General features: G+C 37.0%; 1 protein-coding gene across 2 annotated transcripts; it reads right to left on the bottom strand.

The window, feature by feature from the left end:
• Positions 1-24028: 24028 nt before the first annotated feature.
• GYRA (DNA GYRASE A) lies at positions 24029-120809 on the bottom strand. Of its 2 annotated transcripts, none has more exons than XM_088970414.1 (27): positions 120065-120809; positions 108677-108746; positions 108437-108502; positions 106428-106529; positions 105965-106009; positions 105770-105868; positions 105516-105602; positions 97083-97153; positions 91760-91868; positions 91604-91666; positions 82945-83010; positions 82698-82786; positions 72222-72270; positions 55988-56074; positions 55738-55831; positions 46208-46278; positions 46003-46092; positions 44645-44770; positions 44377-44534; positions 39352-39433; positions 39101-39265; positions 38904-39005; positions 32247-32362; positions 25559-25679; positions 25401-25455; positions 25198-25297; positions 24029-24313 (listed from the first exon to the last, which is right to left on the bottom strand). In XM_088970414.1, the coding sequence occupies exons 1-27, from the start codon at positions 120499-120501 to the stop codon at positions 24184-24186; spliced, it is 2850 nt and encodes a 949-aa protein (XP_088826540.1). In that variant the 5' UTR covers positions 120502-120809; the 3' UTR covers positions 24029-24183. The 2 variants fall into 2 exon arrangements, with proteins under 2 accessions (XP_088826540.1, XP_088826539.1); XM_088970413.1 differs by having other exon boundaries at positions 25198-25294; positions 120065-120726.
• Between the last annotated feature and the right edge of the window lie 23370 nt (positions 120810-144179).

The following is a 144179-nucleotide window of genomic DNA, read 5'->3' as shown; positions in this document are numbered from 1 at the left end:
GAGAGCAGCTAATAATGCCACACACGAGGCCAGAGCTCACTAGCAGCAGTCAGCACCTGAAAACATTCCTGACTAGTCAAAGACAAACAAGAAGAATTCAAAGGGGTCTGGCGGCCATAGCTTCAGCAAGGATGGTTGACGGGCTGACGGTGGTAGTTACAGTTACAGTAATGGAAAAGTAATGCTCACGCGCCACCGCTACCACCGTCTTTACCGTCTTCCGGTGGTGAAACGCACAGTTCGCCGGAAAAAGGACCAGTCATCGTCATCGGAACTGCTCATCAGTTAGGTTTTATTTTGATTTTTTTTTTATTTTGAAATTTGAGAAATAATAAAAGACAAATTTGGTATTTTATTTCAGATGTCATTTTTTTTAAACAGGTAAGGATAGAATTAATTAATTTCGCAAATAGTAGGGATTGGTTAAAAAATTTATCCAAAAAAATAATTATGTTTTAGTAATTAAAAAAATCGATTATATTTTCAAACAAATTACAAAAACAAGTTAGCAGTACAAAAAAAGTCAAATCCTGCTCATCTCTCAAGACCCACCCCCAAGGACCAAACTCTCTCACGTGCTGCCTCCCATTCAACCTTACTCTCTACTTTATCTTCATTTTCTTCTATTGAGGTTTATGATTTCTTTCTTTGGGCTAAAACTTTTATTTTAATGAATCCTTGGTCTTTGATTTGTTTTTCTTTGTTCAAATTCCATATGTTTTTCATATTTCTGGTGTTTAGGTTTCACATGAAACTTGGAAAAGTGGCAATGTTGTTTCCATTAAGGCTTGTTGATGCTTGGATTAGCTAAGGATAACAAGGTAATTTCGCTCCCGAGTTTCGGTAGGGATGGCCAAGGGCTTCGAAGGAAGGGAAGTCAAGGCCAAGGGAGGCGGAAGGTCTTCTTCGGGTGCTATAGGAGCTGAAGGCTGCTACAAGAGGTCCAAGGGAGGTCCTGCAAGGACAGAGTGTCAGAGGTCTCAAGTGGGTATCTAAGGTGAAGACTCCGATGATCAAATCAGTACGAGCATAACAAAAGTCCGAAGTCCGTAGCCGAAGGGTCCAGATAAGGACTTAGATAATACGTAAGTTCTCCAGAAGACAATAACGTTTGGAGGTTACCCAAACTCTGGAAGAAGTTTAGAAAGTCTCGCCCCTTATCTTGTCGGGGGTGCTTCATATTTATAATCAGAGTCGCCTAGGAGTAATTGGGCCTTGATGGTCCAAATACAAACCGTACGAGGGCCTGGCGAGATCATCTGTTAGAGCCATGTGGTGCCCTTGGTCTGTGCCTAAGCCCTAAGTGTCCTTATTGTACGCTCAGACTGACACCCTCTGATTGGACACACGTCAGCCCCTTACCGGCCATTCAAATGCGCCTACATCAAGCCTCATTCTAGATGGGATTCCAGAATGACAATGTTGCTTCCGATCAAGGTTTATAATATGTCATCCTTCGATTGTGATTTCATATTCACTGGCATCTTCAATGACCACATTGACATAAACGTTGAAACACAAAATGGCATAATAAAAGTGAAAGACAAGGTTATCTAATAGCGAACAGCAGGTTCCATGGTAGCCTAAAAGTACTAGCAGTAGCGCAGTAGCATATTGCTCGTTCACTTCTGTTATCTAAGGAATTAGTAATACATGGGAGTATTTGTTATTTTGAAGCCCACGAGGAGGAGACTTTTTATGTTCTCAAGAAAATGGGTGAAAAGACAGGCATTTCGAAACCCAGGTGAGTTTGTCCTTCCGTTCTCTATTCATTTACATAGAATTTCCATTTCCAACTGAAATAGCCATGAATGATTTGACTTGAGAGATTAAAAATCCATGAGTGGTTGACGTAAACTAGTACATATTTTATCAGTGTGGAATTGTAAAGAATTTGGTTACGTTGCAGTGCACTTTTCGGCTCACTTTGTAAGGAGTACGAATACAAATATGTACAATGTAAATACATACAAAATAATACAAAATACATGAATCATATTTGTATTTGTACTCCTTTCAAACTGAGTCTTAGTGAATGACAAAAGGTGATCTCACCAAATCCATTAATTACGTATTACGATTAGGAGTGGCAATTTTTCATTCAACCTGTTGAATCCACCCAACCCATCCAGTATCTAATCCACCTAACCCACCCATTTGGCGGGTTGTGTGACCAACCCATCACCCAACTTGTCCATTTAAATGGGTTGGGTTGTGGATAACCATTGGGTTAACTATTATAGACATAAGTATTAATTCCTTAGTTTTTTTTTTTTACTTTATTCATTTGAATTAAATAATTTATAATTAATGTATTAATTTTCTATTAATTATTGATTAAATTTAGTTGTCTTGAATCAACACACTTCACCCAACATAAATCCAAATCAATTTGACCCAAGTTCGGACTAGTTCAACGCATTCTGACCCGATCCAGTATATATCAATTTGGGTCGACCTGAATCCGAAATAGACCCCCCGGGCAAGATGGTTCGGTACCGCTTGCTCTGCTCGGTTTGGGTCGTTCGGTCCAACTAGTATTCACATAGCCTGACCTGACCCGACCCAGTACAAGCCGATCAAGGTTGACCTGAATACAATTTCGGGAGGGATGGTTCGATGTCCGCATGCTTTGCCTGGTCTGGACCGTCCGACCGACCAATATCACACAACCTGACCCTAATCCAAACCGACAACTTGACACGAATCCAAATCGACTCGATTTACTTACATTGACCCGCTTCATTGATTGAACCGGACCGATACAGATCTAAATGGTTCAACCACCCTTGATGTGATAGCTCAAAGATAATTCAATTAGATAGTTCAAGTTGGTCTGACCGGTTTGAACCTAAGTGGTTCAATCAAACCTGAAATCCGAACATAGTCAAATTGTTTCGCCATGTGTAAAAATAACATGCATGTGATGTGATTTGAACCTTCATCACTTGTGTAAACACTAACTATAATTACCACCAAGCTATGACCAACTTATTTGTTAAGGGAGAGTTAGTTTGTTTTTTAAGTCCATAAATATAAGATTAATGGGTTTTGACGGATTGAATTGGGTTAAAGCGGGTTAGATAGATTGAATTGAAGTTCAACCCATTTAATTTTATATAGCTAGATCATTAATGGGTTGGCGGGTTAGATAGATTGAATTGAAGTTCAACCCATTTAATTTTATATAGCTAGATCATTAATGGGTTGGCGGGTTAGATAGATTGAATTGAAGTTCAACCCAAACCAAACCCAACCCAACCCATTTAATTTTATATAGTCCATAATTTTATATAGCTCAACTCATTTAATTTTATATAGCTAGATCATTAATGGGTTGGCGGGTTACATAGATTGAATTGAAGTTCAACCCAAACCAAACCCAACCCAACCCTCCAATTGCCACCGCTAATTACGACTACCTCTACTTCTGGTCTTTTAATAATGTGAGGAACATTATAATGAGGTCCTTCAGAGTTATAGTACCAATAGAGAAATATGTAGCACTATTTAGGTGTATAGAGGTATCCAACATGTCAATTTCTAAGTAGCTATACTAAATGACATTAAGAGTTGGAAAAAGTATGGTAAAGAAGACCAAACTGTTAGCCTCTTCATCGTTGAATTTGAAAACAATGGTAATTCTTGATATCTTAAATAGATAACGATTCTAAATTCAAATATGAAGCACCACTAAGATTAGTGATAGTTTTACTCAAGTGTCAAGTTGGGGAAGAAAAGGATTTTAGTTAACAAAATGGGGTTCCTGATGTAGCCCACAAGGATTTTTTTTTTTTGTTTTTTTGTTTTTTTGTATATTTAGATAGAAGTGAAAATAGAAAGTACATAGATATTTTGAAGCTCATCTTTGTGGATTATCTCATTTAGGGAAGCCTACATAGAACATCATTTTTGGGTGTCTTTAATTAACATTTGAGTGTAACAATCTGAATAGAGAATCCCTTCCCTTTCCTTTTTATTAACTGAGTTTGGATCAGACTTAATATTTGTTTGGTGGGTGTTGACCTTTGATGTCTTAATTAGAGGTAATAGTTTTGGAATGGGAGGCTTACTCTTGGATCATGAAAGGAATACGTTGGTTTCTTTGCTTTTGGTGCGAGATAGAAGAAAATCTTTTAGTATTAATATTTGAGTTAAACACGTGAAGTATCGCGTGCAGTTGAACCATTTAAAGGCATTATGAGACTACTTATCATCCCAAACAATGAAGCAATAATAACTTTTTTTCTACATACATTTGATAGAAAAATCATATGGAGATCAAAATAAGGTTCAGAAGTTTATCTTAGAGGTGATAAAGACTACTGATTTTATTTCCAATCAATCAAGAAGGCTGCATTTCGAAACGAAGTAAATTCTGGTTCAGTGCATTATTGCACCCCGGTCTTGGTTTATATATACATTTGGATACGATGTAAAAATAAAACTTGCAATCTTATCAAAGTTTACTTCGATGTTGGATGAAAAACTAGTTTGATTTTAATGAAGTATTCACGCCCTTTCTCCATCGAGGGAAACAGGTGAAGAGTTTACCCTCATCCACCTGACCTCATCGGCGCCGCTGCGCAACGGAGAGTTCCAATTCATGGAATCATCTACTGTCGGAAACTACTATATTCAATCTCTACAAGCGTCTGAGGAGCAGTAGAGATTTGAGCGTCTGAGATATGGGCAATAGAGATTTGAGAGAACGGAAAACCTCCTCATCATTCTATAGATATGTAAAGACTACAAATCTGTAAAAAGAACCACAAGATACAAGGGAAAATTTATAGATCAATCTGTAAAAACTATAGTTGGTTTTCAGAAAACGAAGACATAGAGAGAATCCAAAATGAAAAAAAGCATGTCAAAAGGAAAATAAAGAGAGTTCTTTTGCTTTGGATGAGTTACTTAGGCTTCTCATCGGTTTTGTTTTGGGTTCAAGTCCGAAAATGGTCGTGAGAAAAAGTGCCCAAATACGGAATGACAGAATAAAGCAGGCTAGGACCTTTCATTGGCAAACTAAAACTTGTCCTTCTTTGAAAAGGTAGGCCATTAAAACTTGTCTTGCTCCATAGATTGAGCAACAACACCCATAACCCACTTAAGTAAAGCCATGCTCTAAGTTGAAAATGTAGATGGAGTTGTGACATCTATGCCTAGTGCATCCAACTGCCCCTTTCAAGTTTGACTCACAGACCAACTTGTCAAGAAAAGGAACCTCGTGTCTTAGCGTCTCTTATTCTCTAGCTTGGAGTGTACTGACTGCACTTAACAACCCTTCTCCTATGGTTAGGTTTCATTTTGCAAATCCCAGTTTAGGCTTTATTTGTTGCAACTTTTCTACTATATCTTAATTTAGAGGGTTGAATCTCTCATGACAGCCCCATTCTGATTGGATTTATTTTGGATACCGTAAGTACATGGTAGTAACTTAGACCATCAGAGTACAAAAGGTGCTAAACCTGTACAACATAAACACTTGGGATGAGTTCATAACTTGAAACATATTTTCCATGAACTCATGACCCAAAATAGGTTGCTATGAGCTTTAAACCCGTACGAACTTGCAATGAGTCTCAAACCATCGTAGAACTGCGATGAGTGCAAATTCATCACAAAATGAAAGTGAATAAAAGGAGCACGTGCGTAATTAATAACGTGTGCGACGCAACTCCATGTGGGCCTAACAAGGATGCACAAGCTAAATAGTGACGTCACTCATGTATTATGAGCACACGTATTAAAAGGATCACGAAAAGAAGTAAGCACACATGTATTATGAGGATCTTCAGCCGAAAGGAAAGTTCGCCCCTTCCTTTTGGGACTTTAGGATCTCTCCCTATAAATAGGGGTCCATCTCATAATGAGGTCATCATTCTATCACTCCACTTGCCCTAGCCTTTTGCCTACGTCCTGCTCTCAACTTTCCTTTGTCCTTCAAGGAGACCCTCGTACGTAGCCTAAGCACCTTACTCACATTAGAACCTCTGGTTATTCCTTGACCACAAAAGATAGCTGCACGCATGATCAACCTTTCTCCCATTCCAAAAGAACACAACAACAACCAAGAAAACGTTAACCCAAAGACTGGAGATCAGTTTGGTATGGAGTTGACAAAGCAGGTTGACATTGAGATACTCTCGAACAAAGTTTATGAGTTCGACTCCCTTTTCAACCGAATGGAGCATATGCAACAGGAGATGAGACACTCTACAACTTCTCCTCCAATAGTCAGCCATGATTGAACAATCCCCTTTTACCCTAGCCGCTCCTCCTGCATCCATCCCCCACCAGTCACCAGTCTGCCAATTAGAACCCTACTATGCCTGAGCAACATGCCAAGACCAATCCTACACCTACACAAACTAACCAATGCACCATTGAACAGCCTCGAGTCACTCCTTAGACCAACCCGATGATAGAGGCACCACTTAGCCATGATGAACTAAAGGAATATGTTCAAGAGCTAATGGTGGAGAATTAGAACAGAGCCCAAGCCTCCCTCGTCTTACAAAATCCTACTTTGATCAAACCCTTTACAAACCTTACCCTATCGGTTACGTCCCTCCCCAAAGTGGCCGCAGTACGACGGGTAGAAGGAAAGCCCACAAGAACGTGTAAATAAGTTTGAGTATATTTTGGGGTCTTTTGCCCTCAACAAAAATTTTGAAGGTCAGAGAGTTCTCCAAATCTTTGATCGGGCTAGCCTACACCTGGTTCATCAATCTAATCGCCGGTAGTGTTGACTTGTGGGCAAAACTGGCGAAGAGGTTCTTGCCCAAGTGGTCTACCCTAGAGCTTAGACTGACAATGGCAGACCTATGCAGCATAGAGCAACACGCAGGGGAAGATCTCTTGGATTATGTGATGAGATTTCAAAAGCTGACCCACTCAGATTTCGATGAGCATGTCACTGAGAAAAGCTTCATTGAACAATGCATGCAGCCCACCTACAGGATAGGCATAGAGAATGTAGAAGTTGAAACTTTTAGCTAGTTGTGGAAGTGCGCAAGGAGGACGCCGCGCACTGTCTAAAGCACTTCTTCCTAGTCTGCATCAGCCTCAGGTTAGTATAGGAAGAATGAAGCCTATGTGGTCGACAGAAAGCCTTGCAACAACAAAAGCCTTAGGCAGGGGCCCTACTATCGCAACAATAGCCAAGGCAAAAGAAATAATGCACCGGTCCCTCCTCCTTTTGTCTACACCAAGGAGGAGGTGATCATGATCATGAACAAGCTTGTGGAAGACCGTGTCATCAATTTGTTGTTGTCGTCGGTGGGGATCGACCCAAAGAAGGAGAGTCATGGAGGAAGGTGGTGTAATTTTCACCAGTCGCCGCACCACGACCTGATGGACTATTTTTCGCTAAGGCAACTGTTTATATAGAAGGTAAAGCTTGATGATTTTGTGAAAATGAAGCCAGCTCATGTAGAGACGAATCCCCTCCGCACACACACTAGGGAGGAAGCATCAACATGGTCGGAGTACCAGGCCAAGACCACCCTGATATGTTGATTCAGAGATTTGAACAGAGCTCGGAGCTACAACAGTTTTTCATTAAGTAGGGAGCCAACGCCTCAACAAGGAGACTCGCCATCAGGGCATTGGTAGAGACGTTCAAAAGGTCGTTAGAGCCCCACTGGTCTGATAAGACAAACGGCGAGTTCACTCAAGATAACATGATGGCCACTGACCCCCACTAGAACTGATCCTTATATCACAGCAAAGATAGGGGGCTTTGAGATGAGGTGATCCATGGTTGATCCAGGCAGCTCTGTGAATCTGATATCCATCCACAACTTGAAGTTGATGAGCATCCAAAAGGAGACAGTCAAGGGGTTACCTATTGGGCAAAGAGGTTCTTGCCCAAGTGGTCTACCCTAGAGCTTAGACTAACAATGGCAGACCTATGCAGCATAGAGCAACACGCAGGGGAAGATCTCTTGGATTATGTGATGAGATTTCAAAAGCTGACCCACTCAGATTTCGACGAGCATGTCACTGAGAAAAGCTTCATTAAACAATGCATGCAGCCCACCTACAGGATAGGCATAGAGAATGTAGAAGTTGAAACTTTTAGCTAGTTGTGGAAGTGCGCAAGGAGGACGCCGCGCACTGTCTAAAGCACTTCTTCCTAGTCTGCATCAGCCTCAAGTTAGTATAGGAAGAATGAAGCCTATGTGGTCGACAGAAAGCCTTGCAACAACAAAAGCCTTAGGCAGGGGCCCTACTATCGCAACAATAGCCAAGGCAAAAGAAATAATGCACAAGTCCCTCCTCCTTTTGTCTACACCAAGGAGGAGGTGATCATGATCATGAACAAGCTTGTGGAAGACCGTGTCATCAATTTGTTGTTGTCGTCGGTGGGGATCGACCCAAAGAAGGAGAGGCATGGAGGAAGGTGGTGTAATTTTCACCAGTCGCCGCACCACGACCTGATGGACTATTTTTCGCTAAGGCAACTGTTTATATAGAAGGTAAAGCTTGATGATTTTGTGAAAATGAAGCCAGCTCATGTAGAGACGAATCCCCTCCGCACACACACTAGGGAGGAAGCATCAACATGGTCAGAGTACCAGGCCAAGACCACCCTGATATGTTGATTCAGAGATTTGAACAGAGCTCAGAGCTACAACAGTTTTTCATTAAGTAGGGAGCCAACGCCTCAACAAGGAGACTCGCCATCAGGGCACTGGTAGAGACGTTCAAAAGGTCGTTGGAGCCCCACCGGTCTGATAAGACAAATGGCGGGTTCACTCAAGATAACATGATGGCCACTGACCCCCACTAGAACTGATCCTTATATCACAGCGAAGATAGGGGGCTTTGAGATGAGGTGATCCATGGTTGATCCAGGCAGCTCCGTGAATCTGATATCCATCCACAACTTGAAGTTGATGAGCATCCAAAAGGAGACAGTCAAGGGGTTACCTATGGAAGCGACGGATTTCAACGGTAATGTATTTATCATGGAATGATCCACTGAGCTACTAGTTGCGATAGGGCTGTTCAGTATCACCCAAGAATTCCAAGTGTTCTCAGGGAAGACAATATACCATGCCCTACTAGGGTGCCCATTGATACACGGGTTGGCCTTAGTCCCATCAACATACCACCAATGCATCAAGGCAAAACACAGGGGTTGTGTGGTGAGGATCCCGACGACTCATGTCCCTTTTGATAAATTAGAGGCTCATCTACAAGATGCGATCTACTACACCAAATTGGCCGATGAGGGTGAAAAGGGTAGCCAAGGTAGAAGGCTTGTGGCTGTCAAATCCTACGAATGAACCCCCTGCTGCACCAAAGAGGAAGAACAAGATGAGGTGCGTAGAGTGAAGGCGATGACAGGAAGAGTTACTACACCATCATAGAGGAGTACGACGGCAGTGATGCACCAACCACTAAGAAAGCCATCCCAGAGGTATGACTTTACAATTAATGTTTGTTACATATTATGAAATGACCACTATAGGATATACCACCATCGCTAAAATTGAAATAACAAATATGCTTGATATTTGCCATATATACATCATCAAAAATTTTCTATACTACGATCATTGAGTTCAAGTCAACCACTGTACATGCATCTTTTATTGAAATCAAAGTTGCCATATACTCATTGCTTGAACCAAAATATCACTATGCATATAATATTCATATATCTCTATCATTGTACGCATGCACCTTGAATGGAATGGTTACTACACTCTCCAATATGTATATATCCATGCGCTCATCTCGAATGGCATTTCAACCAGAACTATTTCACCGCACCTTCTTTGCAAACAGACATCGTGTTGATCTCATCACAGAAGAACAATGAACAATCTAAACAAAGTTTACCAAATCAAAGTACGACATACTGAAAAAAAAAAAATTACATACAATTAATAGCGGAGCTAAGGATACTAAAATCTACCCGAAATAATAGAGACAAAAAGAGGAGATTGTAGAGTACTATGATGAGGTCCACACACCTTCCAAACATATGCAAGACTCCATCAATGCAGTGAAAGAACCGTTAGAAAAAATAAACCTGGCCATAGAAGGAGCAGAGAAAAGGCCATTATACATCTCAATCAAGTTAGGATTTGAGGAGAAACAAAAGTTACTTGACCTACTGAAAGGTAAAAGAAACCTTTCCTCATCACAAACATTAGGCTTTCGTTAGAAATAAAAATGATCTGTGAATCAAACATGGTCTATAACTTCATAAGATTGATCTATCATGTGAAAATTTTAAATTTTTTAAGATTATAAATATTTATTTATTTCTCTAATTTTTTGCTATGATCTAAATTTTAATAATAAATATTTGCAGATTACAGTAAATATATGGATAACCTATTATGTGATTTTGTCCATAAATCCATTCAAATTTTTTGTTATATATTTATTTTTTTTTAGTTTTAAGAATAAAATGTGCAAAATATTTATTTGAATAAAAATAAATAATTATTTAGTTTTTAGAATGAAGCATGAAAAATAATTATTTGATGTATTATGTCCATAAATCCATTCAATTTTTCTATTAAATATAATTTTTTTATTTATTTATTTAATTTTTAGAATAAAAAATGCAAAATATTTATTTAATTTTTGGAATGAAACATGCAAAACTAATTAATTGATCTATTATGTCCATAAATCCATTCAATTTTTCTGTTATATATTTAATTATTCAAATTTTAATTTAATTTTTAAAATAAAATGTGCAAAACAATTATTTGAATAAAAAATAATTATTTAGTTTTTAGAATGAAACATGCAAAATAATTATTTGATGTATTATATCCATAAATCCATTAAACTTTTCTGTTATATATTTAATTTTTCAAATTTCAATTTAATTTTTAGAGTAAAATGTGCAAAATAGTTATTTAAATAAAAATAATTAATTAATTAGATTTTAGAATGAAGCATGAAAATAATTTTAATTTTAGAATAAAAATAATAGATTTCCATGAATCCATTTAGAAAAAATATTTGTTTAATTTTTAGAAATTAGAATAAAACATGTAAAATAATTATTTGAATAATGATAAATATTTATTTAAAAGATAATAAGATATAGAAAAAGTGTTTGATTAAATAATTACAAATTTTACATAATTATTTGATTCAATAATTGTTAGTTGTTTAATTAGATTAGATAATAATTGTTTACTAACACATTAATACTTAAAACCGGATAATTTATATAATAATTGAATTTTTATGTGATTCATGGTGGATATTTGTGATTAAATACATATATATGATGGGTAATTGGTTCAATTTTTCTGTTTTATATTTAATTTTTAAAATAAAATGTGCAAAACAATTATTTGAATAAAAAATAATTATTTAGTTTTTAGAATGAAACATGAAAAATAATTATTTGATGTATTATGTCCATAAATCCATTCAATTTTTTGTTATATATTTAATTATTCAAAATTTAATTTAATTCTTAAAATAAAATGTGCAAAGTAATTATTTAAATAAAAAATAATGTTTAGTTTTTAGAATGAAACATGCAAAATAATTATTTGATGTATTATGTCCATAAATCCATTCAATTTTTCTGTTATATATTTAATTTTTCAAATTTCAATTTAATTTTTAGAGTAAAATGTGCAAAATAGTTATTTAAATAAAAAATAATTAATTATTTAGATTTTAGAATGAAGCATGAAAATAATTTTAATTTTAGAATAAAAATAATAAATTTCCATGAAGCCATTTAGAAAAAATATTTGTTTAATTTTTAGAAATTAGAATAAAACATGTAAAATAATTGTTTGAATAAAGATAAATATTTATTTAAAAGATAATAAGATAAGGAAAAAGTGTTTGATTAAATAATTACAAATTTTACATAATTATTTGATTCAATAATTGTTAGTTGTTTAATTAAATTAGATAATAATTGTTTACTAACACATTAATACTTAAAACCGGATAATTTATATAATAATTGAATTTTTATGTGATTCATGGTTCATATTTGTGATTAAATACATATATATGATGGGAAATTGGTTCAATTTTTCTGTTATATATTTAATTTTTGAAATTTTAATTTAATTTTTAAAATAAAATGTGGTAAACAATTATATGAATAAAAAATAATTATTTTGTTTTTAGAATGAAACATGCAAAATAATTATTTGATGTATTATGTCCATAAATCCATTCAATTTTTTTGTTATATATTTAATTTGTCAAATTTTAATTTAATTCTTAAAATAAAATGTGCTAAGTAATTATTTGAATAAAAAAATAATATTTAGTTTTTAGAATGAAACATGCAAAATAATTATTTGATGTATTATATCCATAAATCCATTAAATTTTTCTGTTATATATTTAATTTTTCAAATTTCAATTTAATTTTTAAAGTAAAATGTGCAAAATAGTTATTTAAATAAAAAATAATTAATTATTTAGTTTTTATAATGAAGCATAAAAATAATTTTAATTTTACAATAAAAATAATAGATTTACATGAAGCCATTTAGAAAAAATATTTGTTTAATTTTTAGAAATTAGAATAAAACATGTAAAATAATTATTTGAATAAAGATAAATATTTATTTAAAAGATAATAAGATATAGAAAAAGTGTTTGATTAAATAATTACAAATTTTACATAATTATTTGATTCAATAATTGTTAGTTGTTTAATTATATTAGATAATAATTTTTTAGTAACACATTAATACTTAAAACCGGATAATTTATATAATAATTGAATTTTTATGTGATTCATGGTGGATATTTGTGATTAAATACATATATATATATATATGATGGTTAATTGGTTCAATTTTTCTGTTATATATTTAATTTTTAAAATAAAATGTGCAAAACAATTATTTGAACAAAAAATAATTATTTAGTTTTTAGAATGAAACATGCAAAATAATTATTTGATGTATTATGTCCATAAATCCATTCAATTTTTTTGTTATATATTTAATTTTTCAAATTTTAATTTAATTCTAAAAATAAAATGTGCAAAGTAATTATTTGAATAAAAAATAATTATTTAGTTTTTAGAATGAAACATGCAAAATAATTATTTGATGTATTATGTCCATAAATCCATTAAATTATTCTGTTATATATTTAATTTTTCAAATTTCAATTTAATTTTTAGAGTAAAATTTGCAAAATAGTTATTTAAATAAAAAAAATTAATTATTTAGTTTTTAGAATGAAGCATGAAAATAATTTTAATTTTAGAATAAAAATAATAGATTTCCATGAAGCCATTTAGAAAAAAAATTGTTTAATTTTTAGAAATTAGAATAAAACATGTAAAATAATTATTTGAATAAAGATAAATATTTATTTAAAAGATAATAAGATCTAGAAAAAGTGTTTGATTAAATAAATACAAATTTTACATAATTATTTGATTCAATAATTGTTAGTTGTTTAATTAGATTAGATAATAATTGTTACTAACACATTAATACTTAAAACCGGACAATTTATATGATAATTGAATTTTTATGTGATTCATGTTGGATATTTGTGATTAAATATATATATATATGATGGGTAATTGGTTCAATTTTTCTGTTATACATTTAATTTTAAAATAAAATGTGCAAAACAATTATTTAAATAAAAAATAATTATTTAGTTTTTAGAATGAAACATGCAAAATAATTATTTGATGTATTATGTCCATAAATCCTTTCAATTTTTTTGTTATATATTTAATTTTTCAAATTTTAATTTAATTCTTAAAATAAAATGTGCAAAGTTTTTATTTGAATAAAAAAATAATGTTTAGTTTTTAGAATGAAACATGCAAAATAATTATTTGATGCATTATGTCCATAAATCCATTCAATTTTTCTGTTATATATTTAATTTTTCAAATTTCAATTTAATTTTTAGAGTAAAATGTGCAAAATAATTATTTAAATTAAAAATAATTAATTATTTAGTTTTTAGAATGAAGCATGAAAATAATTTTAATTTTAGAATAAAAATAATAGATTTCCATGAAGCCATTTAGAAAAAAATATTTGTTTAATTTTTAGAAATTAGAATAAAACATGTAAAATAATTATTTGAATAAAGATAAATATTTATTTAAAAGATAATAAGATATAGAAAAAGTGTTTGATTAAATAATTACAAATTTTACATAATTATTTGATTCAATAATTGTTAGTTGTTTAATTAGATTAGATAATAATTGTTTACTAACACATTAATACTTAAAACCGGATAATTTATATAATAATTAAATTTTTATGTGATTCATGGTGGATATTTGTGATTAAATACATATATATGATGGGTAATTGGTTCAATTTTTCTGTTATAAATTTAATTTTTAAAATTTTAATTTAATTTTTAAAATAAAATGTGCAAAACAACTATTTGAATAAAAAATAATTATTTAGTTTTTAGAATGAGACATGAAAAATAATTATTTGATGTATTATGTCCATAAATCCATTCAATTTTTTTGTTATATATTTAATTTTTCAAATTTTAATTTAATTCTTAAAATAAAATGTGCAAAGTAATTATTTGAATAAAAAAATAATATTTAGTTTTTAGAATGAAACATGCAAAATAATTATTTGATGTATTATGTCCATAAATCCATTCATTTTTTCTGTTATATATTTAATTTTTCAAATTTCAATTTAATTTTTAGAGTAAAATGTGCAAAATAGTTATTTAAATAAAAAATAATTAATTATTTAGTTTTTAGAATGAAGCATGAAAATAATTTTAATTTTAGAATAAAAATAATAGATTTCCATGATGCCATTTAGAAAAAATATTTGTTTAATTTTTAGAAATTAGAATAAAACATGTAAAATAATTATTTGAATAAAGATAAATATTTATTTAAAAGATAATAAGATATAGAAAAAGTGTTTGATTAAACAATTACAAATTTTACATAATTATTTGATTCAATAATTGTTAGTTGTTTAATTAGATTAGATAATATTTGTTTACTAACACATTAATACTTAATACCAGATAATTTATATAATAATTGAATTTTTATGTGATTCATGGTGGATATTTGTGATTAAATACATATATATGATGGGAAATTGGTTATTTGGTAATTAATGATTATTATTTTTAAATTATATAATTTATTTAATTACTTGTTAGATACTTAGATTTATGATTAACTGTTGCTTCTAAATTGTAATTAATTTTTGTGCATATGCATTATGATAGTGTAACACTATGAATCTGTGACACACTGATGTTTAGGAGTTGGGATCTAGAATTTGACCATTTAACCCTTCGACATGGCTCCAAAAAAAAAGGGAAAAAGAAAATATTGGTTGGAAATATAGCACTAGATTTGATGGGAATCGACTCCACACAAAATGCAACTTTTGTGGGCAAGTTATGAAAGGTGGTGGTGTGGAATGTTTGAAACATCACTTAGCAAGATGATATCCTAATGTTGTTAATTGCCCTAAATGCTCACAAGAAATTTTTAAGGCGATGTAGAAACATCTTAAAGAACAAGAGATGTTGAGAAAGCAATAAGAAAATAATAAAAGAATGATTAGAAAAACATTGGGGCGTAGAGATAATGATGATGGAGAGGACATAGAATCAAGGCCTCAATATTTTAACATAGATGATGATGATGATGATAATGTAAAACAAAGAACATATAACATAGGAAGACATGCATCACAAGCTTTACAATGGGAGGAGCAAGTATAACGATTTCAGATAAATAAGTCTATATTTGCATATTTAGAGTATTAGGGGGTGGTGGCTCATCACAAACATCCTTGTCAATGAATAAAAGTAAACTATTTTGTACACCGAGTATGGAATGAGCATTTTCAAATCGAAGTCCTTTAAAAAAAATCTTCATCAAATAGGGACACTCTTAATATTGAAGAGATTGATAGGTATTTATACAGAGACAATGATACTACATAAAAAAAAACTTAAGGAGTGTTATGAGAAAAGCTTTGGACATAATATGAAAAGAGAAATTGCAAAGTTTTTATTATACAATCACATTCATGCAAATGTAACAACCTCCCCATATTATCAAGTTATTATAGATGAAATAGCTAATACAGGAAAATGTTTAAAAGGACCTACAACTTATGAGGTGATGGGAAAGTTTTTAGATGAAGAAGTGGCTGAGTTACAGGACCATTTGAAGGCATTCTATCAAAAAACTGACACTTATGGGCTTAACATCATATGTGATGGTTCAACAGGGCCAACCAAATTGTCTATCATAAATTTTATGATGTATTGCAATGGACAAACAATATTTCACAAATCTATTGATGCATCAAGTGAACGCCATAATGCACAATATTTATATAAACTGATGAATTCAATGATTAATGAAATTGGTCATGAAAATGTTGTCTAAATCATAACTAACAATGGAAATGCTTACAAAGCAACTGGGAAAATGTTAAAAGAAAATAAAAAAACATATATTAGACACCATGTATAGCCCATTGTATTGACATGATGTTAGAAAATATCTCAAAATTACCTTAAGGTGTGTAGTCTTATTACAAAATGGCGAAAAATTACAACACACATCTATAATCATGCCATAGTTCTCAACTTGATAAAGAAATTTACAAAAGGCAGAGAACTAATACATCCAGGGCCCACTAGATTTGCCATAGTTCTCAAAAAAGCTGCATTAAGAACCATGATTGATTAAGATGATTGGAGATCGTTGCAACAAGGTAAAACATCAATTGGGCAAAAAGTTGAAAATATAATCAATAACCTTCATTTTTGGAAAGTGACTTCTCTATATTGTAATATGATTGAACCCATCATTAAAGTACTTTGAATAGTTGATGGTGAAAAACGAGTAACAATGGGAATTATATATGAAGCAATGCAAAGAACTATTTTAGCAATCAAAGAAATTGGCCCAAATTCCCATAAGAAGATCATAAACATCATAGAGAAGAGATGAAATTCACAACTCGACCATAATATTCACAAAGCATATGTTCTTTCTTAAATTTATATTATTTACATTCAATTCTTTATGTTGACTAAATATTTAAAAATAATTAATATTATTATTTTTTTTTGAATTTCAACATATTATTTGAATCCAACATTTCAATATTCTATGGATCTCAGTGTTGATGAAAATTTGTTAAGTTCTTTGAAAAAGGTGGTTGCAAAATTGGAGCCTGATGAAGATAATGCTACCATTGCAATGCAAGAAGTGTAAATTTTTATATAATTATTAGTTATTATTTATTTATTTATTGTTCATTACTTTTTACAAATTTATAAATTATATAATATGTTTTGATGATGATTTGATCATATAATATTGATACTTGTTATTTCAAATGACAATAAAGTCAAACTATTTCATGAGGCAGTAAGAGGATTTGGAGATAGTTTGGCATAAAGAGCAAGAGATAAAACTGACCCAGGTATGATAGAGTTCTAAATTTCTAATATATTTTAGGATTATTAATATTTTATTAAGTAACTTTTTATTTTAATGATATATGATATTAAAATATTTTTATTTTATATTTTTCAGATGAATGGTGGTTGACGTATGATTAAGATGCCCCACATCTTTGAAAGATTGCAATAAAAGTATTATCACAAACTGTTTCATTTTGTGGTTGTGAACGCAATTGGAGTACCTTTGGCCTCATCCATACAAAACAAAGGAACCGTCTATCATATGAAACACTTGAAAAGTTGGTTTATGTACATTACAATATGAGACTACGGATTAGACATCTTATTAGAGATAGGAGGCATATAAAAGGTTATTAACCTAATTAACCTTGATGACATACATGATGATGATGATCCGATATTGTCATGGTTGGCAGAGAAAGAAAATACATCAAGGGTGTTAGATGAGTCATGTGATCCACCAAGACCTGATGATTTTATTGTTAGTCAAATGGGGGTAAATGTTGATCAGTGTGTTAGAGAACTAGAGAAACAGAAAAAAAAAATACTACTAATAGTGATGATGATGATGATGATGATGATGATGATGGTGGTGGTGCTTGTGGTGCTGGTGCTGATAATGGAGATGGTAACACTGGAAACAATCAAGGTGTTAATTCTAGAGGTGGTCAACATCAAGATGATCAAAGTGGTGAATATCTTAAATATATACCACCAATATATGACTTAATGTCTTTTAGTGAAGAACAAAACTGTCATAGGCGTAGGAATTCATAGTTAATAGGAAATTATGGTTATGAATGACAAAATGAGTGGAGTCAAGCCTATGATAACACTAGGAATGAAATGATACAAGGCATGGGTAGCATGAATTTGAGATCATCTCTAGATTATGGATATGGCATGAGCCACATGGCTACTACTCTTAGATCTAGTTTATTTACTATGCGTTCTTAGCGTTTTGGTGAAAGATATGATTATAGGCAAACTGATTATTCATCTTCATACAACACACAAAGTACACAAAAATGTGATTCACATGATTATGAATCAAGTCATCAGTCTCTAATTCATTATTAGCAATGTACTTGGGAGAAATATAAATATTTTAGACAATCATATATGAATTCTTACTCCACCAGGATGACTTGGAATGAATATTGTTGTTTCGTCAAAGATCAGTTTAATGTTTATATAAGTAACTTTCAACCTACGCGTAACTCCCTATGGTACTGATGATCATCACTTCTTATTCAAGGTACGATAATAATTTGCTAAGTAATGATAATTTTTCATGATTTTTGTTTATTTATTAAGTATCTAATTTTAATAATATTTGATTTAGGTTGAGAATAAACTCCATCACTTTGTTACCATTCACCAATTTAATGAAACTATGAATATAATGAAAGTGATCATGATATGATCTAACTTCTAACTTCATCATATTGGGATTCACATATTCAATTTGAAAATTATAATAGATTGAAAATTTGAAGTTAGAACTTGTTATATTGGAACTGAATTAAATACTTTATTAAATAATATGCTTTTATTCCCGCATATTGATTATAGTATGCGTTTTTTCATAAAAACCACTAAAACATGTTATTTTTATGCATAAATAGCCCATTTATGTCTTATATTTAGTGATATTGATGTTTATTTATAATTTGTAGAAGTATTTATAGCATTTCCATGTATTTCCAATTGTATCTTAATTTATCATCTGTATTCATGCATATCCTAAGCATATCTCGACACATCTCTTAAATGTGCCTTTTCGATACGCATAGCATTTCTGATACTTGGAACCTTGTCTTGAACCAATTGCAAAATTAAAAATTAAAAAAAGACACAAAATTGCAATATCGATTCAACTGATATGCCCCTACCGACGTATCAATATTTGGAACTTTGATGTACTTTGCAAATCTTTGTATTTTGTAGTTTGAAACTTGTATATGTATTCTGAAGGGATAGGATATCCATTACATGGACGCCCAAAGATTGCGGAATAAGGGGGCGAATTTCAAAAATTTTTCTCTCCCTTCAATTGGGAATTGAATTCCCTATATAGAAAATCATATTTTCAACGATCATTCTTGAATCATAAACTAAACCTTATCTGAACCAAAAGAAGTAGGTGTTAGACAGTTTTTGTATGCCCTTAGCTTTAATCTGATTTGATATGCTTTTGTTATTTAGTGGAAATAAATAAAGTGCATGTTTGATTCATGTTGTTTGGTTTAATTCTGTGTAAAACCCTAAAACTGGACATTTATAGAGACTCGTGTTAGTTTTAAATGTTCACAGCCGTTGGATAAGTCTGGGGAGATTTATCCTGCCAAGGTTGATACTGGTGTGCCACCAAGTGTTGGGATGACCTGTCTCAGTCACCAGGGTAAGACCCAAGGCACATGCAGTGTGGAATTACTTGAATCCTTGAACCGGACCAGATTTCTAGTATTGCCCTAGACCTTGGAGATAGATGGACAAAACTGGAAAATTACACCTGACCCCTAGACTCGATTATGACACTTCACTAGGTGTTGGATCAGGTTGCCTTTGATATGCCAATCAGTGAGATCCTTAGCGGGGATCAAAACCTGGGTTTGTTGGGGCAGTTTGAGAATTCATCTGAGTGGGTGATCATAGTGACAGAATCAGTCACTTTGTCAGACAAAGGTTAATGATCGGGAATGCACTCTCTGATGGAAACCAAACTGCCGGCAGTTGATTTCAATCGTTGGAATTTTGTTTTACAAAATTAATATATATATATATATATATATATATATATATATATATATATATATATATATATATATATGTACGGTTTCAAATTGTTTGCAAATGGTTTTATTTCCCGGGATCCATGTGAGAGGAGAGTGCGGCACTGTTCCTTGCAGCCGAGGGAGAGGTCTTCTCTTGTCGGGCAGTGCTTGATCATTAAGGGCTGAGAGGTTAAGTGTAAGAACATTGAGGATAATACATGATGGGCTAATCTTGCACCTGCCCACAGTCCCTGGGTTTTTACAATATGGCTTGGCCCATGGACCACTTAATGTAAGTGTTGGGCCCATAGGGTCCATATGATGGACTCAAGGGGTTCATTGAGTTTTTCAGTGAATTCGGCCAAGCCTTGTATGAAAGGCTGGGCCGAACCCATGTGGCTGGTGTGTAGATCAATGCTTGGGTCCCACGCCATACAAAGAAGCCCAACTGGGCAACAGATTGGAAAGTAATTAGCCACTGAACACTTAATGGGCCAGAAGCCCATTTCGAGGTGGGCTGATATGATCACCCATCCTTGGGGCGAATCTGAGATTAATGTTAGTAAAAGCATTGAGCCTTTAGCCTTATCCACTCTTGGAGACCAAATTCAAATTAGATTTGAATTTGGTAACCTCTTGATAAGATCAGGAGTAAACTAACTTTATCTACAGATATGATTAAGATTATCCCCTATCCAAATACTGATTTGGATTGGGATAACTCCTAATTAGGAGGATTCTTAATCAAGAAGAAAAGAGGAGAAACCCTAACCAAAAAAGAGAAATATCAGTTTTCGAACCACCTTGAAGAGATACAGGATATCTCCTGTGAATTGAGATAGGATCTCATTCATACTCCAGAAAAGAGAAAGACAGTTCAGCATTTTCGCCTTTAGAGTTCTCCTCCTGCCGCCACCATCTTTTTTGCAAGATTAGATCTTTGCAGAAAAAGAAAGTCAAGAAATATGTTCTTGACATTAGTCTTGCAACAAAGACTAAAAGGATTCAGTGTTTAGTGTTTCCAGAGGATTCTTGTGAAGGATCTAGTGTGTAGGACACACGCTGTTGGTTCTGTTCCATCCACAGTTGTGTCATCTTCAGCAGGAACGGATCTTGGAGCATTCTTTGGGCGTGAACACCAACTTTGGGAGATACTGCTTCTCCGGATCAGATATATTCCTCCCATTTATCTTTTGGTACAGATCTGGTTTGATTATGGTTCAAATAAGATCCTTGAATATTGTATTCTAAACTTAGGGAATATGATTCCCAGTTGGGAGAATGTAGGAAATTTTTTGAAATTCGCCCACCCATTCCGCAACCTTTATGGCGTCCATTAGATGGATCCTACCATTCTTTCAATAGGGAGGGATAATACCTGATATAAAGAAGCAGAATCTCCCAATTGAGGTGTTCACGCCCAAGGAAGGATCCAAAATCTGCTCCCACTGAAGATGGCGCAATGCAGGGTGGAGTAGAATTAATAGTGTTCTTCCAAAAGAACTTGACCATTCGCAAGAATCAACTAGACGATTTGTGAATACAACTCCCACCAATCTTTTTTCCAAAAGAATAATATCAAGATCAAATCTTAATTTCTCCCAAGAACTGGAGATCGAATTGCTGGAGGCAGCAACTGCAGGAGGGAGGCGGCAAGAGAGTATTTGTAGGGTGCAGAATTCTCTCTTCTAATGATCTCAACTCTAAAGACAATGATCTCTGGATTACATTACATATCTAAAGACTGTCACCCCCTCCTCCTTTTATAATCTCAAAGGGATCAGCTCATAATCTTATTAGAAATTGCTAACCCAAATCATATTTGAATTAGAAATCCATTTAAGTGATAATGGATAACCCTTATCTTATCTATAGATTAGATCAATCATCTCCTACTCTAATTAGGAGGTTTCTATATTTAAATCTTGGACTCTCTAAGTGGATAAGGTCGGCTCAATTATATCAACTGATTCATCTCAGAATTCGCCCATTAGGTGATTAATCAAATTACCCCCCTGTTCGAAATAAACTTAACGACCATTTAAGGTATGACGTGAGACCATAAACTATTAAGATCTAAACTACTGACTAGTTGGACTTCCTTGTATGGCATGAGACCCTAACATTAATCTACACATCAACCACATGAATTTGGCTCAACCTTTGTTACAAGCTCTGATCAAATAAACTGTTAAGAATAACTCACCCCCTAAAACTCATCTTAGGTATGAGCCTAACATTTACCCTAAGTGGTTTATGGGCCAAAACACTTTATAACACCAAGAGACCGTGGGCAGATGCATGATTAACCTATCAGATATTATCCTCAATTGTCTTACACTTAACCTCTCAGTCCATAATGATCATACACTACCCGACAAGAGAGGATCTCTCCCTTGACTGCAAGGAACAATGATACTCTCTTGTATAAATCCCGAAAACTAAAACATTTTGCAAATCATTTCAAAATCAATATATATATACTTTTATATCTCATATAAAATATATTTTGCAAAACAAATATCAACAATTGAAATTGACTATACCAAAGAGTTTGATCTTATTACTATAATCAACCACTTAGATAAATTCTCAAGCTATACCAACATACGCAGGTTTTAACCCCTACTAAAGATCGCACTGATTGGTATAAAAAAAAACACAATCCGACACCTAGTGCAATATCATAATCAAGTCTAAGAATCAGATATAACTTATAAGTTTTGCCCATCAATCTCCAAAATAAAAAACAATACTGAAAATCTGATTCAGTTCAAAGATTCAATTAATCATATATTGTATGTACCTATGATTTTACCCCGACAGTTGAGATAAACCACCACAACCGATTTGGTGGCACCACAGTGTCAACCTTGTCAGGATAGGTCTCCCCAGACCGACCCACTGACTATGAACATTCTAAACTAACACGAGTATCATTAAATGTCTAGTTTAAGGGTATTACACAAAAAACATTCTAAGAGAACATATATCAAATATGCAATTTTATTCATTTACAATAAACTCATAAAGTACATCATTTTGATTGAATCTAAGGGTATACAAAAATGATTAACATATTCTTCCCAAAATTGAATATAAATATAAATATGCACAACGCAAAACCTTGTATACAATATTTCCAAACCTTGAATAGGATTAAAATTACTAAACCAAATATTTTATCAAAAGGCTTCGATAAAAATAAACTCTAGTACCAAAATTTTGAAAGGTTTTTAAAACCAAATCAGACAACAAACCGTTTAAGGGTCCAACTATGGATGAACCGTTCTAACAAAAAAAATAAAAAACCAAACACCACTGGACAGTACAAACGGTTTGAATGATTCAATCACCCAGGTCAGCGGTTTGCTAAACAAATCAACAGTTTTTGGCCAAAAAAGACAATTCTTGGGTAAAACGAAACCCGTCAAGTGGTTGACTCCTAGTTTTACAAGTCCAACCATCTAGTCTAGTCCAGTTCTGAAAACCATGATATTTTGAATCAATCCGGTTCAGGTTGGATTGGCTACTCCAATAGTAGGGTTCATATATTCAACCTTCACACTAACCCAAACTCCAACCTGATCCAATTCAACCATTGTCATCTAGTGTTCTCCCCTAAGACTCAACTTGGGAAAATTTTAGGCTGATTTCTTTGACAGGCATGCAAAAACTTCCTAACATGTGTATCATTTTTTTTTTGGTGGAAGGGTATCGTATTTCTTTATCTCCAAGTTCTTTCGTTGCAGGTTTCGTATTTTTCTTTTCCAAAATTTTAGGGAAGCTTAAAGTGAAATTAATTTACAGAAGCCACTTAATAATAAGATGGAACATTCCGTTCCTCGAGCTTGCCCCTTGCACTTACAAAACCGGATGATGAATTGTTCTTACAAAACGGCAATTGAAAATGTTCAGGCGACCAGTGGTAAAAGGAAATTACTAACTGTTACATGATGGTAGGTTTCTCAATATTAACTTCATCAGTCGCAACATCCTCAGGTCCACACTCTGTTGCTGAAATCAAAGAAGCTGATTGAATCTTTCCAGCATGCTCTAGCCTCATCAGAATAACTCCCCTGAAAATGTTTAGATTTCAAAACAAACAATGACAGAAACTCCTAGAAAATTAACTGGTCTTGTATAGAAAATGTGTAATCTGCAATTGCTAAAAAATAAAGGTAACATCACCACAAAATGTACTGAAAACTATAATCCATAATGTACAATATAGTTATTTAAATACCAATAAGAGCTCTAACTAGAAATGGCTATGGGCCAGGTATTTCCATTTAGAATTACGAACTTATTCATATTCATACTTTCATTATAGGGCATGATATTTATAATTGCTTGTGCTAATCTGATGTGCAAAATCTGAGAAACCCCTGCATTTGTTTACAATGACAGTCAACAAGAATTGTCAAGACAATGAAGATGAGAGATGAAGGGATGATAACAGTAATCATAGGTAGTATCACAAAAACAACTTTTAAAAATCTACTCATCCAAGTCCCAAGAATGGATAAGCCATTCTCTAATAAAACCTGGCAAAACGCCTCATTTGTTGTTCATTTACTTTACATCTCCAATTAACGTTAATATTGATGCGATCTTTCAAAACCCTACTTCATGGATACAACCAATTTCCCTCAATTATAACTTTAGTCCTCGACCCCCCTAATCCATAGAATAAGTTTAGATCCCTACCCCTACAATCCATTTCTCAATTATAGTTTGGCAAAGTATATCCCAACTGCCAAGCATAAAAAAATGTAGACTCGAGTTTGTGAGTGCCCATTTCATACAAAAGAAATGCCAAAGGATAGGGTTATACTAAGTCTACCCCTGTGTGCATGTTTATGTGCATGTTTGCACCCATGCATATGAGAGAGAGAGAGAGAGATCTTTCTAGGAGAGCAGCAATGTTGTACAAGATATTGCATAAAAGAACAATAGTTACCTTGCATTGCGTGACTGTATAGAAATATCTCGAACCTTAATTCTGTTTACTGTCCCACTTTGGCTTACTAGAACTAATTGTTCATCACTCTCACCATCTTCTGTTAAATTGATCAGCAGGATCATTAAAAAAATGCATGGAAACTAATTTGTAAAGTTAAAATAAAACAAGAATGGCTCAAAAATGTCAGTGTATAGAATTACCAGCCAATGAGAACCCAACCACAAATACTGCTGCTAAGCGGTCTTCTGGTGGAAGCTACAAACAAGGGAATGGCAACAGAATGGGTTTATGCAAATGACCAGAACAGTATTTCATCTGATTTAGGTATTTGGATGAAGAGACAATGAATTCAATATACCTTGTACCCTTTTAATCCAACTCTATTCAAAGGTGATACACGGAAGCTGCTCAGAGGAACCCGCTTCCCCAAACCACTTTCAGACACAAATAACAACCATGGGGCCCCAGGACCCTTGACCCTGCAAATGGTAAGTCACATAAACATGGAAAGACACCACAAAAAGTACATTGCTGAAAACTGACCAGAAAAGATGCAAGTCACATAACACAGAAATAAGGAAAATAAAAATACCAAAAATAGAGATGAAAAAAGAGAATATCTGCACGTAAAACTGAAACACAAGGTGCAAAATGTTGGTGTTGGTGAAATATTTGTCATCCAAATGTAGGAATAGGCCAGAAATTTAGCATGGAAATACTGTAAAAGTTTCGACATGATGGAAGCATTGTGAAATATGTGAAAATTTAAAACAATGTTTTATAAAATGATAAAACAATCATAGATATACCCTTCTAAATTACCATCTTGATCCAAACCATCAAACAAAGATAAAACCAAGGTTAATACATGTTACGAAATTATAGGCTGTAAATATGTAGTATTAGCCCAATTAAGAATAGCTTGATTATAGGAATTATTCTTTCTTTGATTTTGTTCCTAGTTTAGTATCTACAAAGCTGTATGATTTTCTTCCTTTTTTGTATCTACAAGGCTGTATGATTTTCTTCCTTTTTAGTATCTACAAAGTTGTATATATATGTACTACTTTTTCAATAGAAAGACATCAATTTCTTCTAATTCTTGTTCTATCACATGGTATCAGAGCTTGAGACACTAATTTCAGTCTAAAACTAATTTCTGGTTTTCTTCCCTCTGCTGCCCAAGTGAGCAGCTTTGAATTCTTTACGTTGCCCAAGTGAGCAGCAGCTGCGATCTTTAGGTCACCCATTCCGAGTGACATCTGCATCTCACCGCCCCTACTAGTGGAAGCGGAATCCTAGATCGGCCTACCCACCTTCACCCATCTCTTCTTCACTTCGATCGGAGAGGGCTTTCAAGTCTCCAACAGGTCGGAGAGTAGGACAGCAGCCTCGGTGTTACTCCTGTGGTGTTTGTTTGCCCATCAGGAAAGTCTTTCTTCTCTGTTCTTTTTATACAATTGATATTTCGGTGCTGCCAGTTGTGGTTTCTTGCTGTTTGGGTGTTGCATCTGCTGCCGATTCTGTTTTATTGGCTTTGCTGGTTGTTAAAAGTTTATTTTCCTGTGTTTATGATGGCGGTTGAACAAAAGAACTTGGCTATTCCTAGTGTTATCCCCATTCAGTCTAAGATCACTAAAGAAAAACTAAACAGAACTAATTATTTAGTTCCTACTGATGAGACCCGCACTGAATGGCTAACGATTGACGCTCAATTGTTTTTGCAAATCCGCAATTCTATTGAGAATGAGTACGCCGGTCATGTCTCTCACTATGAGTTTGTAAAAAAACTAATGGAATATTTGGCTTTTCTGTTCTCTGGTAAAGAAAATATTTCCCGTATTTTTTATGTTTGCAAGACATTTTATCGGGTTGAACAACAGGATCAGTCTCTTCAGACCTATTTCATGAATTTCAAGTGCACTTATGAAGAATTGAACGCCTTGTTACCTTTCAGTACTGATATCAAAGTTCAGTAGACTCAACGTGAACAGATGGCTATTATGAGTTTTCTGGCTGGCCTTAATCCTCAATTTGATGGTGCTAAGTCACAGATTTTGTCTAATCCTGAGATTACCTCTTTAAAATAGGTCTTTACTAGGGTCCTTCGTACAGATACGGGTTCCCATACCTCACCTGTACAACAACCTAGTGCACTTGTCAATCAGAATAGTGGATCAACTGGCCTGTCTCGTTCTCAGAATAGTAGCAGAGGTGGCAGTAATAGTGGTTGGAATGCTGGAACTAAGGCCACAGGGGGAGTAGTTTGCTACTATTGTCATGAACCAGGACACACTAAAAGGACTTGCCAGAAATTGCTAAAGAAAAACCACAAGTCTTCTGGGTCTCAATCAGCTCATGTTGTAACTACGAGTGATGCTCCTCATCCATCGTCAAATCAGACCATTACAGTTTCTGCAGATGAGTATGTGAAATTTACCCAGTATCAAGAGGCATTAAAGAACTCCTCTCAGTCCATCACTGCCCTTGCTGAGTCAGGTAAAACCAATACATGTTTTCTTTCTTCTTCCTATCAGTGGGTCATTGATTCTAGTGCAACAGATCATATGACAAGTAATCATAGTCTCTTTTCCACTTTCCAATCACACACTTTTCCTTCTTCAGTCACCTTGGCAGATGGTTCTATTTCTTCTGTCCTTGGTTCTGGCACTATCAATCCCACACCAACACTTTCTTTGTCATCTGTATTGAGTTTACCAAAATTTTCATTTAATTTGGTATCTGTTAGCAAACTCACTCGTACTCTTAACTATTGTATCTCATTCTTTCCTGATCATTGTCTGTTTTAGGAACTTATGATGAAGAGGATACCCAGGAACCTCAAACCATTGCCTGTTCCAGTACTTTATCTCAGACCATTGCCTGTTCCAGTACTTTATCTCCTTTTGAAGCTCATTGTCGGTTGGGGCATCCATCTTTACCTTTGTTAAAGAAGTTATCTCCCCAATTTCATGATGTATCTTCTTTAGATTGTGAGTCTTGTTAGTTTGCAAAACATCATCGTCTATCGTCTGTTTCTCGAGTTAATAAAAGGGCTAGTCATGCTTTTGAGTTAGTACATTCAGATGTTTGGGGACCTTGTCCTATTATGTCTAAGACTGGATTTCGATATTTTGTTACCTTTGTGGATGATTTTTCTCGTATGACTTGGCTTTATTTAATGAAATCTCGTTCTGAGTTGCTTTCACATTTTAAAACCTTTTGTGCTGAAATAAAAACCCAGTTTGATGTGTCTGTACAAACATTGCGAAGTGATAATGCCAAAGAATATTTCTCTGATTCCTTCCAGACTTACATGACTTAGAATGGAATTCTCCATCAATCATCTTGTGTTGATACTCCATCTCAAAATGGAGTGGCTGAGAGAAAAAATAGACATCTTCTTGAAACTTCCAGGGCTCTTTTATTTCAAACACATGTTCCTAAACAGTTTTGGGCTGATGTTGTTTCTACAACGTGTTTTTTGATAAATCGCATGCCTTCCACTGTTCTAAATGATCAAATCCCTTATAAGATTCTGTTTCCTAGTAAATCTGTGCTTCCTATTGAACCTCATATCTTTGGATGTTGTTTTGTTCGTCCACAGGTTTCCAAATTAGACCCCAAGTCATTAAAATGTGTCTTCCTGGGATACTCTCGTCTCCAAAAAGGGTACAGGTGTTTTTCTACTCTCTTGAACAGGTACCTTGTGTAGCTGATGTTACATTCCATGAACATCTTCCTTTCTTTACTGCTCCATCTACACCTGTGTGTCCACAAGAGGATGATGATCTACTAGTGTATCATGTCACCGGTCCAGACGCTAGTGTTGTTCCAATACCCCCACCACCACCTTCTCAACCAAAACTAGCTATTACTCAAGTCTATTCTCGACAACCTAATCCTCCTGTGCCAAGTCCGGCACCGGTCTCTTCTTCGTCATCAGATCCAATGCCCAGTGATATTGATCTACCTATTGCTCTTCGGAAAGGTAAACGTCGATGTACTTATCCAATTTCCTCTTATGTTACCTATGATTCTTTGTCCTCTACTTGTTCATTTGTTGCCTCTCATGATTCTGTAGGGATTCCCAAAACTGTTCACCAGGCTTTATCCCATCCTGGGTGGCGTGATGCCACGCTTGAGGAAATGAATGCCTTGACTGAGAATGGTACTTGGGATCTGGTCGATTTACCTGCTGGTAAGAAAGCGATTGGATGCAAGTGGGTCTTTGCAGTCAAATTTAATTCTAATGGATCAGTGGCTCGCCTAAAGGCTCGCCTAGTGGCCAAGGGCTATGCACCGACATATGAAGTGGACTATTTTGATACTTTCTCCCCTATGGCAAAATTGACTTCAATTCGATTATTTATTTCTCTGGCAACTACATATGATTGGCCACTTTACCAGCTTGATATTAAAAATGCTTTCATGCATGGAGTTCTTCAGGAGGAGGTTTATATGGAGCAACCACCTGGGTTTGTTGCTCAGGGGGAGTCTGGGAAAGTTTGTCGTCTTCAAAAATCGTTGTATGGACTAAAACAAAGTCCTCGAGCTTGGTTTGGAAAATTCAGTCAGGCAGTAGAGAGGTTTGGGATGAGGAAGTGCAAATCTGACCATACTACTTTCTATAAGCAGTCCACATTTGGCATCATTCTACTTGTTGTATATGTAGACGATATTGTTATCACTGGGAGTGACACGAAGGGAATCTCATCCTTGAAATCCTTCTTGCAGAGCCAGTTCAATACTAAAGATTTGGAGCACCTAAAATACTTCTTGGGGATTGAGGTGGCAAGGAGTAAAAGAGGCATTTTCCTGTCTTAAAGGAAGTATGTTTTCGACCTGTTAACAGAAACTGGGAAATTGGGAGTCAAACCATGCAGTACTCCAATGCTTCCTAACCAACAACTCAAAGGATGGAGATGCTTTTGATGATCCTAAACGATATAGAAGATTAGTTGGAAATTTGAACTATCTCACAGTGACTCGTCCAGACATTGCTTACTCAGTTAGTATTGTAAGTCAATTTATGTCCTCTCCTACAGTGCATCATTGGGCAACCTTAGAACAAATCTTGTGTTACTTGAAAGGAGCTCCTGGATGGGGGGTACTGTATCGGAATCATGGTTACAGTAATATTGAGTGCTTTTTTTATGCGGACTGGGCAAGTTCCAAGATTGATCGAAGGTCCACTACTGGCTATTGTGTTTTCGTTGGTGGTAATCTGGTTTTGTGGAAGAGTAAGAAGTAAATATGTGGTGTCGCGATCTAGTGCAGAATCTGAGTATAGAGCAATGGCACAAGCTTCGTGTGAGGTTATGTGGGTTTCTCAACTCTTAATTGAGGTCGGTCTTAAAGTCTTAGTTCCAACGAAGCTATGGTGCGATAATCAAGCTGCGATTCACATTGCTTCAAATCCAGTTTTTCATGAACGAACTAAACATATTGAGATAGATTGTCATTTCGTTCGTGAGAAAATTCAACAAAACTTTATCTCTACAGCATATGTGAAGACTGGAGAGCAGTTAGGAGATATCTTTACAAAAGCTCTTAATGGAGCTCGGATTTCTTATATTTGTAACAAGTCGGGCATGATTGACATCTATGCTCCATCTTGATGGAGAGTGTTACAAAATTTATAGGCTGTAAATATGCAGTATTAGCCCAATTAGGAATAGCTTGATTATAGGAATTATTCTTTCTTTGATTTTCTTCCTATTTTAGTATCTACAAGGCTGTATGATTTTCTTCCTTTTTTGTATCTACAAGGCTGTATGATTTTCTTCCTTTTTTGTATCTGCAAGGCTGCATGATTTTCTTCCTTTTTAGTATCTACAAGGTTGTATATATATGTACTACTTTCTCAATAGAAAGACATCAATTTTTTTCTAATTCTTGTTCTATCACAATACATACAATAATATGCTATACCCATACAAGGTGCAAGAAATTCTAATAGAGAAACCAATTAGTCTATTACATAAACAAAAACTAAGACTTAATTTAATGTCTCAAAAGAATTTTGAACTGGTTCAAAGTGGCAATCATGTCCATTGGGCAAGCAACAATTCTACTCCACATATCTACAATATTGTCATCAACTTATGTTATAATTCCATTTCATGTATTCCACATAGTGCCAGTGGTGTTCACTTTGGAATACGTTGGTTCTAGTAATACTGTGTCAATACCCATGGAAATTGAAATATTAGAAAATAAGTAGACATTTTAAACCCTGCTTAGATCAACTAGAATGAATCAAGAAAGGAGTTTAGTTAAAGGGTAATTTGGTTTTGCAAAACTATAATGTACCCAATAGCAATGTTTTAAAACATTGGATTATTCCATTGTGACCTGGGTGACCAAGGTTCAAATCTTGGAAGCAACCTCTTTGTATGTGCAGGGATAAGGCTAGATACATCTGTCCCTACCCAAACCCCACATTGGTAGGAGCCTCATGCACTGGACTGCCCTTAGCAATGTTTTAAAACATGGAGAAATGACACGTCATTCCATTACCTGGAGGCGTGAGGCATAGTTCAAAATGTAAGAGGCATAAGCCTCTCAAGCACAAGGTAGCATAAACCTCCTTAAGAGGAGGGGGATGAGGAAGAAGTAAAGCTGGTTTGTGTGGGGTTGAGGGAGGGAAGGAGAGCACTGGTTGGAAACCTGATGTGAAGATACAATCTAGAGGTGGTTTTGCTGCAGTATTCAAGTATGGGGAGCTTCGATGTCAGATGGAAGGATGTATGATAGGGTATCACAGTGGAGAGCTAGAAAGTGGAATGGCATCCAGTTAACAGAACTGAATTGGGGGAGGTTTTCTGGGAAGCAATTGAGCTTCAAATCTGTAATTGTGATTTCTTTCTGTTGACTAGTTCATGTGGTGTATCATCTTGACACCCATCAAGGTTGTAATGCTTTTTTTAATGAAATATCTTTTTATTTACTCTTTAAGAAAAAAAATAATTGCAAACTTAGCAACAAAACACAAAACATATGAAAGGCAATGAAGAAATTACTGATTCTGGGGATTTTCTGACCTCATATCAAGCTCCATCCACAAGGCTGCTGGTATTATGTCCATGCATGCCATCTTGTCTCCTGCTTTTAGTCGCATCGCAACTGCACCCCTAGTATTTCTTCCTTGTGCTCGGATCTGAATCAAGTATCATGAGAGGAACTGGATGCTGAAGCATGAGAAATTTAAATAGAAGATACCAAGCAAACAAGAAATATGTGAACACTTGGAGTGATAATTTCAGATTGTTATTAACATGAAAAGAATTTCTGGAGATAGCCAACCCCAAGCTCAGATGATAAATATGATGATGACCACAAAGAAGATGATGCATGCAACTACAGTTAGGGCTCAAGCTAAGACGACACATCTTTCCTTCCTTCGGTCTTGTCCTTTTTACATCTTTTATTGCATGCTTATATTTAAATCACAAGGAAAAAGCAATTTACATGTACACCGAAAAGTGGTTGCCATACATTAATTGGCACAGATGTCAAACAATAAAGACAAAACATTAGCGTCCTTTCATATTAGTAGGGGTACCCTAGTAACTTGATTATTCCAAGTTGTATCATGGCAGATTAGATCGTTTAATCATAGAGCATTACACAGCAAGAAAGACAGGATCCTAATGATATCTGCAGGCTACTTGACTTCAATGGGATAAGGGTAACCAGCAACTACTGAGGAAAAAAAAAAACTTTAGCGTCCTTTCATATGTTCTAGGGTGTGAACAGAGGCCACAATATTTCCATCTGGGATGATCAGTGGATTCCACCCCTTGAGGAAATCAAGCCTATGGGCCCTCAGCCTATTTCACTTAGCCCCAATGCTTTAAAAGCACAAGGCACAAAAAAAGCACAAGGGGCAATTTGTGACCGAGGCGCAAGGAGAGGCATGCACCTTTTCGAAGCAAGGCACAAAAATACAAAAATACCAAAAAATATTAAAATATATATTTAACATAATATTAATAAAAAATATAAATTTAAATTTTAAAATAAATGTTTCAAAAAGCCTATTATCTAAAATAAAATACACAAACATAACATGTAAAGTGCATTCAAATGAAAATATAAAAACAAAATCAAACATATAAAACATTTTCAAGCATGTAAAACCCACAATCTCTTTTTTGCCTCAATTGCATTACTTCAAATAACTAATGTGATGTACAATATCTTGCATTATAATTCTACAATCCACCTTTTGTACCAAGCACTTCGAGGCAAGCCCAAGCAAATCCACATTAGGGTCTTAAATTCTTAATCCCCAAACAAATCTATCCTGCATTCCTGATTCTACAAGCCGCCTTTATACAAGGCGCACTACACGCACGCCTTTTGAAAGTGTCGCGCCTAGACCCAATGTTTTAAAAGTGCAAGGTGCAAAAAAAAAAAGCGTAAAGGCCAATTTGCGACTAAGGCGCAAGACGCAAGGCAAGGCATGCACCTTTGAAGAAAGGCACAAAATTGCAAAAAAATAAAGCTAAAAAATAAAAAAAATGTCAAAAAAATCAAAAAAATGCCAACAAATTTAAAAAAAATAAAAAAAAACATTAAACATAATGTTTAAAAATAAAAACTTAAAATTTAAAATAAATGTTTTAAAAAACCTACAATCTAAAATTAAAATACATAAACATAACATGTAAAGCGTATTCAAATGAAAATTTAAAAATAAAAGCAAACATATAAAGCATTTTCAAGCATGTAAAACCCACAATCACTTTTTCTCACTAATTGCATTGCTTCAAGTAGCTAATGTGATGTAAAACATATTGCATTCTGGATTCTATGAGTCGCCTTTGTACCACGTCCCTTGAGGCAAGCCCGAGCAAGTCTATGTTAGGGTATGAAATTCTTATTTCTCACATAAAAAATAATGAATTTATAAAAGGCGCATCAGGCGACTGGTGCGCCTTTTGAAAGGGGTACGTCTAGGACTTGGGCGAGGCACATACCCCAACATGCACCTCACCTGTGCACCTAGGCACGCCTTTTAAATCACTGCTAGGACCTAGGCAAGACACATAACTTAAAATGTGCCTATGTGCCTCGCCTGAGGTGGCCCTTTTAAATCACTGCTTAGCCCAAGTCTAGTGATGAATGAACTGATGCTGATAGAGCTGAGTGGAAAAGAGATTTGGTTAGAAAGTAGAAACCTCTTTCTGAAGATAAAGCCAATTGCATACTCAGCATTTCCTTAGCCGAAAGTAGCTGGGGAAATGTCTAAATAATGCAAGTCTTGAACTCAAACAAAGCCAAAAGGAATCTGAACTTGAATGAAGACTGTCCTACCTGCCACCAAGGCCACCAAACTATCCTAAACACTATTTTCCTCTGCCCTCACACTAGATTGAATTTGGCATCATAGTATTTTTAAAGACTTGTTTCATGCTTGTTTTTTATTACATTTCCACTGAATGTTCCATTGCTACCACATTGCTTTTTATGGATAGGATGGTGAGGAGTATCCTCAAGGTTGCTCTGCCTCGGCCATGTAACACGAAGATGCATCCACCTAGTTCTAGTAGTGTTTTTTGGCATCCTCCCTCTTTTGGTGTGGTTAAGATCAACTCAGATGGAGGTTTTATTAATAACAATAAGGCCACCTGTGGGGCTATTATTAGAGACTTCTCAGACAATACTGTAGCAGCTTGCCTCGAACCATGTCAACTTTCCTCTCCTCTTCAAGTTGAAGCTTTTGCAGCAAAGAAGGGCATGGCCTTGGCATTGAAATATGGCTTCTCTAGGATCAAGATTGAATCTAATAGCTTGAGTTTTATCAACAGTGCAGGAGAATTATATGGTGATTACTTGGCTATGTAATTCTATACTACCCCATATAAACAAAAATTTCTTGAGGGCAAATATAACTAAAGAAATTTGGGATGGGGTTGTAGAGACTTATTCACAAGGTCAATAGGGAGGATAAGAAGGATTTATTCTAGGATTACTACAAGAAGCCCAAGCATACCAAAGACACTTGTTGGAAGCTTCATCCACATCTCATACTAGTTCAAATTAGGAACAAGAAGGGTAATGAAAATATGGTAGTGACTGTAGACTCATCTGGACCTCTCACTCCAACTTCTTTGGAGTCTAATGTAGCAGTAGCATTCGCGGCAGAGTTGGAAAAATATGAGTACAACAAGGTGATAAGGAATCACCCAAACAAGAACTGACCCAAATACAACTAGCCCACCCTAACAATCTTTGGAACAGAAAAACAACCATACAAACAATGCAAAACACCTTAAAAGCAAAATACAAAGAAGTGGGCTGGGTAACAGAGTCCTTTGTCTCTGCGGGCTTGCATCTCTGCCCAGGTCAACCGTTTGAAAGAAACCAATGGTCCTGGGCCCAATATTCCTTCCTCCTTGTCTGGTGTTGTCGTCTTGGTTCCGGACCCCAGGCCATTGCACCTTTCTTGCTCGAGCGAACTTATCCTCGTACAATCTTGCTAGCGCTGCCGCATTTATGACCGAAGTAGGCTGCATCACCTTCACTTCCAGTCGCAATTCTTTTAGGCCATCGATGAAGCTTCCCACCAATGCCTTCTCCGTCCACCCTTGGACTCTCACGGCCAGCTTTTCGAACTCCATCTGGTAATCTTTAACTGATCCCACCTGTCGTAGCTTTGCCAAACTCTCATCATGATCTTCGAACCCAGACGATTCAAAACGGATAGTCATGGCATCAGTGAAGTGTGCCCAAGTTTGACGAGGGTGCCCCCTCCGGTACCATTGAAATAGAGGATAGCTTCCCCTTCAAGATGTGCAGAAGCCAGAGCTACCATGTCTTGCCCAGGTGTCTCATGGTAATCGAAATACCGTTCGGCTTTGAGAATCCAGGGAGTTGGGTCGCCGCCTGAGACGATGGGGAAATCGATTTTGGCTACTTTCGTTGCCGCTGGCCCTGTTCTGCGGCTATTTTCATTGCTGCGCTCTTCTTGGCTTCCTCTGTCGTTGTTCATTGCCCCATGCTCCAGCCAATTGAGGAGAGCAGTGAAACCTTCCTTCATTTCTTTGAGATCTGAAGACATTCGATGGATCTCTACCTCCATCTAATCCACTTGGGTGTCTACTGATGTGTTTCTTGTGTTGGTCATGCTGGCTCTGATACCAACTTGTTAGGAACCAGCCTAACTCATGGCTCTTCAAGGGAGCCAACCTCCTGAATTCGTTGGAAGGAGAGAGGGAGAGAGAGAGAGAGAGAGATTAATGCCAAAAGAATTACTATCTTACTTCTCTTTGTGCTTCACTACTCATACTATTTACAATCTTTGATTTCTTTCTATTACAGCTGTTGCAAGTGGACGATTAGTTCTGTTGACGTGGCCTCCTCTTGTAAAACTGATTAACTGCTTTTTGTTGGTCTGTTCCAGTAGTCTTTACAATAGTTGTCAAGGCGATGCCCAGGCGAGCGCCCTTGAAGGCTTGCCTCACCTAACCACCAAGCAGATTTCTATAGCATGTTATAAAAAACCTTAATTTTCTTAATGTTTAGAGGTTATAATTATAAAACAGACATTTTTAAACTAAAATAATCATTTTGTGTTTATATACTAATTTCTTTTATTCTTTTCTTATTTGTTAGGGTTTAATCAACACAAACATTGCTAAATATAGTATTGAACCCTCAAAGACTTCAAAACCTGAACCAATAAGGAAGAACTTAAAATGTTGTCCAATAAACACATTTTCTTCTTTTTCTTTACTAATTTTGTGTGTATATACTAATTTCTTCATCTTCTTCCACCTTTTCTTTTCTTCTTTTACTATAACATAAATAGGGGTTCAACCCCTATATTTTTTTTATTTTCTTTTCTTTCTTCTTTTTCTTCTCATGAATATGTTGGAATATGTTGATTTTCTATACTTTAACATAATGTTTATACTCTTCTTATGAAAATTATGGATATTTATTAAGGAAATATGATTATGGAACCTAGGGAACTACCCTAGGATACATGTTTTTACTTTAAAAAAATCCATTGCCTAGGCGACTAGGCGCCCCCCTGTCGCCTAGCCTCGCCTTGGCACCTTGAAAACGATGGTGATGAGGTGCCCTCCTTGGTTCAACAGTTTCATCAAATCGTCTCACACGGTTTGGGGTGAAGACTAAGGTTTTCAAATTAGATAACGCAAGGTAATTTCAAAAAAAGACCTAGCAACTTATTGGATCATGGGGTGATTCATCAAAGCAATTGTTCTTATACATCACAACAAAACGGAATAGTGGGGAGAAAAAACAAACATATTGTGGAGGTGGAAAAAAGTCTTATGGTGTGTTCTTCAGTTTTAGCTCGTTTTGGGGGTTATGCAGTTCTTATAGCTATCTTCTTGATCAATAGGGTTCCTTCTCGTGTCCTTGGGTTTAAAATTCCATAGTCTTCCTTTTCTTCATTGGGAGACATTTCCTATACATCTAAAAGTTTTTGGAAATGTTTTCTTTGTCCATATTATTGGTCCTCACCGTTCTAAACTATCCCAAAGCCAAGTGTCTTTCTTGGGTATGCCCAAAACCAAAAGGGATATACTACTATGATCCAATGTCCAAGAGTCGTTATGTAACTACGGATGCTACTTTCTTTGAGTTCACATTCTTCTTTTATGGTGGTTCTCCTCATTGGGAGTGCTTTGGGGAGGAGATTGAGCATCCTATTCCTCTTCCTATTCTTGCTCCTTATCTCAAGCCTTGTGGAATTTCCCACTCCAATGGCTCCCAAGTAGATTGTCAAAATTGAGCCCTGGCAGTCTGTAATGATTCTTCTACCTGATCTTTGGTTTCCAAAGCTGCACCCACCAAAGTTGAGTTTCACTTGATTGCTACTCAGAAGATTCCATTGCCAATTAGAGGGAAACATAACAAGAAAATATGATCTACTATTAGAGAGATGCAACAAGCTTTAGTAAAAGAAAAAATAAAAACCTTAAACAATGTACGACCCAGGTGTCAAAAAACCAATAAAGGAGTCATTAAGACCAAAAACCTAATCTTGCTATGTTTTCATTTCCCATTTATTGGTATGTAGTATGGACACTAATGATAACACTTATTGTTTGCTGACTCTTGAACTTGGGTTTGAACATAAAAGACAATATGGAGAAGAAATCTGAACCATGGATGGTGGTTGATGAAGATGATACACTTGAAAAGCAAAACCATAGTGAACAAAAATGCAGCGTTTTATTTTATTGTCAATTTTTCATTTGAATATCCATGTTTATAAATATTTAAATTCCTATATGAATTTTAATAGGTTGTCCAATATATATTTCATAGTTTGGACAAAAGCCATAAGATTTATTAATTGGATAAAATGTCTACCCAAATTTAATCCAAATTCAATACATTGACAGTCTTGTAATCAACCAATACTCTAACCTCAGAGAATTAGAGTAACTTAAACTAGTGGATGAAGAGGAGTTTGAGGGGTAATACTGAGGACGTTTACTATATGACGAGGTTTCTGTCGTTTGAGGGTTCAATTAGAAGGATTGATTTCTGATAGTTTTCTTTTTTCTGGGGTTAAAAGAGACACTAATTGATATATTTAAAGGAGAACAGTTTTACTTATTCCTTATTGATAACAATGAATACTAGATCTAAAGATGATCATTGTTTTATATCATTTTCACATTTACAAAATTGTCAAGTATATGGGTACTTACAATATTGCAAGAACTCATAATAACCATTCCATTCTGAGAAGCCAATGCAAGAACATCATCATTTGTGCAGCGTCGAACCCATTTTAGCTCATCACTAGGAACCTGTCATGTTAATGCATGAAAAATGCATATTTGTTATGTAAGAACAAGGGTATTTTAGGCAAAGGAAAGGAAAAGGATAAGTGAAGGACACAAACCAACTGAATTGCTATAATTCCTGTTTGCCTGATTGCTGAAAAAGAGTTCAAAGAGACTTTTTTTATGTACCCATTCATTGTAAGCATAACCAGATATTGATCTCCAACAAACTCGCTTACAGGAATAATTGAAGTTATTCTCTCCCCATCAGATAAGGATAATATCTAGCACAAATTAGAAAATTAGAAGGATAAACATTTACGATAAAAATGTATTCCTCAGAGTAAAAAGAAATAAATATAGTTGATACCTGGACCAGAGGAGTTCCAGCAGCAGAACGGCTGCATTCTGGAATCTTGTATGCTCGAGCTGTGTACACTATTCCCCTATCACTGCAACAGGTAATGAGTGTTATGGCATGGTCCAAGATTTTTATGTCCTGAAGAGGCAATTAACAAACCCTATAGGGGGATATTGAGAACATGTTCAAGGCAAAGAAATTATCTTAAATAAATTAATCAGAAGAAAACCATAAGGCAGGAGCATTTTGGAGATATTAGGGAAGAGAGGAATGGGAATATGCAAATAAGAGAGAGGTTGTGGTTGTCAAAATGGGCTGTTGGCATTGGCAGTGTTTTTTGGGATGGTTTGGCAAGGGTTAGGATAAACGATATGGCAGTTGATGCACCTCATTATAGTGCACAATTTATAAAATATTGTTAATTGTATTTTTTTAGACCCTTCGAAGGGATTATTCTGTAATCTGACTCTACTTAGAAATCTCTCATGGTTCTTCTTTCAAGCAACAACTCTTCCTTTCTAAAGAGGGGATCAAAATCCTTCTAAAACAAATTGGAACCTCAATCCAATCACAAAGGAACATCTGGAGTAGGTCAAGGTGACACAAAGTCTACAGTGGGAGGTTGATCTAAACAGCCAATTGGGAGAAATCAAGAAAGCACTTACTAGGTAAGCATCTTTTTCTAGAAAAGAAAATTATCTTGCACTGATCAAAAAACAGCCATCAACGCTATCTCAGAACTATAATCGAATGAAACTCAAAGAGGATTTTCTACATTTATATATCAAGATAAATACAATTAAAAGAAAGCCCTTACAGAGCTGAAAAAAAAAATAAAAAAAATGAAAAGATACAAGACACAACAAGGACTATACTAGCACAATACATCAGAACTCTCAACAGGTATATCCAAATTCTTGACAAAACCGAAAAATAATGCTTGATTTGGACTTTAACCAACCTAGCTCAATAGGGATACAGATGCAAACAGATTGAATCGAATTTGAATATGAATATGGTTTGATTAGAATATAGGCTACATCCAACTACAAACTGAACCCAAGAAGAAGAGGAAGAAGAAGAAATATGACATTTCATTGTTATAATTGTAGGCACCGGAAAATAACCCACTTCATGGCTAAATTATTGGAGTCACCACCCATCATTGAAGATAAAAAGCAGTGGTGGAACTCCTAGTTTCCGAATTCGAAACAAATTTTGATTTACAGTGACTCCAATATAGGGATAAGAATTATCCGGGTAAGCTGAGGAGAGAGGGAAGGTGTTAGGCACCCCTCTCCCCTTTCAATGCAAATGGCGCTTCCCACGAATCAAGGTACAATAATGGAGTTCAATCAAACCGGCAGTAGACCTCTTAACTAAAGACTGAGTACAAATGGTGTGATAAAGTCTTGAATGGCACAAGAAAATTCTGCCCTATTGCTATGTTCAATGTCGATTTATCTGGATTCTTGCTATTATTTTTTTCATATTTCTAAGGATTGTTACTCACAGAGTGCTGGCTGGAGTTGGTTGAACTCACTTGGGCACCATTCCTACTCCTCACTGATTCCCAAGCATTTGCATTGGTTGCCAATGTGGGCGGCAATACTGGGGTCCCCCCCTTCACACCTCTCTTGGCACCAATCAGCTACTATTCGATGAATTACGAGGGGGAGTAGAGAATGTGGTGAGTTCAAACTAAAAATTGCAGGCTTTGAGGTAATTTTCTCCAAAGCGTCATCCTCCATGCTGAACCTCAATGAATGGGGTGATACTGAGAATTCCCCTTCACACCTTTCCTGAGGTCAATGGTTTACTTGGGAGAAGACGAGAGCCCTAGCGCCTATTGCCCTAAACCCTCTTGCGGTTTTTTCAAGGCAACAACAGAGAAAGAAAAGAAAAGGGAAAAATGAAGGAAAGGCTACATGCATCTCAGAAACAAAATGTCATGAATACCAAAGGTCCAAGAAATCCTTCTAGTCTCAAACCCAAGCTCTGGAGCTACCGACTTGAAGCTTTCGATGCTGCAGTAATAGGTACCCAAAGGAGTGCCACGAGATACTAGTGGGGAGAGATGAAATAGCTCCAACTGACTCGAAATCGCCGGAAGCCGCCTATGCCCGCTATGAATACTAGAGATTCGGAGAAATCTCTCGATGCTTGAATCCCAAACTCTTGAGACGTCGGCTTTGTAGCTTTTGGGACGCAAGGGGCAGATTTGCCGAAGTCTATCGATGGCATCCATTCCTCTTCACTGTCAAGCTCTGGTTCTTTTCTCCTTTGAGTAAGGGAAGGAAAGATGAAGGGTTCAACAAGAGGGTGGAACCCCCTATTATTATTTTATCCTAGGGTGGGTGAACAAGTTATTTAGGTTATACAAAATTAAGAGAAAACAAAAAATACAAAAATAACCCCTACAACTACAGGCAATGATTTAAAAGGCACGCTTGAGGCGCGCCTAGGCACACAAAGCGCCTACACGCTTGGTATGCCTAGGCATGTTCCACAACCCAAGGCAAGCCCAAACAAGTCTCGAGAAGCTTTGAGAACCCCCTATTTGCTAATATTGTTCATTCATTCATCCTAATAAAATATCTTCTTAAAAAGCAATTACAATCATAAAATCATCAGTTTTGTGTGAGAACTAAGAATTTAACACCCTAACATGGACATGTTTGGGCTTGCCTCGAGCGGTTTGGCACAAAGGCAGCTCATAGAATCAGGAAAGTAATATGTTTTACATCACATTAGCTACTTAAGTAATGCAATTAAGGAAAAAAGAGTTTGTGGGTTTTGCATACTTGAAAATGTTTTATATGCTTGGTTTTATTTTTAAATTTTCATTTGAATATGTTTTACACGTTAAGTTTATGTGTTTAGTTTTAGATAATAGGTTTTTCGAAACATTTATTTTAATATTTATGTTTATATTTTTATTAATATTATGTTTAATATTTTTTGCAGTTTTTGAACTTTTTGACTTTTTTTTAATTTTCTGACATTTTTTAGTTTTTAGCATTTTTTGTATTTTTGTGCCTTGATTCAAATTGGCGCACACCTCGCCTTGCGCCTTGCCCTCAGTAGCAAATTGGCCCCTGTGCCTTTTTTGCGCCTTCCACTTTTAAAACATTGGCCAACTTCTTAAACAACTCATGCCACAAGAAGTTTACACCCTTTATAAAAACATCAAAAAGTTGGTTCTTTAAAACTAATACAAGAAGTACAAACTTCACCCTCCATGGCCTTTTTCTCAAATAAAATGCATATCAACTAGTGTTTGTTCTTCCATGTACACCTAGATTGGCAGAAATATTGATGGCTGCTTTATAAACTCACATATAGCTATTGAAAGCAAATCCAAGCTCCCCCATGAGATTTTGGATCTATAGTATGTTAGACACTCTATGAGCCATGGCTTTGTACTCGGGAGATTAGGAGTTTGGGTGTTTCAGGGAAGAGAGTGATAAAGATGGTTTAGTTTTTCAGGTGAAATGAAAAATATGTAGAGTATAACTTTAGCAGACAATTATTTTTGGGATATTATTGTAATGAGTTGGCCCTTTTATTTAAACATAGGGAGTTTGTTTTGTTGGATTTGTAGGATAAGATGATAATTATAAAAGGGATGGAGGTTGGCTTTGTATTCTTAATTTTTCTTTAATAAAATTTTTCCTTTCTATCAAAAAATCGAATTATTATTTAAATATACACATATAATGCCCATTAAGGAAATCTAAATTCAATAACAAGCCCTTCAAAAATAAGATTTTTTTTTCATCAATAACACATTTCATTAATTAATCATAGAAATAATTACAAAGGGGAAGATAAACTTTCTTATCTTCCATCTGAAGCTTTAGCCCCCAAGAACACAAAAAGAAAAAAGTTGCACCTGTGCCGAAAACATTGACTCCCTCTCCGCCCCTTGTTTAGCTAACCTATCAGCAAAAGAGTTAGCTAATCTTTTCACCCAGCTGATCTTGACTTCCATCTCTTGAACCAGCCACCTAAATTTCCTCCTCTCATTGCTATAATTTCATAATCCATTGTTATCTTTATCCAGCCACCCTACAACCACCTCTGAGTCCCCTTTAATTGTGAGTTTTCTTATATTCACCTCCTTAGTCTCTGGACTCCTTCTATAAGCATAGATCTCGGCTCTGAGAGAGTCACCCACTCCAATAGGGCCTATGAACAGGGCTGAAACAAACCCATTCTCATCCCTAAACACACCCCCAATCCCCGAATGACCAGACTCCCCCTACTACTCCCATCAAAGTTTAGTTTTAAGAAACCAGCAGTGGGGAGGGGGTCCAAGACACACTCATTACTGTTTTGGTCCGGGTGCAATTAGCAATCTCACCCCACTTCCTCAACATGTCATCCACTGTGTAATCTGTGAACAGTTCTGAGGATTTCAGCCACTATACAACCCTTATATGGATCAGTTCTTTCGGTTCTTCAGAACCTCTCTCTACTTCAAAGAAGATCCTGGAGTTTCTTTCTTCCCATAAAGACCAGCATACCACAGTCCTCAGGCATCTCCACATGATCCTTCCCCTTTTCATATGCCACCTGAACAAAGTAGGGGAGAAAAGACTTTGCAAGTTTGATGGAGGATTCCAACTACACCCAAAGAGGGAGAAAGCCCACTCCCAAATAGACTTTGTAAACTAGCATGACACCAATAGGTGAAAACCAGTCTCCCCATCCGCTTTACAAAGAACAAACCTGTGAGGGGATAAACATGTCTTGGGTTTCTTCTTTTGGAGCAAATCATCAGCATTGATTCTTTCCAGAAGCGCCTCCCAGCAAAAACGACCAACCCTAGGAGGAATTGGCCTGCACCAAACCTCATTAACAAGGGGAGGGCTACAAGACTAGAGGACTGGCTTAATACTTTGAAGAAAAAAGCACAAGGGAATCCTTCAAAAATAAGATTTCATAACTTTCCAAAAAGAGTATATACAACAAGATATAAAATAAAAAGGAAAAGACTTGAAGCAGACATTACTAGAAGACAAAACCAACCTGAAGTAAAGGACATGATCGTGGGCATGACAAACTAGGACATCAGACAAGGCATCATCCACTCTCATTTTTCCAACTGATTTACCAATGGTTCCACGATGTTGAAGGTTAAAGGTGTTAGGTTTCATTCGCTTAACATAGCCTTTTTCACTAAGAGCCTGAACATTTAAAACAAAATCCCAACACATAGTCAGATATTCAATGAATGGAGAAATAAGTAAAATACAAGAAGGCACCCAATACATAATGAGGTCTTCATATTAAATACCAGAAGTATTTCTTCATTTGGGATAACATCTATTTCGTCAAGTTGACCATTGTCAGCATCTTCCAACATAGAACGCCTTGGAGTGGAGAACTTGTTCTTTAGTTCAGTTGCTTCTTGTTCTATTAACTGTGTAAAGAAGCAAAAGAGAGAGGCAAAGAGATTAATACCTTGAAAGGAAGAATGAAGTAAACAGAAAGAATATATATTTCACGGAGATAATAAAAAGAAAAGTTAGCACATCTATGATTAGGAATGCCAACCACTACTTCCAACCAGGATATCTCAAACACATAAACAGTGTATGTGCTAGGTGAATTAGTTACAGGCTACTCACCTGAAATTGTTTATGTTCTTTATCTTATTAGTCAGTTTAATTAGTTGATTCTGTTGATCTTATTAATCAGATAATGAGCACATCCAAGGTTCCTCACCTTGAGGACACAGAAAGAGTGCTCAGGTAATGATTGAAGAGGCAAACAACAATAAAAAAAAAAAAAAAAACTACATTTAGATTATGGATATTGCACTCTAGATAATGGAAATCTAGTCAAATGACTGAAGAAACAATCTATTCTTGACAAATCCAGTGCAAAAGTAGAATTCAGAGCAATAGCTCACAATGCATGAGTTCTTATAGTCGAAATTGTTATTAACAGAGATTCAAGGTACAAAATTATAGGTCCATGTTGTTACAAAAAAGATGAAATTAGTATAGCTTACATCTCAATGCAACATGACCACACAAAACATATTCAAGTGGAGGGGCACTTCATCCAAGAAAAAATCTGACTAACAAAAGGTGTGCTTACCCTATTTGAAGACTGAAGAGTAATTTTATGATATGTCAACCAAAAAAGTTTCAGAATCCCAAATTACTTTATGCATTTAGCAACTTGAGAATCTATTCTTCCACTTGAGGGGGAGAACAAAGAGAAGGGAGACTCTTTTTGACCCTTTTGTATTTGTGTTATGGGCAGAGTACTATATTTTTTGCATTAATAACACAAAGTATAAATATTAATAGAGTGCTCACACACCCATAACTGATTGAACTTTTCTTTTCATTATCACAATGTCTCCTCTCACTTCTCTATATCCATCACAGTCGCTCTTAATCTTTTAATTTGTTATTTTACTCTTATTCTTGAAAAGCTACTGGTCTGAATACTCAAACCACCCTACCACATTCATCCCTAAACCAACCTATAGTCCAAGTATATAGAAATTTGGCAATTTTTCACACTAACAGAATTTTTCATCCTTTTTGTATGAAACCTGCTTAGAATGATTTCAAATTAAATAACTCATCATAGCATGTCTATACTAATTCACACAAAATATAGAGCAAAAGAAAAAACCTGGAATATTTGTTTTTTGCTAGATAAAAGATCATGCAACTTGGTAATTTGTTCTGTCAAGGATATACTTTCATCAACGAACTTTTTACGCTGCATTGCAATCAAAGCTACCAAACTTCAGTCAATGCATTAGTTCTCCACAAAGTTAAAGGAATAACATAAATGAGCTAACCAACATATTAAGAATGAGAAGGCCAGACTGCACCTCAAGATGAGTAAGTTTCCTCAGGGTTATATCAAGTAAAGCTTCAGCTTGTTTCTCAGACAAATCATACTCTACATTAGACAAATATGATGTAGTCAAACCAAATGTGCTCACAAGCATTTTATATCCTGAAAAGCTCAAGAACCAATACCTACACAAAAACATATTTAAGTAAACAAACCAACTGCACCAGAAATGGAGATTGATCGGACATTAGAGATGGCCAGCTGTCAAATGGGAGATTTTCTTGAAGCTACGAATTCCTCCTATTTATACACTTTAGCTTTTTAAATAGGAGATTTTCTTGAAGCTTCTGGTCACAAATTTCATGTCAGCATAGGTGGCCAGCTGTCAAATTCAAGGTTTGGCTCAATCTGATAACTTGCAACCCAGGTCAGATAGACTCAGTTCTGTTTTAGTTCAAGACGAGTTCAACCAGGTCAATGGCCTTTTACATGTCTATGCTCTTACATTAGGAAAAGCAGTAAGGAGGACTATTGAGATTGATCACACTTGCATGACCTATCATTTGGTAATTTGTCAAAGAATACTTCACTTGTTATTAATGGAAGCCTTTGAGGATCACCAGTTACGGGGAAAGCCTGGGCTGCCTATGGAAGGAATGAGAGTTGCTTGAGGGAGTTAATTATCCTAAATGGGTTCAATCTTTTCGCAAGGCTATTGTGTTAAAGGAAAGTTGTAGTATATGGCAGTGACCATAAAGCAGCATCCTTCTCATGCAAATTAGGAACAAGAACACTACATGGAGACAACTTGCTTTTGTAGTTTGATGCTTCCTCAGATAAACAATAATTATTTAAAGACGAAGAATGAAGTTGAAAAACAATGCAGAAAGTTAATCTACTCATAAATAACCCAAGATTTCCATAGAGATATCTAACTATTTTGATTTTCCATTTAAACATACCTTGATCTTAATGTTGCCTACCTTCCATAATTAATATAATATAAGAAAGTCATAAATCATCAACAATCCAATCAGGTCATTCAGCTCCTATAATAGAAATCATACTACTTCCTTACAATGCAACTATTGGTCCTAGGACTAGATCTATAGGGCACCAAAAAGAGCTCCATGATTTGCACATTAGGGATAACCGAACTTACTTCTCTTGTGACCTCTATATATATTGACTTTTAGACATCCTAAGGGTGGTTTAAGACCCATTAGACTTTCCAACCTTAAGGATTAGGATTTACAAAAGTTCAAAAACCGGCCTGGGCATAGAACTGGAAAAAGGAGAGGTTCGTGAGTCAGAGGTCCAACCATGGTCAAACCGAGGGTCGAACCATGATGATGTAATATAAATGCAAATCTACTGCAGGTCACATAAATACTATAATATATTTTACAAACATTATGACACTTATATGTGGTGTATAGATGGCTAGTTTCTAAATTTTCAAACCAAATGACTCGGGTCCAAGTCTCTCAACTCACATTTCTTTAAAACATGTGTGTTTTAAAGCAATATACACATTAAAGAGGCATAAAAAACACAAATAAAGAGAATGGATTAGTAGTAACAAGACAATACACAGAAAAAAAGGTTTTGGGTTCAATTCTTGTCATTACCATTTTGAAGTTTCAATTCATGTGGTGATCCAGGTGGTTTTACAAAACCAAAACGATTTCACTGGTTTCTTGTTAAACTGGCCAGTTGGCCGATTTTGGTTGATTTTCATACACATTAAAGAGGCATAAATAACACAAATAAAGAGAATGGATTAGTAGTAACAAGACAATACACAAAAAAAAGAGGTCTTGGGTTCAATTCTTGTCATTACCATTTTGAAGTATCAATTCATGTGGTGATCTAGGTGGTTTTACAAAACCAAAACGATTTCACTGGTTTCTTGTTAAACTGGCTAGTTAGCCAATTTTGGTTGATTTTCATAAATTACAGTTTTTTGGGTATGAATGAACTGATGGGGGCCCATGTCACAATTCAACCGGTTCGACAAGCTGATCCAATCTGGTTTTCTAAACAATGGGATTTCCCAAAGAGATACTTTATCTATCTACTCTTGGAATCATTATTCCACTATTCGCAATTACGTAAGTCCAGGAAATTATCAAAGAGCCCTTTCATGCAAAGTAAAACCATAGGTCTATCCAATATAATAATGGAAAAATCAGAAAGGGAATATGGGATACATAAAGAATCAATGGTCGAAACAACAAGCATCACCTATTGATTTATCAAAATGTTCTAATAACAATGGGCCACAACCTCCAAATCTGAAGAATTAAGGGAGAATGCCAAAGACAGGCTTCCAATGTGTTGTGAGCAAAGCCCCTTTGGGATACCCCCCACATCCCAACTTGATTCAGAATAGCCACGGATACTTTTCACTATTTCATGCTACAACCTCTCCTTATCCAAGGGCCACCTCCAAAGCCACTTCCCTAAAAGAGCCTCATTCTTGCTCACCACATTCCCTAAGCCTAGGCCTCCTCTTTTGCTCTGACTCACAACCTCCCACCTAATCAAGTGATCTTTTTTCTCTTCACCAGGTCCCATAAGAAGTCCCTCATAAGTTTTTCCAACATCTTTGCCTCCCTTTTAGGAATTCTAAAAACTGACAACAAGTATAAAGGCAAGTTGGCTGAAATTTCTTTAATCGAAGTAATTCTACCCCCCACGGAAATATAGTTTCTCTTCCAAGCAGCCAATCATTTTTCGAATTGTTCAAGCACGGGGTTCTAGAACCTACTTTCCTTTGGATTTGCACCTAATGGAAGTCCTAGGTAGGAGAGGCCACTAAGAGCAAGTGCATTCTAACAAGGCTGCTAAAGACTCCATATCCTCTCTGTTCAAATGAACTCACACAACACAGCTCTTCTGAAAATTTACCTTCAAATTTGAGGCCCTCTCAAAGTGAACTATTAAATCCTTCAAATTCCTTACCACCATCAGAAAACAACCTTCGCAAAAGATTATTATGTCATCTGCAAATTGAAGATGCATTACTGAAACTCCATCTCTACCTACTCTCCACCCTCTTTAGAGATCTGGCTCTATACGCTTCTGAGAGGTCTACTAAAAGCATCGCCATCTAAAGTGAAAAGGAAAGGTGACATGGGATCACCTTGTCTTAGGCCCCTACTAGTTGGGAAAAAATCATTAACTACCCTACTGACTAGGATGGAATAATGGCAAGTGGAAAGCCAACCGTTTATCCATTTCCACCATTTAATCCCCAATCCACCAAGGCATAGCCATTTTCAAGATCTAGTTTACAAACATAACCTTGACAACCCGATCTCCTCATCTCCTTCACACATTCATTTTCTATTAGAATTTGATCTACAATTTGTCTCCCCTGAAGAAAAGCTCCTTGCGCTTAGTTGATAAGACAAGGAAGCACCTTTTTTGTGCTCAAGGAAAGGACCTTAGCCACAATCTTGTATACACTAATCACCAAACTAATAGGGTAAAATCCTTTGGATGATTGTCCTCCATCTTCTTGAGAATTAAGGCTAAAAAAGTAGCATTAATTCCACGACTCATCACTGGATTATCCTCAAATTCCTTAAAGACCTCAATTAAATATTCTTTGACTATGTCCCAACAATCTTGAAAGAAAGCCATTGTAAAGCCATATGGCCCTAGTGCTTTAGATTTGTCCATGGAAAAAACGGCTTTTCTAATTTCTTCCTCCTTAAAATTCCTTTCCAACTAGCTTCTACTCTCTTATGGAAGCCTCTGCCAGGTCACACCTTCCAATTCCACACTAGATCTTAGGGGACTCCTCAATATGGATTTGAAATGGTCAACACAACAATTGGCTATCCTCTCTTGGGTATCAAAAAACTATTCCATCCACTTCCAATTTGGACACTAGGTTTTTCTTTCTCCTGCCATTGGCTAGGTCATGAAAGAATTTAGGGTTCCCATCTCCTTCCTTGATCAACTTACATCTAGACTTCTACCTCCAAGAAATTTCTTCTCTCAAAATGACTTCGTCTAACTCTCTTTTCAGTTTCCATCTCTGATCTCTATCCTGAGAGCTTATGGCTCTTTTGGGTTCCTTCGCATCTAGTTCCTCTATTTGGGTCAACAGAGAGGATTTCATTTCTTCTATTCTTCCAAAATGCACCCTATTCCAATCCTTCATTTTTTGTGAAATCTTACCCCTTTCCACTTCACCACTCTTAGGTCTTCTCTCCACCATTCCTCAACCTTCTTCATGAAGTCCAGGTGAGTGAACCACATGTTCTCAAACCTAAAGGGTCGGGGTCCTTGCCTAAATGGCTCATGCCCTAGGCCAATGGGGCATTGGTCAGATGTAACTCTAGGTAGAGCCCTTGTTATCAAGTCCACCCACTTATTCTCCCAGCTTTCATAGAAAAAGAACCTATCTAATTTGGAACAGGTTGGTGTCTCCTAAAAGTTGGACCAAGTATAGAGAGCATTCAACAATGGGAGTTCCTTTAACTGACAGTTATTAATGAAATCATTGAATCACCGTATACTGGTTGTAATGACCTGTTGGGGATTATTTGAATCATTCGTAAATTCATTCCTTTCTCTGTAATTGCTTGGTCCATACACATTAGTTAGTGCCCAAGTAAATCCATCGTCTACCATCCTGAATTTTAATGACACTGAAAAATTACCTACTAGCTCCTCCAAAACCTCCACCGTATCCTCTCACCAAAAAGTAGCAATTCCTTCCAAAGCCCCCCAAGAAGGTGTTGAAACCCAACTTATTCCTCTAGATTTCCAGATACTTCTTGCCTATCTTCTATCAATTTCAGCTAATTTGGTCTCACGCAACATCACTTATTCGGCCTTTCCCTTCTAAGGAGGTCATTAATTTGCCATCTTTTCCTAGCACTCCCCAACCCCCTCACATTCCAACTAATGCTTTTCATGGAGATAAGAGATTTCGCATCCCCTTCTAGATCAGGCCCCTACTTGGAGGCTTTCCATCTCTCCCCTCTTTCGCTGAATTCCAAATTTTCTTTTATATCGGATATCAACCTTTCCACCTCTAATCATTTCTTCTTCCTTCGGTTGTTAATTGTTCCAGATCTTCTTATGACTGCTTTTGTTTTGTTTCACCTTTCCAAAATTCCTTCGTTTTCCTCCAAAGATTTCTTTGTTTGCCCAAACTCCTCAAGGAGAGAACAAATCTATCCCCAAATCCACTCTAATTCCTCCTTCTGCATCTTTCCCATAATTTATTCATCCCCAGCTATTTTGCTACTTTGAGCCCCTGTTTTACTGAACCTTCTTGAGCCTCATACTTCCTCACGTCTTCCTCTTTTCTCTTTTACTCCTCCGAAAACATATAGATCTGATCCCATATCTTCTCTAACTCCTCTTGCTGTAATTTTCTTTCCCATACCACTTCCTCTTGTTCTTTGCCCTCCTTGTCCCCAATTAAATACTTTCCATCCATGATTGTGGATCAAGTTGAGCTGCAAAAGTACCTGTCCCAGGCAGAAAACCAACATCAGTGCCAAAAAATGAATTGACAATATTACCTAAAAGGTTGTGGGAAGAGGGCGATGACTCTTGAGAAGCAACACGATGGGGCAAGGTCATGACTAATCATTCCAAAAGAGATGACAGAGGGTTCCCATTGTGTTCAACCAATGTTGTTTTAGTCCTTGCATCAGAATCTACCTTTAGATGGTATCCCCTGATTGATGACTTTGTGATCAGTGAATGAGTATGTCTTGTTCCTCAAGTCTTCTATCAATATCATGCCGCTCTAGCGAACTGGGAGCATATTTAAGAACTGGTATCCTCTGCCTCTCCTCTATATTAGCAGCTGCAAACTCCATTTCCTTAGGTAAAGGGAGAATTTGAGAGTGCTTCTTCTAGGTTGAGCCTATTAAATCCAAATCACCATTTTCTCAAAAAAAAAAAAAAAAAAAAAAAAAAAAAAAAAAAAAACAACTCGGTGTGCAGGCTCTCATCAGCATTGAGAGATTTGGCTTTTTTCAATTCCACGCTTCCAATACTCGAAGAGGCTATAGACTCTGATTCTGAGTTACTTCCTCCGCCGCACAGTCCTCAAACGGGTCCATTATATTCTGATTTACTGTTGCCAGAATGAGGGAACACCTTGTCTCCACTATCATCGGGTGCTTCCTGATCCTTGGATTCCGTCGTTCTAGAGAGTTTACTTTTTTCTTCTTGCTTGGAGCCCATGCCCAGTTCAGGTTTGCCACTCCATTGTGGCTAAACTTTTTTTCCTATAGGCAGTGGTTGAGTTTTGCACGAGGGGAACAATTATAGACCATCTTCTTGGTCCATCATCTCCCCTTTTTCCTTTGGTCACGTGCCCACTTAAAATGGCGTGTGGCTTGTTAAGGCGTAGGTCCACACGTTTTAAAACAAATGGCCCAACCACAGGAAGAAACCCATTAATTTCTGATGGGCATGCGCCCAGCCCCCCAACCTCTTTACCAGTCACGTGTTTACTTAAAGCATCATGTGACTGGCCTCGGTTCACTGGACCAGAATGAACCGGCTCACAAGACCGGCTTGAAACTTGAACCCTTGCCGACCTTTGTTCAATTTCTTTTGAAATTTGAACTTATGGCACAAGTTTGTCTCCATTTAAGCCTATTGTCACCATTTGAACATAAAACCTACCATCCCTCAACCCACCCTACCATGCAAACATTCCCCAAGTGTTTAAATTATTCTCTTTTTTCTTGGTTACCTCAGTTGACTTAGCCTCTTTTGTAGTGACTACTCTGCCTTGCAAACCACGCAAACAGGCCTGTTCTGTCCCTTCATCTTCCCCCCTTCCGTAGCTGGGCTTCAATGGAAGTAGCAAGCCAAACGGGGTATACTAAACCATCTGAAACAACCTCTATCTTCCTTGGAATGTCACTAGGTTTAACACCACCTAGCATCACTACAACTGAATGGAGATCAAAATCAAAGACACCATCTAATCTTGCATCACAAATTATAGCTGTTGACTGTAATACTTCCTACTTCCAGAGATTGAAATGTGTCCCAAGCAATCTGACTATTACATTGTCCTCAATCTCAAAACTTTTGGTATTAGAGAGAGGACACCATTTCGAGACTGTGGCAGCACCAGCCTCTGAGTGAATATTTAAAGCTAAAATCTCTACATCATCTTCACCTAGATCTATCAAAGCTATACAAGATTCATAAGGAGTAATCACCACCGGTGGACATGAAGTTTCCACCACAAATTTCTTCCCCCAATCCTCATTTTCTACTGTTGCTACCAGTTTACAACTCTTTCATTTTTCTGTAATCATCCATTTCCTATCAATGGGCTCTTCCTCTCTCTTTTGATTGCCTACTTTCTTTTCCTTTGCCACAGCCTCTACTTGTTTTGTTTTCAGCTGCCGAGTAAAGTCACTCAGTACCCCTGCCACTACCATCCATTACCCCTTCTACTTTCTAGGAAGCAGACCAACTGCTTCTTTCTTCCTCCAAAGAATTCCTACAGTGTTATGTAGCATCCTTTTGAATTCTTTTTACATTCCAACTCATAACTCTTTCTTCATTCAAGGTTGAACTTCAAAAAGTTCATTTGTTTACCTTTAGAACTTGCTTCTGAAACAAACTTCTGGATCCATTCGATCACTTCAAGACCTTCCAGCAGTATTGTAGCTTTCTTTGCCTCCCTAATCTTCAAGCTCTGCTGGCCTCTGATCCTTATCTCTAAAAATATGAAATCTTTTGCTTCAATCTTCATCGCTTTCCTCCATCTTGCAACTTCTATGAACCTATTCTACAAGTAAATATTTTTAAAACGTTTGAACTTTTTAACTATCCAAGAGTATAATAAAAATTATGCAAAATAAAGCAAGAAAATAGTAAAAATAATAATTAATGAAAAAAATGCAAACTTTAAATGTTTTACAGGGCCTATTAGCTCAAAATGCATACTAACTCCACCCATCATAAAAAGATATTATCATTGTCGACCATGGTTCAGCATCCACGTGGCTTCTTCATCAATGTGATGACTAGATAATTTTAGTTAGTACAGCTGTTCTGTTTAATCAATGTTATGAATACATAACATCAGATGAACACATAGCTAAGGTTCTCACCAATTTTCTGTATTTTTTAGCCATTTCCATCACTAATAGTAATAGGTTGTATTTGTGATGCTTATTTCTGCTTCATATGATGAATGTATAACACTCGAGACAAGCCTCTTTTTTGCAAAGTTTCTGCTATTTACTGTATTAGTAAGTGTGCATGCCCTTTGCACATTGAAACTGTTTATGATGATAAATTATATGTTTTCAAATTTTCCACATTTTTTTATATTTCTATGTCTGTAAAAATTATTCTTATTTTTCACACTTATTTTCTTTAAAATCCTTTCTATTTTTCTACATTTGTGAGTTTTTATTTTTTAAGTTGTTTTAAACTTGTATTTTTATTTCTATCATCAATAAAAACAATTATTCTTTGTCACACTTTATTTTTCCACAATATGGCTAATTAATATTAAATATTAGAGATATGCCCAAATGTTTTCTACATATATAATTACGACTTCAAGGGTTAATATATTTTACCTGAAAGGTCAAATTGTTGATCTACCAACAAACAGGAAAACAATTCACTTTTGGATTAGTTTTAAATTTTGCAATTAATCCTTCACCTGTAAAAAATGAAAAACAGTTAAAAACAATTCTTGTTTATTGTGTTTAATTTTAAATATAATTAAAATAAAATACTAGAGATGCATCCAAATGTTTTCTACAGTTTCTATATTTTTCATATTTTGTATTTTGTATTTTAAATTTCTTATTATTTAATTAGGAGGTCAATGGTTGACACGAATGACCTGAAAAGGTTGAACTTTGACCCACCACCAAGAAAACAATTTCATTTTTGTGTCAGTTTTAACTTTTATATTTTCTTTCCAACATCAATAAAAACAACAATTATTTATCACAGTTATTTTTGTTTTATATGATTAATATAAAACATTAGATAAGTACTTAAACGTTTTTCATTTTTTATTTCACTATCATATCAAGGATTTACACAACTGACTTGAAGGGTTGCATTGTTTTTTTTTACTCGAATTAGGTATTTTAGTCAAACAAAAGTTTCACACTCTCATTCACACTTTTAATAGAAGTGTGTGTGTGTGTGTGTGCGTATAAATAGATAGATAGATAGATAGATAGATAGATAGAGATATATTTAACTATACATTGACCCATTTGACCCAAATGTTTGAACCACTGACCTGCAACCCAGACAGAAAAGCAGTTCCATTTCCAGCTCAGTTTTAAAGAGGTCGGAGCAAATGCTACCAGCCCCACCAAAAGGAACTTACGGATCATCTATCTTTTATCTCATTGTTTCAATTAAAAAGGAAGTGCCTTTGGAACACAGCAACAATAAAAAAACATTACCATAACAATAAAAAGAAAAGGAATTGAGTAGATAACATGTAGCACCACATAAGACAGTAATAGCATGTCAACATAATGAAGAAAAGGTGTCAAAAAAGGTATGGTTACTTACTATTCCTCAAGGCAGCTGAAGCCGTCACATTATTCGAAGTTTCCCTAATTATATGAATCACACCATCCAAATTATCAAGCCCCACTATAATACCCTGAGCAGAAATCATATCAAAAAATTACCAACAATATTTGCAGCCATGTTTGCAATAACTACTTTTGTTTTACATTCTCTGCTAAAAGATGATCTAAGTGGATTGCTTAAGACATAATAGATAATTACTCAATTTTTCTTTTATTATAAGGCACACCTCTACAATATGCTTTCTTTGTTGAGCTTGAGAAAGCTTAAACCGTGCACGTCTCTCAATAACAGAGCATCTGAAGTCTAGGAAAGCCTGAGACAAAAGGAAGAGTGCCTAAATGTCATTCAGGTTGCATACTTATCATTTTACTTGTGACATTCTAGCAAATATTACAAGTAAAAATCAATTGATTGAAGGAAAATTTACAGCTATGGAAAAGTGCAATACATAGTAGTGAAAGGAAATAGTACAACTCAAAGTTTTTGCACCTATATGCTATCCAGCAACAAGTTAATCAAGGCAGTACATGCCATATGTAGGATAGAAAGATAACTTGTATTGCCACAGAAAAATGCCAAAGATGATAGAACAATGCCATCACATGCATGAAACATAATAGCAAGTTTTTCATGAAACAAGTAACTAGAGATGGAAAAATAAAAAACTTCAATCAGGTGAAGCTAAAAGCACGAGGAAAAACACATATGAAATTAGAGAAGACAGGAAAGCAACATTCATTTCAGACATGGGATGCTCTACACTAGTTTAAGGGATTTGTGGATGCTTCAACCTTTGTTGTCTAAAACCAATGAGGTTCAGAACTGTTTTAACAAGAAGAAATCAGAAAAAGAAAAGAAAAGAGCAGAGACGGAAGAAAAGAGAAGAATAAAAGAGAGAAGAAAGAAAAGAAGAAAAGTGTCTAGAAATCTTTTCTTATCAACCACCCCAGGTGCTATTTATATTAGACACAAAATAAAAGAGGTACAATGACAGGAATACCCGTCTCAAGTAACAACAGTAAAACGCATGCTAACAGCAATATATCATCAAGAAATAATAAAGTAGTGAGACCACAAGTTGGTCAATCATTTTCTCTACACTTCCCCTCAAGTTGGGGAAAGATATTCATCATTCCAAACTTGTTTAAATCTATCTCAAGCTTGATTTTGGCAACTTCCTTAGTAAAGAGATTAACAAGCTGTATATCAGAGGCTACGTAAGGAAGGCAAACTTCTTGAGAGGCAACTTCAATGTGTTTGGTTCTATCATGCTGTATTGGGTTATGAGCAATGTTAATAGCTGTCTAATTATCACAATACAGCATCAAGGGTCTTTCATACTCAATTCCCAATTCTTCAAGGAGTGATTTCAGTCATAACACTTCAGAAACACCATTAGCCATAGACTATATTCAGATTCAGAACTAGAGCGAGCAACAACATTTTGTTTCTTGCTCCTCCAAAAAACTAGATTTCCTCCAACAACACTTCTTCCTCTAGGAAATAAAAATGCCATGCTTAGACCTTGCCACTTCAATTCCTAAGAAATACCTCAACTCACTCAGATCCTTTACTTCAAACTCTTGATTAAGCAATTGTTTAAGAGAATTAATTTCATCAATATCACTCCTTGTCACGACAATGTCATCAACATACACAGACAGCTAGGAGAGTCAAAGCCGTAATTTCCTTCTTAATGAAAAAAGTGTGATTAGATTGGGCTTGAACATAGCCAAATCTTTCTAAACCAAGTCTAAATCTATCAAACCATACTCTTGGTGATTATTTCAGGCCATACAAAGCTTTCTTCAACTTAACATTCTTAACAACCTCTGCATCATAAAAGCTAAGAGGCAACTCCATATGCACCTCCTCCTGCAAGTCACCATTTAGAAATGCATTCTTAACATACATCTGAAACAATGGCCATGAGAAGTTAGGTATAGGAGACAACAAAACACTGATGGTGTTCATTTTGACAATTGGTGCAAAAGTTTCCAAATAATCAAAACCATAAGTTTGTGTGTATCCCTTAGCAACCAGTCTAGCCTTGTATCTTTCAAATGTAGCATCGGCATTATACTTTACTGTGAATATCCATCTTAACCTATCAGGTTTCTCCCCTATGGGCTGATCTACCAATTCCCATGTATAATTTTTCTCAAGGGCATTCATCTCAACCATCATTGCTTCCTTCCACTCAAGTACAACTAGGGCTTCTTGCACAATTCTAGGAATCAAAATAGTTAAAATGGAGGCTAAAAAGGACTTATATGATGATGAAAGGTGGTCATCAAAAAGAAAATGGGAGATACAATGCACAGTAGATTAAGTACAACGATGCTTCCCTTTATGTAATGTAATAGGGAGGTCAAGATCATCTAAAGGTGGTTGAGGCTCAATGGAGGTAGTGAGTATGTCATCTGTAGTACGAGTTGGTAAAGAGGAGGAAATACCAGAATTTGGTGTTGTAGAGGATACTAGAACTGGGCTGAACTGTTCATTACCGGAACCAACTTGCCTCCACCATCGTCTGTGAAACACCCTCAATTCTTTACACTTTCACAACTCCCCTCATTACACTGCCCTTCATTCACATGAATAGGCAAAGGGTCATCCTAAGCAAAAATGCCCTACTCACCATACTACCTGTGAGATGGAACTCTAGGATAATAGGGGACATCTTCAAAGAAGGTGACATCCATAGATACAGACCGAGTTCTTGATAGAGGATCATAACAATAATACCCCTTTTGATTTTTTGTGTGCCCAAGGAAAATACACTTTGCAACCTTAGGAATAAATTTACAATCGTTAGGGCCAACAATTTGGACAAAAAGGTGCATCCAAATCTTTTGGGAAGAATAGAAAACTATTCCTCATAAGGACACAACAAGTTAAAAAGATCTTTCATGTCCAAGACTCATAAAGGAATCCTATTAGTGAGAATGGCATCCCCTTAAAAACATATAGGAACATTAGAGTTCAACATGATGCTTCTTGCAACTTTAAGGATGTACCTACTTTTCCTCTCAACTACCTCAATCTACTGAGGTGTATGGGAACAAGTGCTCTGATGAATAACTCCATGCTCAAGGAGATAAGAGGCTAAGGGTTTTGCAAAATACACCTTGGCATTATCAAATCTGAGATTTTTTATTTTAATCCCAAAACGATTCGAGACCATTTGATGAAAACCCATGAAAAACAATAGTCATCAACAAACAATAGAAAGTATTTGTACCATCCCATAGCAGAAATATGATAAAGCCCCCAAACATCGATATGCACAATTTCAAAAGTATTTGTACCATCTCATTCGTCTATTGGCCAGTCCCAATCACCTTCCTCGTCGCCAGATCCTAAAAAACGCAATGATCAAGGAAAAAGGTCACTGAACAGTTCTGATGTTCACTGATACTACTGACTGAAAGTAGACTAGTACTTAGCTTAGGAACATGTAGAACTAAGGTTAATTAAATGGCATCAAAGACTTATGGCAAGGGAGCCATGAACAATAGACACTTTGTTCCTGTCGTAAGACAAGTAATAAGTGTGAAAAAGGGAAGGCAAATTGGTCATATGATCAGATGCTACTAAATCTACAATCCAAAAATGGCTAGTGTTACATGGGGTTGAGGCATGATCGGTAGTGGCTCGTGTATATGATTGAGCAAAAGTTGAAGAGGGAGGAACATGAGTGGAATGAGACTGTCTAGAGATGCCCACTTCACTCTCCAGCTGAGTCAAAGCAACTCTAACCGCAACCAATGCATCTAGAGAACTGGATCTGGTGTTCGGTTTGGATGTAGCTCATGTAGTTATAGTTGTATTGGCATTCCCTTTCATATTCCTAAGTCTTTCTATTATCAAAAGAGGATGAAACTTCCAACAAGTGCCCTTAGTATGTTTTGGCTTCTTACAATAGTCACAAAACACATCCCTCTTTCCTTCCTTCTTCACTTCCTTCTCCTTATCACCTCCAGTCTTTAGCTTTATGGCTACTAAAGCTGATTCCACAGATGGAATCTGTAACACTACCTTCCTCCCAATTCATCAAAAAAACATTACCTTCCTCCTACTTTCCTTACTATGTACCAAAGAATTGGCCTAAGATAAAGAGACACTATCTCTAGTGAGTAGTTGTTGTTTCACAATGTCATAATTAGAGTTTAAACCAGACAAGAATTCAAACATTGTTTTTCTCAACCAATTTCTTGTACATGGCAGATCCTTTCAGGCTCTCCCATACAATTGTTTCAAGATGATCAATCTCATGCCATAATGATTTCAAGGTGGAGAAATAAATTGACACAAGTTTGTCCCCCTATTTAAGATTATTCACCTCGTTTTTCAGTTCAAAGGCTCTAGCAACACTAAGGGGCTGAAAATAAGTTTCTTTCATATTATCCCAAATCTGCATGGAGTTACATAACCAAGTCATAACTAGATAACTTTCTTGGACCCACTTCGCAAAGAAGGATCCTCCTGTTCTGGTTTCTTGGTGTCTCCCATCACAAACACAAGCTTTCCCCCTTTTCCAATGGCCATCATGGCTGATTGGGCCAATTCCAAATAGTTTGTTCCATCACATTTGACAATAGTAATCTAAAATAAACTGTTGTAAGTAGCATTTCCGGCTCCTACAAGTCCTTCCCCATACGATTTAGACTCATTACCATGCTGAAATATTCAATGGAGGGTTAGAGAATAGAAGAAACTATACTGTTCAACATCCTTTTCCAAAAGAAAGGTCACTTCAAGCAAGATTCAAAATATCGATACGCCCGATATGCCGGTAGAGGCGTATTGGGTTGTATCGGTAGTTTTTTAGTTTTTTTTTTCAAATTCAGTTCAGAGGGGCTGGTTTAAGGTCCATCCACCCCCTGAACCAGTCAAAACCCGAAGCCTCCGATACGATACGTACTGACCAATACGGGCCGATACATATCAATACTTTGAACCTTGACTTCAAGTGCTATCCAGCAGCACCTACAATATATATATATATATATATATATATATACAGACCACTCCACAAACCCAAGAAGAGAAACTAAAATGAAAAACTGTCAACCACTCGGCATCCTCCCAAAGGACTCCAAAAGACTTCAGAAGTTTGTCAATCCAAAAAGAAGTATGAAAACTACACAAAAAGAGCTAGGTGCCACTCTCAATCACTGATTTAAGCCCTAAATCAGAAACTGACCTGCTTTCTCTGATTCTTCCTAGTCACCGGGCAACTCTCCAAGATTTCTCGACCTTGGGCATCTCCTGCAATCTCCAATGACCTCCAAGAACCAGGTGATTCAAGCTGAAACTTCCAGCCCAAGAAAACTCTCATGTAGTAGGCTCGACTACAACTACATGAGAGCCCTAACCAGTCTTAGACCTGCTCTGAAACCAAGTTGTCTGAAACCGGTAAAGTTCAGACCTGTTTTAAGAAGAAGAAATCAGAAAAAGAGAAGAAAAGAGCAGAGATGGAAGGGAAGAGAAGAGAGGAGAGGAGAAAGAATAGAAGAAAAAGGGTGCAGAAATTTTTTCTAATCTGCCACCCAGGTGCTATTTATATTAGTCACAAAATAAGAGGCATACAATGACAGGAATACCCGTCCCTAGTAACAACAGTAAAACACATGCTAACAGCAACATAACAGCAATATATCATCAAGAAATGATAGTGGGACCACAAGTTGGTCAACCATTTTCTCTACAATCTTTGTGGCTGAAAGCAGAAGTAACAAGAATGGTAGTTTCATTGCACTAACAGAACTCTTGGCAAAAGGAAAAAAAGGAAATGATTTGCTTACCGGAGGGAAGAGAAAGACAGGTGTGGTTGATGCAATCTTTGGCATTAAAAGAGTTTACATTAAAGGAAGAAAAGCCAGTGAGAATAGAATCAAAAACAAACTTTGGAGCGAAGGAAAAAACAGATACAGAGATTGGAGAACCAGATCCTAAACTAGAAGCTACAGAGACTAGCAACAACAAAGAGATTACATTGAGCATTGCTCAGGCATCCTGCTCGAAATTAATTTGGGAAGGAAAGAGAACCAAGTGGGGGAAGAGGAAAGTGGTGAAAGCAAAATCCAAAGTAAAAGGTTGGAAGGAGATACTAGAAGCAATTATGAAGAAAACCCATTCAAAGAAAAAGGCGATAATTATCACATTTGATTATTGGATAGCAATCCTCGTTGTGGGGGACTTCCAAATGGAATTGATGACAATGGAAACACCTCTTGGCTTGATCAGTGGAGAACTGGTCACCTGATTGTAACGAGTTGCTCCTCCCAGAAACTACGTGATTATTAAGCTTTTTGGATTGACATTTAATCTCTGGAAAGAACAGATTCTTAACAAAATAGCAGTTCATTACGATGGAGTCCTGGAAGCCTACTGTCGGCAAGATCTCTGAGTGGCTAACAATGAATTAAATGAAACTTTGGAAATCTTCATTGAAAATTGAGGGAGAACCATCTGCTTTGGTTGCAGACTGAAGCAAAACTCTGGTCTTTAAGGTCAAAGGAAGAAGAAGATAATGACTTGGGCAGTTGGCTGCCATGTGGAAGTTGGTTGACCCGCCCAAAAGGTCAAGACTTGGAAGCTGAAGAGTCGACCGATTTTCAATTCAATATGATGACCCAAATGCTGACATTAGCAGAAGAATAAGAGTGAGCTTTAATCCTGAAGGTCCAGGTGCAGGTCATGAATTAAATGAAACTTTGGGAAACTGCCAAGTATTTGATTTAGATCAGCAGAGCTCAAGGCATGGTCAGGCTTCCATGAACTCGGCGGGATGGTATACTTCACTCATAAGGATGTGGGTAGTGTTAGCAACTCACTCAACTATCACGGCAAATTGAAACATCCTGGGCTTTATACGAGTAATGTCCCCAACTTGGGGTGCCTCGGGTGGCATTTGGAACAATAATTTTGAGATTGGAGTTGAGGTACTTGTGTGCAAATTTACAATTTCAGTTAAATTTCAAGATCGTTTGGCAAATCTTTTTGGGAAGATCTTTTAGTAGCTCTGACAGTCAAAAGACGCACTGAGCTTTTGCGTTAAGATATGAGTAGCCTAAGCCCATTTGGTTAAGGCATGTCTTTCCGTGCATCTTTCCATGCAAAGATGACTAGAAAAAAACGTGAAAGCTCCATTTCGAGCTTCCCAAAAATCGCCTATTTTAGGATTCTCGCGTCTTTTCTACACGCCCGCTTTTGGCAACTAGATCTACCACGAACCAAACGGGAAAAGACCACATCATGGTCCATCGGGCTTGTAAATAGCCGACAAACCACGTAGAAAGACACGCCAAACAGCGCCATTAACAAGTAAAAGATGGGTTTGAGTGGGTTCGGACTAACGTTTATGGGATGGGCCTTAATGTTTGGGAGGAGATTGTAATGTGATTAGATTCACAGATGAATCAAATAACCCAAGACAAAGAATAAGTATAAGGATGAGGAAGTTTAATCGGTTCATTAATGGGTTTGAACTTAAGGAGTTGCTCCTAAGCTATAACAAATTTACTTGGCTAAACATTCAAGCTATTCCAATATGTTCCAAAACGGATATATTCCTACTTACTATGGACTGGAGGAACATTGGGGGAATATCCGCCCAAAGCATTAACAAGAGTCACCTCGGATCATTGGCCAATATCAATCATTAAAGAAAACGAGGGTCGGAGGGATCTAATTCCTTTCAGATTTGAAAATATGTGGTTATGTAATAGGGGATTTATAGAGAAGGTAACAAATGGTGGGAAGGTAAAATCCCATTGTTAAATGGGAAGGCATGAAGTTTCATCGAAAATTGAAGGAATGATTGGAACATCCAATGGTTTCGAAGATTAGAAGAGAAAAAGCAGGAGGTACTAAAGAAAATTAAAAATCTGGATTTGAATGAAAATATAGGTGATTTTGAATAAAGAGATAAGGAAGAGAGGTCGTTGAGGAAACAATTGGAGGATATTTTACATAAAGAGGAGGTTTCTTGTAGGAAAAAACCATGGGTTAGCTGGTTGAAGGAGTTAGGAATACCAAATTTTTCCATGCTTTGGCCAACAGGAGAAGGAAAAACTTTACCTCTAAAGTTGTGGTGAATGGCACTACCATTTCTAGATAGGATAAGAATTGAGATTAGTTGAGTTTTTGTGGAACACTAAAGTCTATTTTCAGGAGAACACTGAATGAGAAAAATTGAATTCAGGGTATAGAGTGTAAAGAGACCGGGCCGAATGGGCCCTAACAGCCTCTTATGTGATATCCTTTATTTTACCTTTTATTTTATGTTGATGGGCCTCACTTAATGAGCCTGTTATTTGTTCTTATTTTATTTTCTTTATTTAACTGCCATGTTGGCCGCCCACTTAGGGGTATACTTGTCATCATAAATTTGTTTTAGAGATTAATAAAAAATAGGGTTAGAGGAGAACGAAGACTAATTCGACTTCTTCTCTTACCTCTTCTCTTCGACATACACAGCTCTTGTACTATCATTCAGATCTGATTTGTAATGTTAATCACTAATTTTAAACCTGATATTAGAGGACTAATTCACATCTTAGAGTGGTCTAGATTAGAGGATTCTAGGCAGTGGATAGAATCAAGGAAGTTGTATTCTCTATAGATAGATCAAAAGCTCATGGACTAGATGGTTTTACTATGCCCTTCTATCAATATTGTTGGGAAGTGTTTGAAAAATGATCTATAGAAGGTGTTTGAAGGATTCTACTATAGAGTAGTGACTCACCAAAAAGGCTAAGGGAGGGGCAAGGGGAAGCTAGAGGTTCTCCCCATGGACCGGTCCGCGACGAGATCCTACGCCTGGACCCACAACATATTCGGCCAAGCCTTGCAACAGAGGCTAGGCTGAACCCATATGGCTTTTGTGAATATCAATGTTAGGGTCCCATGCCATACAAAGAAAGCCAAGCTAGCCAACAATTAAAAGAGAAGTGAGCCTGATGTACTTCTGACATTTATTGTAAATGAATAATAGTACTTTTGACATTTATTGTTTGAAGATTTCTATTATAGATTGATGTACTTTTGACATTTATTGTAAATGAATAATAGTACATAATTGATTCATGTTATATCTGGTGTGTTTTTGCATAATATATATATATATATATATATTATGTTTTATGAAAAAAGTTTGCAAAGGTTTTAATTCCCAAGATCCATCCTGAGCAGAGAGTGCAACACTGTACCTTGCAGCCGAGGGAGAGGTCATCTCTTGTCAGGCAGTGTTTGATCATTATGGACTGAGAGGTTAAGTGTAAGACCATTTAGGGCTTATATACCTGATGGGCTAATCTCACATAAGACCATAGTCCTTGGACCTTCATAAGGTGGCTAGCCTCAAGGACCATTTAGTGTAAATGTTGGGCCTGTTAAGAGCCTATACTGATGGGCTCGAGGGTTCACTGTGTTCAATAGTGCATTCTGATGTGGACGCGTATTAAGAGCAACAGCAGCAATGATCCGATGTTCTCATCCTATCCAATTCGGTAGCAACAGTCTTATCCATTCAACATATTAGATTTGACTATCTTGTTATTCTTATCTTATTAAGTTAGTAGATTAGATTATCTTATCTTATTAGGATTAAGAGAGACTTATCTTATCTTATCAGTCTTATCTTATCAAGATAGAGTTGGAGGTCTCCCTATTCAGCAAGGAGTCCCCCTACGAGTAGGACTCTTGTAATCTCCTATTTAAGGAGCCACTATTATTGAATAAAGGCAGCCAAGAATTTCAATCAAGAGAAGAGTTGAGGAGAGTTAGGGTGATCTCTTGGACAAATCACCCCTTAGGTCGCCACGATAGGGTCTGCACGCAAAGGGAGGGGCAAGGGGAAGCTAGAGATTCTCCCCATGGACCGACCCATGACGAGATCCTACGCTTGGACCCACAACATATTCGGCCAAGCCTTGTAACAGAGGCTAGGCTGAACCCATATGGCTTTTGTGAAGATCAATGTTAGGGTCTCATGCCATACAAAGAAAGCCAAGCTAGCCAACAATTAAAAGAGAAGTGAGTCTGATAGCTTAATGGGCCTAAAGCCCATTTCGGACTGGGTTAATGTGATTAATTAAATATGGGTGAATCTGGGTTTAGATCTGAATTTGGATCAGCAAGTTGATAAGATATGTCTTATCCACTTAAGAGTTATGATCCAAATAAAGATTTGGATCAAAGAACTCTTTCCTAATAGGATTAGGAAGCTGATCTTAAAGGTTATAAATAGAGGGTGAATTCCTTCAGTTAAACACTTTTACTACATTCATTTCTCCCTTTGTTCTTGCCTCTCTACCCTGTTCGATCTCCAAGTTCTTGGACTGATCAAGATTAAATCTTGATTATGATTTTTGCTAGAAAAATCATATCTGAATCGTTTTCACACTCCCTTGTGTGATCTTTACTGAAGGATTGCAATTCTTGCTAAAGAACTACTTTGATGATCCTACTTCATCTCAACCTGTGTCATCTTTAGTGGAGGCAAGATTTGATGACCTCCTTGAGCATGAACACCTACGTTGGGAGCTACGTTTGTGGATTCTGTATCAGCTATAGCGCTCTCTTATTTTGGTTTCAAATCTGATCTGGTTTGTCTCAAGAATGAACCTTGAAAAATGTAGTTTTCCTAAAACAGGGAATACAATTCCCGGAAGGGAGAAAGAAAATTTTTGAAATTTCGCCCAACCACCCTACATGGTTTGGCCATCCATATGATGGATCCCCCTTCCCTTCATGCATTGCACCCAAAGGATTTCAAGTTGTTTAACTTTTTCAATAGCTTATACAAGATCATAGCCAAAGGTAACTCCCGAACAAATAAAGTGGTTCTCCCTTCTATAATCTTGTAGTGAGAATGGGACGAATGGGCCTTAGTGTTTTTTATTTCTATTAAGTAGTGCTTAAAGTTTATATTTGTTGGTTATGGACCTTAGCTATGGGCTTTTTTGTTCTCTTTGTGTTGGCCGCCTCATTAAGTGCATCCAGCTAATTGTACCTCATTTTAGAATTGAGTTAATAAAAGAGATCAAGGGGGATAAAGAGAAGTTTGAACTCTTCTTTTCTCTCTTTCCTTCTCTTCTTCTTCCACAACCTATTGTTGAAACCACTTTCTTCTTCCTTTCTCTTCCTTTCGTTTTTTTTCTTATATTTTCTGAATTATTGCAGGTGTATTTCTCAACTTGGTATCAGAGTGGGTTCTCACTTTCGACTTCTTTCTTATTTCTTTACCCATACACAGTGTGTATGGAGAACTGATATGTTGATCAATCAGCAACTTATGCAGCCCGCTTAGGAGAGTTTTTGCAGAGGTTTCCATCCTTGGTTGAAGCCCAAGCCAGGTTCTTGGATATTTTTCCCAAAAACCCTAGATAACTGGAGAAATCTTGTTATAGGTCGTAGAGACTTTTTTAACCAAGTGCTTCGGGATCAGAGGTAAGACTTTTAATTTCTATTGAGTCTAAATTTGGGTTGTGAGGTGGGAGATTGTGTCTGAATTTGGAAGAGAGGGAGATTGCAAAAAGTACCAAGGTTTTGGGATATGAGGTGGCTCAATGGTTATTGACCTATTTGGGGTTACCATTGGGGGATAATCTAAGAACAAGTAATTTTTTGAATCTTGTGGTTGAAAGGTTCACAAAGAAATTGCAAAATGGAAGAAAAGCTACTTATCTATTAGGGGAAAATTTTATGGAATCTTCTGTTAGTGTTTAGAACTCCTAAAGGGGTGCACAGAAAGCTATCATCAGTATTCATGGTAATATGGCTGATAGTTGGGTTTCCCAGATTCTGGCTAGGGCTTCTAGAGCTTCTCCCAAGAAGTCCAATGAAATTTCACCTTCTTTCTTGCCATTTGTTAGGTTTAATCCTTGTTCTGGAAATTGTGTCAAATTTTGGGATCAAGTGATTGGATAATTCATCTTTGAAGGAGCAATTATGCTCTCTCTATTCCATTTTCAATCATAGGGACAAACCTATCTCTACTTTCATTGTGCCTTCTAATGCACCATCTGGTTTTGACCAGAAATGAATGTTTTTATGTCTATTCTCCAAAAGTTGGATAGGGTCATTTTGGATCCCATTAAAAGGAATAGTCGAATTTTGACCATTTCTTCTTCTGATCATTTTCTTGTTGCTCTTTTTTTTAACATTATAACCAAAGGATAGTTTGGGATGCATTTTCCTGTTAGGGAGGCTTCGAGCAAGCCTGTCCCTCCTCGTGTAGGTGCTTTTTGTTTGGAAGGCTTTCTAGAGAGAATAAAAACCCTTGACCTACTTCAAAGAGAAAGACCAAATTGATGTTTATCCCTTAATCGGTGCTCTCTCAATAAGACTAATGGTGAGTCTTGCTATCACCTATTAATCTCCTATCCTTTTATTTCTTCAATTTGGGATTGGTTTCTCTTAATTTGAGTGCAAATGGAACCCCCCGCCAAAGGATTGAAGCTTGTTTGCCTCTAACTCTGATAGTTGGCTGAAGAAGAGGAGTTCTTTATGGAGATGTACGAAGGTGGTTGTGTGTTGGACAGCATGGGAAGAATGGAATCAGAGGATCTTTCTTGATAAAAGGATAAGTAGGGATACCCTATGATAAAGTTCAGATCTGTATAGGTTTCAGTTTCAGAATAACAGAAAATAAGAATAAATGGAGAGAGAGACAGAGAGGCAGAGAAGAGAAGAGATAGAAGGAAAGACTGGATCAAACTTTCTCTCTAATCGACCAGATTTATTTATAGCTTTCTAAATAAAAGCACAATGACTGTTGTGCCCCCACAGTGTGGGACACGTCACTTGACTTGGAATACAACAGTAACTACATCAAGCATATAACATAAAGTAAAATGACTAGACTACCCTTCTACAGCTGACTCTAACACCCTAATTTAAGTCATTACAATAAGTGTGATCCATTGAGTGAAGTATCTTGATACTTTTGAGGGAGTCCATGCAAATGACTCGGTGAGGAATTGGAAGGAAGTTGCTGACTCAACACCTAGCAAGGCCATGGTTAGACCTGGTCCTTTCCGCCATGTGGTTTTGTTATGCAGATTTTGTATGGGAGTAGTGAAGGAAATCTGGGTCCTTAAGGTATAGAGGCCATCTTTAGAAATGAGGAAGGAAGAATCATCGTTGTCTACTCAGGATCGATTGGGGTGTTGGAGATTCTTTGAGGGATTAAATAATGGTGGTGCTGGAAGGTCTTAACATGGGTAGAGAGCTGAATATCCAGAAGCTAGTAATTCAGGGGAACTCAAAGTTAGCTATCGAATGGCTGCAGAAAGGAAGAGGGAGTTGGATGGTGGTGTTATATAAATGAGAAAGGAGTAAATAGCTGTCTCGAGGAATGGAAATCAATGTGCAATGGGTGAAAAGGAATGCTAATTCATTTGCTGATACTTTAACAAAGCAAGGGGTGGAAAGGGATCATCTATTTTGAGTTGTATTGTACTTATATTGTCTGTACTTAGGAGAGCTAAGAAAGTTAATCTCTCCCGTTTCCCCTCTGTACACTTAGAGAACAGAGGACCTACTGATCAGTCAGATAAAAATTTATATTAAGATATAAATCATCAGAAGATTACATAAATACCCCATAGTTATAAAATAAAACCTAAAAACAACCCAACTTAAGTAATAAACTAAATAGACAAATATACCCCTTTTCCAAATGGGCTGCACTTCAACCATGGCATGGTGCAGGTCATGATATGCACCTCATCTATGCACCTAGGAACACCTCTTAAATCATAGCACTCCACCTCAAGTTGGAATATATATACTCTATAAATCCAACTTGACAACCATAAAGTCAATCCAAGGTCAATGCAAAGCTTTAGTAAACAAGTGAGCAAGTTGATTGTCTTACTTTACAAATGGACATTTTGAATTTTCCATGAATGAAATAACAGTCCACCTTGGAAAGATTTGTTCATTCACGAAACACTAGGTTTAATGCAATGTGTATAGTTGCTTGATTATCACAATGCAATTGCATAGGCAATGGTATTGTAATCCCCATCTACTGTAGTAGACTTTATAGCCGTATCAACTCTCCCATTGAATGACTCATTGTACAGTATTTAGCTTCTCCGTTAGATTTAACTATAACACCATGCTTCTAACTCTTACAGGTAACTAACTGCCAACCAAGAAACATACAATACCCAGTAGTACATTGTCAATCTGTAGATGAACCTACCCAATTTGCATCAGAAACGCCAAATATAATTAAATGTCCAAGATACTTATATATCACACCTAACCTTGGGAATCCATTTAGATGGAAAAGGATCCTAAACACTGTAACAAGGTGAAGCACTGTAGGTGATTCCATGAACTGGCTCGCAATACTCACTGCAAAGTGGAAAAATATATTAATACATATAGAAGTCAAATAAATCATCTCAACTAGCCTCCTATACTTCTCTGGATCTTCTACAAGCTCCCCCTGATTAGGAATAAGTTTAGTGTTCAAATCCATAGGTGTGGTTACAGGCATACAACCCAACATGGCTGTCTGATCTAGTAAATCAAAGGCAACACCATAGGTCTTTGTAAACTCTTTTACCACTAAACGGGCCCCAAACACTCCATTGTACCATTAGGAAGGTACTATATTGTGTACACCCAACGACAAGTTCCCATGTATCATTCTCATGCAAAGTAGAAATCTTTTCTTCTATTGCTATCCTCTAACCAACATTAGCACACAAGACAAGGAGTGATTAAGTTACAAATGAGAGATAAAGAAGTGTAGGAAATATAGATATACATAGGATGAAATAAAAGAAGAGCTTGGATATTGTTCTCTCTAGCAATGCACGCATTATAGATTGATTCCATTGACATCCTAGAGTGATTCTAGGCTCCATTGCAGTGATTCCTTGGGTTATCTCATTCTTTTTCTAATCTCTTCTCCAAGCTATCAAATAAATACCACCTAAAATGCTTCCAACCTATTGAACAACATCCACCCGACGTTTAGGTCAAACTTTATAATTTTTTGCAATATTCAATAAAGTTTTGATTGTTCCAATTGATAAATTACAATCAAACCATAAAACATACATTATTTGGATCAAAACAGGAAAGCATGCCAACTAAATCTCTAAAGAGAGATAAGAGAAAAAAAGAAGAGCATTTGCCATAGAAAAGGGTGAATGCTCTCCGAAACATGAGAAAATCAACAAACAAAAAAATATTACGGAACCGCAAATAAGCACAAATGGTTGCTTCTTGGGTGTATTTATCAGATTATGATCATGACTATGAATTTAATATCTATAATATGTTTGAATGCAATGAATATGAGATGTGCAAATGATATAAATCAAGTTTGTGTTGTTTTTTTAAGGTAAAATAAAAGAAATTTATTAAGAAAAGGGTAGATCAAAAACCACTATTACACTACACACCACAAACAGGACTCCTAACCTTCACACCCCACTCTAATCCAGCAATCTGGCCCATACAAAACCCAACACACTCCCACAAACAACAAAAAAGGAGGTCCTTTCCCATTTGCTGAAATTGGCATTCTCCCTACAAAGAAACAAACAGCCTTGCACAAAGACCTTAAACAACAATTTACCGTCTTCCTCTTCCTCTACAAGCGTTCCTTAGTTTCAACTCCTTGTCAACCTTAACAGAAAGTCAACGTAAAAATCCACAACCTTAACTAAACAGTCCGCCTCGTCAAGCAAAACGTTCCCTTCACCCTCTTCCTCCTTACCAAAATCCTGATCATCCTCCTGCCCTGACTGTCTTTCCTCTGCCTCCAAATCTCAGAACATTTCCTTCGTCGCATCATTCCCCCCGAGAAAGAATAGACTCATCGATTTTGGTACCTTAGCATCGTGGTCCAATCTCTTCTCTACTGCACTCCAATTCACTGGCCAATATGTCCACAGCCAACATCTTAAAGGATCAAATGTTGGCAGCCCCCTAACAAACCTGCCCTTCCACCACCACTCTAACAGCAATAATCACACCATGTACCTCCATTATCACCGTTTTCCAGCTTGAAGCATGCAGAGGAACCCCATAGGATCATCCATCTCCTTGAAATTTTGTGTATTTTGTATTTCCTATTTTAAACAGTTGTTATGGTTGTATATAAAATCCTATGTATATAATGACATAATTTATTGGTAAGAATATATTGATATTTTTCCCATCTTTTTCAAAGGCATATCAAAGATTTCCAACAATTTCATAGTTTACGTAATTTTACAATGTTTCTCTGAGCTTGCTTCCATGAATTTGTTAGACCCCCCACATGCTCCAAAGTAATAAAACCAAAAAAATAAAACTAGTCCTAGAAGTAGAGTCAAATAGGAGGACAAAGGAATAGAAAGACCTAATACGCTGAAGCATCAGTCTCTAATATGCAAAAAGAGATGCAACAAAAAAATAAATCATGGAAGAAATATCACCTGAAGCAATTCTTTCAAACCCATTTGTTTTGGTTGTCCACCAAGAATACTGTGAAAAGAGAAAACAAATAACTGAAACAACAATGTACAGGTGATGCCGGATAGATCAATGGAATCTAAAAATGTTCAGGTGATTTATGATACATCAGTGGTATCCAACAAAATTGAAATGACATAATAATCACCATCTTAATTATTGAGAAAAAGCATGAACTAATATAAAATGTCAATAAATATTAAACAATGTACTCGGCATGAATCTTCAGAAAATGAAAACAGAAAACAATCAAAAACCAAGTAATCAACAACTGTATTATGATGGAAAATTACTACCATTTCCAGAAATAATTAGCACTGTGATACAAGGGACAATGAATAAGATGGGCATAAAATCCAATTGACTCCTGTAAAGATTGTAGAGAGAATGAGGGTGTTGGTAGCTTTACTTGTAAGAAATTAAGAATATTTAGGATTTTTTCCTTTATGAGGGTATTTCAGTGATTTTGTAACTAATCCACAATATAAATATCACTAGAGGGGGACACCAGCCCAACTCCATTTTTAGTCTTCTCTTAATTTGTTTTGCATCTGCTCTCTCCCTTTTCTTTCATTTATTTCTTCTTCCTGGTCTTTGTTTCTGATATATGACACAAAACAGCTCCCACCAAAGAATTCAAATATGAAAATTTGGAAAGTGTTCTAGCCAATTACAAGGATAAAGGTGAATTTTGGATTCTGTAGTTCTGAATGTTAGAACCAAAGATATAATTCAATGTTGTCAGACTCAAAGGTGGTGAAATATCAGAAATCTTGTATCTTGATTTAACTGGTTTAACCACCAGTTAGATCATTCTGCCTGTAAACCATCAGATAACCAGGATCTGAAAAGCTCAATGGGTCATGGGTTCACCAGTGGACAGTCCAGTCCAATCCACTGAGTCTTACAACATGATAGAAGATATATGCACAAGTGCTTCTACTAACATTGAAACATCGGTATCTTAAAGAGAACAAAGAGGAAAATCTCACATTAGAAGACAACCCAAGCAAATTGATAATGCAACTAGAAGAGCCAAACAGCATTCATTCAATAGTACAATGCTTTGTAAAGATCCAAGTCATAAGGAAACAAAAACATGTGTAACCTAAGCCCTAACCCCTAAAAATCAAATATCAACAATTATAAACCTGTACCATTACAAACAAGGTGTAAAATAGATCACTTTTATACAAAATTGATGCAGGACCAAAGCTTTAGTAAAAATTAATGAAGGACCAGTGTGACCGATTGGTGAGTCAAAAAGGTAAATGTGGACCATGAGTTGGAGACAATTCTAGGATTAAACGAATGGTAAGTAGGGATTAGAAAGGTTTTGGGGCAAATACTTGAGAACTGCAGGTTCTTCCCAGTACACTAAAAATAACAAATTGAAAACATAGGCATAAAGGAACTCTTTACAAAAATTTGTGGAAGTTTAGGCAGTGTTGTATGGAGACCCCCCACCCACCCCCATTTGGAGGGCACTCACAAGTTGAGTAATACCCAAAGTCAACTCTCCAAATTACAAATCTTTGCTTTAAATACCTCTATTAATAGTGGTCCAACCATTTAAATTGTTCAACTAACCACTCTAAAATGTCTATTTTTCCAATTTTAACATAGATCAATAATGGGCCGAGAAGATCGAACAGGGTACCCACGCGTAACCCAAGGTACGTGGACTGAAAATGCTCATGCATGGCCCATGCAAAGCCAGCCCACCATGCATGGCCCATGCAACAGCTCAGTAGAGCAGGACCCAGTAGAGAAGGATTCGGTAAGGCCACAAGAATCGGTCAAGCAGTTATTTGTTGATTGTTAGCTAGTCTTAAGCATGTTGTTAGCTGGTCTTAAGCAAGATTGAGTCAAATAAGTTATTTGTTAATTCTGTTAAGTTGTTAGCATGAGAAGGCATAGGGATCGGCCATGTAGTTAGAAGGCTAATCCCTTACTTTAAGACTATTTCAATGGTAGGAAGTTAAGAAGTTTGTGTATTTAAACACCACCCCACCACATGGATGGGGCACTTGAGAGTTAATAAACCTCTTGTGGTCTATTCTCGCCCTAAGCAGAATACTCTCTCTCTCTAGCTTTGACTGGGACCTATCATTGGTATCAGAGCTAGGCACCGTGGCAACCAACAAAGAAATAATTGAAGTTTGGAAGTTGGGCTTGGAGGACTCCAAGCAAGTTTCAGCAAGCTCGAGTTAGGGGTTAATGACAAATTACACCAACTCGAGGCAGCCATTAGTAGGATGTCCGAAGCATTGCTGACCCGGCAGGAACCATCGCTTAGCCAAGCTAATAGACGCAGCGGACAGTCCTCCGAACCTCCTCGTGACACCTCAGAAGGAGGCCGACCCATGTTTTCCTCAAAACTAGCCAAGCTCGAGTTTCCCAAGTATTCCGATGATGCCCCAACCGAATGGTTCGCCCGTGTTGATCAATTCTTCGAATACCAGCGAACCGAGGAACCACAGAAAGTCTCGCTCGCCTCATTCCATTTGGAAGGAGAGGCAAACTAGTGGTGGCAATGGTTACGTCGGGCATATCACGAAGATGGGAAGGAGGTAACATGGAAGATTTTTGTAGATGAGCTTTGGGCTCGTTTCAGCCCAACAAACTGTGAAGACTTCGATGGGTCGTTATCAAAAATACGACAAACGAGGTCTCTGTGGGAATATCATAAGGAGTTCGAAAGATTGGGCAACAGGGTGCACGGATGGACACAAAAGGCGTTGGTGGGCACATTCATGGGCGGTCTCAAAACGGACATAGCCGATGGAATTCGGATGTTCAAACCGAGATCCTTGAAAGAAGCCATAAGCCTGGCGCGCATGAAGGACGAACAGCTGCGTCGTCAAGAGAAGACTCTGCGTTCAACCCCTAGAACCACCGGCGACTCTTTCACGACAAGAACAAAGACAACTCCACCATTGAAACGTCTTTCTTGGACAGAAATGCAGAAGAGGCGTGTCCAAGGTTTGTGTTTCAACTGCGACGAGAGATTTGGGCCCAGACATAAATGCAAGAGGCCGCAGCTGCTACTGCTCGCCAGAGACTACCGATGATGAACCAGAGGATGACGACCAAAGCTTCACCAACACGCGCAAAGAGCCGGAAATCTCACTCCATGCCCTTACAAGATGGTCGACGGCTCGGACCATGCGTGTCACGGCCAAGGTCGGATCCCACGAACTGATTGTTCTCATTGATAGCGGATCCACCCACAACTTCATCAACGACCGCATTGCCAAACTACTGCAGTTACCGATAGTACCTACCAAGCCCTTCAATGTCAAAGTCGCAAATGGTGAACCCCTTCGATGCCGTGGAAGATTTGAAAACGTGCACGTTTTACTGCAAAGTATCCCGTTCACCTTAACACTTTACTCTTTACCACTGATTGGGTTGGACATGATACAAGGAATCCATTGGCTCGAGCAACTGGGCACAGTGGCGTGTGACTGAAAGAACATGACGATGAAGTTTTATTGAGTTAACCAACACCGGCTGTTGAAGGGGATTGACAATCAACCAATTCAGCCTGCATCATTCAAAGCACTCTCAAGGGAGATTAAGCAGGGGCATTCGCTATTTACCATCTGTCTCCACGCAACCACGGAAGAAGCATCGCCCCAACTGCACCCGGATATACAGCAATTACTGGTAGAATTCAAAGATCTCTACCAAGAGCCCACACAGCTGCCTCCACGTAGAGAGATCGACCATCACATCAATCTCAAGGAAGGAACGGAACCCATCAATGTCCGCTCGTACAGGTATGCCTACTTCCAAAAAGCTGAAATTGAAAAATAAATACAAGACATGTTAAGGTTGGGGCTAATACAATCTAGCACCAATCCCTTTTCTTCCCCTATTTTGGTAGTAAAAAAAAAGGATGGGACTTGGCGCTTTTGAACCGATTATTGGGCGCTCAATGTCGTAACCGTTAAGGATCGCTTTCCTATCCCAATGGTTGACGACATGCTAGATGAGCTTCATGAACCTTCATTTTTTACTAAACTTGATTTACGATCCGATAACCATCAGGTACGGATCCACCTGCGGGACATTCACAAAACGGCATTTCGCACACACAACGGTCACTATGAGTACTTGGTTATGCCCTTTGGCCTGTGTAATGCACCTTCCACCTTTCAGGCTATCATGAATTCTGTCTTCCACCCCTACCTCCGAAAGTTTGTGCTAGTTTTCTTTGATGATATTCTTATTTATAGTCCCAACTGGAGCATGCATCTTGAAAAGGTTAAAACAGCTTTTGAGGTTTTAAGGCATCACCAATTTTTTATCAAGTTTAGTAAATGTATATTCGGCCAACCAGACGTGAAGTATCTGGGTCACATTGTCACTTCCCAAGGGGTCAAGGTAGACCAAGGGAAAATTGAGGCTATGCTCAAATGGCCTCAACCCACTCATATTACTGACTTGCGTGGCTTCTTAGGCCTTACAGGGTATTACAGGAACTTCATCCGCAACTATGGGATTATAGCTCGACCCCTCACCAATCTTCTCAAGAAGGGTGAATTCAGATGGACAACCGAAGCCCAAGAAGCATTTACGGCCTTAAAAAAGGCCATGACCACGACTCCCACACTGGCAATGCCTAATTTTGAAAATCCCTTCACCATTGGGTCAGATGCTTCTGGCGCATGTATTGGAGCAGTATTGACGCAACAGGGATGACCCATTGCATTCATGAGCCGAGCTCTAGGCGTCAACAAGCAAAGTTGGTCCACATATGCCAAAGAAATGCTCGCCATTGTTCAGGCAATACGGACATGGCGACCTTACTTGTTGGGCCGCAAGTTTTACGTCCAGACCGATCAGTGCAGCCTCAAGTATCTATTAGAGCAACGCATTGGGACACCAGAACAACAAAAAATGGGTATTCAAACTGCTCGGGTACGACTATGAAATCATCTACAAGCCTGGACGAGAAAACTATGTTGCAGATGCACTTTCGAGAGTCTTGGGCAGTCCCAGCCTTAATACCCTTTATATGCCTCAAACATCTCTATGGGACACCATCAAGAAAGAAGCCAGCGCCCACCCCTACATGATCCGCATCAGCAAGCTGGTAACGGAGAATCCTAGAGCTCCATACATATGGAAAAATGGATTGGTATGTTACAAAACCAGGTCGTGATCCCTCCTCAGTCCCACCTCGTCCCTATACTATTACAGGAGTTCCATGACTCCCCCTATGGTGGACATTCTGGGGTACTACGCACATACAAGCATATGGCACAGCAGTTCTATTGGTCCTCCATGTACAAAGATATTCAACAATATGTAGCTTCTTGCGCCATTTGCCAAAAAAAAAAATAATAAGGCGGACACTCTATCCCCAACAGGACTGCTACAGCCATTACCCGTTCCCTGCCAAGTATGGGACGACATTACCATGGACCTTATAGAAGGACTACCACCCTACTAAGGCAAAACCACTATTTCTGTGGTAGTAGACCGTCTCACTATATCAGCTCATTTCTTGACCTTGCCACACCCCTATACGGCGAAGGTACTAGCTGAAAGGTTTGTAGAAGGAACTGTGAAGTTACATGGTATGCCAAAGACAATAGTTAGTGACAGAGATCCTATCTTCATCAGCCACTTTAGGAGGGAGTACTTTAACATGTCTAGTACCAAATTGCAAATGAGCTCCGCCTATCGTCCCCAAACTGATGGACAGTCAGAAGTGGTCAACCGTTGTCTAAAGCAGTATCTTCGTTGCTTTGTTTTTCAGCAACCTCGAAAGTGGAGCTCCTTCCTTCCATGGGTAGAATTTTGGTATAACACCACCTATCAATCCTCTATCGGAATGACGCCCTTTCAAGCACTGTATGGAAGACCACCACCTCGTATTCCAAATTACCAAGGTGGAACATCCTCAATAGAAAAAGTAGATCAAGCCATGCTCTCTCGCGATGCCATTTTGCAGCAACTCAAAGTAAACCTGCATGCGACTATTAACCGCAAGACCCAAATGGCTAACGCTAAAAGAAGAGACGTCAAGTTCCAAGTGGGCGATCTGGTCTTTCTCAAGCTCCACCCATACCGACAGCACACGGTTCATAGGCGGGCCCATCACAAACTGGCCAGTCGCTATTATGGGTCGTACCTAGTGGAGGAATGAATAGGCAAGGTGGCCTATAAACTGCAACTTCCCGAGGGCTCGCGCATCCATCCAGTTTTCCACGTCTCCCTACTCGAAAAACAGGTGGGCGACACCACTGCCACTAGCATCGACTTACCACCCATAAACGAGGGAGAACTCATCACTGAACCAGCAGCTATTCTTGATACCCGCTGGGTGAAGAAAGGATCCACCTACGTGGAGGAAAGTCTCGTCCAATGGAAGAACCTTCCTAGCGAAGATGCCACATGGGAGAATTCCCAAGAGTTGCGCGAGAAGTATATCAATCTGGACCTTGAGGACAAGGTCCATCTTCAAGATGGGGGCAATGATGGGCCGAGAAGATCGAATACGGTACCCACGCATAACCCAAGGTACGTGGACTGAAAATGCTCATGCATGGCCCATGCAAAGCCAACCCACCATGCATGGCCCATGCAACGGCTCAGTAGAGCAGGACCCAGTAGAGAAGGATTTGGTCAAGCCACAAGAATCGGTCAAGCAGTTATTTGTTGATTGTTAGCTAGTCTTAAGCATGTTGTTAGCTGGTCTTAAGCAAGATTGAGTCAAATAAGTTATTTGTTATTTCTGTTAAGTTGTTAGCATGATAAGGCATAGGGATCGGCCATGTAGTTAGAAGGCTAATCCTTTACTTTAAGGCTATTTCAGTGGTAGGAAGTTAAGAAGTTTGTGTATTTAAACACCACCTCACCACATGGATGGGGCAATTGAAAGTTAATAAACCTCTTGTGGTCTATTCTCTCCCTAAGCAGAATACTCTACCTCTCTCTAGCTTTGATTGGGACCTATCAATCAATTGTTTATTTAATCTTGTCAAATTAACATCTAAATTAGGAAAAGCATTAAACACAACTAGTGGTCACGGGCTCACATGGAAAATAAGCAAACTCTGCATGTTTAACTTGTCAATTGCAAAAGTAATTTAACTAATTAAATTTTTATATTTATATAGATCTATGTATTTCTTTAACAATGATGATGATGATGATAATAATAATAATAATGCATGTCTAGAAATCCTACATTTTTTACTTCACCAAGTCAAATTCCCACACACTAGTCAGATTCTGACTCTCTGAGTCATGCAACTGTGTTTAGGCCAAGGGATTGTAAGTTGGAATTAAATTCAAGGCATTGTAAGAAGCTTTTGAAAAAAAGAAATAAAAATACCCACATGGGAAAATTGCGAAAGTTCCAAAAACTAAGTTTTAAGATCAAAGATGGCAGAATGGTGATTTGATAATTTTTTGGTACAAAAAGAAGAGAAGTAATGAAACAGGAGAAATGTCAAGTTTTAGTGTAAACCTAAAGAACATGCTTATATTAATTTTAATTCCTTAGGCTCAGTTCAGAAAGAGTACAAATACAAATATGAACAGTGCAAATACATATAAAATACAAGGTTTTGCACTCTACATTAAACTGAACCTTAGTTTGGAAGAGTGTTGATACAAGGTTTAGAAATGCTGTATAGTAAATTTTGCACTGTACATATTTGTATTTGCACTCTTCCCAGAATTAGCCTTTGGGACATTGAAAGAACTCCGTTAATGAAGAATGCATGCTATAGATGGCTAAAATGGCTGTTTGCACGATAGGAGAGAAGGGAGGGAGGGAGAGAGAGAGAGAGAGAGAGAGAGAGAGAGAGATTACTCAATCAGCACTTAGAATCACTCTACAATTCATAAGAATCTCAAACTATAATCACAATATCTAGAAAATTCACGGAAATACCATTTACCAAGTCATTTGACTCAGAAAACAAGTACTAAATAGTATAGGGTTGGCCAATCCCACTGGTACAAAGGAAATTATGGAATTGCAACTATCATAATTTGACTAAAAATATTGAAAACTGCTCAGTTAATGAATTTGCAATTCTAAAGATAAATAAATTATGACAAGAAAAATCAAAATGCATGGCCAGAAGTCCCCATTGAGCAAGACAAGTAAATATACAATTTGACTGAATTATCTAAAACTACAAAAATACATAAACTTCAGAAAACTCCAATTGACTTGTTTGAATATGCATCACCCATACTATGTCAGCTAATTTTCTTATCAGAGTACAAAGATGTTTTATAATATGATTTAACAATGTTGGCATTTGGCAGATGTATCGGGAGTGAGTAGTATGATGTATACACGGTGCACTGTATCACAGTCATACAAGTGTCATTGCATTACTTTGTACTCTTTGCTTAAATAATAATGAAAGAGGAACAGGGCATTGTACTCTTCTCTAAACAAGGAAAAAAGTATTCCATATGCTAACCAGTAGCATATGAAAATATTAGAATAAACTGTCAGTTCCACTCGAAATAGAGAGGGTAAGGTTATCCATTTAGACTATATATATATATATATATATATATATATATATATATATATATGTAGTGTTTTAAAAGGCGTGGGAGGCGTACACCTTAAGGCACACGCCTCCAGGCATGGCGCCCCGAAAACGCCTTGAGGTGTATGCCTCGTATGCTTTTTTTCATGAGGCATGCTAGAGTGTACGCCTCATACACACCTCAGGTAAAAAAGACAGAAAAAAAGAAAAGAAAAAATAATGAAAAAAAGAAAAGAAAAGAAAAGAAAAAGGAAAGAGGAAGAAAAAGAAAAATGAAATTTTTCTAAACATAAAAGATTTTTATTAAAAAAAATAAAAATATAATACAGCAGAGTACAATAGTTATATCTTTTCTTTAGTCAAAGTGCCAAAAGATTCCCGCTTTTGAGCTGAAGTAGGGTAAGAAGTACCATCAAGTGGAGACTCCAACTGTCCGGACTGCCTTGTGCTGAGCATTCCTTGGGAGGCCATGTAGGGCATTCATTGATAATATGCCCATATTGTTTGCAATAGGTACAGAAATTCCTTCCTTACAATGAGAAGCCACATGCCCAATCTCCTTGCATTCATAACATTGAATCTTCAAAAAGTCCTTCCCTTTCAGTTCAGTGGCTAGAAACACTATGTCCAGGCCTTGTTCTCTCATCCTATCAAAAGAGGACTGTGTATATAGTCTAGTCTACTCCCTTAGAAGTTGACCCAATATAGTGTCCAGATCATGCACATTTTCCCCACCAAGTATGTTCGACCTTGTCATCTCATAATCCGGTCTAAGATGGCATCAGAAAATGCATAAATTTCCTCTGATCAAAATGTTCTCAGAGTCTTCACACAACAATTGGTAGTGATAGCTCAAAAATGAACAAGTTTATATTCTGTCAATAGAGTAACAAATCCAGTATAGTATTCCTAGATCTCTCTCCCCCTAAGTGTATGAGAATATGTCCATTTTAATCTGATATTGCCTAGACATGTTTGATTGCTGATAGACTTTCTATAGGTAGTCATACATCTCCTCAGCAGTTTTGATAACCTTCATATGAGTAGCTACATCAACAGTAATCGAACTTAAAATCCAGAAAACTATCTGGGGCATTATTAAGTTTCAACTTTTATTTTATCAATAACAGACACTTTTATTAAGAGAAAGAAGATAGAAAATTATAAATTTTCAACTATTTCAGCCCCTTAGCATCTATATTATCAGGGACGGTTGCAGTACCATCCAAATAACCCCACATACTCTCTCCTTAAAAAAAAACTGGAAATGAAATTTCCAAAGTGCATAGTTTGCTCCATCAAACTCCCAAGTGGTCTTCTGTTCAATCCTCAGCCCCCATTTTAATTTATTAAATTTCAGTAAAAGGTATAGATGGGTCTGTACTTGTCCACACTTCAAGCATAATGGACTTTTGTGTTAAGGGTCGTATTACAGAATAAAAAACCTATTCAGGGACCTCACCTAACAGCTTAAGGTTTTATGTTGAACAGTTTCTTGAGATGGTATCAAAGCTTAAGCTGTTAGGTGAGGTCCCTGAATAGGTTTTGCCCAGTAACCACATAAAAAGTCAGAATCATATCAATCATAAATTTCACTATATGCACCATAATGCAACCAGCTTATGTTATTAGCAATGTGTATTATGTAAATTAAACATAACTGCAAAAGAGAAATACAATAAAAACAAGTGACTAAATAAGAAAAGCAACTTTATGTGAAGATTAGAAAAACATGCTTTCTCCTTCAACATTAAACTGCACTTAAAATTACTATAAAATATCATCGACCAAATAATACTAACATAATAACAATGACAGTCATTACTTCATGTTCTAATACATAAAGACTTGGAAAATACAATTTGGCAGGCCAATCACAAATAGAATACCGAAACTACTCACCCCACCATGTTGCAACTAAAGCTAGACTGAAGAGCACTGAAGCGATAAAGATTGTTGAGAACAATGTTTGGATCTGATCCCCTTTTTATCTGGTAATCAATGGCAACAGGTACAGTCAACATCACAATGAGACACAAAACCAAAAAAAAAAGTTCACAACTCCTCACCAAACTTTGGAATCTCAGCAATTAAATGTGCATCATTTAATCAATTAAGAAATAGAATAAAAAACCAGCATTTAGAATACCTCTATGACTATGCGCATTCCAGTCCTATCACTTTCATCACGAATATCACTTATGCCTTCTAAGGTCTGTCCAGAAACAAAAAGCACATTCTCAGTACAAAAGATTAAACATGCTAGCATTAATAGAGATTCAGCAAAAAACTAACATGTATATACAGATATATAACATCCAAATAGACCACCCAATGTACACGTTTTGAAGAAATACAGAGAATTGGCTAACATAAATTTAGTACATCAAGAAACAAGATTCCATGTAACCAGTCATGGAAAGGGTTTTTATCTACATTTCATCCCCATTTGTTCATCTCTAATATTTCCCTCTATCTCAGTGACAGGCATAGTTTTCAAGGCGCCAATGCAAGGCTAGGTGATAGGGGGCACCTTGTCGCCTAGGCAATGGATTTTTTTCAGTAAAAACATGTATCCTAGGGTAGTTCCCTAGGTTCTATAATCATATTTCCTTAATAAATATCCATAATTTTCATAAGAAAAGAATAAAATTCATGTTAAAGTATAGAAAATCAACATATTCCAATATATTCATGAGAAGAAAAAGAAGAAAGAAAAGAAAATTAAAAAATATAGGGGCTGAACCCCTATTCCTATTATAGGAAAATAAGAAAAGAAAAGGTGAGCCTCAAAAAATTAAGAATATAAAAGTTTTTTATAACACGCTATAGAAAACGGCTTGGCGATTAGACAAGGCGAGGCAGGCCTCCAGGGGCGCCTTGTTGCCTAGGTGTCGCCTTGACAACTATGGTGGCAGAGATACTTTCATATCTCTAAGTATGTAAAGAATCACATAAGTGCATGAGGCCAATTGGCTTAGTTGCATAACCCCATCACTTTCTATTAAGGATCATATATCCTTTCATATCTTATGAGTTTGCTTTTTGGCCTCCATCAGACAATGTTCGCAGCCATTTTACACTAAACCTCTCTAATTGGTAAGTGTTGACCCGTCATATCAAGAACCCCAAGGTACTATGAGAGAGTCTTCCATTTTAGGTAAGCCCTTCCCACTAGCCTATGATGCTCTTAAGTCTTATCATCATATGAGATGATCCAACAGGCATCTACAACCAAGCAGATAGCCAAATTTTATGGCGCATCTCCGCTTACCACTTCATTGTATCATCCCACTAGTGAGGGAATGCCTTTAGAGATTGCATCCTATTTTAATCCCTATCCCATGCACTTTATTATTTGAGATCAGCTTTTAGGTATTACCAAGGTGGCTTCCACTGATTTTACCAAAGTCAGATTTATGTTGGTCCAATGAGCTAGGGTTACCTTGGGTTCCCTTCTTTAAAGAGGAATCAAGTGAGAGACCTACTGTCAAGAAGATCATTCAATGATCTGCAAGGCATCATGGAAACCTAAAACTTCCAATAGCTTTTTATCATCATTGGCTTCTCCCATCTCTTCTTCTCTTCTAACTAAGAACTCTTTTCTTTTTTCTTCTATTTCACTGTTATCAAATCATATTATTGTTTCTTTTCTTTCTTTACTATTCCAAACTGCTTTAACATACATAGGTATTCAACCCTTAGAGCATCCCACTGATTGGTACATCAAAAGCAGCCCAATCCAACACTCAGTACAATACTATTATCAAGTCAAGGGTTAAGTGCAACTTTCCAATTTTGACCATTTGTCTCCAAGGCCCAAGCAAGACTGGAAATGGTCCCTAATCAATATTTCAACAAACACCCATTAGTTGCAACTTAGGTCTAACCTTGCCAACTAAGACAAACTACTCCACCAACTCCACCAACTCGATAGTACATCAGTGTCATCTTTGACATGATAAACCCCCCAAGTTTATCGAACAGCTGAGAATATTCTTAACTAACAAAAGTCTCATAAACGTCTAATTTAAGGGGTAATACACATAAACATACCAAACACACATGAAACAATAATGATCTAAATTTATTCACTAAAAAATGTCAATATACATAAGTTTGATTGGAGCTAAGGGCATACACTGTCAAACAAAATCAATACAAACCGCTATTGTTTCACCAATTGTGCAACCCAAGAGAATGGGAGAGACTGTAGTGGCTGCCTCTAGGCTTTCCAGTATGGACCAATCTCAATAAGACTGCAAATAACACCTAGAAAGCCCTATGTGCCAGCCTTAATCAAGACTCCAAGTCAACAATCAGCCTTCGAAATGCAAGGTGCCAACTAGCTGGTTGGTAAGGTTTCCTGCTGGTAGTATTGCAGACTTGGGATAGAATCCTGCCTACACCTGGATTGGGGGGTTAATTATGGGTTGGGGGATGGGCTACCCCCATTGTGTAGCCCTTCAGAAGATACAAAAAAAAAAAAAAAAAAAAAACAATCAGTCTTCAAAACAAATCTCTGATTTTGTCTTGATTTTTGGGCAGCTTCTCTAGAACGTCCCAGGCATCAAATCTATGCACTATTCTCTCAAAAAATCTTCTGAAAACCAAGTGACTAATGCTAGACTGATCAGCAACTCAAAGCCCCATACAAACTGCTCATCCAAGTAGTGTATGGGTCTAAGCAAAGAAAAGGAAGAGGGAAACCAGCTCTAATACCAAGTAGCCGATCACAGCTGTGAAAATACAGCAAAAACCATAACAAAAAGAAAGAATTAATGCTGTAACAGGTTCATAGCAGGTCTGTAACAGAGAACAGTAAGAGAAGAAAGGAAGAGAAGGAATTTAGGGAGAAGAATAGATCGTGGATTCTATTGAGTTCCCCACTTACTTTTATTTCAGAAATAATTAGAGAAGAAAAATTACACCAATAGCCCTCTTAGGGTGGCAGTCACTAAAGGGGATCATGTGACCACGCATGAGACAACTTAAAATACATAAAACTAAGACAAAACAATTAACAGAACTGTAACACTCATTTAGGCCCAATTGGTGGTACAGGGGTACAAATAGGAATACGAAATAGATTACAAGGAGACATTTTCCCCTGTAGCAAAGATGACGACAGTTAGTCTACTTTTGGCTATCTCTACATGTAGACATTGGGGCATCCATGAAATAGATGTCAAGAATGCCATTTTACATGGGGACCACCTTAAGAAGACATCATATATGAAGCCCCCTCTAGGAAACTATGCTGGTTCTCACATGTTATGTCGCCACAAGGAGTCCGTGTACAGTCTCAAACAAGCTCCTATAGCATGGTTTGAGAAACTGGGAACTTTCATCATAGATTGTAGACTCATTTAAAGTTATTTTGGTTACTCCTTGTATATTTTGAAGATCCCAAGGAATTACTTTGTTGCTTCTATATGTGGATGACAACCTTATTACCAGGTACCGGCTATGACAATGATGGTATTTCCTCCTTGAAACAGCTTCTCAGTCAGTCCTTTAAGATGAAGGATCTTCATCTTACCCATTTCTTGGGATTGGAAGTCACCCATTCAACTCATGGGTATTTCGTTAATCAACACAAATATCCGCTCGACCTTGTGAAATCAACTAACCTGAGTGATGACAAATATGTTGACACTCCTCTTGAGATGAATCTAAAGCTCTCCAAGGATGATGGAGAAATTCTTGCTAATGCCACTCTTTATTGACAGCTTTGGTAACCTTATCTATCTAACCATGATGCATCCAGATATTTCCTATGCCGTACAAGTGGTTAATCAATTTGCTTTCCTCTCCTCGACAACCTCACATGACTGTAGTTCTCCGTATTATCAGATATGCTTGTGGAACTCTGTCATTTAGCTTAATTCTTTCATGCATCTACACCTTTTAGCATATTCACCCAAGTAGATGCTGATTAGGCAAGATGCCCAAACACTAGATGTTTACTAATGGTTAATGTGTCTTCCTTGGAGACTCCCTCATATCTTGGAAATGTAAGAAGCAGGAAACTATGTCCAAATCCTCTACCGAAGCTGAGTGCAAAATTGTGTCCTCTATATGCACTGAGATTATATGGCTCAGGGCCCTCATTGATGAACTTGGTTTTCCATTTGGCCTCTCCAATTCCAATTCATGCAAACAATGTCAATAGCATCAAGATTGCCTCCAACCCGAAAGAACCAAGCATATAAAAGCTGATCACCACTTTATCAAAGGTCAACTTTCTACTGGTCATATCTCCTTGCCCCACATATCTTCTGCTTTACAACTTGTTGATCTCTTCACAAAAGCTATGACATGTGCTTGTCACCAGTTTCTAGTTGACAAATTGATGCATGTTCCTCAACATCAATTTGAGGGAGGTGTAGAGACTGAATTCAATCTTAAATACTTCTTTCCTTTTTTTGGCTTTTAGGAGCACCATTTTATGTTGTATCGTGTACACAATATATACTTTTTATTCTTTCTACTAAGAGAGGGACATAATAGGCCTTTCTCAATTATGTACAGAAAACATATATAAAGTATCTCTCTTAGGTGTGTTACACATTGAACACACCCTTTCATTTCAATTTCAATTTCTCTCTTGTTCAAACTATGTTAACATGGCTACTAGTGCATGAGGTAAATTGGGATATATTACTAGTGAGAGAAAAACAAGAAGTTAGTGACCCCTCTTGTGCTTATTGGGTGCAACAAAATTACATGGTTATAACATAACTGTGTAATTCTATGCTTGTCCATATTAGCAAAAATTTCCTACGAGGAAAATATTACAAAAGAGATTTGAAATGGCATTGCAGAGGCCTATTCTCAGAAACAAAATGTAACTAGAGCCTATCAATTGAGGAATCAAATGATTAAACAGGGAGACAGACCCCTTTCAGTATATGTCCCCTCTCTGAAAAGCCTATCAATACCACTACTTTACATTCAATCTTACATGTTCCCAAACTACATAATAATCTTTTGTCTATGAGTAACTTGACAAAAACTTTGAATTGTTCTATGACTTTCTTCTTCATCATTATGTTTTTAGGATCTGGAGTCAAGGAGTACTGGGGAGTGGTTGTGAGGTGAATGGAATCTACCTTCTAGGTGTGCTTCCTAGTTATCAGTCACCATGTAAATGGTATTAGTGATGAGTTAGATCTGTGAGTCAAATTATGCCATAGCATAATCAGCTAGGGCATTTGTCCTTTGGTTCTCTTAGTTTTTTGTTTCCAAACTTGTTTGAGTCTATTAAGGTATCTGGAATTAAGTGTGAAAGTTGTCAACTTGCTAAACATTGTATGCATTCCTTTGCTTCAAGTAAGAAAGAAGTGTAACTACTTTTGACATTCTGCATATTGATATTTAGGGGTCCTACTTTGTTCCCTCTATGAGTGGTTATAACTTGTTCCTTTTATTTGTAGATGAGCATACACACTTTTCTTGGATTTATTTGATGTGTTCTTGTGATGTAGTGCCTGCTTCAGTGAGAAAGCTTCATTGTATGGCTCTCACACTGTTTTGAAGTGAGAACTAAACTTTTCAAATCAGATAATGCAAAAGAATACTTCGTGAAGGATTTGGCAACATGTTTGTTAGAGCATGGAATTGTATGAAGGAAGGGAAAATCCATCATATTGATAACCGAACCATGCTAGATGGCTAGGCGAAATTTCAAAAAATTTTCTATTACCCTTCCAATAATTGTATTCCCAGTTTTAGAAAAACTGCTTTTTTCAATGATCGTTCTTGCACCAAACCGGACTGTATTTAAAACCAAAAGGATGGGAGAAGTATATCTGATACGAAATCCACAAGTGTAGCTCCCAAAGTGGTAGTTCACGCCCAAAGAGGGAATCAAAACCAGCTTCCACTGAAGATGGCACAACTTAGGTTGAAGTCGGTTCAGCAACACAGTCCTTCAACAAGAATTGTAATCCAATAGCTTGGATCAAGCAAGGGAGGTGAGCACGAATTAAATCTGATTTTTCTTACAAAAATGAAAAACCAAGACTGATCAAGATAAATCACAAGATGGAGAACGAACTAGGTTTTGGGCGGCAAGAGCAGAAGGAGAGAACTGAGAGCATATTTGTTTTCTGGAGCACTTCGCATTCCTCCTTTTATAAGCCTTAAGAACCAACACTCCTAATCGAATTAGGAGGGTCCTAATCCAAATCTTTATTTGGATATGGACTCTTTAAGTGGATAAGACTTATCCTCTTATCCTAATTGCTGATCCAAACCCATATTCACCCATGTCACATGACTGTTTAAGCTATCATGTGACCACTTGATTAATCTAATTTATCATGGGCTTTACGCATATTAAGTAAGTGGCTCACAACCCTAGATAGTTGCTGGCCCATTTGGTTTTCTTTGTATGGGGTGGGACCCCAACAATGATCTCACATAAACACATATGGGTTCAGCCCAGATTCTGTGAAAAAACCCGGCCGGATTCACAGTCAAGTACAGTAAACCCCCGAGTCCATCAGTATGAGCTCTTAACGGGCCCAACATTTTACATTAAATGATCCTCGAGTCCAACCATCCTATGAAGTCCCAAGGACGATGGACTTAAGTGAGATATAGCCCATCAGGTAAAACAGCCCTAAATGGTCTCTTACACTTAACCTCTTAGCCCTTAATGATCAATCACTGCCCAACAGGGAAGGACCTCTCCCCTGGTTGCAAGGTGCAGTGTTGCACTCTCTGCTCAGATAGGTCCCGGGAATTAAAACCCTTTTGCAAACCTTTTTTATCAAAACATAATATATATATCATATAAAGATATTTTGCAAAATAAATCTCAAATAAGTTTGAAATCAACTACCAACAATTTTGGCTTCCATCAGAGAGAGTGCAGTCTTGATCATTCACTTTGTCCGACAAAGGGCTGATCCTGTCACTATGATCACCCACTTGAGTGAATTCTCAAACTACCCCAACATACTCAAGTTTTGGCCCCCAAAGGATCTCACTGATTGGCATATCAAAGGCAACTCAATCCGACACCAAGTGCAATACCATAATCGAATCTAGGGGTTGTGTGCAACTTTCCAATTTTGCCCACCAATCTGCAAGGTCCAAGGCATAACTGGAAATTGGTCTGGGTTCGGTGTTTCAAACAAACACACATTGCATATACTTCAAGTATAACCTTGGCAGCTAAGACAAACCTTCTTGGAAACACATCAGTGTCAACCTTGGCAAGATAAACTTCCTCAAGTCTATCCAACGGTTGAAAACATTCTAAACTAACACGAGTCTCATAAGTGTCCATTTTAAGGGTAATTGCATAGAAACACACAAATTATAACACGAATCAATCACGTACCTTTATTCATTTACAATAAATGCATCAGTACATCAATCTTATTGGAGCTAAGGGCATATACTGTCTAACATCAACTTTATGGAGTAGCAAAAGGGAAGAACCGGCAAATACTTGAAGTGGCAAGGAGTATAATAAATAATATATACATTTCTTATAGTTCGATTTTGAGGTGATGCTATGCATACTGCTATTTTCTTAAACATCCATATGCCTTGACACATTCTAGAGTTTAAGACACCATATCATCTCTTTCCTAAGAGGAAGTTCTTTTATATTCCTTTAAGAGTTTTTTGTTGTACTTGCTTTGTTTACATACTTGACCCTTATTGTATTAAATTAAATTCTAAATCCAAGAAATGTTTTTTTTCTTATATTATGCCCAAAACCAAAAAGGATATTGTTGTTATAATCCAGTGTTAGGGAGTTAGTATGTTACCATGGATGTTACATTTTTTGAGTACACTCTTTTCTTCTCTAGTACAATTCCTCAAGATGAGTGTTTTAGGGATGATTGTTTTGTTCCTCTTTAAGTTCCTACTCCATCTTCTCCACTACCAACTTCAGATTCTACTCCCTTGCCTGCTCCACTACGTGCTACTCCACTTTTTCCCTAACAACAACGTAAGAGGGTTGAGTAGAAATGTCAGAATGAATAATCTGATTTGTGACAGAAATAAAAGGAAAGAAAGAAAAGGTTTCTCGGAGAGAAGAGAAATGAAGAATAAGAAGAGAAGGGAGAAGCCAATACTCTCTCTTATTATTCTCTTAAATGAGTTGCTAATCCCTAAAAATCCTAGTTACCTAGTGAATGCCCATGAAATTTGAGGTCATCTGATCATCAAACTAGCAACACTAATTGCCTCTTTGATAAGAAACAATAGACTGCCTCATCCCTTAAGATGTGTCCTTTTAATAATTTACAGGCTGAAAGTGTACCAAGGGCAGCAGCAGTTCAGGGGCTGTCTATCAACCACTAATTATCCCCCTAAAGCTTTAATGGTGTCTATCAATCACCACTAGAGCATTGATGTACAGTTTGATGCTAAAACAAATAAATAGGGGAAATACTAGGAGTATAGAAGAATGCAACTCTAACCAAGGCAAGGGAGGTGCAGAGACTAGGATGACTGGAAACCGCAAAGATCAACACAATTTACAATTACATGGCATCCTTCTCCAAATGTACCTATAGATTGGCATGAATAACTTTATTATACATTGATATAAAGAATATAAAAGGATGGAATAAAACAGGACAAAAGGCAAAGATCGTACAAGTCAATGTCAACAAGTAGTCATATCAAAACATCAAATACAAACTAAAACTCTGCCTTGAGTACATGAATCCTAAATAAGAAACCAAAGGCTACCAAAACTAAAGTAATGAAGTGAAACATATAATAAATAATACAGATATAATAGAAGAATAGAAGTATCTACCAAAAAGGCTTACTTTATTTTCCACGAGTTCAGCAATTTTCTCAACAAGTGAAGACTTATTGGTCTGATATGGGATCTGTGTCAATCATAAACCATCAGACTAGAATACTTACAAAACATCATTCTAATACAAAAGTAAGATTGCAAAAATAAAAAGGAGAAGGCTCACCTCTTTAATAATAATTGCACTACGCTTTGTTTTAGCATCAAGTAACTCAACATCAACCTTTCCTCGGACTATTATGCGTCCACGTCCAGTTCGATATGCTTCTAATATACTTAAGAAAATTCAAAATTATCAGAAATATCATTTCAGCCAAGTCCATATACATCAGCAGGAATGTAGGCCTCATGGGAGTAACAAAACAAAGGAGAAAAGAGATAAATATAGAAAATGATACAGAAGTATAAATAAACAGACATAAACATGCATGTAAAACTATTAGTCAATAAGCACATGATCAGTGTTTCATACTAAGATACCCAGATTCCTACAAATGCCCAGCACATCAGTACTGACACTGGATATGGATACTTCTAGATATATAGCATTAACACATAAAATATGTACAGTGGTATGTTTTAAAAAATTATACTATAAAAATACCTGCATACAATATAAATTTAATTAAAATTAGCAACACATAAGTCTTGAAAAAAAAAACATTTAGTTAAAAACTAGATAATAAAAAATGAAATAAGCATATTTAGTGGGATGCTCATACCAGTATCCATGTCCAGGATTTTAGGAAATGGAGGGTCATATCCCCACTTTCAATAAATGGAGACCCTAAATTCTGGTCGAGAATGAATTTAGACATATTTGTGTAAGTTTTTTTTTATATAAAATATTTGAGTGTAAGTTTTACACAGATTTTAAGTGCATATGATATTTCAAGTGTTTTTTCTAAGGAAATCAAGAAAAAATAAAACATATATAGGAGTTTTTTTGTCAGCCAGATTGCTTGGATTGATATTTCTTCTTCCTTACACTATCAAACCAGATTACACTCTGATCAAAGCAGAAATAGGGTTGAAATGAGGATTTTTATATTCCATATTAGGTGTCCAGCTCAATTATAAGGGATTTGGTGCCCTTTTTTGAGTTGGATGAGATCCGTATGTGTGTAGAAGACTGTTTTGATTATTTTCAGATCTAATTTGTGGTTTATTTTGTGCTACTGTTGGTGTTTCAAGAAGCATTGCCCCTCAGCATGTCTCCAGGACTGATTATAGGCACTTGTTAACTCTTGCTGGCAAGCTATCAGGAGAAGAAGAGCCATCATCGTCATCCTTATGGGGCCAGCTATATGAATCATGTTACGCCAATCTGTTCTGTTCAGTGTCATATCCATTGTTAAATTATGAGCCATTAAATCATTTCTTACTACCCCAACCCATTTCCTTTTTGCTCTGCCCCTACCTATTGGAGTCGTTCCTTCAAATCAGTTTACTTCTAACCCTGTCCTTTACAGTTTTTCCATTCATCCATCGAAGCATTCACATTTCTGCTACACTCATTTTTTATTGATGTTGTTTCTTGACTGCCGAACACTGCTCTATACAACATTGCTAGCCTTACAGCCTAAGCAGTATTCACCGATCACATAAGGCTTACCCCTGTTAGAAGTTATTAGCAGTTTTGCTCTTTTACACAACAGAAGGGTATATGTGTCATTTTCCTTCTTTTATGTTAAACAGGGGTATTTTTGTAATTGTATACAGCATTATAATTTTAGTAAAAGTTGGGCAGCAGTTGGACAAAGAGTTCTGTTTGGTCTCCCCTTCCTTTTTGAGATCTTTTCTGGGTTGATTACAACCCCCTTCTCCCATTTTTTCCCATCCTGCTCTAAATCCATGGGCAACATCCTCTTCAATCTCTCCCTTGTTTTGGAATATTTAACCAAAGTAATGGAAGAGGTCACATCAAATTATCTATCATCAGTTTAATGATGATGTTGGTTCCTTAGGTACATCTCTGATTCCCCTACCTATCTCTATGTCTATACTTTAGAATTATCCTATTTTATACTTTTGTTGCACATGAGAATGAGGCAAAGCGAGATGGATTTCTGGAGAAGGCTGGTTGCTGTTGAGGCAAAGAAGTTTTTTTCTTAGAAGATGTATCAAGCGAAGAAGGAGTAAGGCTGAAGATTAGAGGAGATAAAGTTTTGGTCAATGAAATAGTAGTTTGGCTTAAGTTTTTCAGATGGGGATAAGTATGCTGAAGGAGAAAACAGATGGAGAAACTATGTTGAAAATAATAGTCAGAGGTTTGTGGCAATGAGAGATGGAAGGGGGGGGGGGGGGTTATCAGAATCAGATTACTAGAAAACTTCCACAGCAACAAAAAGCAATGGATTTGTATTCAAGAAGGAAGATAGTCTTGGGGGTGGACGAAAATGGCAGAGATTCTTCTGTGGTTTATTGAGAAGAAAGGTCTTGGTTTCCTAAGGAAGATTTAAACAAGTGCTAGCAGAGAATGAGAGATTAAGAAAGATATGAATAGTTTGACGCTTCAAGCAATTGTTAACTTGCCAGTCATCTCAGAAGAGGAATTGAGACAATATTGGGAAGCAGCAGTAATAGTGAAGGCAATAGAAAAGTAAAATACTAGGGCTTGGTTGAGAAAAGATTGTATGCAAAGCTCATTTTTCACCTTAGGTTGTGTTTGGTTGCAGTGCAAGTGAACCCCATCTAAATGCATGGGAGTGAAAATAGGCTAAATGTAAATCCAGGATTACTTTTACTTCAAATTTGACCTAGTCTCGGTTGTTTGTGAAAAGTACAATAGGAAGTAAAATGGATTGGTCCCACCTTATATGCAATTGGAAGTAAAGTAAGAAGAAAGATGATTTGGTCCCACTTTTTATGAGAGAGAATTGATGTAAGGAAGGTGGTACAAATTTTGAATCAATTTTTGGGATGAAAAATTCACAGTGCAAATGAATTAAAAGGTAAAAACTTTCGAGGAGTACAAAATCATATTTACAAATAAACAGATGCAAAACTCAACCAGGTGCAAAATGTGTGTCATCATATCATCATCCAAGCCTTATCCCAACTATATAGGGTAGGCAACATGAATCCTATTTTCCGGTTTTCCCAATCCATTCTGTATAATGCCATATCCATTGTTAAATTATGGGCATTTAAATCATTTCTAACTATTTCAAGTCCTCAACCCATGTCCTTTTTGGCCTACTCCTAGTCCTAGACTTTCTATTCACTTCAACTTGCAACAGATGTTACAGATCACTTATTATGGGTGCTGTTGGTGGTCTTCTATGCATAATGATCAAACCATCTCAATCTACTTTCTCTCATTTTATCAACTACCAGAGCTACTCCTAGATTCCCTCAAATGACATCATTTCTGACTCTATCCTTTCTAGTTTTTGCACTCATCCATCTCAGCATATGCATTTCTGCCACTCATTTTTAGGATGTTGTTTCTTCACGGCCCAACATTCTGCCCCTACAACACAAAGGGTGGTGGGTGCAAATTTTGTATCCAGCTTATATTTGCACTGCAACTAAGCACAGCCTTAGCCTCAAAACTTTAGACAATCACAAACCAAATTCTTTCCTTCCTGAGAACCTGAAGGATCTATAGATAACGGTAACGATAAGGTCTTACATTTGTAGGCAGTGCATCCGGCATATGAGGGATCCCGTGACCATGCTCCCAAGGTGGTGGCAAATTTGATGGTTCTCGGAAAATCATTGTATACCGTTGGAGAAGACCGTTCAACTGTTGTTGATATTCAGTGTGGCCCACTGAATAATCAACTACAGCAGAAAGCCAGAAACGTTGATTGTAACAGGCTTCAGTAACTAACCTCAAACCTGTCACCCACATTCAACAAGAAATACACGAACTCACTGCTCATGCATACCTGCTGAACAAGAGTCCATAATAGGCCTAAGACCTACAACTTTATACAATCAGATCAACAAAACAACATACACGAATGGATGCAAAAACAATCTGATCACCAACAGTCCCTCTTCAATGCATCAATTATATGGTTTTTCTAAAACTCCATTGAAACAGCAACTACAACAGCCACTAGAGGCATGAATACCTCCTTAACAAAGAAACGATCACTCCTTTGTGGCCTCTCCTTGATCCTCCAAGTGATCACTAAGAAATCTCCAAAAAACAGAATGCTGAAAGGCAATAAAAGAGAAGAAAAATAGAGCAGGTTATCAGTGCTCTAATATCATGTTATCAGTTCAACCAGATCTGATTTCTCCCCAAAAATGAAAGAAAAAAGAGAAAGAAGAAGGGGTGAAGAAGAGAGCAAGAGAAGGAAAGAAAGAAGAGAGAGAAAAGAATGGCCACAGCTAGAGAGAATTCACTTACCTCTCTCAGCCAACCAGTATTGTATTTATAAGTTTGTAATCCCTAAGTACGAAGACTCTTGTATCCCTCATTATGTATGGGACACTCAACTAAAACAAAATAGACGAAGTACCTCTAAATAAACCAATGTAAAAAGACTTGAATACCCCTGACCTGTCAACTCTATAGTGATAAAAATATAACATATCTAAGCCCACTTTAGTTATGATCTTCTTCAAGAAGCTGTAAGACCATTTTCTAATACTGGACTACAATGCTGATACTTACACAAGTACTTTTCTTATAAAGATCAATGGCCCATTCAACCGTTACACAAGCTGGAACAGATCTATACACAATAAATAAAAAATAATGACATAAACACCCCTAGTCTCATACCATTTAACATAAATCTTTATCAGCTTCCATACCAAATTTAATCCCAAAACTGCATCTAAAACCCTACTTTCCAGAACTCTGGCAATTTTTCATCCTTCTATTGAAACTTACTAAAGATGCCTTTAAATTAAATCAACCCATACAATCCTTCATCTTAAACACCTCCACAAAGTTTGCTTAAATATTCTATGTTTACACTTTGTTTTCAAATTTTCTATATTTTACCATTCTATAGAGAATCAGATCTCAGCAATTTGGCCTAAAACAATAACAACCCCAACAAATCCTACCTTTAATTCTTAAAGACCCACAAAACCCTTCTTAGACCATTGTTACCTTCCTGGATTTATCCTTGGTTCATAGTGGTCCTAAATTAGATTGTCAAGGTCCTATTGTAGAAATTGGATGTAATACATTAGATAATCTAAATATTTCACTTATAAGTAGAATTTCTTTCAAGAAATGGATCCCAAAGTTTTCCAACTTGGTACCAGGTCTTACAACAAAAGAATACTAAAGAATGGACTTCTTCGGGGGAATATTTTCTGATGGATTGGTACTTCTTTTTCCCTGCTTTTTTTCTATATTATCTCTTATCTTTCATTGGCCCACGATTGCTGGTCCCATGATTTTCTAACCATTTCATCATCTTTCTTTTAATAGAATTGTCTCGTTATTGAGTAACAAACAACATGAAGAACAATAACAACCTGGAAAATAGAAATGATAATACACTTTCACATACCCAATGTTACCCATGATTAATCCACCAGTTGGAAAGTCAGGTCCTGGCATGTACTCCAACAGTTCTTGAAGCTTTTAAGAAAAAAATGAACATCAGTTTTCCATTACAAGAGAAGAGTGCATAAAAATAATGATAATAAGAACAATAACAATGACAGAATTTAGTGTTGTGCAAAATATCTCAGGCTGACAAGCATTTTTTATCTTTTTTTTATCAATTCAGGCTGACAAACATGAGAAAATGGGTTGGAGACTGAAAGCAGCCACTTTAATGTATCTAGTCTACCCCTCCCAAGACCCCCGATAGCTGGGACCAACATTGGGAAATGGCATTTTCAATAACAATTGAATTTGGTAGTGTTGTGCAAGCATTTCCATACCAAAGGAAATGAAAATATGAGAGGCAAAAAACCCCTCAACCTTTAGTGGAAACCCTGGGAAAAAAACAAAAGGTAATACAGCTCAATGAGTCCACAAGCATTTACATGAACAAGGAATGAAAATATCAATCGAAAAAAGTTCTAACTTATAGAAAGTAATGTCATTGGTGAAGGAAAGGCAAATTCAGCCCATCTAGAAGATGAGCTGGAAAAACAAGGGGTTCTATGAGTTGTCTAAAACCAAGGAGGTTTAGCCTGTTTAGAAAACAAAAGGAAACCAGAGATAAAGAGAGGAGAAGAGGAGGAAGAGAGAATAGAAGAGAAAGAGGGGTTCGGTCAGCTTAGTCTGGTATTCAACAATAAGTGGTACAATGACAGGAATGCCCCTGTCACTAGAAACATCAGAAAAAAATTCTAACAGCACTATAAACAAAGGAAAAACATATGAACAAGTGGGGACCACAAGCTGGTCAACAATTTTCTCTACACTCCTCCTCAAGTTAGGAAAATATATTGATCATTCCCAACATGCTTAAATCTGACTCAAGCTTGATTTTGTTGACATCTTTGGTGAAGACATCAGCAAGGTGCATATTAGTGGCAACACAAGGATGGCACACTTCTTGATAGGCAACTTTCACTTGGATGAAATGCCTGTCAACTTCAATGTGTTTGGTTCTATCAAGCTGTATTGGGTTGTGAGCAACGTTAATGGTCATCTGGTTATCACAATACAGCATCAAGGGTCTTTCAAACTCAATTCCCAATTCGGTAAGGATAGACTTCAGCCATAATAATTCAATAACACCATTAACCATAGACATGTATTCAACTTCAGCACTGGACCGAGCAACAATATTTTGTTTCTTGCTCCTCCATGAAACTAAATTTCCTCCAACAAAGGCACAATACCCTAAAGTACAATCATCAAAACAACCTGCCCAATCTGCATTAGTGTATACTTCAATCTTCATATGGCCATTATTTTTAAAAAGTAAATATCGGCCTAGACACCTCTTCAAGCAGGCAAAAATTCTCTCAACAACAAGGAGGTGTGAGGTCTTAGGAGAGTGCATGTACTGAGTAACAACACTGACAACATAAGAAAAGTTGGGGCGAGTCAGACATAGGTAGAGAAGATTTCCTACAAGCCATTGATACATACCTTTATCTTCTAGAGGCTCACCATCTTCTACATTAATCTTATGATTTTGATCAATGGGAGTATTAGCAAGCTTATCTCCTAATTTTCCTATCTCTTCCAAGAGATCAGGAACATACTTCCTCTGGAAACAAAAATGCCACGCTTGGACCTTGCCACTTTTATCCCAAGGAAAAACCTCAACTCACCCAGGTCCTTTACTTAAAATTCTCGATTAAGCAGTTGCTTAAGAGAGTTAATCTCATCAATATCACTTCCTGTCACAACAATGCCATCCACATACATAACTGGGAGAGTCAAGTAGATTCTTTCTTCTTTATGAATAGAGTGTGGTCAAATTTGAATTGAACATAGCCAAGTCTTTCCAAAGCAAGTCTGAATCTATCAAACCATGCCCTCGGAGATTGTTTTAGACCATACAATGCTTTCTTACCAGTATCTGCATCATAAAAACCAGGAGGTAACTCCATATACACCTCCTCCTACAAGTCACCATTTAGAAATGCATTATTAACATCCATTTGAAATAGAGGCCAAGAGAAGTTAGCAGCAAGAGACAGTAAAACCCTGATGGTATTCATTTTTGCAACTGGTGCAAAAGTCTCCAAGTAATCAATACCATATACCATAAGTTTGTTAGACAGTTTTGTATGCCCTTAGCTTCAACCCGATTTGATGTACTTTTGATATTTAGTGTAAATAAATAAAGTGCATGTTTGATTCATGTTGTTTGGTATAATTCTGCGTAAGACCCTAAAACTGGAAACTTAATGAGACACGTGTTAGTTTTAAATGTTCACAGCCATTGGATAAGTCTGGGGAGATTTATCCTGCCAAGGCTGATACTGGTGTGCCGCCAAGTGTTGGGATGGCCTGTCTCGGCCCCCAGGGTAAGACCCAAGGCACATGTAGTATGGGATTACTCGAATCCTTGAACCGGACCAGATTTCCAGTATTGCCCTGGACCTTGGAGACAAATGGGCAAAACTGGAAAGTTACACCTGACCACTAGACTCGATTATGATACTTCACTAGGTGTCGGAGCGGGCAGTCTTTGATATGCCAATCAGTGAGATCCTTAGCAGGGGTCAAAACCTGGGCATGTTGGGGCAGTCTGAGAATTCATCTGAGTGTGTGATCATAGTGACAGGATCAGCCCCTTTGTCAGACAAAGGTAATGATCGGGAATGCACTCTCACTGATGTGAGTGGAGAGTGCGGCACTGTTCCTTGCAGCCGAGGGAGAGGTCCTCTCTTGTCGGGCAGTGCTTGATCATTAAGGGCAGAGAGGTTAAGTGTAAGACCATTTAGGATAGCACCTGATGGGCTAATCTTGCACCTGCCCACAATCCCTTGGTTTTTATAAAATAGCTTGGCCCAAGGACCACTTAATGTAAATGTTGGGCCCATAGGGTCCATGTGATAGGTTCAGGGGTTCATTGAGTTTTTCAGTGAATTCGGCTGGGCCTTGTAACAAAGGTTGGGTCGTACCCATGTGGCTGGTGTGTAGATCAATGCTTGGGTCCCACGCGATACAAAGAAGCCCAACTAGGCAGCAGATTGGAAACTAGTTAAGCATTGAACACTTAATGGGCCAAAAACCCATTTCGAGCTGGGCTGATATGATCACCCACCTATGGGGCGAATCTAGGATTAAAGTTGGCAAAAGGATTGGGCCTTTAACCTTATCCACTCTGGGAGACCAAATTCAAATCAGATTTGAATCTGTAACCTCCTGATAAGTTCAAGAGTAAGCTAACTTAATCTGTAGATAGGATTAAGATCATCCCCCATCCAAAAACTAATTTGGATTGGGATAACTCCTAATTAGGAGGTTTCTTAATCAAGAAGAAAAGAGGAGAAACCCTAAGAGATCAAAATAATCAAATTTCGAACCTAGGGTTGGGTGCAAGAAATCATCCTACGAATTGAGATTGGATCTCATACACACTCCAGAGAGAAGAGAAGTAATTCAGCCATCTTCGTCTCAGGAGTTCTCCAGTCGCCGCCATTCTTTCTGACAACATTCGATCTTTGAAGAAGAAAGAAATCAATAAATCAATTCTTGACATCAGTTTTGCAGAAAATACTGAAAAAGATTTGGTGCTCAGAGTTTCCAGAGGATTCTTGCAAAGGATCCAGTGTGTAGGACGCACTCTACTGGTTCCGTTCCACATACAGTTGTGTCATCTTCAGCAAAAGAGGATCTTGGTGTCCTCTTTGGGCGTGAACACCAACTTTGGGAGATATTGCTTCTCTGGATCAGGTATAATTCCTCCCTTCCCTTTTGGTTCAGATCTGGTTCGATTATGGTTCAAGTAGGATCCTTGAATATTGTATTCTAAAATTAGGGAATGTGATTCCCAGTTGGAAGAAGGTAGGAAAATTTTTGAAATTCACCCACCCATTCCGCAATCTTTATGGTGTCCATTAGATGGATCCTACCATTCTTTCAAAGTTTGAGCGTGTATCCCTTAGGCACTAATCAAGCTTTATATCTTTCAATTGTACCATCAACATTATACTTCATTGTGAATATCCACCTACACCCAGCAGGCTTCTTCACACTTGGTTAATAAACTAGTTCCTAAGTATCATTCTTTACAATGGCATCCATCTCAACCTTCATTGCTACCTTCCACTCAGGGGCAACAAGGGCCTCTTAAATTGTTCTAGGAATGGGAATGGCAGCAATGGAGGCTAAAAATGACTTATATGATAATGAAATGTGATCATAAGAAAGGAAATGAGAAATACAATGGTCAGAGGAAGAGGTGCACCGAAGCTTCCCCTTACTACAGTCGGGAGGTCAAGGTCATCTGAGGATGGCTGAGGCACAATAGTGGAAGAGGATATGTCATCAGTAGTATGAGTGGGTAAGGAGGAGGCAATACCTGAATTTGGTGTAGTAGAAGAGATAGAAACTGGCCTAGACTGATCATTACTAAAACCAACTTGCCGCCATTATCTTCTGTGGAACACCCTCAATTCTTTACACTTTTGACAACTCCCCTCAATACACTCCCCTCCACTTGTAGGAATAGGCAAAAGAACATCTTGAGCAAACACACCTTGCTCACCTCTCCCCCTGAGGTGAAACCCTATGGTAATAGGGGACATCTTCAAAGAAGGTGACATCCATAGATACAGATCTGGTTCTCGAGATAGGGTCATTACAACAATACCCTTTTTTATTTTGTGCATACCCTAGGAAAATACACTTGGCGGCCTTAGGATCAAATTTTGAACGAACAAGCCCAAGGATTTGGATAAAACAAGTGCAACCAAAGATTTTGGGAAAAACAGAAAACTGCTCTTTATCAGGATACAAGTTAAAAGAAGCTTTCATGTCCAAGACTCGTGAAGGAATCCTGTTAATGAGATAAACAGCAGCAAGAATGGCATCCCCCCAAAAACGAATAGGAACATTAATATTCAGCATGATGCTTCTTGCAACTTCAAGGATGTGCCAATTTTTCCTCTCAGCAACACCATTCTGCTGAGGTGTATGAGGACAAGTGCTCTGATGAATCGCTCCATATTCAAGGAGATAAGAAGATAGGGTTTTGCAAAATATTCTTTGGCATTATCAGATCTGAGATTTTTTATTTTAACCCCAAAATGAGTCAAGATCATTAGATGAAAATTGCGGGTCAAAGTGGGAACTTCATCCCAAGAGCGCATGAGGTAAGCCCATGAACCAAGTGGTCATCAACAAACAATAGAAAGTATTTGTACCCACCCATAGTAGGAATATGATAGGGCCTCCAAATATCAGTATGCACAATTTCAAAAGGAAAAGAACTTCTTTTATTACTTTGTGAATAAGTTGATCTACAATGCTTTGCCAACTCACTACTCTCACACTTCAAACTGGACACTTGGATTGACTCAAACATATTAGGAAAAATACTCGTTAAAGACCTAAAAGATAGATGACCCAATCAATTATACCAAAGCATAATCTGACTCACAAACTATGACACAAAAGACTTCCCAGCTTCTTTACTCTTCCCAGGTGGATGTTCAAGCAAATAGATCCCATTCATTTCACGGGTAGTCCCAATCACCTTCCTTGTAGCCAGATCCGAGAAAACACAATGATCAAGGAAAAAGGTCACTAAACAGTTCTGATGTTTATTAATACTACTGACAGAAAGCAGATAAGTACTTAGTTTAGAAGCATGCAGAACTAAGGATAAGGAAATAGCATCAGAGCCATCAGCAATAGACACTTTGTCTCTGCCAGAAGACAAGCAATAGGTATGAAATAATGAAGATAAACTGGTCAATCAGATGCACCCGAATCAATAATCCAAAAATAGCTATTGTTACTTGGGGAAGAGGCATGATAGGCAAGTGGCCTTTGTACTTGATTGAGAAAAAGCAGAAGTTTGAGTAGAATGAGACTGTCCAGAGAAGTCAACTTCACTCTCCGACTGAGATAAAGCAGCTTTAACAGTAGTCAATGCATTAAGAGAACTGGATCTAGTGTTGGGAGTGGATGGAACTCCTGTGGTTATAATTGTGGATGAAGCTCTTTTGGTTATACATGCATTAACATTTCACTTCTTGTTCCTAAGCCTTTTTGGAGTTAGTTGAGGATAAAGCTTCCAACAAGCGTCCTTAGTATGTTTTGGCTTCTTACAGTAGTCACAAAACACATCCCTCTTTTCATTCGTCTTTACATCCCTCTCCTTATCACCTTCAATCTTCGGTTTTATAGTTGCTAAAGCCAATTCTATAGATGGAATTTGTAACATAACTTTCCTTCTACTTTCCTCACTATGTACTAGTAAGTAGGCTTGAGATAAAGAGACACTATCTCTAGTGAGAAGCTATTGTCTTACAATGTCATAGTCAAAGTTTAGCCCAGCCAGAAATTCAAACTCTATTTTTCTCAACTAATTTCCTGTATATAGCAGCATCCTTTTGATTCTCCCACTCAATAGTCTCAAAATGATCAATCTCATACCACAATGATTTCAAGGTGGAGAAATAGACTGACACAAATTTCTCCCCTTGTTTAAGATTATTAACCTTAATTTTAAGTTCATAGGCCCTAGCAACATTAAGGAGCTAAGAATAGGTTTCTTTCATATTGTCCCAAATCTCCTTAGTTGTCTTTGCCCAAAGATAGTTTCTACTGATATGAGGCGGCATGGAGTTGCATAACCAAGTCATAACCAAATAATTTTCTTGAACCCATTTAGCGAGGGAAGGGTCCTCCTGTGCTGATTTATTTGTGTCTTCCATCACATACCCTAGCTTTTCCCTCCCTCCAATGGCCATCATGGCTGATTGGGCCCATTCCAAATGATAGTAATCTGAAATGAACTGTTGTCAATAGAGTTTTCTGCTCCTACAAGTCCTCCATTTGGTTTGTTCTCATTTCCAGCCATTTCCATGCTAAAATGGACACAGAATAATCACTGAATGGAGAGTATAGCACTGTCCAAACTCCTTTTCGAAATAGAAATTCCAAGTATTGTCCAAACAGCACCCAAAGTAAATAAAAAACTTCAAAGGCCTTTTTACAAACACAAGGGCAGTAGAGGAGACCAACACTGTCAAAAATAATACAGCCCAGAAGAACAGTCCAAGAGAATAGTCGAACAGTTGTACTGATTCCAGAGAAATTTCAAACACTAGACAGTCCAAAAAATATGAAAACAACCCAAAAATTACTAGGCTAAAACAGTCCAAGAGAACAGTTGAACAGTTGTACTGATTCTAGATAAATTTCAAACACTTGACAGTCCAAAAAAATATGAAAAACAACCCAAAAATTACAGGGCGCCACTCTCAATCTCTGATTTATGCTCTAAATCAGAAACCAACATGTTTTCTCCGATTCTTCCTGGTCACCAGACAGCTCTCCAAGTAATTTGAACCTTAGGCACCTTCTTCGATCTCCAATGACCTCCAAGAACCAGGTGAATCAATCTGAAACTTCCAGCCCTAAACTACTCTCATGTAGTCAGCTGGACAACACCAACATGAGAGCCCAAACCAGGTTTAGGCCTTCTCTGATACCAAGTTGTTTGAAACCAAGGAGGTTCAGACCTGTTTAGAAAACAAAAGGAAACCAGAGATGAAGAGAAGAGAAGAGGAGGAAGAGAGAACAGAAGAGAAAGAGGGATTAGGTTAGCTTAGTCTGCCACCCCAAGTGATATTTAAAATTAGGTATTCAACAATAAGTGGTACAATGACAAGAATGCCCTTGTCACTAGAAACAACAGAAAAAAATTCTAACAGCACTATAAACAAAGGAAAACATATGAACAAGTGGGGACCACAAGCTGGTCAACCATTTTCTCTACACTCCCCCTCAAGTTTGGAAAATATATTGATCATTCCCAACTTGCTTAAATCTAACTCAAGCTTGATTTTTTTGACTGCCTTGGTGAAAACATCGGTAAGGTGCATATTAGTGGCAACATTATGACGGCACACTTTTTGATAGGCAACTTTCTCTCGAATGAAATGCCTATCAACTTCAATGTGTTTGGTACAAAGGTGACTCATAGAATCAAGAATGCAATATGTTTTACATCACACTAGCTACTTGAAGCAATGCAATTAAGGAGAAAAAGAGTTTATGGGTTTCACATGCTTGAAAATGCTTTATATGTTTGCTTTTATTTTTAAATTTTTATTTGAACACGCTTTAAAACAATTATTTTAAAATTTAAGTTTATATTTTTTATTAACATTATGTTTAATATTTTTTTATTTTTTACATTTTTTTAATTTATTGGCACTTTTTTTGAATTTTCTGACTTTTTTTATTTTTAGCTTTTTTTTTGTAATTTTGCGCCTTGTGCCTTTTTTGCACCTTGCGCTTTTAAAACACTGATCATATCCAAATAATGTGTAGTACAAATAACTACCGTAGCATTGGGATTATGAATCAAAACAGATAATGCATCCACTAACTCTCCCAGATTGTGAGGAGGAATGTTAGTTGCCATTCCAACCTGCCAGCATATAAAACCAAAATAATAAATAAATTAGACATACTTCAAATAGCATATATCTTGAAAACAAGTAACAAGAAGAAAAAGGCTGATAATTAAAAATGGCAAGGAAAAGCAATTGAAGTTAAGCATAAATAACCCCACAAGAAATCTTAGGATGGGGTTACCGCAATCCCAGAAGAACCATTCAACAATAAAGTGGGAATTCGAGCTGGTAAAAGTGATGGTTCTTTTTGTGAATTATCAAAATTTGGAACAAAGTCAACCTGAAACCATATGAAACAAATGGAAAATGAGAACAAGGTGAAAGTGGTCATAGCATGTGAAATATATGAATGTAGGGCAAAGGAAATAACACCCACAGTGTCTTGTTCAATATCTGCTAGCAGCATTGCTTCTGTGAGTGCCTGCCATTGTGAGACTAAAGCAAGTTACATCTTTACAAACTCATGGCATGGAAAATAAGTGACATATTAAACAGGCAAAAGGAAGTATTATATCAATGGTACCAAGAAGAATAGATGATCATTTTAGAGTAAGCCAAAAAGGAAAGATAAATATTTTTCTTTTCATTCTTTTTGTTTTTTTGAACAGTAAGACACACTTTTAATTAAAAAGGAAAAACAATATCACAAGGAAAAGATGAAGATTGACTATCAAAAAATACAGTGAAGAAATCTTACCTTCAAGAAGGAAAAAACCGTCATTTTAACTCAAAATCCATTTGCCATTATAAAGTAGATTGATTTAGACATATTGTAGTTTATTATTATGAGGAAAATGCAAAAAAAAAAAAAAAACTTGTAATAGAACATTAGGCCTTACTTCAAGCCTGCACTCTGTGTAACGCATGGCAGCAGGAGGATCTGCATCAATTGACCCAAAATTCCCATGACCTTGAATGAGAGGACAGCGCATGGCAAAATCCTAAAAAAAAATAGCATATGCCTCAGAAAAAAAGGAAGTGAGAACAAACTACCAAGAATGAACAGAGAAGATGAAAGACTGATAAATGTAATGATATCAAAAAAGAATAAATAAAAATGAAGAAATATTTCTTAGAAAATTAATGCAAAATGAAAAAAATATATATATTCAATACGGACAATTGTTAAAGAGTACATTATTTCAGCTGCCCACATATTTTATAACTTTGTTTACAATGCCAGCTGTGGCAGAAAAACTAGAAAAAAAATGCAAAAGGATTTTCTATGGTGAGGCTGAAGGAAGGAGAAAAAGATACACTTAGGGTCTGTTCGTTTCCTCTTAACTCTTATCTCTTAAGAGGAATCTTTTAACTTTAAGAGAAAAATGGTTGTTCACTTCCTCTTATTTCTTCTCTCTTAAAGTGCAATCATTCAACACTGGGTGGCTATTGATAGGATTCTTTCATACTAAAGAAACATCCTAGAAGAGGAAGTTGTTTGTTAATCATGGAAACTTAAAACCAAAATCCTATACAAATGCAGATCGAGCAGGATGCCTAAATGGCAGAAGATCTACATCAAAGCCTCAGGGATTTGTACCTTTGTGGGAGGAAATATGGTCTCAAGGAAAAGTAAAAAGTAGTTGGTTGTGGCCAAGTCAAGTGCAAATGCAGAGTAATTTAGAGCATATGGTGTCTCGGAACTTTTTTGGATTTGATCCTTATTGAGTGACATTAGTTGTAGGCTGGTTGCAAACAAATAGCTTGGGAATGTGGTCCCATAAACAACCTGTAAGGGAACTATTGAGCCTTACAAGGGAGCTGGGTGCACATGTTAAATGAACTAGGAGGTCAGCAAATGCTTTATTCGATAATCTAGCAAAGCAAGGTGTAAATCGGGAGTCTTTGTTTTGGGCTGTTTTGTAATTTGATTTATGATGAGGGGTCGCTTTACATCCCTATAGGTGATAGTTGTATTTCTATTTTTAAGCTAATGAAAGTTATCGTTTCCTATCAAAAAAAAAACATTGTAATAACTATAGATATGATGAATTATCGATAAAATTATACACATTGTGAAAACATCATAAAGTACGCAAAATATAGAACGATATTTTATGAAATGATGAAAGAAACATAGGCACACCCTTTTAAACTATTATCTTGTTCCAAATTGCTAAACAAAGCTAAGAACAAAGGTTATGGACAAAAGAATGTATTTTGAAGTTGTCCTGTAAACCTTAAGATTCAGAGCTTCATGATAGAATGAGTTATAGAAAATTTCAAACTCGTAGAAATGTGAATGGAGATCAACCAAATAATCTATTACACACAAACTAATATTTTAACTTCATGTTTGAAATGAATATTAAGCTTAGCTTGAGCCTTGAAGTGGTAATCGTGTAAGTTAGGCATGCAATAACATTGTTACTCCACATATCTACAATATTGTCACCAACTTATGTTATAATTCCATTTCTTGTACACCACAAATCCACATAGTGCTAGTAGTTTTCACTAGGGAATATGTAGGTTCCAATCAAATTTCATATCACTACCCATGGAAGTGGAAATGGAAACATGTCATGGAAACTATCTCTTGTACTCCACATAGTGTTGGTAGCGTTCTTTGGGGAATATATCAATTCTGATAAAATTTTGTGCCACTAACCATGGAAATGGAAATATGTCGTGGAAACTATCTCTTGTACTCCACATAGTGTTGGTAGTGTTCTTTGGGGAATATGTCAATTCCGATAAAATTTTGTGTCACAACCCATGGAAATGGAAATATTAGGGAAATTAGGGGCATTTTAAACCTTATTATAAACAAACTAAAGAGAATAGAGACTAGAGATTAAAGACATCTTGGTATAGATAACCGAAGTTGACAATATCAAAACATTACCTGTGCCATCCGAACCAAAGAATCATAAACAGCAGTGTCCCCATGTGGATGAAATTTACCTAGAACCTGCAAGAAAAATAAATAAGCATCTTGTTAGAAATATGTGCATAGATATCAATAACAAAAGGATGTCTCATTAACAAGGAAATCCATATGATCAAAAAGACAACAAAACCAAAATGTTTAATTCTAAATTACAATTCAGTTTCGCATGAAAGAACCATTATTGTCATGCATTACCTCACCAACCACTCTAGCACATTTTTTATATGGCTTGCGAGACGAAAGGCCCAACTCATGCATTGCAAATCTGTAAGCAAAATTTAAACACACAAGCAAAAACATATTATGCATATTTAAAAGAAATACCTATATTGCTCATAAATTCTTAGCATATGGTGGATTCTGAAAATAAATAAAAATCATCTTGCAGAAGTGTTCATGAACAATTTTTATCTAAAAATATATTTTACCCCCCCCCCCAAATCAACTGTTAAAGAATTTGACTAAAAAAGTAGATATGAAAAACTCGTTCAAATGAAAAGTGCAGGACAAAAGGAAAGAAGAAAAACTAAAACATACATGGCAAGGGGAAATATTAGTGTAATAACTTTTTTTCATCAGCAATAGATTGACCAAGGGGCGGGATAGAACAGGATATTGTCATCAAGGATTGTTAATGGAGTTCATGCAAGCAGGTCGGTGGAGGAGATCCTTGAAGATAGAAGCAAAAAAATTTCTGTTCAAAGAGATGAGAATCAAGGGGAAGGAAAGCCTGAAGGTAAGGGAAGTGAAAAAGGGTACAATAATGCTGGAAGGATTTGAAGTGATTGAGTGGCTAAGAGATTTCATAGCTGGAGCCTGTTCAAAAGGTAAGCAGATACGCTGGAAGGATTTTAGTACATTAGAAGAGAGAAGGTATGTAGTTGAATGTAAGAGGAATAGAAAAAGCTCCTTCATAGCTTTGTCTGAATATTTTGGTAAGGGACGAAGGCAACTGGTGTGTCTACCAGCAGGAAAACAGAGCCAAGGTTGGGGGGAAGTTGACTGGTTGCTCAAAGAGCTTTTAGCTCAAAGAGTAGCAAATGATAAACAAAGCATCCACAAGGGAGGAGAAGGCATATCATAGCAATAGCAGGGTAGAACAAGGGCCAGTGGTCATGGCAAAAACAAAATGCAATGCAGAATGGTAGAAGGTCTACAGAGAGAATAGGACAGTAATTTTGTGATAGAAGCCAAGGAAAAGGTTAATGATTGGAGGAGGGTAGCTGACTTACTGACAACCAGTTTGAAGCTGAAGAGTGTCTTCATAGTAACCCCCTTCGATAACTGTAAAGCCCTTCTAGATCCAGTAGAAAATGAATTGGAAATATCAGCTATCAATATTCAGGCTGATTTCGGATCATTCAGTCTTTAAATGGAATCCAACATCCAACTCCAAGGATTTCTTTGTCAAAGATGGTGTGGTGGTGCGTGTAATAGGCTTGCCATTTCATCCGTGAAAACAAGAATTAACAGAATCTATAGCAGTATTGTGTGGAGGAAAATTAGAAGGAGCTTTCTGGGGTGATCTTTATTCAGTAGCAATCCTGCTCAGTGGTGTGAAGCCAGAAGACATTCCACGAAAGGTAGAGGTAAGAACAGAGGGGATTTTTGTTTCTGTGTGGCTAGCATCTTCCATTGAAGCAGAGCTGTGGAAAAAGGCTCGTATGGAAGGAGATGAGAAGAAGGAAGAAGAAGATCTACGTGGACTTGTGAGATTGGTTAATTCAAATGGGAAGGAATATTTCACTAAAACGGGCCAACAATTTCTGGGAAGCCAAAAAGTTTGGGGGCAGATGGAAGGTCAAACCTGTAGAAAGAAAGAGAAAAAAGAGGATGTGTTAAACACCTTAGGAAAGTCAGCATGGCAGGGTGGGTTGAGGGACAGCAGGTCCTATGTTCAGTCCGTGACAGGGGAATTAACTGGAGATAGGCTTGCTTCAGTTCAAATTTCAAAACAAATTGAGCAGAGATCAGCAAGGTCTCAGGGTTTGAGCCAGTCCTGTGAACCGGTTCAGTCTGGTTCAATAAACCAAGGCCAGTCACATGTTGTCTTAAGTAAACACGTGATTGGCAAGGGGATGGAGGGGTTGGGCCCAGGCCCATCAGGACCTAATGGGTCTAGTCATGAGAATGGGCTGGCTATTTCAATTCCGGTGGACCCAGAACTTTAAAAGCCATGCACCTTTCTAAGTAGGCACGTGACTGGCAAGGGGATAGAGGGGTTGGGCCCTGGTCCATCAGGACCTAATGGATATGGTCAAGTGAATGGGCCAGCCCTTTTAAATCGGGTGGAACCAGAATATAAAAAGCAACGCGCCCTTTTAAGTGAGCACGTGACCAAGGGAGATGGGGAGATGATGGACCGAAAAGTTGGTCAATCATCGTCTCCCTTGAGCAATTCGCAAACAGCACCTGAAGGAGGTAGGGTTTGCCGCAGTGGTGCGCCAAATCTGAACTGGGCATGGGTCCCAAGCTTGAAGAAAAAGGGCTTCTCTCCGAAACGGCGCAATCCGAGGTTCAAGAAGCATCATCCGACCACAGTGGAGACAGGGTTCTCCCTTTTTCTGGTGACAGAAAATCAGAATATCAAGGATGCATTCAGGACTACGAGACGGAGGAAGGAAGTAGCTCAGATTCAGAGTTTGAAGGCTCTTCAAGTATTGGAAGCATAGAACTAAAAAAAGCCAAGCCCCTTAGCGATAATGAGAGCCTACATACCGAGCTGCTTTTTTTGGAAGACAGCAACTCGGATTTAAAAGACTCAGTTCAGGAAAAGCTTACTCAATCTTCCCCCTTACCTAAGGAAGTGGGGTCTACCGCAGCTTTTATAGAGGAGAGGCAAAGGTTACCAGCTCCTAATTCTGCTCTCAGTTTGCTAGAGCGGCAAAGTACTGATAGAAGACTAGAGGAACAAGACTTACCTAAGTCACCAAACACAGTGGCTTCAATCAGGGGACAACATCTAAAGGCAGATTCTAATGCAAGGAACAAAACAGTATTGATTGAACACAACAGGGACCCACAGTCACCTCTTTTGGAAGGAGTAGACGCGACCTTGCCCCTTTGTTTTGCTTCTCAAGATCCATTGGCCTCTTCCCACAACCTGTCAGGTAATATTGTCAATTCGTTTTTTGGTACTGATGTGGGTTTTCTGCCTGGAACAGGTGCTTTTGCGGCTCAACTCGATGCAACAGCCATGGATGGAAAATACTTAATTGGGACAAGGAGGGTAAAGGACGAAAGGAAGTGGAAAGGGGAAGAGAATTACAGAAAGAGTAGTTAGAGAAGATCTAGGATCAGATCTGTAGGTTTTTGGAGGAGTACAAGAGAAAAGAGGAAGAGGTAGGGAAGCATGGGGTTCAAGAAGGTTCAATAAAAACAGGAACTCAAAGTAGCAAAAAAACTGGGGATGAATCAATTATGGGAAAGAAGGAGAAGGAGGAATTAAAGAGGATTTGGGGACAGATTTGTGCTCTCCTTTAGGAGTGTAGGCAATTAGAGGAACCTGTGGAGGAAAACCAAGAACTTTTGGAAAAGCAAAATAAAACAAAAGCTGTGTTAAACAGATCTGGAATAATTAACAATTGAAGAAAGAAGAAAAGATCAGAGGTGGAGAGGTTGATATCAGATATAGAAGAAATTTGGAGTTCAGCGGAAGAGGGGAGAGAAGGAAAGCCTCCAAGTAGGGGCCTGATCTTAGAAGGGCATGCCAAATCTTTTATCTCCATGAAAATCATCAGTTGGAATGCAAGGGGGCTGGGGAGTACAAGGAAAAGAAGGCTAATTAAGGACCTCTTTAGAAAGGAAAGGCAAAATATAGTGATGCTACAGGAGACCAAATTAGCCGATATTGATAGAAGTTGGGCAAGAAGTATCTGGAAATCTAGAGGAATAAATTGGGTTTCAGCTCCCTCTTGGGGGGCTTCAAGGGGAATGGTTACTTTTTGGAGAGAGGATGTTGTGGAGGTGGTGGAGGAGCTAGTAGGAAATTTTTCAGTGTCGTTAAAATTCAAGATGGTAGATGATGGTTTTACTTGGGCACTAACTAATGTGTATGGACCAAGCAATTACAGAGAGAAGAAAGATTTTTGGGAAGAACTTTATGGGATACAAGGACTTTGGGATGATGGTCCATGGTGCATGCGGAGATTCAGTGATTTTATTAATAACTATGAAATAAAAGAACTCCCAATGCTGCAAGCCCTCTATACCTAGTCCAACTTTCAAGAGACACCAACCTGCTCTAAGTTAGATAGATTCCCTTTCAATGAAAGCTGGGAAAATAAGTGGGCGGATTTGATAACTAAGGCTCTACCGAAAGTCACTTCTGACCACTGCCGCATTGGCCTAGGACAATAGCCTTTTAGGCAAGGACCCCAACCTTTTAGGTTTGAGAACATGTGGCTGACTCACCCAAACTTCGTGAAGAAGGTTAAGGAATGGTGGAGAGAAGACATAAGGGGGGTGAAGTGGACAAGGGTAAGATTTCACAAAAAACTTAAAAGACTGCAAGCACATGTGAAGGAGTGAATTAAGGAGCATTTTGGGAGAATAGAAGAATTGAAATCCTCTCTGTTGACCCAAATAGAGAAATTGGATGCAAAGGAATCCCAAAGAACCATAAGCCCTCAGGAGAGAGATCGGAGATGGGAACTAAAAAGAGAGTTAGATGAAGTTGTTTTGAGAGAAGAAATTTCTTGGAGGCAGAAGTCTAGATGTAAATGGATTAAGGAAGGAGATGGTAACACTATATTCTTTCATAACCTAGCCAATGGAAGAAGGAAAAACCTAGTGTCCAAGCTGAAAGTGGATGGAATAGTTTTTGATACCCAAGAGAGGATAGCCAATTGTTTTGTTGACCACTTCAAATCCATTTTGAGGTGACCCCTAAGACCTAGAGTGGAGTTGGAAGGCATTACCTGGCAGAGGCTTCCAGAAGAGAGTAGAAGTTGGCTGGAAAGGAATTTTGAGGAAAAAATCAGAAAAGCCGTTTTTTCAATGGACAAGTCAAAAGCACCAGGACCAAATGGGTTTACAATGGCTTTCTTCCAAGACTATTGGGACGTAGTCAAAGAAAATTTAATTGAGGTCTTTAAGGAATTTGAAGATAATCCAATCATGAGTCATGGAATTAATGCTACTTTTTTAGCCTTAATTCCCAAGAAGAAAGAGGCCAAGCATCCAAAGGATTTTAGACCTATTAGTTTGGTGACTAGTGTTTATAAGATTGTGGCTAAGGTCTTATCTTTGAGGATAAAAAAGGTGCTTCCTTGTCTTATCAGCCAAGCGCAAGGAGCTTTTGTTCAGGGGAGACAAATTGTAGATCAGATTCTAATAGCAAATAAATGTGTGGAGGAGATGAGGAGATCGGGGTGTCAAGATTTTGTTTGTAAACTTGATCTTGAAAAAGCATATGATTTGGTGGATTGGGGATTATTACAGCTTGTGCTAAGGAAGTGCAGGTTTGGGGATAAATGGTGCAAATGGATAAATGGTTGCCTGTCCAAATGCCATTATTCCATCCTAGTCAGTGGGGCAATTTATGATTTTTTCCCAGCTAGTAGGGGTCTGAGACAAGATGATCCCATGTCACCATTCCTTTTCACTTTAGTCGCTGATGTTTTAGTAAACTCCTCTCAGAAGCAGATAGAGTCGGATCTCTAAGAGGGTGGAGAATAGGTAGAGATAGAGTTGCAGTAACCCATCTCCAATTTGCAGACAACATAATAATCTTTTGTGAAGGTTGTGATTCGATGGAGGTAAGGAATCTAAAGGATTTAATAGTTCACTTTGAGAGGGCCTCAAATTTAAACATAAATTTTGAGAAGAGTTGCGTTGTGGGAGTTCACTTGAACAGAAAGGACTTGGAGTCTATAGCAGCCCTACTAGAATGCACTTGCTCTTAGTGGCCTCTATCCTACTTAGGACTTCCATTAGGTGCAAATCCAAAGGAAAGTAGGTTCTAGAACCTGGTGGTGGAAAATTTCGAAAAAAGATTGGCAGGTTGGAAGAGAAACTATATTTCCAAGGGGGGTAGGGTTACTTTGATTAAAGCAACTTTAGCCAACTTGCCTTTATACTTCCTATCACTCTTTAGAATTCCTAAGAGAGAGGCAAAGGGGTTGGAAAAACTAATGAGGGATTTCTTATGGGAACCTGGTGAAGAGAAAAATGATCACTTGATTAGGTGAGGGGCGGTGTGTCAGAGTAAGGAAGGAGGCCTAGGATTAGGGAACGTGGTGAGCAAAAATGAGGCTCTTTTAGGTAAATGGCTTTGGAGGTCGCCCCTGGAGAGGGAGAGGTTGTGGCATGAGGTAGTGAAAAGTATCCATGGCTGTTCCGAATCAAGTTGGGATGCGGGAGTATCCCGAAGGGCTTTGCTCACAACACCTTGGAAGGCTATATCTGGCATTCTCCCTAAGTTCCTCAGTTTTGTAAGGTATGATGCTTGCTCTGGGAACTCTATTCTTTTTTGAGAAGATACTTGGGTGAGCTCTCAACCCCTAAAAGACAATTTCCCTTCTCCCTATTCCATCTCCCTCTTTAAAAAAAACCCATTTCTTGGTTCCTCCCCCCCCCCCGTTTGCCCTTTGGCCTTAAATTGGGATCTCGGATTTCGAAGAGGGTTAAGGGATGAAGAATTCCTTTGCGTTTCAAAGCTGGTTTTGCTTCTAGATTCAGTCTGTTTGGACCCCCTTAAGCCGGACACAAGAGTCTGATCCCTAACCCCGGTTGGCTCATTCACTTGTGCTTCTTTCTTTAAAGTCCTCTGCTCCAATCCCTCCTCTCAAGTCTTCCCCATTAAAGAGGTATGGTCAAGACCGATTCCCCCCAAAATAGCAGTGTTCTGTTGGGAAGCCTATTAATGGTAGGATTAATACTGCGAAAAACTTGCAAAAGAAGAAACCTTTTATGTGTTTGTCCCCTATTTGGAATTGGGTTGTTTCATTATTTGGGTGCAGGTGGAATTTGCCCTCTGAAGTAAAGTTGTTGTTCACTCCGGTTGCTTTTGGGAGATTAACAAAAAGAGGAAAGCTAATGTGGAAATGCATCAGAGCTTCTACGTTGTGGACTGTATGGGAGGAGAGAAATGCTAGAATATTTCAAGAACATGAAAGAAGTCTCACTGAAATCAAGGAATGCATATTGATAAGGACTATTTCATGGTTAAAATCTTCACACCTGTTGGCAGATTACTCCTTCGATGACTTAAGGAGAAATTGGGCTGCAGTGGCTGCTACAGTTTCTACCAAGATCAAATCACAAACTGAATGGATTCCCCCACCGAATGGTGTGGTAAAATTGAATTTTGATGGAAGCTGCCAAGGCAATCCAAGACCATCAGGAATTGGTGGGATTCTGAGAGACAAAGACAGTAATATGTTGTCTCTATTTACAGGACCAGTGAGTGAAAGTGATTCAATAAGGGCAGAGCTACTAGCAGCAGTACAAGGTATACAGATGGCTAGTCAAAGTGATGTGGCAAATCTACTAGTAGAAGGGGATTCCAAGGTGGTAGTAAGCTGGCTAATTAGGCCAGAAACAGCTTGTTGGGGCTACAGGGATCTATTAAAGAAAGTTAAATGGATAACAAGGAATATGACTGTCAGGTTTCGGTGGGTTAGAAGATCAACAAATGCAATGGCTGATTCTCTGGCCAAGCAGGGGGTGTTAAGGGGAGATTTATTTTGGGCTACTTTGTAATTGTGTCTAAGGCTTGGGCAGTTTTGGTGTATATGGTTCAGTCCTAGGGGGTAACATCCCATGCCTCCTCCTAGGCTGATTGTATTTTTGTTATTTGATTTAATAAAATTACTCACTTATCAAAAAAAAATAGAGTCACCAAGGGGCGTTTATTCAAGGGTGACAAATAATTGACCAAATTCTGATTGCCAATGAATGTATGGAGGAGATGAGGTCTAGGAAAAGAGGTTTTGTTTGTAAATTGGATCTTGAAAAGGAGGTGTTGAGGCATAGGTTTGGAGAAAGGTGGTGTAGCTGGATGTTTGGGTGTATTAGCACTAATCACTACTCAGTCTTGGTTAATGGAGTAGCGAAGGACTTCTTTCTAGTTGGTAGGGGTGTTAGGCAAGGAAACCCACTTTCACCTTTCCTTATGACCTTAGTAGCCGATGTTTTCACTTTTTAGTACAATTATCACTCACCATAGCTAGCATAAGCTAAAGAAAACTCAATATAATTCGTTGCCTTTGTGTAAAACGTCCATACATATTTATAGACTCTAAACTCATAATAACCCTAGGAGTCAAGCTGTTAGACTCATAAGGAATCAAACTGTTACACTCAATAATCCTAGTGGAACTTCTACTATGACAGGTTGTAATTCTTGAACTAGTTCTAATTGAACTTGTAACATAAAGTCACTTACTTTCATACTAGGATCTACTACAATCAGCACATTTGTATCTTGCACATGAATTTCTTTAACTTGCTCAACTTCTATTTCTTCTTGACCATTAACCTCAGCTTGATCATGGGTGTTGGAAACTCCAACAATTATTGTTTTTTCTTGGCATGCACCCTCTTGATTTTTAACATCTACAACTTCCATAACTTGAAATTCTTCTTTTTCAACTTCATCCTCAACTTCAGCTATAGGATAGGCATCAACATGCAAGGAATCATCTACTTTCTTTTCAACTTTGTACCTTCTTCCCATTGACTTCAATTCTTTATTGTAACCTGTTGCTTCTTCTTTTGCTCAAAATTAGTCAACTCCATATATAAATCATCATGGAAGTCTAGTGGGATGTACTTTTCATGCAAACAACTCTTCATCTCTGCTCATGTACTAATTGTATTATCACCGCTATTTTCTAGTCGTTGCTCAAGAGTTCTCCACCATACTTTAGCATGACCCGTCAATTTCATGCGTGCAAATGTAATCCTTTGTTTGTCAGACATATCATACCAATCAAAATATTCTTCTAATTCAGCAACCCAATCAAAGAATGCTTGTGGATCATCATCTCCTTTGAAATCTGGTATTTCCCTTTCCCCTCTAACATGTTTGAAAACCCTACTCCCGTAGTTAACATTCTTAGATCTGTTTTCTTCCACCATATTCTCAAATAAGTCAACCAAAGACCCTTCATATGGTTCAGAAACCCAATCACCATTGATTCTAGACCTGTAAGATTGTTTAGAAGATACCCTAGACCTATAGAATCGGTCACTTTGTGAGAACATAGTGAATAAACCATTAGCTCTAATACCAATTGATGTAGGACCAGCTCACTCTAGTCCTTGGGCTCCATTTGGTTTGTGGGAAAATTTGGGTGGGATGGGATGGGAAAGTGTAAAAAGGGACCGAAATGGCACTATTCACCTTCCTCCTTCGTTCAAGACGAACAGAGGCGAGTTAGGCGATGGCTACCCCCTTCATCTCCCACCTCTCCCACTCCTCGTTTCAACCTCTCAGTTTATTCCCAATTTCCACTGTAACTTGTATGGCCTCGAGGCGACGTTAACATCAACATTGAATGGTTGCGATCGCCAACGTTATTACCTAAACTTTCAAATGGTCGCAATCAACAAAATTGATTGCCATTGTAACTTCTTCTTCTTCATCTCGAATGATCTTCCCAAAAGTTATTACCTGAACTTTCGAATGCTCGCGATCGGCGACGTTGACGTCATTTTCGTTGCTGCCTTCAGCATAGTTGTGTTCTTCAAACTCTGACGATGACGATCCCACTGGCATGGCTGTGCTCTGACGTCGTTGCTGCCTTACGAGAGGAGGGAGGGAGGAGGGAAGAGGGAGATGGAAACTCGAGTTTTCTCAAGTTTTCACATCGAGGTCGCACTGTTTTGGTGCGACCCCGAATCCAAGATTTTGGGATCTCGCATCCCACCTTTTCTCATCCCATCCCCCTCTTTCCCTCAAAACAAATATGAGAAAAAGGGAATATTTTTGGAATATTCCCTTTTTCTCATCCCCAACCCACAAACCAAACAGAGCCTTAGAGAATGTTGAATGGTCTTCTTGATCAAAGTTTTATGGTTGTCAATGGCTATAATGGCTTCTTCAAGGAATAAGAGAGAAAATAGGGACAGAAAGAAAAGAGAAAATACCTAGAATCACTCACAAGATGCCTAGAATCACTCTAGGGCATGGGAATCACTCACCATAGCTAGCATAAGCTGAAGAAAACTCAACATAATTAATTGCCTTTGTGTAAAACATCCAGCATATTTATAGACTCTAAACTCATAATAATCCTAGGAGTCAAACTGTTAGACTCATAATAGTCTTAGGAGTCAAACTGTTAAACTCAATAACTGCTTCCCAAAGACTTGGTTGCCTTCACTCAGGAGCACATGTTGGTGAGGCTTTTTAGGCCTGAACTACCACTATTAGCAGCTCACTGCAAGCTCAATCCTCTTCCCCACCCCTCAAGCCAATTCTTCCCAGAAAAAAAGTGCCAGCCAGCAGCTTGGTTGTCTTGAGAACTACTTCCCAAAGACTTGGGATCAAATCCTGCCTTCACTCAGGAGAACATGTTGGTGAAGCTTTCTAGGCCTGAACTACACTATTGGCAGCTCCCTGTAAGCTCAATACTACCTCCCCCCAGCCAATTCTTCCCAGAAAAAAAAAAGTAAAAATCTGTAAGAAGTTAAACCATGCCCCTTCATTAATGATTCCGGGCAACAAGGTTTTAAGACCCAAAAGCAAGGCAATGAATTAAGACTCATTGGGATCAGCAATCCCAAATGTATTTGTTTTGCCTAAGAAATCAATAATTTCTTTCCATCAAAAATCCCCCATAACTTCAGGACCACAGGTGGCATGCTTCCATAGCCCCGCACTCTTTCTGTCTCAACTCCATTAAAAATGCTCATACTACCGTTATTTATTCCCAAGTATTAACCTTCACATTCTGAAAAGGCGATGTCATATTAAATATTTCTTTATCGTCCATGCATCTTGTGCATGTCAGCATGCTAAGCCTCATAATCAATCAAAAGTTTATCTTCAATCAAGCGTTAATAGACATACTGAGTTCTTTGGTGCTATCATACATGGATAGTGCATTCACAGTAGGAAGAATGCAGAAGGGTCAAATTAAATAAAAGCAAATGCACGGTCAGAAACACACTAATAAAAAAGGATTTACTAAGGCCCAATAACTCAATCTTTCACAACATAAGGAGTTGACTGGGGAAGCAACTTGACACCACGTGAATGGGTAACTCTTGATTTTGGCTTTACTTCGTCATTATACTGGATAAATTATATGAATGCTATTGAAAAATATATTCACTTCCCTTTTTCTTTTTCTTTTTTGAAAAAAAAAATAAAATTACTACTTCTCAAAAAAAAAAACCAAAATTACCCCAATTCAAATCAAATTTCATGCAGAAACTGCAAGATGAACAATTTCTCAAAGCAGATTCCAAAAGGCCTCGCTAGAAGAAGGCAAAAGTTCTTAATAGAACAACCAAAAATGCCGAATTGTGTTCATTAGCTGAGCAGACAGATATCAGCTTCTTCTGATGCCAACACCTTTCGCTCCACAAAAATCAAAATCAATGGTTAACATTATCTCAATAGAATCTTACAGAATTCGACGATGCACCGGTTTCAATCCATCTCGAACATCAGGTAATGCTCGACCAAGCAAAACCGACATGGCATACGCCATATAAGCTTCAGTAGCCTCCTTGTGAAGCTCTGCCGGAATAACCCTTCCTTCCTCGACATCCTTCTCCCTAACAAGCAAGTTCCCATTCTCGCCACCTCCCTTGCCCTTCTCCACTGTCTCTGACCCTTCTCTGCGCCTCGCTCTCACTAGCTTTACCGACCGTGGAGGGACGTCGGAGAGGAAACGGTGCTCCAAGAAACATTGGCGCGACCTGGTAAATCGGCAAGAGCTAGAAGCAACGGAAAATGAGAATTGATAACGCAATAAAGAAGAGGCGGTTGAGCGAAGTCCCGAGGATAACGCCATGGATGGGCTAAAACGAGCTTCTGCACTTCCGCCGAACGAGGGTATCATTCGGTAGTCAATGTGGCTTTAGACCTTTGGTCGACATCGAGGGCTAATCGCCTCGCATGCAAGCGAAATGAGGAACAGATGTGTGTCCACGGGTTTATCGTTATGGCGTCTTGATAAGAATGAAAGACAGTAAAACCCTAAAAACGCTAAAACCCTTGACAGATAGTGCGCGCGAAGCTCCACTGTCCACTGTGATATTTCTTTCCTTCCCGCTCGATTATGAACAATTTTAAAACCGACCCGGATGCCGAATCTTTTTATCACCGGGTAGCGGATTATCGGCTCGAACGTTTAGGTGGGATTTTTATGGTTGAATAGTAATGGGTGGGGTAATGAATCACACACAGCACATTCCAGCCGTGTATTGGTAACATATCTCGATAATGACATCATCATCCTGACTATTATCATCGCGAGATGTTCCTAATACACGGCAGGGATGTAATTGGATATTGTGGGGGTTGATTCGGTCTCATGTTTTTTATTGTTGAATTAGCGGAAATTCGTGCATCGCACGAAAAAATCTAAAAGATTTAATAAATTTATATATTATTAATTAATATTATATTAATAATTAAAATTTGATGCGAATTAACTAAAAGTATTTAAAGCTATTGTTAATATCTAAAATTTTAATAATTGTATTTAATGTTGATTTATAGAAAATAATTATTTTTAATTTAATATGAACAAATACTTTTTAATAAATTTAGTTCTATTAATGATTTATAGTAATTTTAATAATTGTTATTATTTTTAAATTAAATTTTGATTAACTTTAAATAATTATAAATAAAAATAATTATAAAAGCTAACATTTTTATTCATTTCACTAATAATTAACAATTATATAGGAATGACAACGAAGTGTTTACTCTAACAATTATATATGAGGGGTCCATTTTTAAAAAAATGAAAAAGATGTTTAAATTTTTATTTAATATGATTTTTAATGTATACAATTGTTTATATATACAATTAGACCTATTCATGGGTCGGGTACCCTAACGGCCCAGCCCGACCTGACCCGTTATTTTTCAGGCTTTGACAAAATTTCAAGCTCGTGGGCTCGAGCCCGAGCTTTCTCAAATAAGCCCAGCCCGATACTATTACATATATAAAAAAGCACTTATATATATATATATATGTGTGTGTGTGTGTGTGTGCTTCCTAAATTATTAATAAATATTAGTTTACTATTGTGAAATACAAATTACTTTATTAATTTATTAAATTATTACTAAATTAATATAGTATTAGTTTAAAAAAGTATATTGAAAATAAGACATTTTGTGTACAGATCCAACTTCGGGCTCGGGCTCGAGCTTTGAGCTTTAATATAAGGGTAGAGCTCAGGCTCAAGATCTAGTCCCGATGGTCGGGCCGGGCTCAAACTTGGGCTTGCACATTTTCTATTGATAAAAATGCCCGTATTAATTATAAAACGATGATTTTTTACAATAAAACTTTTATTTAATTATAGTATAGTATACAAAAATATATATTTCTCTATATATTAATATAAAAATTGTTATTTAAATATTATATAATAATATTTACCATATATGTGTATAATTTCCAAGTTGAGCTTATTAGGGGTTGTTTAGACTTCAAATCAGATTATCCTTGATAATGTGTGGGCATGGTGCTTATCTCACCTAGACCCAACTCAAAAGAAAATAGTTGCTTGAGCTTGTAAATTTATAGATCTATTCGGGTAAGGTTAAGTTATAAACAATTTGTTACTTTTTATTATTAATTATTAAAATATTGTTTGCTATTAAAATATTGTAATTATTAAATTACTATATTTATTTAAAATATAGTATTTTCTGAAAATTATCATATTTCATAAGTACTGTTAACTTATTGACTAAAACTAATTAAATGTAATTTTCTACTATTTATAGCTTAAATTATAATTACTGTTAATTATAGTTTAATTTATTGCAATTTTAGTGATCCAAATTAGCAAATAATTTGGATATCACCATTTAGTGATCCAAATAATTCAAAATCAAGAGATAATTCACCACAATTCAAGCACCATAATCAATTGATATCACTAAATACATAAATGAACCACAATCCGTAATTTTTCAATAAATTTTAATTATTAATTTTTTAGTAATTTTTTATCCGAATAATTAATTAATCCTTGACAAGTATTGATTGATCATTTCATAAAATACGTAAATCAAATGACTAAAAATCAATAACTAAGTTTCAAAAATATATTAAATTATTTTCAAATATTATATGTAATTATTTTTACTAAAATTAATTTCCACAGAAATTTATTGAAAATTTTCAATAATTACTGAAACATTAATAAGCATCTAAAAATTATTCTCAAACATTGTTGAACTTAACGGTTTTAATAAATTTCTAAAAATTATCAAAAATTATTGAAATCAATTTTTAACATTCTGAAAAATATCAATTTTCAATATTACTAGAACTATTTCACAAATATTTTGTGGAAAATGATTTTAGTTTTTTTTCATTTTCAGTAACTTTAAAATTAATAAATAATTAATGGAAGCATTAAAATAAATAATAAATATTAAAATAACTAATTAATGAAAATATCAATAAATTGAATATTATTTAATAACTATCTCAAATTTATTTTTAATTATTTCTTAGAATATTTAAATAATTTGATATCACTAAATATTTTTAATAAGTATCCCAAAATTATTTTCTAAATTTATTGAAAATTTCATTTTTAACAATTTAAAAAATATTAGTGTTAAAATTAATTTATTTTTTGCATTTTTGTTAATTTTAAAGGCAATAATAAATATTAAAATAACTAATTAATGAAAATAGCTAATTAATTAGTAGAGATATTAAAAAGAATAATATTAAACCCCAAAGCATTTAAAAATTCAAAGAAATTAAAACCCAATTACAACGACAAGCATATAGGTTAAAGAAGAGAAGAGAGATGTGAAAGCATACTTGGGAGGTTACCCATTTATAATTTATTTATAAATAATTATTTGGGTTGTGTTGTGTGGTGGTGAGTGTGCTCTACTGTTTTTTTCTCTCTCTTATCTCCTTGCTTTACTTTCCTTCTCTTTCTCAGTGTGTTCACTCGGTTTGGTGGGAGAAAGAGAAAGGGGGTGTATGAAGAGATGCTGAAAAAGCAAGAGATGGATGCCATTTTATTATTTAATAAAATTCATTACAATTATGCCCATTATCACTATGGCTCTAATCTTTGTAATTACTGCTAAATAAAGTGTTTTTCTTCAAAATTTGGATGGTTAATGGTTAAATTGTCAATTACATGTTAACAACTTAACAATATGTTAAACTTGAAAACAGAGATTAGACTAAAAGGGTTTGAAGTTTTATATTCAGATCATCATCTTTTATTCATTGTTATTAATTAATTGACGAAAATATTGTAGATTATAAGAAATTTTGAGAAATACCCAGGTTGCTGAACCAGAAACCCAAATTGATCATCTCTCAGCCTGAAAAGCTTTTTTAATTCAAGATCTACTGCTTTCATTTTCTTTTATGCCATAACTTCTTGTTTCAACACAATCTAAATTAATTCATTAGATAAAAAATAACTGTTGAATTTCTGCAATTTCCTTATGTATAAAAGAATAATAATAAAGCTACATTAGAGACATAATCTGGCCATATCATAAAATTTACGAAACTGAAGAGAGAGGGAGGAAAGAAGGAAAGATCTTATTGTATAAAACATTGAATGTCAGTAAAGAACTAAAGGCCTCATATTTTGCATGTCAGTAAAGATCCCACTAAGGAAGCATAGAAAGAGGGGGAGGAAAGAAGGAAGATAATTCAAAATATAAACAAATAAAGAAATGCTAAAAGAAGCAAATCTTAAGTAAATCCTTGTGTCCTACCATTTTCCAATGCCGCTCAGATCCAAAGAGGCTTATGCCCACCGACTACATACACAGAATTTAAACTACGTATTTATTGACTTGTTAAAATTAGAAGAGGTATCCCATTTTATGGAGTTTGAGGCTATGAGTTGTGTTGATGGAAAAGTTGCATTTTAAGTATGCAAATTTCCAAAACACCATTACAGTGAGAATGCTGACCTACAAAGTTAGGTTCTAATTAATAACACCCTTGATAGAGGACAAATCCAATGATAGCAATCAATCTTATTTAATATTTATAGTTCAAGATTTGATTCAAGCCTTGCTACTCATCCTTTTTCCGTGGCAATCTTGATAAGTTGGCCTACATCTTTCTAATGAATACCTGAAACCCCAAGGCCATTAAAAGAAGCAAATATTAAGTAGATCCCAGTGTTATATCATTTTCTTTCATTTCTACTTCAAGCAAGGCAATGATGGCATTATCTCTGATGGAGGGAGGCTCCAAGGTAGGAGTCGCCCCACACAAATATACATCATGAATTTCAGAGAACCATTCTAGGATAGTTTACCTACAAAACCAAATTAAATTAAATAAATTTATATAGAGAGAAATAGAACAAGGGCGGAGCCTTGTTTTAACATCCAACAATGAAAATTCTATCTATTAGACTGTAACCCACCTCAGTTAAACCTATTATAGAACATAAATCGAATCTACAATTTTTACTTCAAAACCAAACTATTTTGACATCCAAAAGAAGGGCGGATCCCCTGTTTTGACGTCCAAAATAACAATGAAAATATTGTCTATAAGTCACATCAGCTGACCTGTTACAAAACGAATCCCCCGTATAGCTTGATTGTTGAAAAACCCAAACAAATATTTGAAAGAGAAGACGGAGTGGGGCTTGATTGTAAGAACATAATAACATGGGATGATAGTCGGTCCCAAATTTATTCGATTCTACTTCTATCCAGTTTCCTATTCTGGTATCGACAAAACTAAAGCTTTCTTTAACGTCTCCGTTGGTCCTTACACTCTACTAAGTAATTTCAGTGCCTGCCTTATAACGAAGGCTCTCAAAACAACTTCCTTGGTCAAAGAATTCTCTATCAACATAGAGAACCTGAGCTTATTAGAAATCATATTCACGCCAACTCCTAATACCTTTGAGACGTACGATTTTGTGAATGGAATTAAGATTCTTTCCATGCCTGATGATCTTTATGTAAGAGGTGAGCAAATTTCTATTCCTTCAGTTGGTCAACGAAGCCCATTTTATATTGCAAACACTCTACCTCTTCCATCTGATATCGGATGTTGCCACTTCTCGTGAGCTGAGATAAAGGTAGCTACAGATAACTTCAACGAGACACGGTTGATCGGCGTCGATGGCTTCAACAGCGTCTATAGAGGCTACATCATTGACAATGCCAATGGAGTCGCCAGCACTACCATTGCAATCAAACGTGGGAATCCAAAGTCTCAACAAGAAGCAGTCTAAGGCGGTGTTCGTTTTCAATTTCATGTCCAGCATATGGCACCGTGGGGCTGACATGCCGGGGGGTCTTGATTGTTCTTCGTCTGCACGTTGGATTCTGATAGGAAGGTTTTTGTAGCTGGTGGGCATGATGTCAATGTCTTACGATCTGGCAAAGGATGAGTGGGGCCTGCTTCCTGATATAGAGAGTCCCCACCGCCAGTGATGGTTGTTTGTCATCACGGGTGGATGGGGGAGAGAGAGAGAGGAAGAAGAGAAGACACTGGAGCGAAAGGAGAGGAGAGAAGAGGAGATGATTGAACTGGAAAAAGCAAGCTAACGACATTAAACTCGTTAAATTCTCTCGCCTGCTTCAAATATTTTACACAAGGTGGAGGCCGCGTGGCGTGTGGCATGTCCTCCTTTTGTGCGACTGGTGCTGTCGCAGAAACTGCCTGGACTGAAGCTAAACTCTAAAGGAGGTAAAGATGCAAATCGGGCGGGCCCAACAAGAGCTTTTGTACATGTTATGTTTGAGCTTTCAAGATTTGATCTGGTCTTGGGCAAAAGAAATTCAGGCCTAACTTATACTTGAGTTGAGCTTGGATTGAGAACTTAAGAAGCCTAAGCCTAAATATACACAAAACGAGGTTATACAACATTTTTTATGATATAACAAACCCTCATGCGAGACTGAGTTGAGGGTTCACGGCTTGCAACTCGATAATCGTTGCCAACAATTATATAGTTTTTTTAGGGGGGTAAATGCCAAAAGTACCCCCTAATAGCTATGAATGGTTACTTTATGAGGGTATTTGTGTATTTGCTGAATGGGGTGCCCATAATGACTTAAATGCCCTAATAATAAATCCATTTTGCAAATGACCAAAATACCCCTTCCAATAATTATAAATAACTAATTTAGGAAACATTTTGATTAATTAAATTATTTTTAACCCTTAGTGGACCAAAGACACTTTGAAGTACAATTAGCAAGTTAGTTAGATTTTTCATAAATATTAGATTTTAATATTTATTAAAATGGTTAGTTCCTCTCATACCTCTTTCACTTTGACTTTACAAGCTTTAATGATATATTCTCAAACCATCAAAGTATAATGGCACCGATTTTAGAATTGGTGCTAGCACTATTGAATAAAACCAATATGAAGTTGGTGCTGGCCCTAGTGGTTCATGTTTTAAGGCATCAAAGAAAAACTCAACAATTGCTGACAATATTTTACACTCAAAATAACTATCAAGAAAGATATTAAGAGGGACATGCATTGAATGTAAAAGTTATTTTAGTTATCAAAGTAGTAGTGACATTAGCCATATAAGAAGATAATGTGCTAAAACATATTCAACAAGTTCAAAATGAACCAACCCCAACTCAAATTGGTTTTGGGTCTATATCATTTTTTTTTATTTATCATTATTCTCACGAGAATATGAGGCAAGCATCAACTAGGTACACAGTACATGATGAATAATCATTTATGTTTGTTGAAGACACAAGATTTGAAAATTCTATATAACCATCAACTTATCCTACATTTACAAAAGTTTGTATGAATACAATCAGATTACATGCTATAAAAAATTTTTAAATATATAAACAAAATTTAATTTCTACTTTGACAATTATTTCTTTTAAAACTGCACTTACTTTAATATCTAATTTGTATAACTGATCATTTTATTATTGAAACATAGTTTTACATAAAAGAATTTTTAAGTTTTACAAGTTTAGAATGACCACATACTAGCCCAACTATTGCATCTAGAATTTTAAATACTATGTGTAAATATGATATAGAAGATATATATTTTAATTATTTTTAATAGTTATAGTAACAATGATATGGCGACGAGTATTTTAAAATCTCAATCAAAACATATTTTAGAAGGAAAACTATTTTATATAAAATGTGCTTATCACATTTTAAATTTTTGTATAGATGGTTTATAAATTATTTCACAACATGTTCAAAAAACTATAAAATGTATTTTATATATTAGATTTTCAGGTATAAGAAAACAATATTTTAAAAATTTATGTCATCAATATGAAAAAAAAAGTTTTAAAAATCTTACATTAGATGCCTAACATAGATGGAATTCCACATAATTTTTTATAATGAAAGAATATTAAATAACATAATAACTGATTCTAATTAGGATATATGAATATATATAACGATTGTACAAACATTTCTTTATGCTATTTGTTATCAAACTTCGTTTTATTTTAATTAACAACTTATATTTGATTAGTCAGTATTTTGCGAATGTACGAATGAAGAATATTTTGAAAATATTTTTGAATAAAAAATTAAATTAAATAAAAAAGAAAACATTGGGAATATATTTATCATTTATGTTGCTTAGTTGCAATATTAAATAATATGATCATACCAAGCGGCTTAGAAATAATACTTAATTTATATAATTAAAATATTCAAACAAAGATATAAAAATATTATTTGATGTGTATAATCTATATGAATATAAAATTAGAAAACTAGTTAAGTGTCACATACTGAACCTAATACTAGTACCCCGTCAAGTAAAACTAAGATATGGTCTCAAATAAAGTATTGTTTCCTCATCTTCGTCTTATGCTTCAAGCCACTATGGCATGAAATACCGCATTAGATCAAACTATTTTATTACGGTTTAGTGTAGTTTCTAATATGATTTAGGAACTTTAGGCCATTATATACTTCTTTTAGGTTTAATCCAATTAGAAAGCCCAAATAACACTCCTAGTAAAGTTAAAAGTTAAAAGTTAAAATTTTTGTTTTAGTATTTGATTATAAAATTAAAGAATTTATTATATATTTATAATTATATACATTCTGTTTAGATATTATACATAATGTTATATATTTATAATATTGTAAATATAATATTATGTATTGTATAATTGTATACATTACATTTAAAACTTACAGTTTGGTTTAGTTCCCTTCTTACAACTTCTGCAAGAATATCCCCCAAACCCCTGAAATATCCAAAATACACACTTACTTTTCATTTTACATAGTATACCCTTGAATTCACACCATTTTGGACTATTTCACCCCTAAAACCCCTCAAAATACCCCTCACCCTTCTTCCTACACAAAATGCCCCTAAATTAACATCACTTGGGCTATTTAACCCCCTAAGAACCCTTAAAATACCCAAAATACCCTTTGTTTTCTCTCTCCCCAAAACACCCATATTTTCACCAACTATTGACACTTTTTCCCCAAAAAATTTCAAAATACATAAACTACCCTCAATTTCCCTTTACCTAGAATGCCCATATGTATCAAATTCTTGGATCCTCCTACCCTTAAACATTTTTAAAATACCCAATCTACCCTTACCATGAGCCTGTAAATAGGGGGTGAGAGGTGTGCCCCAAAGATAGAGGAAACCTTGAGAATTGAATCGTTCCCCTCTTTAAACTCTCAAGAGTCACCTCTCTTGTCACAACTCTCTTCCACCTATTTGTTTTGTCTTTTTTTTTTTCCTTTTCATTTTAAATTTCCTTGTTTTCTTTCACTTTGTCTCCTAAAAGAGAATGAGGGGTTTTCGAATGTTGAAGGGAGGAAGCACCACCATCACCCAGTAGCAAGGAAATTCACCACCACTATAAATAGCTAATCTCGCCGATGCTTTTTGGTAGTGATTGTTAGATAATGTATGCCTTTAGCTCCAATTAGATTGATGTACATAAACATTTATTTGTAAATGAATAAAGTACATAATTGTTTCATACAATGTTCAAAGTATCAACACGTATCAGCCCGTATCGATTGATATGTATCATTCCATGACCCATTTGATACACCTCTACAGTGGATGTATCGGAGGTATGACCGGTTCAGGGGGTAGAGGAGACCTAAACCGGTTGCAAAAAAAAATGCTTGAAAAATTGTATCGATTTTCCCAATATGCCCATATCGGCGTATTAATATTTTAAACCTTGGTTTTATATTGATATTAGTATTTTTTGTTGGTGTATTATCTCTTAAATTGGACACTTATGAGACTCATATTACTTTATAATGTTTTAAATCGTTGGAAAGACTTGGGGAGTTTATCTTAACAAGTTTGACATTGGTGTGCTACCAAACAATTGGACTAGCTTGTCTCAGTAACTAAAGTTAGACCCAAAGTGCATGCGGTGTGTCTTTGGAAGAAACATTAAACCAAAACTTTTAGACCTTGGACATAGATGGACAAAAGTAGAAAATTTACACATAACTCTAGAATTTATTATGGTACTGCACTAGGTGTTAGACTAGGCTGTCTTTGATGTGACAATTAGTGGGATCCATCAAAGGTCAAATACCTGGGCATGTTGGGGCGATTTGGGAAATCACCTGGTTGGGTGATCATAATGATAGGCTCAACCCCTTTATTGGACAAAGTGAATATCAGGGTTTACACTATCTCTGATGGAAACCTAAATTGCCAACAGTGGATTTCAATTATATTTGAAATATGATTTTGCAAAATGTATTTGTACATTATACATACTACTATTTTATGAAAAAAAATGTTTGCAAAAGGTTTTAATCCCAAGATCTATCTGAGTAGAGAATATGGCACTAAATGTTACAGCCAATGGAGAGCTTTTTCCTTGTCGAGTAGTGTTTTCATCATTATGGGCTAAGATGTTAAGTGTAAGAGACCATTACAGGGTTGATTACCTGGTGAGCTTTATCTCACTTAAGTCCATTATCCCTAGGTCTTCATAGGCTGGTTGAATCCAATGATCAATTAGGTATAAATGTTGGGCCCAAACCAAGCCCATGCTAATATTGGCTCAGGGGTTCACTGCTTAAAACAATAAATTCAGCCTAGCCTATTTCAGAGGTGGGGTCGGACCTTTATAGAATTAAGTGGGACCTTTGTGGGATCCCATGCCATACAATATCAAGCTTAAAGTGGCCATGCAACATATAGGCCTTTGGCTCAAAATTAATAAAATTAATTAAGCAGTCAAGTTGTCATGTGCTTTGAGTTGAATCTAGGTTTGGTATTGGGTATGGAGCGCCTATCCTCTTAAGAGGATAATGTTTAATTGTTAAAAGAGTCCAAATCGAATTCAGATATGGATAATATTCTAATTAGATTATGAGAGTGATCCATTAAGAGATAAAAAAGAGAAGATGGTGAATTAGACTTGAACACTTCTCTCTCTCTCTCTCTCTCTCTCTCTCTTCTTTTGTTATCTCTTATTATCTTTTGTCTCTCTCTCTTTTGTTATCTCTTATTATCTTTTGTCTCCCAAGAAACCCTAGAACGACCTATGCATATAATATCCGATTTAGATCAGTTTCTTCTTTTTTTTTGTAGGAAAAACATATAATAATAGCATGCTCAACTACCCTATTCGATCCAAGCAAGTTGAATAGTAGATTTACTGAAATCAAGTGTTGCTGAATTTATTCTTTGGACATTGTGCCATCTTTAATTAGAGGCCGGTTTTAAGACTAATAGTGGGTGTGAATTACCACCCTGAGAGCTACGATTTGTGGTCTTCGTATCAAGTATAATCTCCCATTCTCCTTGGTTTCAAATCTGATCCGGTTCAATGCAATAAGAATCATGAAATTTCATGTTTCAAATTTATCAAGAAATCGATTTTTCAAATCTGGTTCGACTAACCACTTGACATGGTTCAGCCATCCATCTGATGGATTCTAACTCTGCTCCAATAGTGATATCTTTGCTCATAGGATTTTGACTCATAAGGAGATTCTTAGGTCAAGACGTCAACATCCCTATACCTCAATTGTTCTTAACAAGTATGTCATTCCAAGGCATTGGCTGAAGTTGAATCCTTCTTCATTCCAACGTAGTCACAAAGGTAAGTCTTCCCAAAGCAGTCGGCTTCATTTCATGTGCTAGATAGACACCCTAATCATGGGTTATAAGGGGCTAGTCTTCATTCCCTCCTTAAGTAAGAATCTAATTCCAAGAGAGGCAAGGGGGACTCCAATATTGTCCCCACTCATTGGATTTTAGCTTGAGGGGGAGGAGTTCGCCTAAGAGCCAATTGACCCCTGTATTCTCAATTCAGTCTACAAGCTAGACTTTGTTCACAACTGTTCCACTCTGGGTTTACTTTGGACCTTCTCGAGTAGTCACTGGTTCGAAGAGAGGCATGAACAGGGAATCCTAGTATCTCCCAACTCATTAGACTCCAGCTCAAAGCCTAGGTTGTGAGCAATGAAAGCTTGAATCGTTTCCCAGCTAATCATGTGACATGATTGAATTGAATGCTAAGTGTTTGACTGTTATTTTCTTTGATCTTTAATATCTATAGAAAATAAGAAGCCAACTAGTATAGACATGTGTTGTCGTTGATTCCGTTGCTAAACTTATTAAAATTAACAAACAAAGAAAAAAAGAAATAAGTAAAGAAAATAATAGAATTAACAATGCTAATGATGGTGAGGAAATTTGCATGTGAAGAGGCTAGGTTGCCAGAGTCCGATAATTCTTCTTGGACTCTGCTTATCAATATTAGGAGTAAGCTACATTCATGTGTTTAGCCTTTTATCATAAAATTTGGTTTGAGAAATCTTTTCCTTTTTTACATAAAGTCATGTTGTATAATTAATGCATTTTCACTCTTCTTGTCGACTTGAATTACCGAATATCCATAAACTCCATCAATTAGCTATTTGTTTTTTTTTTTTTTTTTTTTTTCTGAGCTTAGGGAATTGGATTTTACATACGAGGTCGTTGGTGGTGGAGGGTACAACCACCACTTGGTCAAGGTGCTTGACTTCTAGTGAATAGTGATTCAATGTTGAAGCGTTGAATGTAATTCTGGAGTGGTTTCCCATGTTTCTGCTTTACTTCCATGAGGGCAGCCAGAGTCTTCTGATAGCATTGGCTACATATGAATTGTGCCAAGAAGAGGTCTGCAAATTGGTTTCATGAAGTGATGGACCGTGGAGTGATACCTAAGAGCCACCATCAAGCAGCACCCTTAAATGTCGTCCTGAAAGCTATGTACATGGGGCGCCAAAGAATCCATGGAGGAGTAAGATTAGGCATAAGCTTTCCAAATTGTCATCTGAGTTGGTAGTTCCGTCATAAGTCCCCAAGGTGCCTTGAAGTTTTGTGGTAGTGGGTTAATTGTGATTGGATTGGCGAAGGCTTCCATATGTTTCGTCAAGTTATGGTGGCTAGTGGAGGCGTCGGCCTTGCCTTCTTTCACTTGCCTCATTTCTGCTCGGATAGTGCCGAGCTCCGCATGGATGTTGTGGAAACGATGATTATTCTTGGACAATAGTACCTCTCAGCTTAGTTGGATGTCTCCCTCACTCGAGAGAGGTCAGAGTGGTTCAGGGGGTATCTTGAGTTAACCGGGTCCTACCCCCATGAACTAGTCAATTGTTTAGATGCTCACGGATGTCTGAAACTTGAGGATGACGAGGAAGAGGAGCAACGAGCTTTTAGTGTCAATACCCATTTTTTGCTTGGTCCCCTCTATGGCCCACTTTTTGTACTTTGGATATCCGATCAGACCCCACCATTCTTTTCAGAGCGTTTCAAACCCCAAGAAACCAAATCTCAGTTCATATACCCTCAAATGCACCATCAAATCTATAAGATTCACTTCCAATGATCACAATTGTCCCACCTCACCACACCTATCATACCATCAGACTCCACTACATGGAACAAAATCTTTAAACAACCAATCACGCCAAATCTCAACCACAAATTCCTCTAAATCCGTTTGAAACAATCAAAACCCAATTCTTGAACATGGTCAAAACCTTTTCTGAACCAATATGCAACTTTGATTAAAGAGTCATCACTCCCACATAATTTGGGTTGATAAAAAATTGAGGATGACGAGGAGGAGGAGCAACGAGCTTTTAGTGTCAATACCCATTTTTTGCTTGGTCCCCTCTATGGCCCACTTTTTGTACTTTGGATACCCGATCAGACCCCACCATTCTTTTCAGAGCGTTTCAAACCCCAAGAAACCAAATCTCAGTTCATATACCCTCAAATCCACCATCAAATCTATAAGATTCCCTTCCAATGATTACAATTGTCCCACCTCACCACACCTATCATACCATCAGACTCCACTACATGGAACAAAATCTTTAAACAACCAATCACGCCAAATCTCAACCACAAATTCCTCTAAATCCGTTTGAAACAATCAAAACCCAATTCTTGAACATGGTCAAAACCTTTTCTGAACCAATATGCAACTTTGATTAAAGAGTCATCACTCCCACATAATTTGGGTTGATAAAATATGCCTACCTGCGAAATTTCATCTAAAATTTTCCACATTTGACCCACCATTAAGTAAATATTCTATTTTAGCAAATTTATTGTAAGACATAGATCTCTATTATCCTAAACTTATTAAACCAATAAGACCTCACCACTGTAATGAGAGACTCGAAAAAAACCCCACGCACGCCAATTTTCATGACCTTATTCATATGCTTGACCATTAAACTATAAAAATTATGTTTTGAAGCACCAAATTAAACATCTTTTTGCGTCCCAACCTAAGACCACAAAAGAGAGAGGAACGATATCAGCCCTTCACTTAATCCACCCTAGCTTGGTAGACCAATTAGGATAAGCCAAGTAGACCAAAAGAACCGAATGACCCCAAAATAACACCTCTTGACCCTAAAAATTGACATAAGGGCCATTATGGCCACTTTAAATTTACATTTTGTACCACTGAGATGTCATATTCGAACCTGACATGAATATGTTTGAAAATAACACCACTGGGCAATGTTTTCAACCCGACAATTGAACCATTCTAACAATCACCTAGCCAGGATTTTGGGTCTAGTTCAGTCAAGACCCATTAGACAGTAAAAAATTGTTCGACCTAGAGAGTTCGACCATTTACTCGTTTGACCCGGTGACCAGATTATAGGTTGCACATTGAATACATGCAAACTTTTGGAGGCCATAACATTAAACTCCGATATTTGATTGTGGTGTTTTTTTTTTATTTTTTTTTTATTTTGGGTAACTTTTCAAGATCTATGCGTTCCAAGGGGCCGTAGGTGCCTCACCTTACTATTTTCATGAAAAAAACCCATTTTTGCCGCAAAATTCAATTTATATATTAAATATAAAACAATACATATAACATATTTGTACATTATTTATTGCTAATATTATATATATAATATTAGCAATAAATATATATGCTAACGTGGCACGATCTGAATTGTTCGACCCAGTTGGTTAAATCGGTGACCTGCAACTTGGAGGCAAAAACGATTCGGCCTCTGGGTCGGTTTTTAAAACATTGCCACTAGGCATGGGAAAACCAAAGAAAATCATGATAACCTTGGATTGACTAATTAGACACTTGAAAATTAATTGAAAAAGCTTATTAGATTGAGTTTTCGGGGTTTCTTTGCATGTTTAGGCATGTCTTGAACCTTGAACTCATTGTGAGTTGTCTCAGACCTTCTCCACCTTTTCCTCTTTATAAATAGGATGGATTTTGAGCTTCAAAGGAGGAATTTGAAGAAAGGAAAAAAAATCAAAGGAGAAAATCCCCACTTGAATCCCCAACCATTCCAGCAAGAAAGTAGAGAAAGAACTTTAATCTCAAAGAGTGGTTGCAAGGCCTCCCTTCGTCCATAAATCCTAATAAACTCTATTCCCAAAGTTCTAGGATTGTTGCTGCAAAGTTAGGTCAAGGCTACATCAAAGAGGAAAGTTTCTAAACCAGCATGTTAGTTTTCATTCTTGTTAGTTACTATTTTAGCATTAGTTTTCTTCAAGGAAATCTTTAGATTAATTTTGGACTAATTAGGATGGAAGCTCTGAATTTGTTAAAGTTTTCCTTCTAGCTTCATGAAATCTTGAAATTATAGGGAGAGAGGTGAGGGGTTTAAGGAAAATTAGTACCTAAATCTTGATAATATCCTTTAAAATTGAGATTAAGGGATGCTAGAAAGGACTATGTTCACTAGTTTTAGAATTCCGTCTCTACTGTTGTGAGACCAAGTTTATAGTCTTGGACTTTAGTAGTTAACTACTTACTATCTGCATATTGATCCTAATAGTTGACAACTTGATGAAGAGAATTTCTAGTGGTTGACTACTATGAAACTGCTACTTTTTTTTATCTTTTATATTTGATCACCCTAATATATAATATAATGGTTGGCGCCACCATCATTACTTTTTGCCTCTCTTATATCTTTTATTCTCATCTTATATTCCCTTATGTTCCCTTATGTTTCTCTTCTTTCTTTTTTTTTTCTTCTTCATAAAAAGCATCTAATAATTCAAAATTTGTGAATTTGAAAGCCTAAACAACTCCTACAACAGATTATCATTTATAGCTTAGAGAGAGGGGTGCCTAACACCTATCTCTTAGTCCTAACAAATTTAGTGTATCTTGGTGAGTGACTTGTTGGTGGAGGATGGAGTCACTATTTTCAACATGAAAACAACTTTATGGAATTTTAGAGGACCCATTTCATCTTGAATTAAATGAGTGGTGACTCCTTTCATTTGAGCCGGCCTTGAGCTTCCCGAAGCACATATCTGGCAACTCCACTAGGAAGGCAATTTTGACCTTTACTAGGAGTTGTTTAGACCCAATTTTTCACGTACCATTTTTTTTTTGGGTTTCCTTGCCCCTCATTTCCTTTGGTGGCTCATTTAAAAACTTTTTTCTAATTAAGTAGCTATGATCTTATTTATGAGTGTTAGCATTCGATTTTTGCTTGGTTCACCACTTGAACTCCAATTCACTCTGAACACTTAATCAGACTATTCCCATATCTCTAAAACATCTAAATACCCCCCTAAAAACCCCAACTTTCAGCCCAAAAGCCCTCAAATCCATCGTTTAATTTACATGCTACCAATCCAATGGCCCCAATTAACCCCATATACGCTTTGACTCTTAGATTAGACACCACCATTAGACTCAATACATCTCAAAATACCTACTCAACAAATCTTATCTCAAAATTCCTCCTTTTAACTTCACATCAAGCGAAGATTCCATTTTAACCCCTCTCGTTAGCCTGAAACACCCTCATTCCAAATCCCCTTGATCCAACCACATTTGAGCTAATCAAACCATATGATTAATCCCAAGACACACCAAAATATCTGCCCATAAGTTTCAACCCAACATTTCCCTGTTTACCCTTCAACTAAACCATGATTCCATTTTGGATCCTTTCGTTGACCCAAATTCCTGCAATCATGACCCCCTAAACTATTCAGACATTACCACTAGATTCCATATACTCTAGATAGATACTTATAAAATTTCATCCCAAAATACCTTTTGTAGGTATATAGTGGTTACTAAGATCATTAGGGTACAAAAGGTGTTAAACCAACACTATACGAACACTTGTGATGTATCCATAACCCATCACATGTTTGCGATGAGTTCAAAGCTCATCGCAAATCAGCGCTGAGTTCATAGCTTATCGCAAATCTTGATGAGCTCATACTTGGGACAGGTCACGATGAACTTCGAATAACGCGAATCTGTGATAAAGCTTAGACACACGTGAATCTATATGACTTATAAGATGCATACGGATTTGCGATGAACCCCGAATACACACGGATTTGTGATGAACCCCGAACATACACGAATTTGTGATAAACCCCGAACATGCATGGAGTTGCGACAAACCTGACAGCATTACAGAACTACGGAATCACAGTAGATCAAGAATAAATATCGGTAACACATGCGTCTTTAAATTATGCATGCGGGTTTAGCGAAAATATCCCCGCTGAATGATGACATCACCCGTGCCATGTCAGTATAATTGGGTCACATATGCAAAGAATTTGGAAGGGATAAGATTCTCTAATTATGATCCCTTAATAGTCAAATAAAGGAAATATCTTCTTTCCTAACATAAAAGATCCATTTCCTTACAGGAAAGAACTCTTTCCTTGATAACCTTAACTTTCTCTCTATAAAAGGGGGAGAGTAATTCTTCCCTAGAGGGAGACAATACAATAATAACTGGGACCTAGGGTTTCTCACAAAGGAGTATTCTCTTTTCTCTCTTCTCTTCCTCCCTCTTCCCCACGTCCTTTCTCTCTTTTTTCCGTCGCCATCTCCGGACCTTCAGAGAACTAACCAACTGTCTGGAATCCATGGTGAAAACATTAGAATCTCTGGTTCGACATCTCTAATCTCCAGATGGATGGCATTACAATAATCCTCAGCATCTCCCATCGATCATTCTTTTGACATTAAAGCCCTAGTGTTCGGATCGCTGTTCCTATTTAGTTATCAAGCCTTAATAGCGCATGACTCAACCTTCTTGAGAACCCTACAATGGGAGTGGTGGCCCTTGGATTTCTTGATCTGAATTGATCGAGAATTCCACTTCGAGCGTTCGAACAGAGTTGTAGTGGCAGCGCCCACCCCCCCTCTGATCGTTCTCCCTCATTCTTCTCCTTCCCTTTCTCTCCTATATCCTATCCTTTCTCTTCCTCACATGGTCATTCTCAGTCATGTTTTGATCTCCCTTACCTTTGTAGCTGTTGAAACTCCTTGCATATGCAAATTTAATCCCACACCACCATCTTCTATACAGGTTTATCACCAGTCTAGCTCCGGTTCAATAAACTCATGAATTCCCTGTTTTCTCCGTTGTCGCATTGAGTTTAAATTCCCGCCTCCTGTAACCATTATTCTCTCGTGAGCTTAGTCAAATCTCCTTGTAGCACCCATCGTCTAGAGGCCGGAACACCTCAGTAGTAGACCTGTTCATGGGCCGGGTAGCCCGATGGCCCGGCCCGGTGCAGCCCACATCCCAGTCGGGCTTGGTCATGTAATTAGGTCTGCGGGCTTGACCTCGGGCCTAACACAGTAAGTCCAACTATGTTTTGGGCCGGGCTCAGGATTTGTCAAAAAATCCTGGCCCGACTCAACATTATGTATTTTATAAAATACACAATAATATTTATCGAAATATATATATCTATAATTTAATATATACATTTTTATTTTTTCTTTATAACTTCTCTCTCTCTCTCTCTCTCTCTATTCAGCGCTTCAGCACTAGTAACAACATGGGTTAAATTTCGGGCTCGGGCCCAGGCCCGGGCTTTTTATGAGGGCCGGGCTCGGGCCAAAGTTGTAGACCCGATGGTCGGGCCGGGCTCGGGCTCGAGCCTTAGAAAAATCTGTTAATACAAGTGAAAGCCCGGCCCATGAACAGGTTTACTGAGTACTCAGTAGTAACAGACGACACTTCGATTTGTACTTTTCTCGATCTTCGGCGGAGCTTTCACCGTTGTTTCTTCTAATCATGCATCCGATTTCGATTCATCAGTCAACATCGCCGTTTGAAGGAGGGTCAAGGTTGAGTGGGGGGTCGCCATCGTCTTCATCGGGAGGAAGCCAATCCGGAAGGACGTGCTCACCGGGAAGGCTAACAGTAGCAGCTGGCGGGTTGAGTCATATCTTCAGACAATCATTGGCTCGAATGAATAAGAAGGATTCATGGATTTTCTGGTGGACCCTTTATCTTACAGCAGCTGCTTGGATCTTCCTTGGAATATTTTCACTCATAAGGTTTCGGGCAGATTATCTCTTAGTTGTAGGAGTTTGTTTGAGCCCCAGCATTGCAAACATTGTTGGCTTTACTATATGTTGAAAAGGTATGCAACCATTTTAACTTTCTCAGAAGTCGATATGCATGCACTGTTGCATTACATGGGCATGATTACTTGGATTAGGACTGAACCTTCAATGGATCCCACCATGGACCATGGAGATTAACTGGGCCTAACTCAGCTTGAAGCTTGATACTCATTGTGCTTTTATTGTACGAATTCTGAAGGTGGATTGTTAGTTATATTACGAACCTTATTAAGCCACTAGATTTTTTTTTTAATTTTTTTATAGGAAACAGATACTTTTATTAAAGATAATTAAACAAAAATAGAATTGTGAAACACCCAAGTACAGGGCGCCGACCCCATTGGTATACTCTTGAGTTACAGCACTGTACAAAACAAGTTCTTTGCCAATTGGTATGCACTTGAATTTTTTTTTTCTCTTTGACGTTTTAGTGGTTTTTAGTCTATTCCTGTGGCTAATATATAGAACTGGGAGGTTCCTTCACAGGTGAACCTACTTTGAAGTATTCTAAGAGTCTGGTATTGGCTTTCTGTGAAGTCCATTAATTTAATTTATAATTCCTTGATGATTAACTTAGGGTTGGAGCTTAGTCTCTTGCCTAGTGTAAAACTTGGGAATTGGCATGTACATAGAAAAGGTAGAGGGGTGCCTAACACCTTCCCTCTCTCTTCCCCAACATACCTAGATAGCCTTTCCTAGGTGTTGGAGTCACTACATATCAAAATGAAAACTGTTTTCTAAATTTCAAACTCAAGAGACTCATCACTCCCAAGCTTTTTCAATGATGGGTAGCGGATCCAACACTTCAGCCAAGAAGTGGGCTACCTTCTGGTGCTCACAGGTTTGTGACTCCACCGGGGAGTATGAGAACAGTGTGAATGCCATTTCCTTCACTAGTTTCAGATGTAGCAATCGATTTCAGTCATCAATTGGTAATTTAGTGATTTCAACTACTATAAGTGTTAAGTGCTGAGTGGTAATTTGTTTTGGCTTGAAAGACAATAATAAAAGTAATTCCAATTTGTCTGCTCGAAGTCTATAATATTATTTGGATTTAATCAAATTGGAGCTTGAGGCTTTCAAGCTTTAGGTTCCTTCCCTGCTGTTTCTTTACCTTTGTAGGATGCTAGACTGATTCCAGATATTCACTGAAGTTTTGCTAGGTGGGAGTGTTTTCTGTATTTCTGGGCTTTCTTTAAAATAATATTGGAGGTAACACTGACTTGGTATTTTGGAGTTTTCAAATTTTGGTTATCATTATGCTGATAGGTTGGGTGAAAATTCATGACAGAGGCCAAAGGTTCTTTTCTGGGGATCATTTTAACTAAATGGGAATTTACTCATGAAGCTGGACTGTATTTGAATCTCTTAATGAAACCAACCCGGGCTAAGCTAAGAGAGATCGTTTGAATATGTTCTTGTATTGGATTAAATATGAACCTGGCTTGTATTGGCTTTCGGTGTAAGTTTGCCCTGCTAACTGGTATCGACAATAATTAGTGCTGGATGGTCAATTTAGCATGATGTTATGACTGTTTATAGGGCTTTTGGGATGTTTTTCTGACCGAGAAGGCTGACTGTGAAAGATTTTGTTCCCGTATCTGGTGGCCTTTGACTTTTTTTTTTTCTGTTTCTTTCCTGCTTCAGTGCTTAGATACAGGAAAAATTAATTTCATTCTGAGCTTATAAACCAATTTATATTAGCTTCCTGATCATGTTTTGAGCTTGGATATAAGCTAATTATAGCTGCTTGTATTCTTCTTTCTCTTTTGCTGTAGTTTTCCAAATGAAATAAGATGGTTTCGGTTTTATGCTCAAGTTTGCTTTAGTGCTTTTTTTTTCAAGTTAAAAAAAAGAGAGGGCCCATTCTGCTAGCATTACTGATGCACTACGACTACACTAGCAAATGCACTAACCAACCAAGTAATATACTAATGAGTAGAGTATTGTTCCTATGAGGATTAATCCAACAATTACTAGTACTAAATCTGCCTTATGTTATCTGACAATTCAAAAATTAAAGATTTACTTCCTAATTAACGAACCATCCTAGTTATTCTCAAATTAAACCACCTTAATCAATTAGAGAAAATGCTTCACAAAGATGCTTGCAGAATCGGTTCAGCAGTTATATCATTAAGCTATCTAACTGAAGTTGATTTCAGTTATGGGTTGGCGATTTCCTAATTGTTATGAACATCCTCTTTCAAACACATGCCAATCTATCCATGAGTAACAACCATTATATCTCTATCAAGAATTTAATTACTGTAGATGCATTAAAGACAAGAAAATCGAAGGAAATCAATTATTGTTGAATGGATGCCAAACGAATCATGCAAATTATCTCTAAGATACATTCAACATGTTTCCTTGATCAGTTGGTCCGATTACCTAAACCCTTTTTCAAACAATATAAGTAATCCAAGAAACAAGAACAGATCAACCGAATCTATTCTTACTATCGAAAACCCAAATCAAGAAATCCCAATACTGAATCACTATCAATTGGATTAACTTAAAAGATTAATCACAGATTTGAAATAACATCAATCATGGTTCACATGGTAGAAAGAATGAAAGATTCGAACAAAAGAAAACCCTAGTTGAACCTGGGTTACTGAATTCGCGGAAAGAAAGAGGAAGACAACCTAAAACCTCTGCATGAATTTTCGATTTCCTCTCCAATTCTCCTTCGGCAGCCTTATAATCCTTTTCCCAACACTTCTCCTCTGGTTCTTGTGTCAAGGGGTTGGACCCTAGAATTTCTTTTTCTTTTCCTTTTATACTTTTTCTTCCAACTTTAGGGTGAGAGTCCTACTTCCCTTCGAACTCTGCTAAAGTTAGCCGCCTCCCAACAAGCTGCGGCTGTGCCTCTATTCTCTTGTGTCAAATTTCTCATTTTTAGCAATATTTAAAGGGATGAGAGATCCATCATATGGATGGCCGAACCTTGTAGGAAGCTAGGGCGGAATTTCAAAAATTTCTCTCTCCCACTTGGGAATCACATTCCCTGTTTTAGAAAATTTGCATTTTCAATGATCAATCTTGAACCAAGAACTGAACCAGATCTGGAACCAAAAGGTAGGAGAGGGATATACCTGATATGAAGAAACAATATCCTCCAATGAAGGTGTTCACGCCCAAAGAATTCTCCAAAGACTACTCCCACTGAATATGACACAGTGTAGGGTGGAGCAGAATCAACAGTGTTCTTCCCAAGAACCGAATCCTTCAGCAAGAATTCGATAGATGCTGTGAGCACAACTTCAGATAATCCTTTCTCCAAAGACTGATATCAAGAACTATTCTTGATCGCTCCTACAAAACTGGAGATCGAATTGGCAGTATGGCGGCAACTAGAGGAGAATGCAGGGATAAAATGGCGCAGTCACACTGTTGTTGTCTTCTCTCTATGTGATATGAGATATGATCTCTGGGATTGGATGGGTTGAATGGTTTGCCCCCTCCTCTTTTTATAGACTTAAAAAGATCAGCTCTTAATCTCATTAGAAGTTTCTTGATTCAAATCCTTATTTGAATTTGGACTTTCTTTAAGTGATAAGGATAAGTCCCTATCTTATCTGCAGATTAGATCAGCTCTCTCCTAATCTCATTAGGAGGTTTTCAGATCCAAATCTCTGTTTGGATCTAGATTCTCTGAGTGGATAGGATAACACCAGTTCGAAATGGGCTTTAGGCCCAATAAGTCTTATGTGCTCAATGGCCTTCCAAACTACTGCCCAGTTGGGCTTCTTTGTATGATATGGTACCCAAATAATGATTTACACAACAACCAGATAAGTTCGGCCCAACCTTTGTTACAAGGCCTGGCCGAATACACTGTTATGGACAGTGGAACCCCCTAAGCCCATCACATGGGCTCTTAATGGGCCCAACACTTACACTAAGTTGTCCCTGGGCCAAGCCACCTTATAAAAACCCAGGGACTGTGGACAGATGCAAGATTAGCCCATCATGTATTATCCTCAATGGTCTTACACTTAACCTCTCATCTCATAATGATTAAATACTGCCCGACAAGAGAGGACCTCTCCCTCGGCTACAAGGAACAATGGTGTACTCTTTACTCACATGGATTATGGGAATTAAAACCTTTTTGCAAACATTTTGAAATCATAATATATATATGTATATCCGTATATAAATATATTTTGCAAAAAAAATTTCAACGATTGAAATCGGCTGTTGACAGTCTTGGTTTCCATCAGAGAGAGTGCATCCCTGATTATTACATTTTTCCGACAAATGGGCTGCTCCTGTCACTATGATCACCCACTCAGATGAATTCTCGAACTGTCCCAATATACCCAGGTTTTGACCCCCTCTAAGGATCTCACTGATTGACATATCAAAGACAACCCAATCCGACACCTAGTGCAGTATCATAATTGAGTCTAGGGGTCAGGTGTAACTTTTTAGTTTTGCCCATCAATTTCCAAGGTCCAGGGCAATACTGGAAATCTGGTTGTTCAGGGTTTCAAGTAAACCTACACTGCATGTACCTCGGGTCTCACCCTGGTAGCTGAGATAGACTACCCCAACACTTGGCGGCACACTAGTGTCAGTCTTGGCTGGATGAATCTCTCCAGAATTATCCAATGGCTATGAACATTCTAAACTAAC

This window comes from Nelumbo lutea, chromosome 2, assembly GCF_056320005.1.
Source record: "Nelumbo lutea isolate HS-2025 chromosome 2, American lotus-T2T, whole genome shotgun sequence".
Classification (NCBI taxonomy): Eukaryota; Viridiplantae; Streptophyta; class Magnoliopsida; order Proteales; family Nelumbonaceae; genus Nelumbo; species Nelumbo lutea.
The sequence above is the reverse complement of the archived record's forward strand: the minus strand, read 5'-3'. Positions and strand labels throughout refer to the sequence as shown.

Bases quoted from the DNA above. Each gene is read 5' to 3' on its own strand.
- GYRA (XM_088970414.1), bottom strand. From the start codon at position 120,501: ATGATACCCTCGTTCGGCGGAAGTGCAGAAGCTCGTTTTAGCCCATCC. The intron at 106,010-106,427 runs GTAAGGCCTAAT...TCACAATGGCAG, and splicing joins ACACAGAGTGCAGGCTTGAA to GCACTCACAGAAGCAATGCT. The intron at 83,011-91,603 runs GTAAGCCTTTTT...GTTTCTGGACAG, and splicing joins CTGAACTCGTGGAAAATAAA to ACCTTAGAAGGCATAAGTGA.